This window comes from Clytia hemisphaerica, unplaced genomic scaffold, assembly GCF_902728285.1.
Source record: "Clytia hemisphaerica strain Z4C2 unplaced genomic scaffold, Clytia hemisphaerica genome assembly, whole genome shotgun sequence".
Lineage (NCBI taxonomy): Eukaryota > Metazoa > Cnidaria > Hydrozoa > Leptothecata > Clytiidae > Clytia > Clytia hemisphaerica.
In genome coordinates, this window is record NW_027104561.1 from 787,410 (window position 1) to 898,579 (window position 111,170).

At 35.0% G+C, this 111,170-nt stretch overlaps 7 protein-coding genes and 1 long non-coding RNA gene across 11 annotated transcripts; 3 read left to right on the plus strand and 5 right to left on the minus strand.

The window, feature by feature from the left end:
- The first annotated feature begins 4,396 nt into the window (after nt 1-4,396).
- On the plus strand, nt 4,397-10,096 carry LOC136823216 (synaptotagmin-5-like). The gene is made up of 6 exons (XM_067079389.1): nt 4,397-4,922; nt 5,293-5,517; nt 5,782-6,103; nt 7,782-8,503; nt 9,078-9,189; nt 9,494-10,096. Exons 2-6 carry the CDS (start codon nt 5,428-5,430, stop codon nt 9,817-9,819), a joined length of 1,572 nt encoding a protein of 523 aa, XP_066935490.1. The 5' UTR covers nt 4,397-4,922; nt 5,293-5,427; the 3' UTR covers nt 9,820-10,096.
- A 430-nt stretch (nt 10,097-10,526) lies between these two features.
- LOC136823305 (spartin-like) lies at nt 10,527-19,006 on the minus strand. The gene is made up of 14 exons (XM_067079488.1): nt 18,681-19,006; nt 18,464-18,534; nt 17,984-18,086; nt 17,540-17,694; nt 17,300-17,401; nt 16,770-16,900; nt 16,223-16,415; nt 15,791-15,981; nt 15,255-15,458; nt 14,004-14,094; nt 13,727-13,817; nt 12,900-12,963; nt 12,666-12,697; nt 10,527-12,237 (listed from the first exon to the last, which is right to left on the minus strand). Exons 1-14 carry the CDS (start codon nt 18,782-18,784, stop codon nt 12,153-12,155), a joined length of 1,617 nt encoding a protein of 538 aa, XP_066935589.1. The 5' UTR covers nt 18,785-19,006; the 3' UTR covers nt 10,527-12,152.
- A 6,942-nt stretch (nt 19,007-25,948) lies between these two features.
- Nucleotides 25,949-34,283, plus strand: LOC136823214 (GPI inositol-deacylase-like). Its single transcript, XM_067079386.1, has 4 exons — nt 25,949-25,991; nt 31,223-31,324; nt 31,596-31,800; nt 32,120-34,283. Exons 2-4 carry the CDS (start codon nt 31,230-31,232, stop codon nt 34,262-34,264), a joined length of 2,445 nt encoding a protein of 814 aa, XP_066935487.1. The 5' UTR covers nt 25,949-25,991; nt 31,223-31,229; the 3' UTR covers nt 34,265-34,283.
- Nucleotides 34,284-34,663: 380 nt separating this feature from the next.
- On the plus strand, nt 34,664-43,010 carry LOC136823255 (solute carrier family 23 member 1-like). The gene is made up of 11 exons (XM_067079434.1): nt 34,664-34,802; nt 35,884-36,028; nt 36,387-36,544; nt 37,011-37,273; nt 37,528-37,643; nt 37,985-38,166; nt 38,674-38,743; nt 39,448-39,589; nt 40,821-41,074; nt 41,805-42,075; nt 42,331-43,010. Exons 2-11 carry the CDS (start codon nt 35,906-35,908, stop codon nt 42,645-42,647), a joined length of 1,896 nt encoding a protein of 631 aa, XP_066935535.1. The 5' UTR covers nt 34,664-34,802; nt 35,884-35,905; the 3' UTR covers nt 42,648-43,010.
- Nucleotides 43,011-44,095: 1,085 nt separating this feature from the next.
- Nucleotides 44,096-47,495, minus strand: LOC136823240 (twist-related protein-like). Its single transcript, XM_067079420.1, is given in 3 exon segments — nt 44,096-44,769; nt 44,772-45,013; nt 47,438-47,495. Coding segments are annotated over 3 exon segments (894 nt in total). The 3' UTR covers nt 44,096-44,175.
- A 1,543-nt stretch (nt 47,496-49,038) lies between these two features.
- Nucleotides 49,039-55,212, minus strand: LOC136823257 (uncharacterized). Of its 4 annotated transcripts, XM_067079437.1 has the most exons (9): nt 55,090-55,212; nt 54,745-54,795; nt 51,788-51,829; nt 51,262-51,327; nt 51,036-51,101; nt 50,719-50,841; nt 50,454-50,507; nt 49,925-50,159; nt 49,039-49,527 (listed from the first exon to the last, which is right to left on the minus strand). In XM_067079437.1, exons 1-9 carry the CDS (start codon nt 55,136-55,138, stop codon nt 49,275-49,277), a joined length of 939 nt encoding a protein of 312 aa, XP_066935538.1. In that variant the 5' UTR covers nt 55,139-55,212; the 3' UTR covers nt 49,039-49,274. The 4 variants fall into 4 exon arrangements, with proteins under 4 accessions (XP_066935538.1, XP_066935539.1, XP_066935540.1 ...); XM_067079438.1 differs by lacking the exons at nt 54,745-54,795; nt 55,090-55,212 and adding an exon at nt 51,981-52,086; XM_067079439.1 differs by lacking the exon at nt 51,036-51,101 and having other exon boundaries at nt 49,189-49,527; nt 55,090-55,211.
- Nucleotides 55,213-55,905: 693 nt separating this feature from the next.
- On the minus strand, nt 55,906-61,727 carry LOC136823278 (Golgi-associated plant pathogenesis-related protein 1-like). The gene is made up of 5 exons (XM_067079460.1): nt 61,617-61,727; nt 60,862-60,999; nt 60,333-60,386; nt 59,246-59,477; nt 55,906-56,426 (listed from the first exon to the last, which is right to left on the minus strand). Exons 1-5 carry the CDS (start codon nt 61,672-61,674, stop codon nt 56,180-56,182), a joined length of 729 nt encoding a protein of 242 aa, XP_066935561.1. The 5' UTR covers nt 61,675-61,727; the 3' UTR covers nt 55,906-56,179.
- Nucleotides 61,728-106,524: 44,797 nt separating this feature from the next.
- On the minus strand, nt 106,525-108,080 carry LOC136823205 (uncharacterized). Its single transcript, XR_010848996.1, has 3 exons — nt 108,038-108,080; nt 107,548-107,616; nt 106,525-106,744 (listed from the first exon to the last, which is right to left on the minus strand). It is a non-coding gene; the product is annotated as an uncharacterized lncRNA (long non-coding RNA).
- Between the last annotated feature and the right edge of the window lie 3,090 nt (nt 108,081-111,170).

Below are 111,170 nucleotides of genomic sequence, written 5' to 3' on the forward strand. Positions count from 1 at the left end.
TACGCTTCCAAAAATGTATAATTTGTTATGGTTTAGGGACTGGAACTGGGGCGGAAAAATTAATGCATTTTGGGACATGCATTAAGTTACCCGAGTACCCCCTTCAAGCCCCCATAAAAAATTTTCCCCAGCTTTGCCAGCTTGGCAAAAACCGGTTTTGGGGTCCCAAGGGACCATATAATGAGAAAATAAGATAAAAACTCATATTTACTACTTGTAAGGGTTGCTGCAAAAAAGCCCTTTTCGCCGCCGGACTAAATCTAAATTTACCTTTATCCTTACAGTGGAAATCTTGAGGTAAACTCTGCGAGAATATATAAGACATTCTTATAATATTCTTGGATCCTAACTACTTGTTGTTGTTTCAAAAAAATTTACCAAGGCTAACAATAAAAAGTTAAAGTATAGACCATTTTCGATCATTTTGCCTGAGTATTAACGAGAGGGACCAATCGTTACGTGGTTTGTATAAGATGACAGGTAGATCATATGAGATCACACGTATATGTACAAGATCCAGCATACTGTAGGACTATTTATAAGGGTGTGCCACTTCATGAAGGATATAATTAGTAGTAGCTTTGTAACCAGAATCTAAACGTCGGCGGAACTGTCAACATGATATCCTTTGGCGTGTGTTTTATTATCCATCTTTCGAAATCACTTCCCTGTTGACTGACAATGTTCTTATTTTCGTAAATTGAATTATTCTTTTTTCATCTTTGCTGTTAAAGTCAAAACTAAATAAGGTACATTTACGTGTTTTTATACCGGGTGCGCCACAAAAAAGTTTCTCTCTTTGAAACTAATTTTCTCGAAAGCTAAAAATTTTAAAAGAACCATTCCTATTACATTGGAAAGAAGAAAGATAAACTTAAATTTTGATGGGTCATTTATCAAATTCGGTTTTTTAGATCAAAAAATATGCTCAATTGAATAAAAAAGTTACATTCAGAAAGTGCCCGAAAACGTTAAAAATCGACCTATCAAATTTTTATTTTAAATTTGCCAATCGCAATAGCCTTTACACGATCAAGAGCATTTTTCAGTAATTAAACACATAAATTTTGAAACTGATGGGTCGAAAGGGTTTTAAATCTTCATCAAAATCATTTTAATTTATTTTTACCCAAATTTTCCACAGATTGTTGTTTCTAGACTGGATAAAGTCTATGTAAGGCTGGTTCTACCTCGAAACCCATATTTGATGTATCTTTATGAATTTTACCAGATTTTTTGGCTTTTTTCAACGAATTTTCTTCCTTTTAATGTAATTCAACCTTCCTTTATATAACAAAAGGACATTTAGACAGCTAATTATCATTTTTGATGACTGAAGCGAAAAAACTGGTGCATCATGTAATTATGCTTCTGTTTAATTTGATAGGTCAATTTTTAACGTTTTTAAGCACTTTCAGAAAGTAACTTTTTTATTCAATTGAGCATAACTTTCGATTTAATGTACCGAATTCATTAAATGACCCATCAAAATTTAAGTCTATCCTTCTTCTTTCCAATGGAGTAGGAATGGTTCTTTTAAACTTTTTAGATTTCGGGAAAATTAGTTTTAAAGAGAGAAACTTTTTTGTGGCGCACCCGGTATACCTTTCTAATTACCGGAGGAACTTTCCGATTGCCAATTTTCCGATAGAAAATGACTCAAGCGGATGAACTCAAGTCGGCCGTTAGGCATTCTATATGTCCTTGCAGGCTCATGGAAGCTTTTTAAATCCGGTTTGGCGAATGAGGAAAATAGTTAAGCAATTTATGCGACGAAGTGAGAAAATCTAGGGAGTCTTGGGAAACATATATCTTGAAGAAGAAGCAACTGATATAAGCAACTAATACCGCTGAAATGTTATCCTCGAAAACTGAAGTTTATGACTCTGACGACAATGCATAGTATGCAGCGTGTGCGAAATCGAAATACGATGAATCCAATTTTTTTAGATAGGATTTTATCTTTCTTTAATGGGATTGATTATCTAACATGTGGTTTCGAGATTGAGATTTGGTCGCAAAAATACTCCCACTCTTTGCATGCCTCTTTATCTTTTTTCAACATCAAAATTACGAGTTAATCTTTTTTATAGCTAATAGGATCCTCCTGGTAAATATTGCCCATTTTATGCATGTTACACCCACTGACCTTTATATACCCTGGACCAAGTTTCTCAATCCCGCCCAAGAAAAATCTTTTGATCGGAGTTTTTTGAAAAGTGGTACCCTAATGGCGGCACTACTCAATAGCGGTGTAAATGCGTCGATACTTTTGATGATGTAGCGCCGTTAGACATTAATTTTGGATACTACAATAGCTTCTTTGTGGGTACCCCTACAAAAAAAACTTCGATCAAAGATAGCGAATATAGCTTGGTCCATGGATAAATAAAGGTTACACCAGTGAGCTAAATTAAATAGTAATTCAATTAGTTCAGTTGATTTCACCATTTTGCAGGATAACAATAAATTGTGTAAAAAAAGTAGCAAAGCCAATATTTAGATATTGAGACATGATAAATGAAGCTTTTTATTAAAGAAAAATTGCATACCCTCCTGACAATAAAGCATCTGTTGCAATATAAACTTTTAGGAAAAATTAACGTCATTATTCTGTATCATTAATGATGTAAATAGTTCATTGCAAAAAAAGAAGATGTTATTTGATGGTATCATTAGATGCTGAATGCTTATGCTAGTAAATATTTGTTAGTGTCAGGAAGTTTGAACCAGATTTTAATCAAGGCTTGCATTGGGCCTTTCCAGAAATAGTCCTTGCCCCCCTTTGAGGATATCGTATATCCAGAGGGTTTACAATTTTTGCTCAAAAGTGGATATCCATGGGGTTAAATATCTACAAGGGAGCGGATATCCAGGGGGTAAAGTGTATTTTCAAGTAAAAAAAATACGATATCTAGGTGTAAGAATCTTTATAAGAGAGGATATCCAGGGGGTTGAGCATATTTTTAAGAGTGGATATCCAGGGGGATATCTTTACTAATAAAGTAGGATATCCAGGGGGTTCGATACTTCGAAAAATTAATATCTTCAACAGTGGGGGTAAAAATTTTTTCTGGAAAAGCTCATTATCTGAAAGGCTGTTTTGAAATCGTCGAAAGAGTGATTTAGATTTTTAATAATTTTTATAGAAACGAGCATTAGTTTATATCCGATCCGCTTTAAAATATCATACGAGAAGACAAATTCATCATCATTAAAAAGATTAATTGGATAATCAGAATGCTCAGAAGTAGTATCCAGTTAGCATATTCATGATATTCATAACATAATGTTTTCTACGGGGATACCCCGGTTTTAGCCAGTAGTTGCAAATTTAAGCTAAACAAAAGTTGTATAAAATTTTCCACTACTGGCAAAAACCAGGGTCTTTCCGTAGAAAACATTACGTCATGAATATCATGAATGAGGGTATGGTTACTAGAAAACAGACTTACATTTCCTCCTTGCATAGGGAAGTAAATAAGATCTGGAGAATTTAATAAGTAGTCTTGACGAAGAAGATGAAATTCTCGGATTAGCACATGTGGATGAAACCTCGTTACACTTCCTACTAGTAAGAAGGTAGCACGGTTAGAGGTCATCCTTAATGAAGCGTAACCCGAAGGGAGCACTGTTTTGTGCCAGTGATTGCTGGAGACGTGACAAAGAATAAAGAGATTATTAATTACCTAAAATATTACCAAAATAAACTCAAAGTATGGCCATTTGAATAACAGCAGTATATAATCACTTAAAAGTGGGAAAAAATAGAACGCTCTTCATTTTGCACAATTTCTACAATCACTTCTCAAGCTTAGATAAATTTAAGAGATTACTTCACGGATTTTGGAAGCCCGGGTAGAGGATTTTCAACCAAAGATTTACTGAAAATAAGCCTTACACCAAGTTAAGGTAATTATCGAAACAGTTTAATGGGTTGTGTACGGGAAACATATTTGTGTAATAGTGATTGGAGTTTGCGGTGGGAGTGTTTTTGCATGATGCAAATTAGAGGATGTAAATTTAGGTCCATGCAGTTTCGCAAGTCGGTAGGTGTCCTTTTAAATGAAGCTTCTTTATAAGATGTTTAATTTCTATTGATCCGATGGCAATTAAATAAATCCGACCGCTTTAATTGTCAAATTTTCTGTCAAGATTAAGAAATGTTATAAGAATTGTACTGAGGTTATTAATTCATAAAGTGACTCAGATTAGCCCAAAAAAAAAGATCTTACCAAGAAAACATTTAAGTCATGATAAGTTATGATTCGAATGAGAAAAATTTTATAAGAATAGTTGCCAAGATATAGATAGATTTCTCCCCGGAACCGGTAAACAGTTTCTTACAAAAAAACACGAGGATTTCTTTGAAAGAAGAGTACGTCATCCCCCTTTCGAAACATAATGAATAGCTTCGTGTTTTCAAGCATTTTGACATCGAGAAGAGGAAGATAGTATCTGTCAGCACAACTATACTCAGTCAAGAACCATTGACACACAAACACTTGGTATAAATGTTGAAGCAGAGTTAGTTAGTTGAATATGTTTTTACAGAAAAATGAAAACTCAGATTTCATAACAGAAGAAGAATTGACACAGTGAATTTGTTGACTCAGCTACAACAACTTGTGGAGGTCTATAAAGTCAATAAAAAAATATCAATTCTAGCTCAGATAGCACAAAAGCTGACATTTTGAGCAGGAGCTGGTTAACATATCGTTCCACAATAAGCATAAGATAACAGGAAGAGTGCTTAATCTAATCTCAGTCCAGGAATATATATTGACGCCTTGTTTTTAAGCATGGGCATAACATCAACATGACAAGGAAGTTGCGGTGAAAAGAAAACAACAAATATATAAAGAAAATAATACATCAGAGATTATTTGGTTGAGATTGAGTCAACATGGGTCTCGTGGAAAGTAAGTACCATTTTAATTCCTTCCAAAAAAGTTATATGCTTGCCGATCAGCAAAATATGTACGCAAGTTACTAAAACTTACAACCCCAGTATTCACTTCCAACAAATTAAGTAACAAGCTCATTACTGTATTATATTTTTATTGTCTGGGTATAGTAATAAGCTAAAGTTTGAATTTTTTGGAATAAAGGGGATAATTTAAAGCCTTCATGGCCAAAATTTGAAATTCAAACTGCTTTGTTGGCCCTTTTGCCAAGACTGATTCTACTTAGCGTTTGAGTTATGGAGACTCGGCTGTCCTGGTTTTGTTTCCGTATCATATTTAAGAGTGATAACCGCTTGGTTTATTTCAGTTTTTTTTTTAATTTCAGCATTGATTATTGTGTTCGGTGTTCTATGTGGCTTTCTTCTTGATCCTCCTGGTCCTTATTTTATGGAAATATGTGAAAAACATACGAAAAAGCAAAGATGGTAAATTTTACAAAGGCGTGAAGACTTTCCCATCCATGGATGAAGATGATGGTGTGGATGTGGGACCAAGAGTGGAGTGGAATTTCGTGGCTCCACAGCTGCCAGTGGAACCGTATGACCCCAAGGTGAGAAATCATTATCATGTTATTGAATGAGTAGTAACCTATATAGTTCGATCCCTTACTGTTTGCTTCAAGTGGCTTACCAGGACTTTCTTAAATTGTCATAATTATCTCCTAAAACAACAGTTTATTGATATTGAGCGAAAAAAGAAGTTACAGATTGGAAATCTATAGAGGCGATCCCTTACGCAAATCGAACGGTTGCTTCCATAATGGCGGAATTTGCGTAACTTAACAAAGCATGCCTCTAAACTGCATCTTTTTTAGGCTTTGGACGATCCAAAACTTACACCAAGTTCACGTCGTAAAGACTACTCCAAAAAACCAGTCAACCCGAAGATCAGGAAACTAAAAAAGACAAAAAACATGTCCCGCTCTCTGAACTCTCTGGACGTGATCGGTAAAAGCGAAGAGATCGATCTTGGCAGTGATCATTTGAGTATAACTACTGATGAGACTACGAATCGTAGTAGAAGGAGGTCTTATGGTAGTGACATCTCGGACGTTTCTTGTACGTCAGCAAGATGTATCAAACAAGAGAAAATTAACACACAAATGATGGAGAGTTTGAGGAATGGAAAACGCAAAGGTGAGTTTTGAATGTTGTTTTAATGTTCATTTAACGTCATTTGGATGTCCACAATGTGTCCGTAAAAAAAGCAGAACAGAATTTATATAAATAAAAATCCTGGTCATTTTTGTGGCTTTTTTTCAATGTCACGATCAACGCTTACCTGGTTTTCCAAATATTGGGAGCGTACGTGATATTGGTACATCGGTATTGGTCTTTTTTTAGATCTGTAAATCGGTATTACGGAAAACAATAAATCAATATTTCAAGAGCATCTCGGTATCGGTAAAAGACTCATTTTTATATCGGTATTTCGGTATTTTCGGTCTACTATCGGTATCAAAGATCATGTGAAATCAAAAAATCATGTTTCATCATTGAAATTTTTAAGAGATACAAGGGAAAGGGAGTCTAGAAAATCTGCATATGAATGTTGATACAAAATATTGAAATCAATCGGTATCGGCATTTGGGCGAAAAAGTTATCGGTATATCGGTAATCGGGGTAAAAAGTGCCGTTGTGCCATAAGTGATCGGTATAATGAAGTGCCGTACGCCCCCACTATATTGATTGCTATGGCATTTGATTCATAGAGGAGTCCATATAAAAGTAACACGTTATGGGATTTAATTACCTTGGGAATGGTTTCAAACCGAGGTAGTTGTTGTACTTAAAATAATATTACCTTGAGAATTGAATATCTATTGCTAGAACACAGAAATTCCATCTTATCTCAATATTTTGAACACCAATGAGATAATAATGAGTTTTAAGGATTTCAATTAATCTGTCCCGCTTTTTCCGGACACACTGTAAGGTAGCTAATAGAACTCCCCCTAAGCAAAGGAGGGAAATAAAAGGAAGCTCCCAAAAACGCCCTTCCTACTTGCCAAAGAATCCGATAAATTGTACTTAAGTCATCATCACTGCCAATTGAAACTAAAGATGGTGGGTTAGGAGTGCAATTAAGCGATTAAATAAAACAAAGTTTCATTGAACAACATAAATCGTAATTTGTAATATGTCGTTCTTTGATAGTTAGGGTTAGGGTTAGAGATTGTCGTTCTCTTTGTCGCTTTTTAATAGTTATTTGTCCTTCTTTTTAGATGGTCTGGAAACACGTTACATGAACAGGCTCTTAATATCCGCTCTGACAAATTAATGAGGGAATTACTATCATCTTTAAAAGACAGTTAACATCCTTTAATGATTCTAGTTTCCAGACTTCCTGGGGTTTCGTTTAGCTCATTGACTTCCAAGCCTGAAGCGCTAGAGACGAGACTCCTGGATGGGAAATGAACCCACTTATTTCCCATCTAGAACACCCGCGCATAGTTTTTACACAAACGTCGGATTAAAACTAAAATCTATTGCTATATTTCAAAAAATGTAGTCCTCCAAAACAAAGGAACCGGTAGATACAATCCATTGTCTTGATTACGGCGCGTTTTGGATGGGAAATAAGTAGCTTCAATTTCTCTTGCCTGAGAAGAGTTAAAGTTTCGCCTCTAACCCTTAGCGCTTTACACTTCTGAAACCCTTCCCACCCTCCGTACAAAGATGCGATGATTTCTTTTTGTGATTATGATGAGAACAAAACGTATTTGAAGGCAATACAAGGGGAGAATACTTGATAGGCCAAGATTTATTTGGACACTTTCAATAAAAATAATCCTTATTTTGTTTCCTTATTAGATTCGACGATGTCAATTAGCCCTAAATACAATAACGGTCGACTATCGTTGGGAAATGTTGGTCGAAACTCCACAGATGGTGGTCCAATAAAGTCTCCTCTTGCAAACGAACCAGGTCGAATGTCTTTAGATATTGGGAGAAACTCACCTCTCGTGAAAAAAAAGTGGATCTCATTAGACGATGCACCGATGAGCGCCGATAACCTTTCAGAATATGGTTCAGATTTTGGTGGATCTTCCATAGCACTGGATGAGTCTAAATCAGGATCCTCAAATATCAGGAGACGTTTCGCTCAAACCAGAAACAGTAATCGAAGCTTCGAATATAAAATTGTCGGGAATTTAATCGTATCGGTGGAATATAAAGAATCAGATAATAAACTTACTTTATGGATTCATCGTGCGTCCGGCTTAGGTGGTGACCGTAGGGAAGATCCGGAAATCAGTTCGTTTGTCCGGATGTACCTGATACCGGGCAAGAAACAAAAACAAGAGAGTTCAGTAATACGCGGTGCGAAAGATCCACATTATGAAGAAACTTTTACTTTTAATAACATTATACCGAGTGAACTGTCAGCACAGAAATTACGATTTAAAGTGTATAATTCACCTTCATTCAGCGTCAAAAACGAGCTGTTGGGAGAAGGAAATATTTTTTTGAGCACTTTGAAAAGCGATGATAAAGAAGTTTTCCATTTGGATTTACTGAAGAAAAAGTCGAAGGTAGGCTCATATTTGAATAAATGAAAACAGCCGATAGACAGTCTTAAAGTCCTGGATCACGAGGCTATTAACGTTTAATATCCACTCTACCTAATTACTAAGTCCTCACTCTGTCTCACTTAACATGATGTCAATAAATACCTATCGATATTTTGTTGAAGTTTAAAGGGAGATTTTTCAATTCAAACGATACATCAACTTCGTTTGTAAGATGTTTCTCATTGACTTTATCATAATAGATCATAGCGTAAACATTGGTTGAGGGCCAGCGTGGGAAAAATTAAACATGGTGCAAAAACAATAAATGGGCGGAGGCATGTTATGGGGTTGTTGTCACATAAACTTTTAACATAGAACATATGTTACTTTTCCCAATTTCTCAAAAATGTTCAAACACAAATTTGTGCGGGATAAGGAAATTTCGATTAATGGTGTTAAGGTTTATAAGATGTTGCTAACTAAAGGGGTCATAAAACTTATTCGAGATAAGGAGACATTCGAGTTAAAGGGACTCCACTATATAGGCAAACATACATAAATACCTTTTACCAACTCTCTATCTTCTCGTTTGCAGATTTCTTCAGCTTCCGTAGAAATCAGTCTTTGTCACCAAGGAACATACTCCAAACTGGAAGTCATCATCCACCAAGCAAAAAATCTAGTGCGAAAATCAAACGCTATGATCAGTAAGTTAAAGGGAACAAATTTTAGACTTAGCTTTCTCACTTTCAATTATAAGCTTTTTATTTTTTAACCAATAACTGGTTAGGCTGCTGGCATCCACTAACGGATTCGTGCTCCTTATTTTGTAGAGGTCTGGGATTCAGACTAATAACTGGATAGCCTTTCTCTCCAAAAATCGGTAATTCGAATAGAATCAAAGCCTCTGCCAGGAGAAATCATCCTTCAAGACAGATCGTCTTTGAAAGACAAAACTTCCTCATCTTATTGGTGGTTCGGAGGGTTTCTATGTCATTTTTTCTTTAACAGATCCATACGCCAAGGTCTCGTTTTACAAAGACGGCTCCGTGGAAACAAAAGAAACTACACATCAGACAAACGAACGAAATCCCATATTCAATGAATCGCTCGATTTCAACGCCAACACAGACGTAGGATCACCATTGACTACGTATTCTTTAGTCGTTACCATAATGCATCACTCCATATTACGGAAAGACAGTCCCATTGGTCACGTGATATTTACGTTGAACTCACCGCAAGAAACAGCGGAAAAACATTTCAAAATGGCGGAAAATGACCCGCATCGTCGGATCACAGAATGGCACAAGCTAATAGATCCGGATGATGTGTGAAAACGATTTTGGAATTTGGTTAACCATTTTTATCATGTTTCTCGGGATGAAAATTATCTCAAATTCAAGAAATGAAAAAATAAGTTTGGATAGAATTCTTTAAATTTCTTACCGGCAACTTACCAATAAAATATCGTCTAGTGGGTTGTACAGCATGGTAGAGTCTCATTTTTTTTCCAGTTGTTATATTTCCTCATGATTGGTTAGTATGTAATTATTGTTTGTATTCAATTGTTAATTAATCTATCTGAAAAATAAAATCAATTTTGGATTCAAATGTGAATAGTCTTATGAGGTAAAAAGATACAAAAGATTATAATTAATAAGAAATTGTCTTTCCCTCAAAGAACAACCTTCTTCTGCCTAACAAGACAAGCCTCCAATAATGTTTATACATGTATTTGCTAAGTTTATAAATGATGTCGTGTCGTGTAGATGTCGTGCTTCAAGCTCTTCCAAACAAAAAAAAGTGAATATCGCAGAAAATGTTGCTGCTATTGTTTTCTAAAACCCTTAAAGCTTCTGATTGGTAAGCGCTAAAATTCTATTGTAATGTCACATGACCTAGGTAGGATTTCCTACCTAACTACGGCACACTTTTCAGCCAAAGCACGACATCTAGCCCTTCGGGCTTTATAAATCTATGGTATTTGCAAGCTATTGATCAGCACTGACTAAATGATTAGGTTAAAAAAAAATTACAAAAATTTATTTTTTTATTGGTACTTTCTTTCACGATTATCTCAAAAGTATTTACAAACTCTTAATATGAAAACGACATCTTTATAATAAATTTCCTCTCGTATTCCAATAAATACTAAACTAAAAAAAATCTCTAAATATTACAAAAATAGTTATCAAAGGAAAATAATTACCCCTCTAAGATACTTGTGTCACAGAACCGCTAGGAGCCCAGGCCCACTGGAAAAACAGACACAAATTTCGTCCGGTGGGAATTACCTTGCCCCACTTGGAAATTAACTTTTATTCCATCCCCATTCGAAATTGAATGTTTGAAAATGTCACTTCAAAACTATTGCCACTGAATTTTTTAACCTTGGAACAAAGGAATTTCTATCCCCATTTTCAATAGGAATTTTGAGAAAAAAAGTTCCAACGGGGCTGTGAGACAGGGCAGTTTTAAGTAATACGATATAAAGATTCATGTGAAAGAATACTTAAAAAATGCATTAAAATCTCTTTTTCTTAAATTATAAAATTATGCAACTTCCTATATATAATATTATCAAAAATATGACTAAAATATGAAAGAGATAAAATCTTCCGCTTTAGTTAAATATGTACCAAAGAGGAAGACTTTCAAGGAAATTGAGTTTAATTAGTGTGCAATTAAGATAATCTTAATAACATAAGATTACTGAGTGACTTAACCAGATTAAACATCTTAAAATTTTTTTGAGGTTATCTTTTAATTTGTATCACTCACACTGTTTCTTACTCCGTACCAAAGTTTATCCAACGTATAATGTAGCGTAGTTAGGTAATGAATTTTGAAATTTGCATAGACATCGGCCTTGTTTTAGCTTTTTTTCACATGCACAACGTAAAATCTTACTTAAGACCTTTCGGAAAATCATTAGTAAGGCTGTCTTTTGGGAATTCCCCCGAGTTTTTAACATTTTGAACGTAACCATTAAAGGGACATAAAAGTAGTAAAATGTAAACATTGCGCGAACCACGTGTCATTAAAGAGAGCATTTAAAATCACGTGTCCAAAAAAAACTTGTAAAACAATTGAAACAATCAAAATCAGCCATGTAATTGTTTGATATTTTATATACATGTGACATTTGTTTTGATTTTGTATCCCGCTGCATACGGTTGCTTTACAAATTTCGTCAGTATTTTTATGTCCCTTTAAGACCCTAAAACAATACGTAAGCTTAGGGAAATTCCTCATTCCTGAAGGTTTTATGAGTAAAATTTTACGTACATGTGAAAAAAGCTTTACAGACAAACTATTTCTACGTTCATATGAACATTTTGTATCAGTTGAACACAAATGCATAGGTTGGTTTAGAAATGACCAAGAATTCACATTTCACACACACAACCATAGCTCAAGTAAGTGAAACATGAACAACAACTCTCAGCAAGAACCAGCTTCCCAATGTAAGATTACCAGATAAAAGAAAACTTCCTGCGACAGGAAAAGATACCAATACAAGGGCCTTGCAACAGGCCCTTCCACTTCTTTAAATTAATGATGACTTGTTCCCTGATTGGGTTGATATCTCGGTACCCAGTATTTGAGAGCTTCACCACCACCATACTCTTCTGTCAGTATTTGACATGTTTCTCACTGCTGTTTCTCACTGCTGTTTCTTCACACTTTTGTCATCCTCCATGCGTAGCATAGCTTTCCCCGTATCTTTCAATGCTCGTTTTGCAACAGCTCTATAAAACAAGTAATACAAATTTCAAGTTTATAACATGCTTTCCCTGTATCTTTCAATCCTCGTTTTGCAACAGCTCTATAAAACAAGTAAAGAAGATTTAGAATTAACCCTATCCCAACCCCAAGCTTTTTTGATTTTGGTTGCCCCAGGGGGTAGAGTCTACCACCCTCGATTATTTTTTGATATAGAAGAGCTATGGCCATGAAAATTGGTACAGATGTTCTCCATAATGACAAAAATCGGATCAGATCGTTTCAAATTGTTCAATAATTTTTCTCCGAGACATACACAAAAGAACACTATCGTGGTAGATTCTATCCCTCCCCCGATGGAGCTAATAAACGTAACGGAAATTTTATTGAAAAGCTTCAAAACATGTGAATGTAATATATATATGAAATTCATGGGAAATTAGTTTAAACTTACTTTGGACCGAGTTGATTTACATTCCATACAGTCTAAAAGAAAGAAGTACTCAAACTATTTCATTTGATGAAGAGATACATTTTGGTGATCTTCTAAATCTACATTCCTACTGATCTTCACAAATATTAGATCTAAAAGAAAGTTTAAAGCATTCAAAATCTATTAGACGATAAAATTTAAAATCTCGTTTTTATCCTAACAGTGCAAAGAAATGTGGTGAAGAGAGATGCTTACTTTTAGTGCATTACCAGCAGCTCCCATTGCATCGTGTGTGACGTCACCAGCTTCTTCGCCATATCTTAAAGCAAAAGAAATAAAAACACGTGATTTCTACATGAACGTCTTTACGTTAGAAGACGAGAATAAGGCTAAGTAATCTGAAAATTACATTTTCGAATTCTATTTCATGTAAGAAAGTGTGGGTAAGATATATGGAGTTTTAGCTTTAATCAAGATAAAGAAATTGGACAGTTGAGTTTAAAAGGGCGAATAAAGAAAAGTTAGGTCATGTCCTCTTGAGCTCAGTAGTCCAGGTCTAAAAACCTGTATTTTACAAACCAGCAATTTTCTACAGACATGTTTGGGCTTTTGAAATAGATCAGTTTTGTCAGAGACATTAGCTCTAGTTTAGACGGTCCGCTTTCTGGCCAGCCTATTTTAATTGTTAGATTATAGGCAAATAGTTGGCAGAAAGTCGGCTGTTAAAATGTTTGCTTAGAAGGCATTGCATTGGTCAAAAGGGCAATGTATTTACAATGACAAACTTTCTTCCCACTTTAAGTTACCATTGGAATAGCGCTGTGCGTCGCATACGTCATAATTGTTTTAACTCAAATTTGTACGAGTTCTAATCTTACAGTTCAATTCGAAATGATTGGGAAACGGTGAAAGTTAACATTTCTTTTGATATATTGTAAGTAATTAACACAAAGGAGGATGGGATTGAAAGTCGTAAAAACGATTACAGACTTGTCACTATTTTTAGAGTCAACGCGGTACACTCTCAGTATATCTAAGCCAGAGCTTAGAGAGAGTTTGTTGAAGTGATGTTTGGTACTTACTTATGTTGCACAGTTTGTACAGTAGCCTTACTCAATGTTTGATAAAGATTTTTACCAGCTTGTTCCAGGGACAAAAACATGATACTCAGTCCTGGAAACGAAAATGTTGATTAGATAATACGATGCATTGACGATGTTCTTTATTCGTTTGGTAGACACTAAACTTTACAATATGATCCTTTGATATCTTATTGTAAGCTATTTTCAGGGGGACACTCCCACTAAAGACAAAAACGTGACTGCTTTATTGCTGTACAAGTTGTACATAAGGCTTTACCTTGCAAGCCAGCAACACCAACTTTCTTCACCTCTTCGATGGTTTTTTGTGAACTTTCACTATTACTCGGTTTGTATTTGATAGGAAGCAACTGAAATAACGACAAAATACAATTTACACAAACACCAACATTCAGGTCACTGATAAATACTTGGAAGGACGGTACAATCAGGGATATGTTATAGCGTAGCTGGATAACGCACATTTGAAAAAGCCTTGTTCTATCTCTGTCCCTGACATTAAAATTTTATATGAAATTAAACTTTTTTAATTACAAATTCGTGAAATTTGGATTTCTTTTAAGCCAATGATTCTGCTGCTGCATTTATTGTTCACGATTAAAAACTTTTAATTATCAAGAGGGTCTGTAAAACATTGGCGAATGACAATTAAAAAAAATGAAAAACATTGTTTTCATTAGTAAAGTTATAAGAAATTCCTTCTGTAAGATTATAAATAGCTCTTTTTCATTTGAAATACCGCGCTACACCGCGGGGTGCCTCACTTTCTAACTGATATTTCCAGATAGCAAGTCGGTATGTCTGATTATGGAAAAAAATTCAAGTCGATTGAAACAATATTTGTCAAAATATTTACATCAGAAAGAGAAAGAGAAATCATGAAAGCTTCTAAAATTCATAACACATGCTGATAAAATTAGATTTCATTTACAAAGAAGCTTTTGGGGTATCTTTTGCAAATATTATTTTGATGAAAAGCGGGAACATCATAGCAAAATATATGCAAACATACTGCATGAATACTTTGTCTGCTTCATTTTTCTTATAAAAACAGAACACTTAAGGGGACAGAGATGGATTTCTATTATGAACAATTTACAATAGAAAAGACAAAGGAGCAATCCGCTAAGGAATTCTCGTCCTTCATCCAGCTACGCTATAACATATCCTTAGTACAATCTGCGTCAAAAAATAATGAGAATTTTATTTCCTTGTTTTCCGAAATTTGAAGTTCGGGCGAGAAAGTCACTTTTAGGCTATTTTGGAAAATTTCAATATTGAAAAAAATCTTTTTTTTCTCCAATATCACGACTTTGATTGCAGGGTAGTTATATTGCCTTTAAAGTTAATTCATAGTAATGCACAAATTTGTGTAACTTTATAAAAGGTTTGCGCGAATTGAAAGGTATGTACAATATCACCAGCAAAAGAAATAGGAAATAAACAAATCAAAATCTTTAAACTTTAAGTTTTCAACTTTAAGTTCAAAATTAGTTTTCTGAAAATATACCTTTTCTCCTTGTTGTGCAACAATAGGAGCAAGTTTTTTGCCCAAGTTGACGGTCAGTGCTCCAAGAGAAGTGACGAGAAAGGACGAGACTTGAACAACAGAACCAGTAGCTTGGTGAAGTTGGCGAATGTTGTGAGATATTTCTGGATCGATTACAGTGGGTTTGTTTTCGGGTTTGATCCTCTGTTGTAGCGATGTTGCACCCTGAAGGGAATTAGATGAAAATTTTATTGAAACTCAATTACTCCTAGAAAAAAGAAGTCAAAACAGTAATAGAAATGGTTGTATGGCTTAGCTTTATTAGCATGGACCTTCTTAAATAAAGTTGGGGGGTCCTGGGGGTCCAGCCGACCGGTATTACAGTATTTGTCCAAAAATTGACAGGTATTAACCCGTATTAAGGCTAAAATTTCCGATATTCCAATACGCGGCAGAATATTTTTGACACGGATTTGAGGAATTTTCGGCCTTTGAAAAAAAATTACTGGTAAAGCTTTTTCTTTTTTCAATTGTTTTTTGACAGAACACAAGTTTACCTTTTCCATTAAAACACTTGTATATTCTGCACCTTTTAATAAACCCCATGAAATCCATTGAGATCCTATATTTATACCAACAGATATCTTATCTGACCATGCTTTTTGCTCTGCTAGCTGATCACTGATTTCTTTCGTTGCTGTACTGACTATCGCCAATGTGCTTTCAGATGTTGGGCTAATAGTACGTTCTATAAGGGAAAAAAGAAAAAATGTCAGCTTAATTATCAAATGTTAAGAAAAACATTGATTTAAAATAATTTCTACTTACAAGTCAAGAAACGATACTTGAATTTTTAAACAATAATTAAAAATTAAGAAAGCTTGAACGTGTGTTTGTAAAGATCTAGGTGGTAGTGATTCCAGAGAAATTAGAGATCTATAATAATATCATGAAACAAGAACAGAAAAGATTTTAAGATGAATTGATACCAGCATTTCTCTTGGTTGAAGGTGGCGGGGGTCTTTTGGGTTTTGTTTTAGGTTGAAAACTTTCAGCAGGTTTATCGCTAATTCGAAAATCTCCATAACATTTCAAGATTCTTTCAAACCGTTGTCTGAGAGGGTCAGATACAAGGTCACTCAACACAATGCCAACACATGATATATGGGATAAGTCATCGCCCTAAAACATGACAACAAATCGTTTGTTATTTATCAATGAACTCATACCAGATTAAAAGATGAGAGTCGAAATCTACCAAGTCTTAATAAAGTGGCACAAAGTAACTTTCCAGAGGAAAAGGTACAAACGTCACGCTTATTTTTTACTGGATTGCGCCAATGGAAACCTAGGAGCGCCAAGACCCATGCACCATTTGATAGCACCCATAGAGGCAGTTCAATCCGACATAGACTCTCCAATCGTGGTTGATAATTTCTTTGGATGGCCCAAAACTGTTAATAGATTTATATTGATATACGTGTATAAGTTATGCCCTTGCATAAAAAAAGATAATTATCATTGGCATCAACTCACTTCAATAGCAACTTCATCCTTGATGTTGACATCAGGAAACATGTATGTATTTTGTGTTTTTAATACTGGAGATTTTCCTGGCTCAAGTGGATACATCCATTCCCCACACTTAAGGAATGCATCAGGGCCATCTACAGGGGTATCAAATGATTCAAAATTAGCAAAATAAAAATAAGAAATACCTAAAAGGAATTTTCGTGCAGGTGTTTAGAACAGTGTTTTGCTTATTTTGAAAACAATGTTGCCAACAAATATATTTTACAACATTTCAATTCATTGTAATCACAATATTTCTTATAGAAGGGACTGCTTGCCCTATGGTTGGAAAAACCTGAAAGTGAAAGTTGCTGCTGGAAGATGAAATCATGAATGACCATTAGTCGTGTTAAAAACCCAGCCCTAAGGAAAAGTCCAAAGTGATTACCACATAATCTTTTAATTATAGCATATTTTGTAGCTGTGTATTATCGTACAAGTTTAGGGGTCATTTAAAGCCATAAATTACCACTTTACTACTGTGCAATACTTACCAGTTATAGAATCTTTTAGTATCTGGAAGATTTGCAAAACAACATTAGTTGACGTCCATGGACTTACAACACCTTTGTCATCGACATGGAACAGTTTTACACCTAAAAAACAAAGGCTCATCAAATTTATTTTCGGAACCAATAATCTGAATCACTCTAATGTCTTTAAAAAGTTTCCTAGATTTAATTTTTCAATAATTTCATGACTTAAAATCATTCTTACTGAACAACTCAAATTACCTTCTTTGATATTTACAAGTTCTTTTGCATCTTGCCAAAGATCTTCCTGATGTCCATTGACTGTATTGTCCGGCAATTCAGGTGCTGATGGTTCAAGGGAGGATTTTTGTTCTTGTTTCAAAGTTTCTAGTCGAATGATGATCTCTTTCTGTGCTCTAAGAATCGATAAAAAAGGAAAGACAATAATGTTAAAAATTGAGAATATCAACAAATTGCTAACAATGACCAATATACCTAAAAATATTCAGACTGGATCTTTAGAGAATATCAAATGATTAGACAGATTCCCAGAGTTCCCAGACCCGATGCCCTACTGAAAAAGTGATGGATTAAAGCAAGATCAAAAATTGTTTGTAATCTAAAATTCTTGCAATTAAAAATACTAAAGTTTTGAAAAATGCAAACAAAAGAAAAAGAGAAAAATGAAAAAAAGGAGAGGTATACTTAGTAAGTTTTGACAACAGGTTCATGTATATCTCTGCTTCACCAGGAAAGAGTGTCAGGGAGCTGTTGGATGTTTTCATTCCAGATTCCAGAATACGAAGTCCTTTACAAAAGAAGAAATAGAAAATTTTCTCAACCAAACAATCATTCTTGAAACATGCTATCAAGTCAGAAATTCCCCAATTTTTTATGATGCACACTTTAATATATTTACCCCGCATAAGGCTGTCACCCGGGGGGGGGGAGTAAAAATGGTTGCTGGGTATGTGCAGACGGTAGACTTGGTTTTTTCACCTTTCAAAGTCTCTCTAAGGGTCGGAAAAATCAGGGTCACCTTCTCGGCAAAAATGAGTCTCTCTTTAAGGGTCAGTTTTTGGAGGTCCCATCAGGACATACCCCTCATCTTCCAACCCTAGTACCCCCCGGGCTGCCATTGAAATTGAGAATGTTTTAAAAACATTTAAATACAATTGTTAAAACCTTTTTCATAACAAGCAATTGCATTCACAATTTTTCCTTTGTCTTCAAGATTGAGCCCTTCATTAATGAACCTAAAGTAAAAGATATTTTTATCAAGAAGTTAAGAAGTTCATCTTCATAATGCAAGTATTCACATACCATTAAATTAGCTAATTATCAAAAATATTCTTGTTTTAAATTATCTTAATCAGTCTTAATTTATAAATGTTTCACTTACTTGAATGCATCTTTATTTGAATTGTGAAGCTTCTGTAATCGTTCTGACATTTGGTGGCTGTCCTCTTTTGTATTTGTTGAAGATGGTTTTACACAAGTAGCCATTATAACTTTATTTAAACTTTTTTCCCTGAAAGGTTAAAACTCAATAAGATGAGCGAGAATGATCTATCCAAAATTCCAACTGTAATACATACATTAATCTTTTCATAAGCACACAGGAAACCCAGAAAATTGAATACAATCAAACCTAAACGAGGTAATCAAATCCAGTTAAAGCCATCTTTTTACATTTCTGGTTGACAATTTCCACTTTGAAATAAAAGAAATGGCATATTTGCATATTTTCAAGGTAGTTTAGACTAAAACTCATATATCGAGATTACGGGATTTGGAGTGCGTGCTGATTTTACTTTCTTTTTCAGTGGTTTCATTTTTGATTTCAAGCCATCTTCTTAGCAACAAGGTACTCACCCATAATTACAGGAGTTTGTGCAACAAAACAAACACAAAAAATCTTCCACACGAAAAAGTTTCACTTCTTATTGGTTTAATCAAAATGGGAGTGTGGGTAATGTGCAATGATTTCAAACAAAACAAATTCCGGTGAAAAAATGGAGGTACACAGAAAATCACTGCTAGACTATCAGAGTGCAAGATGGAAAAAAGTTTTAAAAACACTTTTTTTGTAGAAAAACACATGAATAAGTTGCCTATATGGAAAATCACAATTCCAGGTCAAATATCTTTCTGGAAAGAAAGTGCTACCATAAAACTGAGGTGCTTTTTTACTAAAAATTGCCAAAATAAGGAAAAATTGACAAAAAATTTATGATTGCAGACAAATGATAGGCAGTTGTTTTAAAAAACATGAAATTTTGCAGAAAGTGTATCTTTATCAAGCTATATCTAGGATGAAAAAATAAAAATATAATTAACACTCTTGACTTTCTTGAGACCAGACATAATTAATCGAACCAATCGAGCTGTTTTTTAATTGAAGTTTATCGAACTTAATCAATCAAACTTAGTTGTCTGATGAAAGTTAGACTAAGTTGGGTTGTCAAACTTTTTTTATCGAATACTCACAAATTCTTCAAATTACAAAGTTCGATTAAGTTTGATTAAAGAAATCAAAATTAATCGAACTTTTGAAAGAGACCTTTAGTTAATAGTTCGATTAGTTTGATAATCAAACTTCTTACTTGAACTTTGTTGTATTTAATTGAACAGTAATTTGAGTTAAACCCTCCTCTAGGACTCTGCAAGCGGGCGCAAAAAAAGATCTAAGTTTTGATTTATCCTTGAAAAGGGATTACATAATTGGCACTTTAACTTTTCCACCTGAAAGAGAAAAATAAAGGTCACTCTATTTTCAGAGTGTTCTCAGCGGTCTTATCTTCCTTGATCGCAGAGTCAACAGAGTGGACCATACTACATGTAACACAGGTGGGAGCAATAATCGATTCAAACCATTTTGTCCCTGAAAAAGATTACGTTAAGTGCATTCATAGAACTCAACAAAAATGCTTTTGTATTTGAGTATAAAAAAATAGAAACAATAAACTCACCGGTTTTGTGAGCTGAGGAACCAGTCGCTCTGTTTCCGAGATACCACGCTGATGTTGTTGGATTCATCAGATTCATCATTAAAGAATTTAATCGAAATTTTGTCATTTAGCAAAGTTTGATTAGTTTGGTAATCGAACTGTTTGATTAATTACGTCTTGATGAGATATATGCAAAAAAATAATTTAAGACAGGCAGTTAGGGAAATCATCCAGGATCCTGCCATTCTATAAGCCAGAAAAAAATATATGGCACTTGTAAACTTAAGTTTCTTATCATTTTCCATCGAAAACAACCAAAAACATTGCTACTCCTCAAACTGCCTCAAAGCTGGAGACCAAAACAAATTATCTTCCAAGATTATGGCGCCCTTTTGGATCTATTGTTAAGGCCATATAAAATGGTGGAAAGAGTTGCAAAAGACAAAGGCGCCCGCTGCTTCGAGGGTGGTAATGCCAAAACGACCAATATGATCTTCCAACAGAAGGCTAGTTAGTTGCCGGGCGAGTTACGTCATGCACTCCACCGCAGAGCACAAGGAAGCGTGTTTCAATGAATATCATTAATTACAAGAATATCTTATGTGCTTGCCTTCAGTTGTAAGATAATTCAATATATTTTCTCAGAATTCTCATTTTATATTATAATTTTCATATTTCGTAGGTTTGGTAACTTTGTTTACATTTTTAGGTTAACATGTTTGTTTTGATTTCGACATGATGACATCATCACTTTTTGGTGCACATTTGGTGACTTTTCACACCAGACCACAGTCATGCCTCACTTTTTTGACCACCCACTTTTTGAGCATAGTCAGTTGACATCTGACATTGGTCAAGTCAGGATGTCACTGCTCAAACAATAAATATTTTTGATTTGATGTCAAAGAATTCTTTTGAATGTTCACTCAGCTATCAGTAGATATAGATAGATAGATAGATAGATTATATATTTACCGATACTCTCATCCTAAATAAAATGTACAAGTGGATGTGAAATATGAACAAAGTGATAAATACACGTTAAAAATACTAGCACAAGTTGAAAAAATATTTCCTATGAAAAACCAAAATTGATATATCACTTATACTAGTATGGGGAGTAAATGAGAAACGGAAGGGAGACAACGAAGATAGTTCCAACAAACTAGTGTCCACGGAGTAACCTTGGTTTAGCATTCACTACTAAAGTTGAGTTGCCAAGTTCAGACCAGAGAAAGAGAATAAAAAAAAATAATAATAAAGAAAGGACCAAAAGAATAAAGAAGAACAAAGAGAGAGGAAAGTAAATAGCCAGAGTCTAATCAGATGCAAGTTTAGTTAAAATAAAACGATGTAAATGTTTTTTAAGAGTTTGTTTAGAGCATTCGCTTAAGTCTTGAATCAAAACCTTAGTATGGAGTTCGTTCCAGTCCTTAGTTATTAGGGAAGCTACACTGTAAGAGCCATACTTTACCGTATTGGTTGTTGGCGGTTCAAGTTTCTTGGGTGACTGTCTTGTACCTTCGTGTACAGGAGAGTATCTAAGGTAGTTTGAAAAGTATTTAGGTAGATTATTTTGAATATGGTCGAGAGCAAAAAGGCAGTTCTTTACTTTGAGTTGTTTTTTGATTGGCAAAATAGAAGATCTAATAAAGAGTGGGCGAGCCGAGTGTCTGCTATTTTTAAAGTGTATAACTCTCAAGGCTTTATTTTGAAGAACTTCAATTTTTTCGAATAGCCCCTCACCCAGGTTTCAGTGACCACGAAACAGCTGTTCTTCTTGACATGGTATGTCATCCTATTCGATCCAAACCTAGCAAACACAAAATCTTCATGTGGAACAGAGCAAACATTGGGTCCATCAAAGATCAAATCTCTGCTGAAATTGCTGAGTTTACCACTACTTACAACTCTGAATCCCCTGTTAATGACATGTGGAAAGCCCTCAAAGCTCTTATCGAAAATGCCATGCTATCCGTCCCTTCAAAATACACATCAAGTCGTTATTCTCAACCTTGGATAACACAGAAATGTAAAAGGTTATCTCGGCGAAAGAAGAGGGCCTACAAGCGAGCCAAAAAATCATCAAAACCTGCAGACTGGGATCGCTTCAAAAAGCTAACAAACGAATGCAGGAAAGCTTGCAAATCAGCATTCAATAACTTTGTCAAAAACTGTGTAAGCCCAGATGGGGTAAATAATCCTAAGAAACTGTTTCGATTCATAAAATCCCCTAAATATGAAAATGATGGAGTAGCACCCCTGCGAGACAATGGCAGCTTACACATTGATAACACCAAGAAAGCGAACATCCGCAACAAACAGTTTTCAAATGTCTTCTCCATTCCTGACGGTCGAATCCCACCCCTGCAGGGTCAAGCGAATACGCCCATGCCAGAAATTAATATCACAGAACCTGGTGTTCGGAAACTCCTTAACGATATCAACCCTAACAAAGCTGCTGGTCCAGATGGTGTCTCATCAAGATTTCTCAATGAGTTTGCTGACCAAATATCTCCTGGTCTTACCTTAGTGATGCAAGCTTCACTCAAACAGTCTTCCATACCAGATGACTGGAGGCATGCCCTGGTTGCCCCTGTTTTCAAACCTGGTAAAACCAACAAATCCAAAGCCTGTAACTACAGGCCTATCAGTCTTACCTCCATATCCTGTAAAATCTTGGAGCATATTTTACACAGCAACATTATGGCCCACCTTGACAACACCAACATTCTGACAGATAGCCAGCATGGTTTCAGGAAACATCGGTCAGGTGAATCACAACTTGTAACAACCATCCAAGACCTCGCTAAGTCCCTGAACGAAGCTAAGCAAATCGACTCAATTCTACTTGACTTTTCAAAGGCTTTTGATAAAGTTGACCACAAAAAACTTTGTCTAAAACTTCATCATTATGGCGTAATGGGTAAACTCTTGAATGGATCACCAACTACCTCTCCGATCGCACTCAAACTGTTGTCGTTAATGGCGAGTCATCTGAAAAAGCTAATGTTATCTCTGGAGTTCCTCAAGGCACAGTCCTCGGCCCTCTTCTGTTTTTAATTTTAGTTTACATAAACGATCTTCCTGAATTGGTTAAATGTAAAATAAGATTGTTTGCTGATGATGCACTCATTTACAGAGCCATTGACTCAATTAATGATGCCATAAGCCTTCAGGAAGACTTAAACCAACTCATGAATTGGGAACATGAATGGTCAATGGAGTTCAACCCGGAAAAATGTAAAGTTTTACGAATCACCAACAAGCGTAATACTATCATTCAACCATATTCAATGCACAACCAAGTACTTGAAGTTGTTGACTCAGCTGGACTCAGCGAAATATCTAGGTGTGTATATCCATAAAAAACTCTCCTGGAATGTCCATAACGACTATACTGTTAAGAAAGCCAACCAAACTCGATGTTTCATACAAAGGAATCTCAGATCATGTCACCCAAATACAAAGCTTCAATGCTACAAAACCTATGTCCGACCCATCCTGGAATATGGGTCAGTCGTATGGGACCCTCACTCAGCCTCCAACATCTATAAGCTGGAAATGGTTCAGAGGGAAGCTGCACGCTTCATCTGGAATGACTGGCGACAAATGAGTAGTCCCTCATTGACGCTTCGTAATCTTGATCTTAAAACCCTTCAAACCAGGAGAACAGCAAATAAAGTTAAATTCATGCATAAAATTCTTCATGGCAAAGTTGAATCATTATCCGCTCTTGCACCTCGTGCACGTAACACTCATCTTAAACTTATTCCAATCAATGCAAGGATTCAAACATACGAATTCAGTTACTTCCCGTCAACCATCCGACTGTGGAATGAATTACCCGTGAATCTCATATCTGAGTTAAATTATGATTCTTTTTGTAAAGGTGTCAATGAGCACTACACTTAACTTGTATGTATCATTCTAATTGTTTACATTTTGCCTTCACTTGCTCATAACTCCTCCTGATTTCAAGCTTTTTATTTTAGCTCTATTCCTGCTGTGCCTTAGTATCTAGTCTCAATCTAGTCATCATCCTCTAATCTCAAACTCTCACTAATTCTATTCTTTTTCTATTCAGCTCAGCAGCTAGGTCGTACATTCAAGGCAAAAGTTATTTATTCACTATTAATGTTTCTCCTTTCTTTTTAGCTTATATTAAACATAATACTGAATCATAATATTTAATTTTAAGTAATCATATTTATATATATATATTATATAAAAATTTAAATGTATATTTTATATCTTATTAACTTCATCAAATCACAAGTCTTTCAGGTCTACATTATCACATCTTAGCCTCTCACTTACTACATACTATTCTCGCTTACTACATACTATTCTAAATCCTTGTGGTGGTGTCTTTCAGCTTCAGTCATATCTCGCTACTTCGCTATCTCACTACTTCTTCTTGCAGCCACTTTTAGCTTTAGTTGTTTTCATTTTATTAGGTATTTTTAATAATTTTTTATTTTCAATATCATGATAATGTACGTTAGCGTATTATGTGATCACTTAATAGAGATTATACGCTAAAGTAAAAATAATTCCGCACATGTAAATTGGTCAGTGTTTGAGGTCCGGCAAAATTTCCGGGAAATAGCCTATCCGGCGGTGCGCGGATCTAAGTGGGTCCCGTCTCCCCCATTTCATTAAAAAGCGCCGGGTTATTTTTTCACGAATCCCTTTAGAAGTTTTGCGGCACATTTGTTTGCTTGGGAGTCAAGTAAACAATATAGCGCTTTCGCAGCAATAATATTTGATACGCAATTCGGCGGGGCGCTAGTGTGACTAACTGTCAAAAGAAGTAATTAAAAAAATACCTTAGATACCTTCCTCTAAACTGTTTTGGACGAACCACTGCTTGCCCACTATTTTACTCTTAGATTAGGCAAGCAAGCTGACTCCAACAGCCTCGGGAAAATGTCCAAGCATCAGACTCATCAAGTTGAGTTCAAGCAGAAGCCACAAAGAGGTACAGGCAGATAGAGGTTTACCACAGACAAACATATGCATAACAGACAGACAAAAGCAGGGGACAATCCGGTGCTTTGGTGACAGGGTGGTTTTTGTCGATCTTGCTTAGTCTACTTTTGTTTTAAGATTTTCAGCTAAAAAACAAACTGACAAAGGTACTAAAAGAGACAAAAATTGAGGCATTTGTCTCCACTATCCTTGAAATTATTAGCTACACATACACTTGAGGGTCAACTTGAGGAGAAAATAGCGGAACCCTACATTTGGGGTTAAAAAACTGTCTGCACTTGCACCTGAAAACCTCAAATTTTGCACCCGCACTTGACTTTTTCCGAGATGTGCACTACTGCACTCGAGTGTCGAGATCTTGAGCAAATGCAAAATGTGCCACACTCTGCAAAACTGCAAAACTGGCCAAAGTTTAATGTTTCATCACTTTTTACGATGTTTATAACTTACTTACCTTACTCCTGATGAATTGAAAGGTATCAAAGTGTCGTTGGATTGAATTGTCCATGATGTCAACTACTTACAGTATGAAATCAGACCACATTTTTTTTGGAGGATGGTATGGTTTTCCAGCTTTTTTTTTTGCACTGCACAGCAAACTTTCGATTTAGGACTTTCGATTACAAAATGACGTCATAGTATCAACAAATTATCGGTCCCGGCATATTTTAAGGTATCCTCATAATGGCTTCCACTTTCAGTTTCGATTTTGCCACAACATAACAATGGTCGATCGCTCGTTCAAGATACCAGATTTCCAGATTTAGGTATTTAAGTTACTGTTTTTAACTCTCATCTCAATTTTTTTAGTAAAACAATACAGTCTGTCATTCAAATATGTGTTATTTTTCTTTTGTGATGAATAATCTTGTCCCTTGTGCCCCTTGGTTACTGCTGTGAGACCTTTTTTTAAAGTATAAATAAAGCCATCCAGGCGGTGTCAATCGAACTGTTCGATTATCGAACTAATCGAACTTAATCGAATCCTATCGAACGATAGCTGTTCGATTACCGAACCCAATCGAACACCTATCGAACTGGGAAAACTTTTGTAAAGTTTGATGACTGTTCGATTATACGATTATAGTTCGATCGCAGTAGTTCGATGAATACGATTGAGGTTCGATCAGTTTGATTAAGATCAATGAAGTTCGATTGGTTCGATTAAATCAATTTATACCTTGCCGCCCAATTTTTTATTTATATTCCGAGGGCGTATTGGCGGCCGCCCACAGGCCATTCTCGCGGGCCATCCTATATCTATCCCATCGGATGGGACAAGCTGGAGCTTTTACAAGCTATTTGGTCGTATAATTTGTAAAAAAAAAAAGATTTTCATCTTTATTACTTTCTTTAAAGAAAGAAGCATTCGGTGCCTGTGTTTTGATTAAACAACCTCGTAATTTTCTGAAAGGTAAAGAAAAGTAGAATCAATCCGACACAACCAGTCAGTACCTTTAGCCAAATAGACCTTTTTTCAAAGAGGCCACCCTGTTGAATAATTATGTAGTCCAGCAGAAAAACAATGATAAAACCATGCATAATTATTACAATATGCATGATACAGTAATTATGCATGGCTCTATCATTGTTTTTATGGGCTGGACTACATAATTATTCAACAGGACGTCCTCTTTGAAAAAAGGTCTATTAGGAACATTTTTCTTACTTTTACTAGTATTCCTAATTAGGAATCTTATTCCTAATTAGGAAGAAATATTTAAAAGTTTAATATCTCTGAAACAAGCTACATTCGCAAATTCCAAGTATGACCAATAGATTCGGTATACCAAATATGATAACTGTGCAAAAAATTGAAAAATTTCATTCGCGGATGGTGGAATTATTAACGCCCCAAAAAAATAATTCCAAATTAGGAATTAAACGAACTGCTGCTTTTATTATCACGAAGAAAAACAGAAAGTGAGTTTCCCGCGTTTTATAAATAAGATGTCAATTTACTACTGGGAGAAGTGAAGCTTTTTCTAGGGATTATAGCTCGGTCCCCCGAGCAAGTCAATAGCTCAATCTTTCTTTCCCACCTAAATGGAATGATAAGAATCTTATGAAGTACTTTTTAACGTGCGATTTTTTCTATTTTTGGAGAAAATCTAGGTATTTGCTTCATATTCCTAATTAGGAATTTTTTTCTTCCTAATTAGGTATAAGATTCCTAATTAGGAATACTAGTAAAAGTAAGAAAAATGTTCCTAATTTGGCTAAAGGTACTGACTGACAACCATCGAACCACATCAAACTTAAATCGAACTCATCAAACATCAATGGAACTTCATCGAACAAAGAAAACTCATCGAACTAAATCGAACTTATCAAGAAATTTACATAAGGTTTGATAGCTGTTCGATCGGGTTCGGTAATTGTACAGCTATCGTTCGATTTTGTTCGATAAAGTTCGATGGTTCGATGACGAAAATCAGTTCGATAGGGTTCGGTTGACACCGCCTGGATAAAGAGGGAATTGAATGACAAATTTTGGTTGGGTGATTTTGGCTGCTGCACGTTTTATTTTGTTTCAAACTTTCAAGTTTCAATTAATTGTCTTGTGAACTTGATTCAGGTGATATACCTTGTTGTTGCAAATACATCCTGTAGATGACTGATGTGATGTTGTTTTGTCTGAAAGCTTGATTTCCTAGTGTGACTAACTGTCATTTATACTGTCAACTGCTCTAACTTGGGACGATACACCTTTCCCGTAATTAAACTTCTCAGAAATGGCCCGGGAAAATGTGCGCTCCACCGTTGTGCATAAAATTGTTTGGGAGGTAAACAAACGTGTTTTTGCCTGCGAGGGGTTAGTAGGGAAAGTGGGTTTTCAGCTTCTAACTTTTGATAGAGATCTTCTTTTGGCAAAAGATTTTCAGGGTGGTATAATATCATGAATAGATTGAACATACCAAAATTGAGGGGATTTTGTTCGACAGAACTTAAAAAAAGCTCAAAAAACCAACTTTCCCTAAGGAAACGCAGGCAAAAATGGGTTTGTTTACCTCCAGAGCCCAAACGGTGGAGAGCATCAAAATAATGCGCGCTCACTAGTTTTACGAATTACAGGAAAGGTGTATTGGTAAATAGCACACTAAAAAATACAACTCTATAACAATATCTCTGTATCTTTCCTCTTTTTTTGCAAAAGTTTCAGGGATAATGATAATTGAGTACTATCATAAAGCTAGAATCACTTTGTGTACTCTCTCTTGAGAAAACGATTGACAGATTAATTTTTTTTCACCTGTGAGGGAGTTTGCTTTGCAGGTGTTCTGCGGGGATTGCTTTTTTTAACCCGGCTCAATCCTCAAACCACAAAAAAATAGCAGACCATTTTGATCATTGTTTTGGGAATTTTTAATTTTTCCTGACAGAATATCCTTTGTTTGATTCTCAAAATGATGACAGTACCGTTATAAATTTTGTTTGATCACAATCTAACAATTTACAATGCACAATCCGCAATCCATGTTTAAAATATATATCAATTCATGCATAATTGAAATAAAAAAAATATTTATGCGAATTACGTTCGGTGAAACTCAATTATTTTTAAAAACATCATTCATGTAAAATTATACAAATTTTAATTATATTCAACAAAGCTCACATTGCGTTTTCCCAATTGTACCATGTTCCCTCTCTGTGTTCAATTCAAATTCAGTCACATCACAAGATTAATAGAAAGTAAAACCATGTACATATAGACCTTCTGTACACTTTCTCTTTCTTGAAGGCTTCCCCAATTTTATAGATCTGTCTTTGACGCCAGAAATTGTAGCAATAGAAATTTTGCTGCCTGTTTTATTTACTACCGGGTGCACCACAAAAAAGTTTCTCTCTTTGAAACTAATTTTCTCGAAATCTAAAAGTTTTAAAAGAACCATTCTTATTTCATTGGAAAGAAGAAAGATAGACTTAAATTTTGATGGGTTATTTATTAAATTTGATTCATTAGATCAAAGGTTATGTCCAATTGAATAAAAATGTTACTTTCAGAAAGTGCTCGAAAACGTTAAAACTCGACCTATCAAATTTTTACTTGAAATTTGGCAATCGCAATAGCCTTTACATGATTAAGAGCATTTTTCATTAACTAAACACAAATTTTGAAACTGAAGGGTCGAAAGGGTTCAAAATCTTCATCAAAATTAATTTGATTTAGTTTTACCGAAATTTTCCTCAGATTTTTGGTTCTAGACTGGATAAATTCTATGTAAGGCTGAATCTACCTCGAAACCCATATTTGACGTAGTCAGAAAAAACACATCATCTTTCTAATGAATATTTCGGCCAACTGGCCTTTTTCAACATAAAAATGGATTTATTTGACAAGGTTTATATACTAATTCTATATACACAAGGGAAAAAATTATAGGTCTATTGACAATTAAAAAGTTCATCGGAGAATAAAAGTTAAAAAGGCGTTAAAATGACGGTTTAATGTACAATTGTAATTAACGAAAATAAATTAAGCTCGGGAGAATAAATAGGGTAATAAAATATGATAAAGTAAAGAAGTTTTTTCTCAAAAGTTAAATTCCCGCCTGACAAGACGACAAAAAGAACTAAACAAAAAAAGGGTAAAAACTTAGCCATAATCGATCATCACTTCCCTCTCATTCAAGCCCTGAGGCTCAAAGGTCTGGAGTTTGTTAATCCAGAAATCTTCGCGTACCCGAAGACTCTGTTCATTCTGGGATTGATCAATTAGTGTAAAATCCCAGTCCTCCATACCATTATGATCCTCCATATTTGATGTATTTTTATGAATTCTACCAGATTTTTTGGCCTTTTTCGACGAATTTTCTTCCTTTCATTGAAATTCAACCTTCCTTTAAATAACAAAAGGTCATTTAAACAGCTAATTATAATTTTTAATGACTGAAACAAAAATACTGATACATCATGTAATTATGCTTCTGAATAATTTGATAGGTCGATTTTTAACATTTTTGAGCACTTTCCAAAAGTAACTTTTTTATTCAATTGAGCATAACTTTTGATCTAATGAATCGAAATCAATAAATGACCCATCAAAATTTAAGTTTATTTTTCGTCTTTCCAATAAAATAGGAATGGTTCTTTTAAAATTTTTAGATTTCGAGAAAATTACTTTTAAAGAGAGAAACTTTTTTGTGGCGCACCCGGTATTTTCCTTTTTTGCATTTAGAAAGAAATTATTAAATTTGATTACTTTTATTATTCGTAGTTTCATTGCATACTTATTTTCTTTGCATAAATTTACTGTTATGAAAAAAAAAGGAAAAAAGGTTTGTTTTGGAATTATGTTATGTAATCTTATGATCTTATGCTCGATGCATGAATCATACATCTTAAATTATTAGATTGTGCATCTTAAATTACACCAACCCCAAAATGAGATGAATTATTTCGTTTCTATGCACCAGTTTACTTGTAAAAATCTGATAAATTAGATGGTGTTGTCATTAAAAAACTATTGTTTGTAATAATTTGTTAATCAACAGACTGCTATGATAGACTTAACAACTACTGTAAGTTGGTTTAATGTCAACATACATCATCTACATTAATCCCGACGACCTTCTTTAGAGACTACTCCTATCTCTTAAAAGAAGGGTGTCAAAATATATTATTAATTCCAAAAAATTATCATTACATTCTGACCTAATGAATCACCATGGTCATGGATCGCACATATCTGCTTAGTCATGTTTAACATAGCTTTATTCCTGTTTTATAACCCAAAATAATTTGAAACCACAGGTGGTCCTTCATATTGATTAGACCTTTAATTAACTCATAAAAATAATTAATTACTGAAAATATTTTCTTAGTATATTGTAGTATCATTTATTGTGTTTTAAGCTAACATTATACCAAGACCGACCTGGATTCAAATCATTGGGTGTTAAAAGGTTGTGGGCTGCTATTATAAGTGTTGTTGAACCTGACTGTTTAAAATTGATGCGAAGACCTTATTATAAATTAATTATTTTCTCTCAAGGTTAACTATGAAAAGGATTTGGGGTAGTGCTGTTTTGGTCATTGTTTTTGGGATATTTATCATCTCGATCAAAGATATTCTTCTCAATGTTGAAGAGAACGGGTAAGTCATTTTTTGTTTACTTTAAAGGGAACAAATTTTTGCAAAATCTCAAAAGAAAAAGAACTCTGAAAAACTGATTTCTCAAAACATTCGAAAAATCTCAAAAGGTTATGTAGAGAACTTTCAAATGGGTATAGCTGATTTCTTTTTTTAAATAATGCAAGATAATTCAAGTTTAATTATGAATTATTGCTAAATTTTGGACTGAAATCAACCATGCATCATAACCTTTACTTGAATTTTCAGTATAATAGTTTCTTTTTATTTGTAGATGTACAATGACCTGGATGTATGAATATCCAAAATATATTCCTGTTCCAATGGGTGTAGAGATCAAGAATAAGTTTCCAAAGTACAATCTCTTTGTATATGGGGAGGGAGCTTATGCACAACATCTTTTTGGTATGCGAGACAATATTCAACTGGATGGTGTCCCTGCTCTATTTGTTCACGGCAACTCTGGTAGATACAAACAGGTTGGGGTCTTTCTAAATGCTCTATAATTTTGATGTAAAAATCACTGTAATCTTTTCTATTCGATTCTTTTAACCTTTTGAAAATATTTTAGAAATCATACTGTTCTGGATGCTTGCATGTGTGAAGTTCCTTTTACAGTCCTGTCAACTGTCTTTGCCCATTGAGGATTCAGAAATATTGTTCTGGATGTCAATTAAGACTTGACAATAAATTCCTCACATGAAAATAAACAATCTTCGTCAAAAGCATTGAATCCCCACCTTGGGTCTGTCAGTAGTCCAACAAAATGCTATATTACCTCTTTGAATTTGATTATAGGTGCGTTCCCCTGGTTCTGTGTCATTGTCGAAATCCGAACGAAAAGCATACCATTTCAACTACTTCAGTGTTGATTACGAAGAAGAATTTTCTGCTTTATTTGGTGAATATCTTCACAAACAAACTTTGTTTCTCTCACATGTCATTGATCGTGTTTTTGAATGTTACCAAAGAACTGCAAACAAACCAACCTCTCTGATTCTTATTGGACATTCAATGGGAGGCATGGTGATTCGTGGTTTGTTTACATTACCCCATTTCGACCACAATCAAATTAATACAGTAATCACCTTAGCAACACCTCATTTGGAACCACCAATCAATCTAGATCCACGCATCAATGAATTCTATGATAAAGTTAATAGATATTGGATTGAGCATCAAAATAAAGTCGAGAATTTGACTTTTTTATCTCTTGGTGGAGGGTTTCGCGATTATCTCGTACGAAGTGATTTATGTCTCTACAAAAGGTCAAGCCCAAACCATATTACAACTTTGACGACATCTTTACCAAGAATCTGGCTATCAAATGACCATCAATGCATCGTGTGGTGTAATCAGTTGGTAAGAGCCCTCACCAGAACCTTTTTCAACATGATTGATCCTAAATCTAAACAAATCACCAACAACCATAAGAAGCGAACCAAAATTTTGCTGCAAACTTTATTTTATGAGAAACAGAAGCACTTAAGAATCACGCTAGATTTCAATGAATGTAGCCCAATTGACTATATTAACAATAAAATTACATTAATTCGTAAAAGAGACTGTGTCAAAGTCAATATTTCAGAGAGTGGACAAATAGTGGATGTTTGGTATCATAGCAACAAAATAGATTCATCTTTGATTCGATGTGATCCAAACCAAAAATGCAAAACTTTGAATTTTGCTACCCAACTTCCAGACGATTCTCAATTCATTTCAATCAAAACTGAAGCAAAAAATCAATACTATTTAAACCCTCAGTATGGAGATCTTCATTTTTCAATCGGGAAGATATTGGACATTGTGAACAGGATTCAATTACCATTGTTAAATGGTCTGGATACTGATGTTTCCTTACCAACATCTTCTTTCTATCATGAAATCAATCTCCATGGATACTCTGCTACCTGGCAATGCTTCAAAGTAGAGATTCTAGGTGCTAAAAAAAAAATAATTGATTCTCCTATCATCAAAATTGAAAACCCTGAGTCCTCAGAGATTAACGTAAAATCATTTTCAAACAATGAGCTACATAAACTGGATTTGAAATTTTTTACGGTACCTACTGATGGAACATTGAAAATGTACATTTGGAGTCGAAAAGAATTTGCAACAGTTCGAATTAAATTAACAATCGATTGGGAATCAAGTTTAGGTCAGTTGACACGATTTCAGACACGGTCTATTGCACGTTACACACTTGTTTTGTACACCTTTCAAAAATGTAGCCAAAAATCTTCAGTGCAATCGTTCGCAGTTCTTTTTGCCTTTGCCAAGACTGGACTTTTCATATTAGAACACCATCTAGATGGTATTGGAGTATTACATTACTTTTATCAGATTGTCTTTCCAGAAATGTACAGTTTTGTTGTTAGCATGTCTACGGTTTTCTTATTGGACATTATTGGACAAATCTTATGGAAGGTTGTTAGAGGAATGACTTTTAGATACATATCAATTACCAATTCGAGAGCTTTAAAATTAATATGGTGTTTAATCATTGTATTAATATCTTCAACAATCTATTATTCCTTTGGATCCGTTTTTGTCCTCATCCCGTGTTTCATAGCCCACCTGATAACAGAATGCGTTCAGCAATCAAACAAACGATCGGATCTTCTGGCATTTTTACCGACGACGCTGGCAATATCAATTGTACCTTACATTGTCACTGTCAAGGATGTATTGCTTGGGTTTCCCATACAATCGATTCGTTTAGGAAATATTGATCCGATAGCACTGGGTTATGTACTTTATATGATTTCGTTCTCAACTGGATTCCAATTCACTTTAGCACCACCGAAAATGGTAACTTATGTTTTGCCATTTATATTTGCGCCATTTATGTGCAAAGAACTAGTAAACTTTTATAATGTAGGGTATTTAGCCCTTATTTGTATGGCAATTAAAAGATGTAGTTTTCATAGTGAGGAAAAGTAGAATGATTTTAACATTTCAATTTCCTTGTACTACGGTTAATTGATTTTCCTTAAGGGAACGTTTATTTCCCCTTTCAAAAATCTGCAGCCTAAAGAGGAGGAGCCAGAAATCTTTTTTCACGTTGTATGTCGAGGGTTTTAACTCGCTAAATTGAGAAAGTTCAGCATAAAAAAACACAAGGTTGGCTATATTCCAAACAGATAAGTTGCATCTTTTAGGTGTACAAGTTTTTGCATGCAGAAACTTTCGCGCAGTCGAATTATCCCAAAAGTTTTATATATTTTCGAAGACTTCTTCGAGCCGCGTTGTTAACATTTTTTACAGACATAGACTTTCGCGAAAGCGAGGTCAACATTCAAGAGGGCTCGTACGCCTTATTGTTATGTTGTTGTTTTTCAGTTGTATTTTTCAGAAGTGTCGATCAAATGTGGTAAAATTTTATGCAGGATGTATGAATATAGCAATTTTAACATTACTAAACAATTAATTCGTCGTTGGTGGAAACGAAATGGCAGATTCTACAACCTCCGTATCATTGGTATGTTTTCTAAATATAATTAAGTTGGTTTTATCTGATAAAATTTTTATAGGAATGTAGTTTACTGCCATCACACATTTGAACTCTCTGGCGACGGAACAAAAAAATGAAGGGATTGTTGGGAATCGAAAGGACCAGTAAAAAAGCCCCTACGTTGACCCCGCTAAAACTCTTTCAAAATGGCAATAGATACTACCTCACTGTTTAAATTAGCTGAAAAGTCTGGGGAGTATTCAGATAACTCAAACTCTAATTTGTAAGAGGCTTCGTTGTCTATTTCAGGCACAGGGATATCCTCTTGGCGTCTTTTTAGACGTAGAGATTCTGATTTCTTGACCCTGGGTTTTTTAAAGCTCGTTGAAATCGACTTTATTTTTGTTTATATTTTGATTTTATATTTGAACGATTTCAAAATGTTTCTTTAGCAGTTGTTCTCTGTTTGTCTTATAAAGACCCAGAAAGTTCCCAAATTTTCGCCTCCAAATTAATTCTCTACGACAGAGGGAAGTAAAGGGATTATCTTCTCCTTATATGGTCCTCTTTTGGGCTCCTTCAACGTGTAAAGTAAGTTTTTGCCTTTCCAAACGGGGGCTGAAGGTCTAAAGAAAATAAGGGTTATCATAAACTTATATCATGAATGGTTTTAAATATTTGTTAAGATCGATGTTCCAAACTTAAGATTTTGATTGAAGTCATGTGTTATAAATTTAACTCAAACAAGTTTTATACGACCTTTCCTGACCTTTCGCGAGAACTGCTGCAATATTTAAATTGTTTAAATTGTTGATTAATTTTTACGGAAGATGTTTAAGTTTTAGGATTGGAGTTGCCGGGAAAAGCAAAAATCTGTTGATTTTTAATAATCGATATAATTGAAAGCTCTTCCATGGAATTTAAACGTTTTTTAGAAACATATCTTCAATATAGTGATAAAGCAAAGCTTTGGGTAGACATGGGTAATGAACGGTGTACTAAATATTGAAGCAGTCCTCGAGAAATAATCAAATAAAACATGTACGGTGAATGCGGTGAACTTTACTTTTCAAATCACCATTTATATTTTGACTTCATTTTCTTTTAGTTAATACTCCTTTACGACGGCCATGGATAAGTCAATCGAACATGGAGGAGGGCGTAAGAAGAGTTTTGGGCGTGGTTTTGATTTCATGATGTATAACGTGGATGATATACCGCCATGGTATTACACTATACTCCTCTCACTTCAGGTTGGTGTAATCTGTTATAGACCTTCAATGTCAATTATAATGAAATATTGATTTATCACTTTGCTAGATAAGCCTAGTCTCATTTGCAAAGCACGCGCTTCCTATCTCCCAAATAGGAATGAAAGTCTACCTGGAGCCATCAAGTCATCTTTATAATCAGGCTGTTTTTTAGCTTTCCTGAAAAAACTCATACTACAAACTTTTTTGAAAATCAAAGCTTTGGAGACAAACAGCATTGCGAAGATATACCTTTTAAAACAGATATAAAGCTCAAGAGCCTAAGATCTAGAGCGTCAAATGTTTACATTGTTATCTAAAAAATCTTGTACCTTGAAAATATATATCATTATTTGCACAGCATTACATGACGATGGTGGGATCAACTCTGGTCATCCCCATTCTTCTTGCTGGTCCTCTTTGTATTGGCGACAACCCTCTTGCATTGAGTGAAATCATCAGCACTGTTTTCCTGATTTCTGGGATAGCAACTATCGTCCAATCCTGTGTTGGCACCAGGTGGGTTCGCTGATTTGAACATTTATTTTTATTTTTTGGATATTAGTACCATCGGAAGAGATCATATCAGCTTCCTCCCTATTATGCTATCACTAAAATAAGTCACGAACATCACTTGCCTCGTATTCAAACAATATCCATGGTGATCACGTTCCTTAAGACATTAAATGATTTTTTAATGAATAGAAGGTAGTTGTAATAAAATCCGCTTGGAGTTAATCACCATGGCAATAATTTCAAAACGAGGCAAGTGATGTTCATGAAGTAATTAATGAAAAGGTCTATTGGTTTAATTTATAGCGTACTTCAGTTTAAAAACAACTATGTTTAACTATGCTTTCCTTACATCTTTTTGCACTTTAAAGTTATATCATGAAACAGCGTTGAAACGTGAAAGTATGGACTAGGCATCATCGAATTCAACTCAAAACAAATTTATCTTCTCTCATCTTTCACTTTAATTCAGGTTACCTATTGTCCAAGGAGCTACTGTCGCATTCTTAGGACCAACCATCTCAATACTGAACCTTCCAAAATACAAATGTAACAATCCCTCGATTGTCTCAGTATTAAGCAACTCGACTGGTCCACTCAACACGACTATCAACTCGTTACTTGTCAACTCGACTATTCTTCCCTTTTTATTCAACTCGACCATCGATCCCTTGTTATTGAACTCGATAATTTCCAACATTACCTTAAGTAATTCAACATTACTAAACACCACAAGTAAGTATTACCAGCCTTCATTATTTAGTCTTGAGAGCTTGATACATTTTCTAATTGAATTGCTTTTATCAAAATAGTTTCTTTCAAATAAGAACATTTTCCAACGTCGGAAATTTGAAGAATTCTCTAACCTACTCCCAAGCTTTTAGTTAATTAACAAAACAAATGTTATGTTGTTTAAGGGCGTTGCCCTCCTTGGAGGGTCTTTGCTCTTTGTTACACTTGACTAAACTTACTGGTTCATAATCTTAAAGTGACAAGCACGACTACAACGACAAAGACACCAACAACGATTTTCACTACAAGCACAACAACAGCTGCTCCACTTCTGATGGTGGAACAACATGATTGGAGAGTGGGAATGCGAGAAGTGAGTATATATTGTAGGCTGTTCTTAAATAAAAAATAAAGGATCCCTGAAGATTTTTAGCTATATTTTTTCTATTAGTAAAAAATTCATGATTAAGTATACGATGCTATGTAAGAACTTCTGTTGAGGTTCAATTTTTTGGCACTTTGAGGCTCAAATCTTTATTATTCTGCTCTTAAGGCTAATTCGAAGCCTGATATTGTTACTTGTACCTTTTGCATGTATGTTGCAATGAAATGATCTTACGTTTGCTGTGATTCTGTCTGTTGACCAGCCATAAGAAGAACCATTGGCATCCAACGGCTTATTTCTCATAAAAGGTTAACTTCATTTTTTTCAAGATTCAAGGTTCTATCATGTTGGCATCATTATTTCAAGTTGTGATTGGAATGACTGGTATTATTGGATTTCTCATGCGATTCATTGGTCCTTTGACCATCGCTCCCACAGTCTCACTGGTTGGTATAGCTCTCTTCGAATCTACTGGTGACTTTGCTGGCAAACAGTGGGGTATCGCTGCCTTGTAAGTTTTAGATTCTTCAAGAACATTAAGGTTTGATCCCTTTCTTTAATTTTTTACGGTGCTTTAAAGTCTGTAGTTCTTTTGATTGATCGTTTACTTTAATAGGATGAATTTTCGTGGGATTAAATTTTAAGATTTCGCTATTGGGAGACAATATTTCACGATTGTGTGCCTTTTGCTTCCAAATCATACATGTTGGTTGTTGAAATACGCATTATTAGCGCTTCTTTGATGCCAGTAAGCATTTAAAAGTAATTTATTTGACAATTTTGTGTTTTTTTTTCAATATTTTGCGGATAAGGCCTTTTCGAAATTCCATTGGGACTTAATTTCATCCCGTAGTAAGTAAGTAGTCATCCTGAAATCTTAAGTTTAATTTTAATGCTGAGCAGTCAAAGATGTTTTTTTTTGTCTTTCCTTTACAAGACATCAAAATCTCGTTTTATAGACTTATTTGTTTATAATGGAAACATTGACTTTTTCTCATTATTTGTCATCTCGTTATAGGACGGTGTTGTGTGTCATTTTATTCTCACAAGTTCTCGGTCATCGATTCTCCTTCTTCAATTTATTCCCTGTAAGTTTACGTATATAAAATCCATGGGGTCACCCCCCCCAGGAAGATAGGGAGTCAACTTTTGCCCTGGAGGGGGGAGTGAATATTTTCACCTTGATGGGGGGACTAATGCGAATGGGGGATTTCAGGAAATTTTGGGGGTAGAAAGTGCAAAGATTAGGTATAATATTTCAAATAGTTAATTAAATGTGTCCATATTTCCAGCATTTGTCCATTTATTGCAGGAAATTCTTATTTTTGTTAAAATATAGCTAATCGGTTTGTCACAAAAATATTCTTCCAACAGGTGGAACCCCGTAAAAAGGGTAGATAGGGGGAGAAGACCAAATGGGGGTGAAATCGCCATGAAATTATTATTACGATAATTATTACGGGATAACATCAGTTTGTATAATTTGTCCCTCCTATATATTTGCTTATTTTCTACTGTTTGAATTAGTCGTCTAGCATGTAGGACCACACATCGAATGGGGAATTGTAACACTTTTTTGCCGTATGCGAAATGTGATTTATCCATTGTCTCCTGCATAATCTGAAGAGTTTACGAGCTTTTCAACTGTGAGAGCCTCTCGTAATTTCGTAAGATGATAATAATCAAATACTGTAATTGGTTCTTATCTTTCATTTTATTGGTTATAGTGGACTCGAAAACTTAACATCTTGACGTCTCTAAAGTTTTTATTTTGAATTTTTCATCCAAGCAGGTGATTTTGGCGATTTTCACAGCATGGGGTGTTTCCGCTATTATTACCATTGCTGGAGGCTTTCCCGAAGACTCACCAGCACGAACGGATAAACGGATTTCCGTAGTCTACGAAGCGGAATGGATACGCGTTCCATATCCAGGTACACAAGCTCCTTTCATTACTTTTTTAACATCAAAAAGGTTTTTCTTGACTTCTACACATTTTTTAAGAACGTCCAAAGTTTTTGTGGCCTTCGGATTCTCTTACCTTCTTGAGTTTGAAGCCTAAAATGCTTAGAAAATGTTCTTATTTTCACCATTTTGTGAGTATCAAGGTCCAATTTTCTAAGAGATTGGATGTTTTAGAGTCCGAAAAGCCTTAATGTTCTTAACATGTTCTTATTTTTACCATCTTGTGAGTATATTTTTGTTCATTTCCCTAAGAAATTGGGTGTTTTAGAGTCTATAAAGCTGATAAAAAAAGTGAAAACTAAAAATTTAATTTTATTCATTGTTTGACGTTTCGGTGTCTTCTTTGCATCATGATCACAAGTATAGTAAAAAAAAAACAAAAATGAATTTCAATTTACAACATTCAAAAAAAAATCACAAAATTAACCCTATTCGTACTAGGGGGGGCTCTTTCTGTTCGGAGGTCAAACTATTGGTAATAGGTCCTGAAATAATAGAGCTTTTGCCTTGAAATTTTCTGTAAATTCCTAACTTTTATTTAGCTTCAAAATAAAAAAAAATTTGACACCTAAAGATTTTCACACCTTGAGCATGATGACATTTCTGACAGTAAGGTGTCACAAAAATTGACACTTTTCCAATACAAATTTATTTTTAATGTCAAATATATCGTTTAAACCGTAATTTATTGAATATTTAGGATAAAATAAGCATTTTAAACTCAGGCAACTTTTTTCTAAAGCTTTTGTTAGAATACAATTGTAATTTATAAGAACAAAGGAAATTTCCGGTTTTTGCTCACTTTGGGCATGATGAGTGACGTCATCAAAAAATTCTTTTGTCAAAAGTTACCTTACGTGACAAGGATCTTGTGTGCCAAATTTCATCCAAAAATACCCACTAGATCAAAAGTTAAGGGGTGGTACAGGAAAAGCCCCCCCCCCCTAGTTCTGAACCGCCCCTAAAAGCCTAGTTTGAATAGGGTTAAAAAATTACTACCAGGTAATTACAAGTTGTTAAATTTCACAAAGGAACGTCTATAAAGCCTTAAAATGTTCTTAACTTGCTCTTTATATTTTGCCATCGAAGCCTTTTGTTCTCTTATATAGTTTGTCCTCATAGAAAACGTGTATTTCATTTCTTTTAACAACAACATATACTCACGATATGAAGTGAAAAAGAATTTTTCAAATGATTCAGGCCAATGGGGAATGCCGACAGCTCACGTTGCTGGTGTCTTTGGTATGATTGCAGGTGTGTTTGCCTCGATGATCGAATCAATAGGAGATTACTACGCATGCGCAAGGATAGCAGGTGTGCCTCCACCACCCAAACATTCGGTGAATAGAGGCATTCTTTGTGAAGGATTATGTTGTATACTAGCTGGTGCATTTGGATCAGGCAATGGAACGACATCTTACAGTGAAAATATTGCAGCAATGGGTATAACAAGGGTAAGAAAATTTTCTATTTTACAGTTGGCTCTCTAATTAAATTTTCAAGGGATAGAATCTTCTTTGAGTTTGAGATAGATTCGGAGGAGTATTTTCTTTATCATTTTTCATGTTAAGGGACTGATGTTTCGAATTACAAATGCTCGAATATAAAGGTTCGAATTAGAAAGAGTTGATTGGATTTCTATTGATTCCTTTCCTGCGCTTTCAACAGCATTCACCTATCTCACCTGCCCAGTTACTTAAACCTTGTTTCCCTTCTTCACGGTAATATTTTTTCATAACTTTAGTAGAAATCTTTTAATAAACTTTCCGTAAAAACACTCAATAAACTAGAGTTTATCGAGATGATTTGCATCAATCCAGAAAATCTTACATGGAAAATCACGGCATTGGGCTTTTCCAGAAAAAAACCGTGGACCCCCTGTTGAGGAGGTCCAACCTTTTGTGACCTACCTACCCCCTTGGAATTCCAGGCAATATTAGGATCATACCCTCTGGAATTCCGAATTTTTACAAATTTTCAATCATTATCCCCTTGGAATTCCGCTTATTTTTGACGGATTTTCGTCTACCCTTATGGAATTCCGCTGCGTTTCAAACCTTACCCCCTTGGAACGGAAATGGACCTCCTCAATGCACGATTTTTTTCTGGAAAAGCCCATTGTATGCAGGGAAAATGAAAATATGATTCATAAGATTATCAAATCAAAATAACATATCTTTCAAGGTTGCCAGTCGACGTGTTGTTCAAGTATCAGGTGTCATCATGATTCTGTTGTCCATCCTTGGCAAGTTTGGTGCAATCTTCACATTGATTCCTGACCCTGTGATTGGTGGAATGCTTTGGAGTTTGTTTGGTTTCATCATCGCTGTTGGACTTTCCAATCTTCAATTCGTCAACTTGAATAGTTCAAGAAATCTTTTTGTTTTGGGATTCGCTTTATTCAATGGAATGGTCGTACCAACCTGGATCGTCAAAAATCAAGAAGCTATTAACAGTAAGTTAATTGAATTGTATTTTTGTTCATTTTTGAAGTACTCTAGTAATTAAATCTAGTTAAATGAACAAGTGGTATAGGGCTTTTCTTGAAAAATTTTGTTCATTGAGGAGGGGGTGGTCTGAGTAGGTATTCACGTTTAACTTCTGCTTGTGCTTCTATGCAAACAAAAGTATGTAAATTTAATGCAATAAAATAGCATATCAACAGAGTTTGTGACCCTCCTATCATAATATACTTTTTCTCGTCTTACAGCCGGAATTGAGGAAATCGATCAAGTCTTATTCGTTCTTCTTAAAACTAATATGGCTGTCGGAGGGTTGACAGCTGCCATCTTTGATAACTTGTTGCCAGGCAGCAAAGAAGACCGCGGCTTGTACGCATGGAAAAGTATGCAAGGTTTTGATGGCAGTGCTTGCCGTACGTACGATCTACCTTATATTCAAGGATTCTTAGACAGACACAGTTGGGTGAAATACATCCCTTTCTTACCGCACAATAAACAACGTAAAATATCAAGGTCAAGTGAATTACAAAATTTTGATTTACAATCAGATGAAATTGCTATTTGAGGAATTTGTAAAAAAATAATTGCTGGTATGCATTCAATACACCTTTTCGACCGTAGCCGCCAATTGCCGTGCGGGCATTTTTTTGTCCGTTTTACCACCCTAAAACCGTCCCACTCTTTTATCGCACCTATAAACAATAGAAAAAGGTGTAAAAAAGAATTGGATTGAGTTTAGGGGGTACTTAAATAAGAAAGTGGTACGCGCCTGACCCCGTGACTATGGTCGAAAAGGTGTATACTATTTAGTCATTTTTATTTTTCACTCAATTTCTTTGTACATAAGTATTTAATCATACAGTATCAGTTTTGTAAATTCCAATACCAAACCAAATACCTCCTTTTCTATGATGTGACATGAATATTACCACTACTGGAGTACAAATTATTTTTTTATAAGCAACCCCAATATTCGGCTCAGGGCTGAAGTTACTATGGATTTTAAGTATTTTAGTCAAAAAATTGCTTATGGATTTTGAGCTAAAAAAATGTCTAGCAACCTGAAAATTTCTAGCTTTTTATCTCGTTTTATGTTCAAAATACCTCAAACTAGGTATTCGAATACCATCGGTACACATTATAATGCCAATCAATGACGAAAATGTTTCTTTTTAGGGATTTTTGGTTGCTTTCCCAGTTAATGTTCAGTTTCAGGGCTAGGTGGGCAAGGCAAAGTTGATCAATATTTTAACCATTCTCAGGGCTGGACCCTTTGCAACTCGGTTGCTTATAAAAAAAGCGTAGTGATTGATCGCTGAATAATCTCTGATGATGATATTACTTGAATTAGAACTGTCAAATTCCGCAACGTTGTGAAATTCAGATTCGTATCTTTTCCGTTGTAAAATCTGACATAACCCTTACCTTAAAATCAAAAACGAGGGTCATGTACGAGATCACAAATCTTGTGCATCATATAGAACAGACTTAAAGTAAACTTCTCAGCTAGAGATTTTTCACAATCGTTCTTGTCTGTAAGGCTATACTTTATTTTCAAAAAGCCTGATTTTGCTGCGTGTTTTCGAGAAAATTGATCGACTTGTAAATTTTCAATTGGAAGTGTTGCGTAGAAAAGCAGGGCATTATCGAAGTTATGCATAACTTTAAGTTTGTTAATTCATCAGGAGTGATATCCTTTACTAACAAGTATGTTTTACTTGAAAGGGTTGATTTTGTCACATTTAAAATAAAGTACGTGATTTGAACTTCCTCAAACTATAAAAGACGATAAATCTCTATTATTTGACACCTAATAAGGCTCAAGTGATTTTGTGTCAAAAAATTTTCTCCATATATAGCAGAAAGACATTCAACCTACTCACGAAAGAATTTTGTCTGCAAAAATATTTTTTGCCATTCAACCTAGGATGTGGCTGAAGATTCAAGTCATTTTCAGAGTCTCATCTAAGGACTTTTTCTTACACTAAAACGTGCCTAGAAGACATCAAGATATCAAGATATTTCTCATATATTTATCATATATGTACAACATTTACAAAATAGCACTTTCATTGCTTATGCTTTTGAAAGGCTCAACCATATCTTTGTTGAGCCGTCAAATTTTCAATGTTCATGACGTCATCTTTATTTCTTTCATTTTCCTCTTCTTTGATTACTGATCTTTCACTTTCACTGTTTTTCAACGTCAAAGGTTTGTACAAAAGCTGGTTACCAAAGTTCGGATTGAATTCGTATTTACAAGAGTTTAGCTCGTGTTCTGTGAAATAATGTCCTGTTTTGTTATGGGCGGCGGCCCCAAAACCACCATTAGCTGCATAAAAGTCGCCTTCCATTCGCCATACACTAAAGGCGTAACTTATTTTCTCTTGTGCTAGCATGAAATCGATTTGCTGATTGGAAGTGTTCTGTTCATCACATTCTAAGACTTTGCTCAAAAATTCGATATACATGACCGCAAGTTTTAGAGTTTGTATTTTGGAGAGTTTATCTGAAGGTAGTGTAGGGATGATTTTGCGAAGAGAATTGAAAGCTTGATTCAACGCTTGAGTTCGTTGTCGCTCGCGGATATTAGCAATCGCGCGCTGTGCTTTCGGCTCTTCTATTTCATTATCAAACATCAGGTTAGATTGTTGTGTTTGTCTCCCTTCATCCTGTACACTTCGGTATAGCTGCGTTTGGCTGGAATGCACATTGTTTTGGTTGCTGAATTATCAAATCCGTCAAAAGGTGTTTTACGTTTTCGTTGGTTTAGTCCAGTCAAATAATTCCCCATATTTTGATATGCTCCAATTCCACCATAACCATTCACTTCTGTAGTATAATGATTTATAAACATTATGTTTTCCAATTTAAGTTGGTTACAAAAACAATCCGAACCAGAAATTACTAAATTAAACCACCAAAAATTGGCTTGTTAAAGACTCAATATGAGCAATAAAGATTTAGCGTTTTATCTCCAGGCTTTAGTAGTCAGTCTTTCCTTCTTAGTTCTTCTCTCCCTTCTGAACTAATCATTGACGTGACGTTCTAGTTTTAGAAAACATTCGCTTTCAAGATGTGATTTTTTTCATCGCCAAAACCGAAGAAATGATATAAAGATTAAAAATCTTGGTAACCTTTTATAGAGAGATCCTTAACCAAAGAATGCTATTTCGAGCTTTATAAAATATGGTGTATTAAGTGAAGTTGATTTGAACAAGCGAGTCTGTCCCCAGACGAATGTGGGTGTCACTTGCGTTGTCCCTAGCCGGACAATGGGGAGCCATTAGTTGGCACCATTGTCTTCCAAGCCCGAGGGGCTAGACACGAGACTCCTGGATTGGAAATGAAGCCATTTATTTCCCATTTCAAACGCGTGACCCACGTGGTTTTTACACAAACGCTAGATTGAATCTAAAACATATCGCCAGAAAAGAAAATAGGAAAGTGCTAGATTAATCTGTCATTATAATTACGGCGCAAATCTTAAGGTGATTTTCTTGCTTGAGAAAGGTTGAAGCTTCATCTCTAGCCCCTTCGTGGCTTAAAACTCAGTGGTGGGCACGGTGTTGTTGCTAAACTTTCCACGTTATTTTAGTATAAATGAATGAGACACGATTTTTAATGAAAAAGGCAATTTTTGCCTTAACGGGAAATATTTCCCGAACGGGAAGGTGGAAAACTTCCTGAAATGGCTAAACTTTCCAAATCGGGAAGTTCACCAGTTTCCCGATCAGGAAAGTGGCCTCTGAGCACTTCGGAAATACCTGTGAAAAGTTAAAAACTTGTCCCTCTTGTAAAGGAGGGAAAATAAATGATATTCTTCGGGTAGTTAAGAAATCCATCGGGTAATCGCTTCTTGATTCTACTTTTCCCTATTCCCAATTAAAAATTTCCCTATTTGGAAACTTTTCTTGATCGGGAATCAAAAATCTGCTTTGTTTACAAAAATTCTATTTTCCGTTCGGGAACGATGAAAAGTTCTTGACCGAAAACGATGAAATTTTCAATCTGAAAACAGTTTCCTTTTCGGGTTATTTTCACCTTCCCGTTCGGGAAATACTTCCCGTTAAGGCAATAGCTGCCTTTTCATGTAGTGGTACCGACTGATGTGCATTTTTTTTAAAAAAACCTGGAGGATCTGCAAAGACTGTGAATTAACGATTTCAGTCCGGGACCCAAAATATTTGTGCCCTTTTAAATGAAAGCTTTGTCTGGAAGCGTGTTCTATAATTTCCGTAGAAGGGAGAGTGATATTGTGGGTGTAGGAAAAATAGTGATGCAAATAAAGAAACATCATTTAAGTACCTGGTATAAACCATTTTCGTTCATCTCTCTTGGATTTACTGTTCTAGATACCTGTTCTCATAAAACTTATTCTTGATAATCTCGGAAAGCTTTGAATATCACTTTGTCAGGGTTTACTGTCTAATTGTAAAACCAACTTTTCAAGCCTGGAATTCTTTTTGGTAAAGCTCTTCTTTTCTTTCAAATTCAATTACTCAGGTAAGTTATGGCATGACTCAAAAACCTGAAAATTAATATAATTTTTGAAGACCATTAGCCGGCAGAAAATAAGCAAACCAATGATTTAACTAAGTATACCATGTGGAAGTTCCCCTGTAGGGGTGTTACCTAATTGTTTACGCCCTCATTTTCGCAAAAAACCGCAAAAACCAAAAAGTGACTGACGTCAGCAAAACTTGATTTTTGAATAACTCCAGTTTGGCTAAAGGTAAAAACATGAAATGTGGACTAAAGCTGCACATCACTACTTATTTTGAAATTTTACTGACATCAGTAAATCATTGGTTTCCTCATTTTCTGCTGGCTAATGGTCTTCAAAAATTATGTTAATTTTCATATTTTTGAGACATGCCATAACTTACCTGAGTAACGCGATTGTGTTATTGTATTTAGATTTAGGTTCTGATAACCACGGAGCTTTCTTGATATCGTGATTAAATAGGTGGAGAATACAATATTTAAATTTTCAAGTTATTAAAAATAGGCTATCTATATTGAAAACTGGCTTACTTGCAATCTGCGCTAGTAGGAAATACGAGGCGATGAAAACCGGAAAATAACAATTCATTTGTTAGAGTATCATATCATGACAAGAAGGTTTTGTTTATTAATGTGGTTGTGAAAAGTGTACAAGTGTGTTATCTGTCTGCTTCCTGTATGACTGCAGACAACCACAGTCTCCTAGAACACTTGTCGTACAGTCTACGGATGATGACTAACTGCAGTGCACCCTTTTCTCAGTTGTCGTTTAGAATGAGGTATTCTACCATGAAAAAATGTTTTTTTTTCTAAATACTAAGACTCCTTTTTTTACTTTTTCTGTCAAACCATCCTCGGTGGAAATAACATCTTTCAATAAATTTCCAAAGAAACGTACAAAAGTCATCTTTCAAAATGTTGAAAAATGTGTTGACATTTTTCCAAAATGGAACGCTCTGATTTCATCCAGTGTTCTTGAAAGAGTTTCATGCATTCAGCATTCTCGGCAATCGTCAGGCGTAAATAAAAGTAACAAGGACCCGGTGGAGCGTGAACGCCTGGCGAATTAGCTTGTAAACCTCCAGACGATATCGTTAGGGTCCACGTCAATACACGGACGGTATTTTTGTCGATAAGATCGCAGGAAAAGGTATGGTGTAGGAGGTAAACCGTTTATGGCTAGAATCAAGTTTCAAAGAACAGCCTATTTTCGACCTCTTTCGTTTGAGACAAGCTGGAGTTTTTACAAGCTCTTATTTGATTTGGTTGGTCGTTAAGATGTAATAAAAGAATCTTATTACTTTTTCTAAAGAACACGTCATCTCTATCACTTTAAATGACCAATTAGTGAAGTATCTTGTAAAAACTCCAGCTTATCCCTTTCGTTTGGCTCACTTTCCTTATTCACTAATCTTGTTGAGGGAAATTTTATCTTTTTACACGCATGTGTCAAATACATGTCGGGGGTTCCATCGAAAAATCGGTCTAGGAAATTCTACCCCAACTAGAAAAAAGACATTTACGTTTTGTAGCTGATTCGCTTCCATAACAATATTCTGTGGTGCGAATAGATTTTCTGTGAACATAGTGTTTTGTCAATAATTTTGAAAAAGTGAAAAATTGATATATTTTTTAGTGATCGCCATGGAAAAATAAAAACATAAAAACAGAGAAGTGAGCAATTTTTTTTAGCTTTTTAGGGATTTTCACCTCCAAGTAAGGGATTCCGGGAGATAAAAGTCGAGTTTCTAGTTATTGGGTGACTTTTTGGATGAGAAAATCCCATCTAGTTTGACCTTAAGACGTCCAAATTTTTGGACCTACCTGGAGGTCCTATAAATTAACTTGTGTTCATCCGTCCGTCCGTCTGTCCGTCTGTCCGTTCGTCCGTCCGTCTGTTACCAACTTTTCTCGGGATTGAATCATAGGAATTTTTTGATTTTTGGTACAAAGGTGCAAAATGGTAGTGGCCAAAATGTGACGGATGAGCCCGATTTTCGAAAAAAAACGGGTTTTTTGAACTTTGTGAAAAATTGTATCGTAAGTGATTTTGTTCATGAAAGTAGGGTACCATCATAGTTAAAAGAGGCTCAAGTAGATTTTTGCAAAAAAAATTTGTTGGCTCAAAAAACGCATGTTTATCTATAAGAATCATTAATTAATAAAAGTATACATCAGTGTTCTTAGTCAGATAACTCAATTTTTTTTTATGAGATAGATGTTTTTTTTGCTCACAAAGTCTTTAATATGAAGGAATATTTCAAGAGCATGCACGTTTTTTATAAGAAACAAAGGACTAATTTTAATAAATCGTCACTATTTGTGTTCTGAATGATTGTTTAATGGTCACGTCACGTAGATATCAATTATATATGTGTTAAATGCATAACCAGGTAGGTCCATAAAAGTATCACTTGTTAATTTAAGATGTACAAATACGAAAGGTCATGTCGGATGTCATTTCCTTGAAAGTGCATGTTTCAAATAAAGGAAGGTTTAAATTTTACATCTGTAAAGCAGCCAATAAAATAAATAAGTGACGATATTTTAAGCAAATTGAAGATATATGTGTGCAAAATAACAAAGGGTTTATTATAATTTTTACGTTATTTCATGGGAAATACTATTAATTCTACGATGTAACCAAATTTTCAGCATCTTGAATATTTGTGTTGGAAATCCTGGCTTATAAAACTTTTTCTTCTACAGCATCGTCTTGTTGATCTTTTTTCGCGATTAACTCATGAACATGCTGTGTGTACTGGTCTTGTGTGTTGCCGGCGGGTAAATATCTGGAAACGACGTAAGTTCCACCTGTTCCTTTAGCAACACCGCAACCCAATTTAGTTGAAGAATCCCAAACTAATTGTGTGAAATGACCAATATCTCCACCGTTTGACTTGCCGGTTTCATAATTGTAGTTCTTGATTTCGTCGTACCTAGATCAAATCAAAGAATGTTTTCATGGCAACTGTTTTTAGCATTGTGTTTCAAGGGGCTAAATCCTTTAAAATACCACAAATTTAGAAAGATTACGGATCACTCAATATTCAATGTAGAGGAATTCGTAGGTTTTCCGCAGCCTATTGTTAAAATCTTTAAAAGTCATAGACAATATTCAGGAAACAAAAATCACCAATATGTATCATCTGGGTTTATGCTAAAAAATGTTGATGCAAATTATATCCCCGGGAAAAAGAATTACGGAAATCTGAAATCGCTAGCAAACATCAAAACACGCAGAGAAAGTGTTCAAATACGTATATCTACTATTATTATTATATAGATGAGAATCCTTCTCGAATTATTGAGTTTTATTAATCTTAGTAATCTTACCAAGAAGTAACAGCGTTAGTAGAGGCTCCACTTGCTGAAGACGACCAATAAAGGTTTTCACCAACTCCAGTTTCGTAGCCATTATATGTTCGAAAGTCGTCGTGTTTCCACTGCTTGAATTCCAGGAGATATTCTGCGTAGGTTTGAGCACGTTTCGCGAGGTCCATGTCATAAGTCATTGAGGATGTGTCTCTGTGGAGTGCTCGTTTTGCATTGTGAGCTGCCAAGCAAGTTGCTTTTATGATAAACAAGAAAATAAGAATAACTGTAGCTTAACAAACATTTAAAGGGAGATAACAGTAGTAAAATTTAAACATTGCGCGAAACACGTGTCATTATATAAAGAGAACAATTAAAATCACGTGTCCAAAACAAACTTGTAAAACAATTGAACATTCACAATTAGTGATATTTGGTTTCTTTCTTCTTTTGTCTTGTAACTTCTTTACTATAATATTTTGTTCATTTATAGCCACTCCAACGAGATTAATTTTTTTACCAGCGTTCAGGAATTCACTGAAAGTCATACCTTTGATGCTTTCCATCTCTGAGCTTGAAATTTTCGGTTCAGCTGTCACATAAGCTGTGAAAAGTAATAGTATAAAAAGTATTGAATATTTATCCCATTTTTTGAGCTAAGTCTAACTGGTCTACATTGAGTCTTAACGATAATGAATGTTCTCAAAACAACTACCTTGCAGCAAAGCATGATGGTTAAATTTTATTTTTTTAAATTTATAAAAAGTCTAAAAAGAGGTTCTACTACTAATATATTGATTTCGATTATATCTTACCAGGAGCTGGGTCTGGTGAGCAATCACCACATGTTTTCCGACACCAATCCGTCTTCACAAAACTGTGACTTTCGCAATATTGACGCAAAGAAGTTGGACAATTTGAATATTTATCCTTGCAGCCTAAAGAAGAAATTACGATTATAATTTCAACTCTTTGTAAACAAAAGAAATCAATCTCCAATCCCAAAATAATTCCAGACATTTTAGACTCAGCGTTTGGACTGGTGATAACATTTTGAAACCCATGGAAAGCAAGACTTAGCCTCACTTTCAATCACTTCCTTGTCGTCAAAGGAAATATCAAAACTACTCACTCAAACCATCTTGGTACATTTCTTCATCATATTGTGGAGCTCCTTCGGGCACCGGTCCATCGTAACCTTGAACAATAAAGTTTTTCTTATTTATTTTTTGACCTTCTTCGTGTTGAAGTACAAGACAAGAGTTGTATATGACATTGGTCCGTCCTAATCTACCGAGCGATACTCTATATGTTGAATACAAAAAATACAAAATACAAAAATATTTGAAAAGACTCACTTGGACCATCATGGTACATTTCTTCATCATATTGTGCATCTTCTTCGGGCATTGGTTCATCGTAACCTTGATTGAACAAAAATGTTTTGTTATTTATTTATTTTTTGCCTTTGACTTCCTCGAGCTGAAGTACGAGACAAGGGTTATATTGCCATTATCCCCGTCTTATGTTTCTGCCAGAAAGGTGCAATTGTGAAAGTCAAAGGTGGGGGGCTTCCGAGGGTACAAAATACCAGAATACCGGTCATTTTCTAATCCTTCACTGAAATACCAGTATATATCTCTGTAAATACCGCTACCGGCAGGCATCTTAAATACTGGAATACCGGTAATTTTTCTACTCATAACCGGAATACCGGAATACCGGACTCTGAAGCACTCCCTCAAAGGGCATTCTTGTTCAAAAGTCAGTTTGCTTCCGGGTTTTTTCAAATTTTTAGCAAAAAAAGGGGGATTATTGAATAGGATAATGGGCTTCATAATATAATGCTTCATAAGGGAAAAGACAAAAATCATAATCACTCACTTATCTCCTTATGGTCTTTTTGTGGACCTTTGATGTGATAACCTTGAAAAATATTAAAGTGACGATGTATTACAAAGCTCGCAACGTTTCTTAATTCATCTAACATTAACAGTTTCATTTTCAAGAAATATATTTCACTGAAAAGGTCCAACGGTTCAATTTAGATGGTTTGGAAAGTCAATTTAGATCTCACCTTGAGTGTATGCGATCGAAGCAATCAACGAAAAGATAAAGATCTGCATCGTGAGTCCTTTGAATATTCGAAAATATCCTTGTCCTTTTGACTACGACAGGACAGTTATGCTTTTTGCATTCATCTTATGTGCTTTTATATTCATAATTTTGACACGTCTTATGGAAAAGGATGAAAGATTTCACGTAGTGATTGATGCATTATCGTTAGTTGCTAACTAGTTTTATGATTGTATGTCAAAAATGGCACTTTTCTCGTCAAGTGCATGGGAGGAGGGAAGCTTTTCCTTTATTGTAATGACACAAGCGACCTTTTTCTATCTTGAAAATTTGATTTACAGGCTTTTGACAATAAATATACCAGAAAGATAATCGTGAAAGGTGACTGTAAAAGGTGGAGCAAAACATTTTACTCAAAAAGTGATCATCCACAATCGATGAAGTTTACTGACCCGTCGTATGGTTTCAAAATTAGCTCTGTCACGCACCGGCACATTAACACAGAACATAAAAATCTTTGGAAGCCTTTGGACGCTCTTAGGTTTTTTTACTTTTCAAATGTTCTTTAACGTGTCTTCTTATTTACACCATTTTGTGAATATTTTAGTCTATTTTCCTATGAAATTGGATGTTTTAGAGAAAGTAAAGGATATTTTGGCCATCGAAGCCTTATGTTTTTATATAGTTTGTTGTTATCAAAAAAACATGTACAATGTATGCAATTTACGTCAGTCTGAAGGTGACACTGAGCAGTGGCATAAATTTTCATAACACGCTAATTAATTTGTTCAAGTGCGTTTTTGTATATAATCAAATAAATTCACCGCTTGATAAAAAAAGATTTATCCAAAGAATTGGCCCTGCTGTGAACCAATCACCAATAATACCGGCTGCACAAAAAGCGAATTTTCAGATTAAACGGATGGGTTTGTCCTAAGGAAGCCGGGCTAGATGGGACACGTGTTGTTTGGCCTTGGGAAAATTCAGTGTTTAGGTGTTATAAGTTATTCTCAGCGAAAAACACCGAGTTAACATCGCAGTTTGGCTTTCCTTGACGTACTTTGCATTGAGTCTCAAGCCCGAAGGGCTAGAGGCGAGAATGCTGGATGGGAAATGAAACCACTTATTTCCCATCCAGAACGCCCGCGCGTAGTTTTTACGCAAACGCCAGATTGAAACTAAAATCTATCGCTAGATTTCAAAAAATGTAGTCCTCCAAAACAAAGGAACTGCTAGATACAATTCGTCGTCATGATTACGGCACGTTCTATGCGCGTTTTGGATGTGAAATAAGTGGCTTCAATTTCTCTTGCTTGAGATGGCTTAAAGTTTCGTCTCTAGCCCTTCGGGCTTGAAACTCAATGGTCGTTTGATATTTAGCCTGTGACGTTGGGTTATAAGAATGTTTTTACTATTCAAAATTTAACAGGTGTAGAATATATGTCATCATCTTTTCAAGGTGATATGAATTAAATATTAGTTTTCATGTCTAGATTTGTAGTACTACATTCACTATCGTCTGATGATTAAACCAATATTTGGCTCTTTCAGAAAATGTTCGTACATGGGGGGGGGGGCATAGGATATATTGTTCGGGGGTAGCGGAAATTCATCAAAATTTGTCTTGTCTGGGGGGTAAATTTGTTATATCCTCTACCCCCACATTCAAATTTTTTCTGGAAAAGCCCATTCTATGAATGAATCTTTTGTCTATTTTCAAGTTGTGATTTCATTAACTCAGGCTTCATACAAGAGCTATATCGATGAGACCTTTGAAAATTGTTATGTGTCGATTGTCATTTGATCATAACGCTAAGAGCAGAACTTTTTTAACAAAACGACTCATCAACAATTTTTATTTACGTGAATTATGATTTGCCATTTGGGCGTGAAAGTGCTATTGAGTTCTCTCATTGCTAAAGATTAAGGAAATTCATTACGTCGGTATAAAACTTGATAATAATCTCATCAGTAGGCGTTTTGAAGAAAATAAGACGATGATAATAACATGGGGATTATTTGACATGGCTTTGGATTTGTACATGTTAATATGATTTGCTAATAGGGTATTACCTCCCCCTACACGTACAATTATACAACTTTAATCAGTAGATATAGCACAGGCCAAAACAGAATGAAAACGACTACTTGATTCTGTAAAGCTAATTAATGTACATGTTTTTTATAAGAATATTCAAAATTGTTGAAGCCTTCGAATGATCTTTAACTTCTATTTCAAGCCTAAGAATGTTCTTAATAGGCTCTAACTTTCCCGATTTTGTGAGTAAATAATGTGCCATTTCCTAAGGAATAGCGTATCTTATAGTCTGCAAAAGGCCTTTAAATGTTCTTAACTTGCTCTTTATATGGGCCTTTATATGGGTCAAGATAAACATTTACAAGAATTTTTGTCATGGGATTGGTCGTTAACTATTCAAACAAAAACTTTTATTATATTTTTCTAAAAAACGCGTCATCTCTTTTGTTTTGAATAACCAATTATGTGAGCATCTTATAAAAACTTCAACTCAACTGGTTTATATTTTGGCCATGGAAGCCTTATTGTTCTTAGTTTGTTCTTATTATCATTATTCAACCCATATGGAGCTTAGAAGATACCCCGAATTTTGTCAGAACCTAACATTATTATCTTTAAAAGGGGTCATCACACTGTTGATTGTATAAAATTGAAATATCGTTGTACTAAATGGTATAGATAAACAAAAGAGCAAAGATGGCGACTGTAAAGGGTAAAAGGACAATACCTGGGTAGTGAAGGCGTTCTTTCTTTTGATTGTGAGCTTTGGACGGAAACCCTGAAATTAAAAAGGAAAAAATCGGTTTATACAAGAAAACGCTCCAGCAGAATTTGCTACTGACCTTTGACCTACCCAGTAGAGTTCAAACCGAAAGCAAACCCATTTAAAGTAATCTACTTCATCCATTTGATTAAAACAAACTGTTCTCTATTTATTTAGTTCTGACAGCAAGTACAGGCCAGTGAATGTCAGATTTCTTTTTCGACAACGTTACACGATTCAACTGAAAAAATAATTTAAAACAAAAATGATTGCAAAAAATAATATGCCCCATTATCATTACAACATTACCGTGGCTGATGGTTATCAATCCAACCAGTAGAAGTAGAATCGTCTGCATTTTGATCACTTTTTTGCAGCACCTCTGAAACTAAGATGATCTAAACAGCTAGTGGTAGACTGTAATGTACATTCAGTTGATTATATACTAAAAGAGGCTGACAGGAACAAAGTAAATAATGTAATAGGGTTCTGATTCTCTATTTTCTTTCATTGCAAAGGCGTCAGCCAATTAGGCCTACTTAAGGATTAAATCACACTGATTTTCCTGTCTTGCTTAAATCTTTAAAATCTAAGCAGATTAATCCTATTTGCAAATATACAATAAAAGGTTTCTTAAGATGGCATTATAAATACAGCAAAGTAGGACTATAGACAAATTGAGTTAATTGGTTTTGCTTGTATAATTGACATACTAAGATTTCATACCATACACATATTTTTATAAGGACAAACTATATAAGAACATAAGGCTTCAATGGTCAAATTTTTAAGAACAAGTTAAGAACATTTTAAAGCTTCGTAGACCCTAAAACATTCAATTTGTTAGGAAAATGGACAAAAATACTCAAATAATGTTGAAAATAAGAACCTGTTAAGAACATTTTTAGGCTTAAAACTCAGAAAGTTAAGAACATCCAAAGGCTTCAAGAATTTTAGATGTTCTTATAAAATAAGTACGTACGCTATCCACCGTTTTTTGAATATCTAATACACGGTTTTGAGTAAAGGTGACAACGAATAAAGACTTGTTCGACAATACTTGTTTTGAGTTGTTCCCTGGAAACGACTAAACAGCGTCAAAAAAACGGAAGTCCATTTTGCACGTAACTACTTTGAAAAGTTTTTATATAATTCATTAAATAAAATGTGTAAATAATACAGAAATGAGATCAATATATATTAAAAAATAAAAGACTTCTGGGTCAAATGAAAAAAAAAACAATGAATAAATAAACTCCCACAAGAAAAATCCCTGCCCGATAGATCAAAAATACAATTTGAACTTTAATCTTTATCCTATATTCTACCAATAAATGATCAATAACTTGAAAATAACACAATGATTCCATGTTAGATTTACCAATAATCACCAAAGTTTCTACAAAACTGCATCCACATCGGAGACAATTCCTGGTTGAGGCTTCAATTCGTGGACATGCTTCAAATACGCTCCACGGTAGTTTCCAGCTGGTCTATATCTCGAAACGAGGTAAGTTCCACCTGTTCCTCTAGCAACACCACAGCCCAATATAGTTGAAGAATCCCAAACTAATTGTGTGAAATGACCAATAACTCCACCGTTTGACTTGCCAGTTCCAAAATTGTAATTCTTGATTTCATTGTACCTGAGCAAAATCAAAATAAAGATTAGATTGTTTATTCAACAGTTTGCCAAATGTGTGATTTGTTTAATACGATGTCAAATATTATTTATTTTTCTACGCTTGTTTCGCCTTAAAAATACTTTTACCATACTGCTTCATATTGAAATTATTTTGCGCCACACCTTTGTAAATGCTCCTTTTATTGAAAATGTTCCATCACACACTTTTTACCACACTTTTCACATTGAAAATATTTTTCCCCGCTCTTTACATTGAAAATGTTTTACCACACATTTCTCATTGGAAATGTTTATAATATTCCTCACATTGAAAATGTTTTACCACATTCTTCACATTAAAATATTTTACCACACTCTTCACTTTGAAAATATTTTACCACATTCTTCACATTGAAAATGTTTTACCACATTCTTCACATTGAAAATGTTTTACCCCATTCTTCACGTTGAAAATGTTTTACCACACTCTTCACATTGAAAATATTTTACCCCATTCTCCACATTGAAAATGTTTTACCTTTTTCTTCACAATGAATATGTTTTACCACATTCTTCACTTTGAAAATGTTTTACCACATTCTTCACTTTGAAAATCTTTTACCCCATTCTTCACTTTGAAAATGTTTTACCTTTTTCTTCACAATGAAAATGTTTTACCACATTCTTCACTTTGAAAATGTTTTACCACATTCTTCACTTTGGAAATGTTTTACCAAACACTTCACTTTGAAAATATTTTACCCCGCTCTTTACATTGAAAATGCTTTACCACACATTTCTCATTGGAAATGTTTATAATATTCCTCACATTGAAAATGTTTTACCACACATTTCTCATTGGAAATGTTTATAATATTCCTCACATTGAAAATGTTTTACCACATTCTTCACATTAAAATATTTCACCAAACTCTTCACTTTGAAAATATTTTACCCCACTCTTCACGTTGAAAATGTTTTACCACACTCTTCACATTGAAAATGTTTTACCCCATTCTTCACATTGAAAATGTTTTACCTTTTTCTTCACAATGAAAATGTTCTACCCCATTCTTCACATTGAAAATGTTTTACCTTTTTCTTCACAATGAAAATGTTTTACCACATTCTTCACTTTGAAAATGTTTTACCACATTCTTCACTTTGAAAATCTTTTACCCCATTCTTCACTTTGAAAATGTTTTACCTTTTTCTTCACAATGAAAATGTTTTACCACACTCTTCACTTTGAAAAACACTTTGAAATTGTTACCCCATTCTTCACTTTGAAAATGTTTTACCTTTTTCTTCACAATGAAAATGTTTTACCACACTCTTCACATTGAAAATGTTTTACCCCACTCTTCACATTTAAAATGTTTTACCACACTCTTCACTTTGAAAATGTTTTACGACACTCTTCACATTGAAAATGTTTTACCCCACTCTTCACATTGAAAATGTTTTACGACACTCTTCACTTTGAAAATGTTTTACCACATTCTTCCCATTTGAAATGTATTACCACACTCTTCACATTGAAAATGTTTTACGACACTCTTCACATTGAAAATGTTTTACGACACTCTTCACTTTGAAAATGTTTTACCACACTCTTCACTTTGATATTTTTTTAACCACACTCTTCACTTTGAAAATACTTTACGACACTCTTCACATTGAAAATGTTTTACGATACTCTTCACTTTGAAAATGTTTTACCACACTCTTCACTTTGAAATTTTTTTAACCACACTCTTCACTTTGAAAATCTTTTACCCCATTCTTCACTTTGAAAATGTTTTACCTTTTTCTTCACAATGAAAATGTTTTACCACATTCTTCACTTTGAAAATGTTTTACCACATTCTTAACTTTGAAAATGTTTTACCCCATTCTTCACTTTGAAAATGTTTTACCTTTTTCTTCACAATGAAAATGTTTTACCACACTCTTCACTTGAAAATGTTTACGCCCACTTCTTCACATTGAAAATGTTTTACGACACTCTTCACTTTGAAAATGTTTTACACACATCTTCACATTGAAAATGTTTTTACCCCACTCTTCACATTGAAATGTTTTACGACACTCTTCAAAAATTTGGAAAATTTTTTACGACACTCTTCACTTGAAAATGTACAAAATTGAAATGTTTAACACACTCTTCACTTTGAAAATGTTTACCAACATACATTGAAATGTTTACCACACTCTTCACATTGAAAATGTTTTACGACACTCTTCACATTGAAAATGTTTTACGATACTCTTCACTTTGAAAATGTTTTACCACACTCTTCACTTTGAAATTTTTTTAACCACACTCTTCACTTTGAAAATACTTTACCACATTCTTCACATTTGAAATGTATTACCACACTCTTCACATTGAAAATGTTTTACGACACTCCTTCACTTTGAAAATGTTTTACCACACTCTTCACTTTGAAAATGTTTTACCACATTCTTCACTTTGAAAATGTTTTACCCCATTCTTCACGTTGAAAATGTTTTACCACACTCTTCACATTGAAAATGTTTTTAACACTCCTTACATCGAAAATGTTTAACCACACTCTTCACTTTGAAAATCTTTTACTACCTTCATTGAAAAGGTTCTAAAACACTAATCACACTGAAAATGCCTTACCAAACTCCTCGCACTGAACTTTACGCCGCACTTTTTACATTGTAAATGTTTTAACACAGCCTTAAAATAAAACACCAATAATACGGTTGGTAATAAAAAAATAAATAAAAAATAACCCAACACAATAAACTATCAAAGTTTAATGGTATAAATACTGCTACAGACATAGGGAAGAGTAAATTTCTTACCATGCATTAACACCATGAGTTGAAGATTTAAAGGCTGAAGATGACCAGAAGAGATTTTCACCAACACCTCCTTTATAACCATGTTTTCTGTAAGGGTCATGCTTCCATTGTTTATTCTCCAGCATATATTCAGCATAAGTTTGAGCACGTTTCGCGAGGTCCATGTCATATGTCATCGGTGGTGTATCTTTGTGGAGTGCTCTTTTCGCATTATGAGCTGCCAAGCAAATTTCTAATAAAAAAAAATAATTTATTAGCAGGGTTTGAAAAGATATATTTTTGAGCTTTTGAATGAGAATATCTTTGCTTACTGTTTCTTTAAAACATTTATATTTATATTTGTCTATTGTGTAACGTGCTAGCGCCTTCTCTAAGGTCCCGAATAAAGGTCCATACTCGGACCCCCTTTTATTCGGGCACCCTAATTCGGGACCTTAGAGTACTAAACGCCCCCCTCTCGTTTGATAATTTTTCTAGCTTTTTCCAACCTCCTAGCCATATAATTAGATATCTAACTCCTTCCGTTTATTAAGCACCCGAGAGAAACAGTGACAGAGATCTACATAATTCTACAGTATCCATCACATACGCTTTTTTTACCAAATTAAATGATGGGAGAAATAATTCCATTGAGCCACAGTGGTTTGGTTAGAGATTATTTCTTGTGTGATTGCATGAAAAATGTTTTTGCTGCTTATAATGGTTGAAATAATGTTATGACTACCCTTACTGACCTAGCCCGGATGGAGCGATTAAGTGGCCCGGTAATATCTGGCAGTTCTCAATTTTGAGCTTAAGATTTCAGTTATTTCTGGAAGGTAGAAATAGGATACAGCAATATTTTTATTTGAAGATGAGAGAAAGCAAATCTGCTATTCCTGTTTGTTTCCCATTCTTAATCATATATTAACTCCATATAGCTTTTTTGTTATTTTGGATATTTAACAGTTTCTTTCGATGGCGACCTCGCACTGGACTTATTGTCATAAAGAATTATTTAAGTAAAGTTCAGCGCAGGAGTAAACTTTATTCTATTAGAGTTCCCAATGAAAGATAACTCTGGTTTCCCGTTAAATGGTAAACATACCTTTAATTTTCAGCATTTCACGTCTGGAAAGTTTTGGTTGTGCAGTGACGTAAGCTGAAATTTCAAATGAGTGAGTAAGTTCGCATCAGTTCTTTCTTCACAGGTAAGTTGGGTACCTTGTGTCTCATTCGTGAGATTCCCCGAAAATTCCCTATCCATTTGGAATTCTTTTCTAATTTGTTTTCTGTGAAGAATATCAACATGGTGTTCAAATACAGCCAAATCAATTCATCGAGGAACACATCAAAGTATATTTACAAATCTTGTCTACAAATTGTTATCTATTGACTAATAGACCTTATCGGAGTTTTTCGATTCTTAAAAACAGCGATGCGTTATGGGATTGTTTCAGGGGTGTAACAATAGAATTCTCTCGAGAAATTCCTAAGAGATTTCTATTGCAGTGCCCCCGAAACAATCCCAAAATGCATCGCTGTTTTAGAAAAATGAAAAACTCCGATAAGATCTATTGTTTAAAACAATATAAGCCATTATCTATGTTTATTAAAGGCAACTACTTCTGTCTCACCTGGTGGCGGAGGAGTGGGTGCGGGTGTACAATCTTTGCAAGTTTTTCTACACCAACTGGTTTTGACGTAAGGATGAGCAGTACTGGTGCAATATCTCTTCAATCCGGTTGGACAATTCGAGTATTTGTCCTTGCATTCTAAACAAGAGAAAAGGAAGAATTTCTCGGTTAGCTTTGAGACGATTTCTCTGATGTGATGATCATTCTAAACACATTGGTTTTTTCTCATAGCATCACAGGCCCCGCATCACAGAAAAGTTTTTTCAGAATGTGTAAACAAAATGATCAAGTACATTAAAGGTAGCTTAGTTTGACGGGAAGAATTTCTGCAGAATCTAATTTTTGAAAATGCTCAAATATGTTTTACTTTGACTTATTTTTTAACAAATTTGGTTATTTTCTATATAAAGCTGAAATCTTACCTGAGCTGAGAACTTATACTGAGCTGAGAACTTATACTGAAAAGTGAGAACTCTACAAATTAATCAAAAATATATTTCAAAACCAAAAATTTATAAATCCATAACTCGGAGTTTCATGCTCTAAGCAATCATCAGATGTAACTAAAAAAATTAAAAAGCTGTGTGAAAACATATGTTACATGTTATATGCTACTCCTGGTTGGTTTTATCGAGCACTCTTTGAATATGATTTCACCTCATTTGATTGAACTCTACAAATTACAAAGATTAGTTCACAACAAAGTGAGCTTCCCTAATGTAATAATAAAAGAGGGCATGAAGAAGCACACATACTTTCCGCGCCACACACTGCAGCCAATGCAACCAAAAAAATGGCCAACAACAAATTCATTTTGTCTTCTTTAGTTCACTTACCTCCTTCGAGTTGGGTCACCAATGAACATCCTCATAAGAGATTTCAGTTGATAAACAGATTTCAAAAAAGTCGATGAAAAGATTAGAACAATGGGAACATTATTTCTATTCATGATATTCATGACTTAATGTGTTCTACGGAAATACCCCGGTTTTAGCCAATAGTGGCAAATTTGTATAAAATTTGCTACTATTGGCAAAAACCGGGGTCTTTCCGTAGAAAACATTACGTCATGAATATCAAGAATTGTTTTCACCAATTGTCCAGTTTTTTTTTTCATTTTGCATTCGAACCCATTGCCACTGAATTTTCAACATTTTCTCTGCTCCTTTTGTGGCTTTTTTAGATGGATTCCTAAAATAGCAACACTACAAACACCCTGAATTAGAGAGACAAAAGTACGAAATGCATACAAATATTATTGATAGAAATATCATTCACTTGAGAACGGACCGAGTCGGAAACATGTCGGTAAGAATCAAAATATAATAGCCGCATTATTTTTCACCGTTCAACAAATATATAATTTATAAATATCCCCCGTAAAAAAATTCATAGCTTAGTTTATTTGTCAATTTTAACAGGCTTGACCCACGTGTATATGTTTAAGCCTGGGAGACTCAAATTTTCACCCAGCAACTTAATCTGGGAGGCAAATATTTGCTCATTTTTTTCTTCATTTTTTTCTTCATTCTTTTCAACTTTTCATCGGCGGAAAAGCTTGAATGTCAAGAATAAACCTCAGATTCACCTTAAAGTTAAACCAACTCTTTAGTTTGTTTTTTTTACACGCCAAGCTACAATACCGTAGCGTAGACAAGGAAGAACGCAAAATGTGTTTAGGATTTGTTTAGCAGATTTTATGACACAGTAATTATCTTTTAATAATATGAATAGATTATTACTGTGACATAAATGTCGCTCTGCTAAACAAATTTTGCGACACCCCTGTCTATACTACTAAAAATGCCCCTAATAAGTAAGGTAGGTACAAGCCTGAGATAAAAAGTAATAACTAACTATTACAGAAGTTTGAAGCAAATTCTTGCCATTACCATACCCCTGTCTCAAGCCCTGGTAGAACTTCTTCCTAAAGTCGGGATAAACATTTTTCTATTGAAATCCCAATTGGGATAGAAATTCTATTGTTCCGAGCTAAACATAAATTGTTTCAGGGCGACTTTTTACATCTATTTTCCAATGGGGGTGAATTCAAAATAAAATTTCAATTTGGACTGAAACTGTAGAGTATTTTTTCAAACGGGGACCAAATTTTGGTCAAATCTTCCAGTGAGGTGGGGATTCCACCGGGTCTGTGGCACAGGGGTGTATTCCAAATTTTTCTCTTATTGATACGCTTTGAATGCAACTATTTTTCAATATCCCTTTGGTTTCTATACCTTATGTTACTATACCCTGAGTATCAGAGGTTGAGTTTTCAAAGAATATATCAACCTCTGACGACCAACTTTGAATTTAATCCAAAACATTGGATTGTCGTCATGGTTACTTTGCCTTGATTGCACGCTGAATAGCATCTCGATTGGTGGGCACAGGTCGGAATATGATGTAAACATGTGCTTTACACGGTAATGTGTATTTATATGTGTTATTACCTTTCAAAATGCTTGAAGAAAAATAGCTTTTGGAATCTCAGAAAACTTACAATAAACGTTAACATATTGACGAGGCTGCTTATATAAAACTTAATTTTTTGATCAGAAGACTTTCCAATGAATGGAATGTCGGTAAACACTATGAAATTTTGAATTATCAAACTGACAAACTTAAATAATTTGATGTTAAATTAGCAAAATGCCGAATGGGCAGGATTCTTAATACAAATGGTTAAAGTATTTTGACACATTTTTGAATCAAGGAATCGTAATGTTTCACTTAAAAAAACAACTATGTTCAACCTCTGAGTTTGTCCTAAGTCCTAAATAAAAAGCTAACCGTCGTTGTTTGTTTGTGAGTTTGACACGACGCTCTGATGCAGAGGATATCTCTTATTCCAGTGATCAGTTGGAGCCATTATCCCCAAAGACATAAATCATCGTTCACTGATGGAAAGTCTCTATTTTGATATTCCGCTGAAAAGCTTGAATTTCTTAGCAAATATATCATCAGAAAACTGTTACATCAGAAAATTAGAATTTTTGCATGTTTATGTTTCAACAAGATTATGTTTCAGCAATCAAATAGATCAAACGAATTAAAGGGAAATATTTACACCGTTATCCAAGCAACAAGAGAGAAATGCGTCCGTATTTCCGCGTTTGTGATCTCAATACACCATCCTAAATTAAATTCAGTTAACAAGGAAATAAAACAAAAAGTGTTTTTTGCTAAGATGATGAGGGAAGTGCAGCCGAGTAAAGCTGGTAATAGGTTCGAAATTCCTTGGTAGAGTATTGGATGCAATGACGATGAAAACATTTTCGTGGTTGCTGGACCTCTCCTTTACATTATTTTTAGGGAGTAGTATTTTGTAGCACTTGGGCAGCTAAGCTTGGTAATTCCAACATTCCTGTTCCATCCCAGAACGCTTCAATGGTGTAATTCCGTTCTTGTTTTGTCACATGTTTAGCTGGATAACCTTGGTTCTGAACATTGATCGAGTTGACTAAATTCAAAACATGCCAATCATAGGGAGGACTATTGGTTAAGATTCCAATTTTATTATCAAATACTTGTCGACCTTTTCCTTTCGTGTATTCAATCACAATAGAATCTCCACTTCGGTCAGCCAATCTCAAATGCAGAGGAAACTGGTATTTATCTATCTTGATGTCTCCATGCCATTACGTGACGTATTGACCCCAAACAAATGGAAAGATATCGTACTTGAAAGCTATACGGACCTGCTCAACGCTGGAAAAATTACCTGAAATTATAAAGTGTGAAGATTTGTTCAACATTTACATTCACGCTAACGATGCTTTTTTGTGAAGCAAATTATTTTTTTTTCAAAGAGTGAAAGTTTCTTTTAGTTTGAGACCTGACTCACATAGATCTAAAAATGAAATATCTAACTATGATATTATCTTGTTTTTCATAAAGTGTACTAAGAGTTTTTTTTCACAAGTTTGTGACATAAAATATTCTTGAAATTGTTTTTCCTCTAAAATGATTTAGTGCGTGGTGAAAAAATACCTTAATAACATCAAATTATGTATTGTATGAGGGAAATCTTATTTGGAAAATCACGGTGTTTTTTTCTGAATGATAAAAGGGTCCTTGTTAAGTAAGCCAAGATTGTAGAACTTATAAACGTAGAAATAAGAATATACATTACCTAGCAAATAATTGATCAATTGCATGTGTGGTATGGAGTGACTACAGTGTTGCTCAGGTACTGCATCAGGGTACTCTGTAAACCCTTCAAACCATAAAGCTCCTGCAGACAGGCCAGCCTCGTTCTGACCATCCACAATTGATCGATTTGAATTAGAGAAATCACCTGCTGACTTGATTCCTAGAATTTTATATCTAGTAAACCATGTTAATGGTGAATGGGTTTGGCAGTTTTCCGGTAACATTGCAAACTCTTTGTATCCCTTAGGCACAACACCAACCACCCACGGGAAAGCAAATTCGAATTCCATCGTTCGCCCATGGACAGTGGCACCATCTTGACAACCAATGAGAAAGTCGGTGCAAGCGTACAAGGAATGTAAATTCATCAATAATGTCGCTAACGCTGGGAAAACTGTCTTCATTTTTTTGCATCTATTTTCTATCTAGATGTAAAAATTATTAAGACTATTAAGGGCTCTGACCATAGTCAGAAAATTGATTTTAGTATCTGAAACATAAAAGTTATGTTTTAGATTCTTTAACACTTTTAACAAAGAATTGCCTTTATGAATTGCTTTTTAATCAAATCCCTTAAGAGTAATTAAGAACTTGATTGCAAAAATGACGTTATGAACTTTAAAAAGACGTTAATAATATGTTGCATCACCTTCTTTTATAAAAAGTGCTAAGTTTTAATGGGTAATTAACCTTTTTGTTTCGAACTTTTTTCTAACTGTCCGCAAAGAATTGAACTATTTTAAATTTTGCGGAAAATTTTTCTAAAAAGATGTGTCAAAAGTTATGACTGTTTTTTTTAAGCAAAATCCATATGAAAAATTGATGAAAAACCACTATTTTGAAGATTTCGAGACAAAGAAGCATTTACAAAAATTTTCCGCAAAAATTTTTATTGTTCGGTAAAAGATACACCATTTACTGCGAAAAATTTTTCAAAATGTTTTTTCTTCGCCGAAACTAAGCTCTTCAAAGTTGAAATACTCTTCCTCGCAAAAGTCTTCATTTTCTTCTTCATCAAACTTTTTCAATGCAATTTTTGAATTTTCAGATTCAGGAATAGTTTGTCTAATAGAAAATGTATAACATGCTATAGTTTTGTTGGTTACATCAGTCAGAAAACACATTTTAAACACGGCAATTATGAAAAATTCACTATGGTCAGAGCCCTTAAGACAAGTGGCAGTGGAACCTTATTGCGGGAAGTGGGATCTTATACAAAACGACGGTAAAAACAGGTCAGTGTTGCAGTGGCGTTGTAGGAAAATTTTTCTGGAGGGGCCAAAGCCAATTTCTTTAAATGGCGCCCCCCGCAGACTTTTTTTTCGTACATGAACGAAAGTATCATCGACGGTTGGGAGTATCCTTTCTTTGTTGTTTGGTTTTGTTTTTTGGAATTGCTTAGGTCAGGGTTGGTAGTAATGGCTTGTCACTGTGCCGGGTGCATACTCGGCGCCTTGGACCCCGCAGGGTTGCTAGTAACGGCTCGAATTTCAGTCAGGTTAAAAAAGGGGTAATTTTACCCATATTATAATAACATTACCCCCGTCTTTTTTGTCATCTTATAAGTATTTCCAAATTTTGTGTTCTGCTGTGCAAGTGTGGCTCAACGGATAGCGCGCTGTGTTTCTGATCAGAAACTCTTTCATTTGGTGGGTTCGAACCCCGGTCGGGTCGATATTTCAAGGTTCAGATAAGTTTAAGATACTCCCGTCCGTCGATGATACTCCTGACCGTCAAGATGAGATACTCCCGACCGTCGATGATACGCCCGACCGTCAAGATGAGATACTCCCGTCCGTCGATGATACTTCCGTCCATGTACGGAAAAAAAATTTGCGGCGCCCCCACCCACTAGTTTCTAAACTTTTACTAATTCATTTGCCTAGGCATAATGAGGAAGGAAATATTTTAGTGGATAAGAGTAGATATATCTTTGATGAATAGAAAAGGGAAAAACAGACCCCACCATGGTTGGGGTCGTCTAGAAAATTTTGAAAATCGACTACCAAGACACCCTAAATCACTAAATAAAAATAGACAAATTTGGCACTTGCTAGAGTGAAAAGTTACTTAAAGAAGTAATGTGTAATGCGAGCGAAAAAATTGATGTTTTATGATTTCAATATTGTTGTCAGCAAATTGGTCTTTATTGACTTTATTAACTGTACAGCGAGCGAAGCGAGCGAAAAAAATTTCAAGTATTTTAAGGCGCATATAAGGTAATTTAAGGCGCATAAAGTATGATCTTTAAGATTGGGGCGTTAAAAAAATCTCTTTTGGCGCCCCTTGCTTTTCGGCGCCCCTTCAGAAAAGCTCCGCTGGGGGGGCCATGGCCCCCGGCCCCCCTGCCACAACGCCACTGCAGTGTTGCACATTTTAAGCACGTAGCATTATATGTTTTACTTAATACAAACCTTTTTACATCAGCCATTTTATAAGATCGCAAGCCTCAGTTTAAGTGAAAAATCAAAACAATCCCAGACACTGGGTAAATGGCAACCGATTTTAAGTCACTCCATAGCTGGATTAATCAAGCAATATAAATAACAGTTTAACGGTCCTTTAATAATATTCAAATCTGAAAATCTATGAAAAATTAGGAACAAAAAAAACCACACTGACAGATTCTATGAAAATATGGCAAACTATGAAGCCTTCTCCCTTCTTTGAATTCCTTCTTTTAAAACCCCTCTCTATACCAAAGCCAAGTAACACTGTTTAGAAGCAACAAGTATGTGGATTTAAGTTTCAACTGTCAAAACTGATTACAGAATTACACATTTCTATATAATAGTCATAATACAACGTCTGAGAGATTACCTTTGCTTGATATTAAACTAGGAAAACCAGTAAACAGGTCAGGTTATGCGTGACTTGAGGTCAAGGTTTTGCTTGAAACAGCGCCAATATGGTTTAAAGAAAATAATGATTTTTAATTTGGCAGAGCGTACTGTCTGATAGCCAATAAATATATCACTGTTTTTCTCTTTTAAAGGAGATTAACCTTTATCAAATTTCCCTGTAAGATAAGAACAATGTTAGCCTATAAGATTACGAAATCTGAGACCTTAATCTCATTGGCTTGGTGATGAAAATAGTCTGATTTCTGAAACGAATGAGCCCGTAAAAGATTGTCATTCAAAGATACTATAATTGAAACGGCGAATGAACTAGAACATTTTCAAAGTTTGAAGAAAAGCTGGTTTCACACAAACGCTGCAAAAAAATAATTTACCACCAGAATTCGAAAAAACTGCCATGCGAAAACAAAGAAAGCACTAGACTCTATCCGTCATTCTAAGTGTGTCGTCTATCTTTAGCTAGGGAAAGGTTGAAGATTCCACTGACTCTAGCCTTTCGGGCTTTAAACTCAACGAACAAAATATTATATAATTATTAATTTGGTTAACAAGATAGTAACAGTACAACCTAGGTGTCAACCTAACACTTTAGCGGAAAAAATCTTTCTATGATTTTATGTAGTTGAACAAGAAAGGGAGTTACATTACCACACCCCACTCTCACAGCCCGGTTGAACTTTCTTTCTCAGTGGGGATAATTAAAATCTGTATTAAAATCCCAATGGATTTCTATTGTTCTAAGGTTAAAAAGTCCAGTGGGGACTGCTTGGGGATGGTTTTGGAGTGTAATTTCTATAAATGAAATTTCGAGTGGGGATGAATCAAAGTCGATTTCCCTGTGGGGCTGAATTTCCAGGGTATTTTCCCACCGGAGACAAAATCTATGAAAAAGGGGTATATTTCCACAACCAGAAAAAATGTCAACTTGGGGAACTTGGGCACACGTAATTAAATCTGAATAAAAGCTTGGTCGAAACATTCAAAGAGTGCACTTCGCAATTAGCAAAAAATCAATGGTTAAGGGGTGTTTTCAGACTGCAAGTTCAAGCTAATTGCTTCTTGAAAGTGTGAATCATATAAATGTTTTGTTGATGAAATAAAGAAAGGCTGGAAAAGAAAAGAACTTTTACTGCTTCTCGCTGGAATGCGCCGTTCAAGCAAAAGTAATAATTTCCTTTGTTTTCCTGGGGAAGGTCTGACGTTCCTTGAGATGTTGGAAAGCGTGCAGTGTAATTACTGAACAATGAGTTTTAAAAATCAATGTGAATGATTAGAAATGAATACATGAAGGAATTTTTCATCAGACAAACTTATTTATTTATAAAACAGTAATTTGTTTGATGTATAAGGAGAAAGAAAAATTCAGTAGTACACAAGAAAATGGATCCATTCCAGTTACAATATCAAGAATTCTTTAGAACAGTTTGGTTTTCTCAAGCCTCCAAGTTACGAAGAGTGGAGATATAATATGGGAAGTAACATGACGCGTACCACTTCGATGATGAGCAATCAGCAAAGACCGCAAATTTCACAACAAACACAACAGGTAAATTTTGGATACGCACCGTCAACGATGGTCTTTCCAGCCCAAAGCTGCAATCAAAAATACCTGGAGACGCAGACGACACCTGATACAAGCCTTACGAGCAACCCAAGTTCTTCTAAGCGTCCAGCCACTCGTCCAATCTGGGGCAAAGCTGAAACAGAAATCCTTTTAAACTCTTGGAAGGACAATTTTTCTTATTTGGAAACAGTACATAAAAGTTTAGCCTGGGCCAGAATTTATTCTGCAGTGCAAACTGTAAGTGATAGAAGTTTGGATGCTTGTAAAAAAAAGAAGTTAAAAACGCAAAAGATAACTATACCAAAGCAAAGAAACTTAACGCAGACAGTGGTCAAATACTTCATAAAGTGGAAGGATATGACATTTTTGACGAAATTGATGGTTCAAGGGATGTAGTGAAAATTCCTTATTTCAAGGATATATTTGCTAATAGAGGTACAAAAACAGCCACTACAACTGCTGCTAGTTCTACTAATGTTAGTGCTACTGTTTCGACTCCCACCCGATTACAGATAGAGGAAATGTTCAAAGCTGGGAAAAAAAGACGAAGTGAAGACAAAGGAACTGATAAATTTTCAAAGGTGAAAAAAATGTTTGACAAGCAGGAAATTCAGCATCAGAAGTTTTTAAGGGACATGATGGACAAACAAAGCTGAAAAGGCGGAAGCTGAAAAGGAAAGGAACTTTTTGAGAGATTTATTCAAAATGGACAATAGGAAATGAAGTTATAGATACTTTATTCATAATTTTGTGTTTTTAGGATTATTTTCTTAAAATATCCTGTTCATATTTTATGATTCTATTGAAATTAAATATTATCTAAATGTTGTGTTAAAACAACTCTCTGTTGATTGAAGTCATTACAATAATGTAGGTTTTGCCTCCTTCTTTGTCTTCTGTTCCTCTTTTCATTCCGAATAACATAATTCAAAAAATCAAAATCGGCTGCATCCAGAGTCTCTCCCTGATCTTGGCATTAATTGCCCCCGCAACGAACGAAGTGAGTGAGGAGGCATTCATAGCTTCACGCTTAGATATTGGACTGGAATCTCGAAATTTTGTTGCGTGTTTGTTTTGTCGTGCAAGCCTCTCCGTAGTTAGTCTATTCCGTAATCTTTAAAGTTCCGTGTAAAAATGATTCTTTTTAAAGTAGTAGTAATAAAATCAGTGTTATGTGAATTGAATGAGTAAAATGTCTTTCTTTTTCGTTATTGTTTACAAAAAGAGCGTGTAAAAATGTAAATGATGGAATTTTTTATCTTATTTTTCGTATTGAGTAAAAGTAAATATCTATTATTATGCCGAATAAAAGATAAAACACTTCTTCATGTCTTTTATAAGCACACATCTTGTAAAATTAGCCATTTTAGCCTCAAATTTCACAAAAAGCTTGTCTGTATCGAAACTTTGTATAGGAAATCGCTGGCGCTGAATACGATGGCTTTATTAATAAATCTTCACAAGCGCTCTGACAGTTGTTGTGGCCAAAAAGGCCCAGGAAATACGACATAATATCATAAGATACTAACATACACGTTTCTTATTAAAACAAAGTATATAACAACATAAAGCTTCAGTCAGGGTCAAAAAATGTTTAAAATATTGTTGTAAGAGCATTTAAGTGCATGACATAACATTTCTAGAGGGGGTAGTTAGTTAAAGCTATGACTAGTTATCTGATCCGTGGAGAAGTATGTTATATATGTAAAAGCAATAGCAGAGAGTTTAGTGTAATATGTTGTCCGAAATAGCTAATCTAGAAATGAATTGAAGACAAAGCTACAATCACTTAGTCTATTGTCCGAAATGTCGATCCTGTTTTGCCTAAAGGGAGTGGATCAGAGAATAATAAAGACAAAGTATGTATAGAGATGGATTTATTTTGAGCGTTCCGCAAAATAGCTTTAGATAGATTGTTCCGCAATATATGTGTATTTTGAGCGTTCCGCAAAATAGTCGTCAGCGTTCCACTGAATAGCCTCTTACACGTGTTACTTATTCGGCTGTCGAATTCAGTCCTCACAAGTCGTTAGTTGGCTTCGAGCAAGGTGGCAATATGGCTGCAGTAAAAGATCTCAAGAAATACTTCGACAAGAGATTATCTGGCTTGGAAAAGCATTTTTCAAGTGGATCAACCAAAAGAAAACGTGAGAAAGATTTTAAATGTAAATCGAATGAGACACAATTTAATTTAATCAAGTTTAATGAAGATATTATTGACACTTTAAAAGATGTAATTGTGTTGTTAAATGATTGGGCTATAAATCGTCCCATCAAAAAATTGAAATACGTAATCGAAGATCTAAGCACAAGAAACAAGCTCATCAGAATTGCTGACAAATCACCTGGAGGTTGGCAGACAGTGAAAGAATTAGAGAGTGATAGCGTGGCATCAGACTCTGCCGATGAGCGTAAGATCAGAGAAGCAGAAAGGAGAGCAATGGCTAAAAAGAGGAAGCTTCAACCCTCATCGACCATCACAAGACCGAAAGAAACGGATTCGGAGAGGCACGGCGATAGGAGATACAAGCGATCAACAAGACAACCAAAGCCCACAGATATCTGTCTACAATGTGGAGGAAAAGGCCAGTGGAAAAGATCATGCACAAAATAACCAAAAGAAGAAGACGACAACTAAAGATAAGTGTTTTTTTCATCAACGACTGAGCTCTTCGAGACAAAATCAAGTCAACAAAAATTTATTTGATTCCTTAGAGGATTAGAGGAAGAAAAAAAGCTTTGAAACTCAAAATTCCTTAGAGGTAGAAACACAAAACTTTGAAAATAGTAAGTCCTTAGAGGCTACTGATTTACAAAATGTCAATCCCTTACAAAGTAAAAGGCAATTTAAAAAGACACATTAAAAAATGGCTAGAAGTCGGAGCTTCTAATTTTATTATTAACACAATTAAAAATGGCTACAAGCTTCCATTTATAAACACACCAAAGCCAAAGTCTTTTCAAAACAACCAATCAGCAATTTCAGGTTTCGATTTTGTCTCGAGCACAATCGATGATTTAATTTTGTCTGGGATGATCCGAGAAGTTAAACACAAGCCCTATATCGTGAGCCCTTTATCGGTTGCTACCAACTCTGTGGGGAAGAAGCGATTCATTCTAGACTTGCGTTATGTAAACGATCATTTGCATAAAGAGTTCGTATCTTTCGACGACTTGAGGGATTTTCAGCATTACGTAAGACCGAACAGTTTTCCTTTCAAATTCGATCTCCGCCAAGGGTACTATCACGTTGACATCTTTGAAAATCATCAAGAATTTTTGGGAGTCTGTTGGTCTGGAAATAAAGAAAATAAATATTATGTTTTCACAGTCTTACCTTTTGGCTTGTCTACAGCCCCCTGTCTGTTCACAAAGCTTTTAAGAGTACTTGTAAGAGTGTGGCACAAAAAGGGTATAAAAATTTCAGTCTTTCTCGACGACGGCTGTGGGACAGCCCAAACCTTTGAGGAGTCGGAGGAAAGTTCACTTGCCGTGAAAAGTCTACTAGTCAAATGTGGTTTCATCATAAACATAAAAAAATCCCTATGGGCGCCTACGAAAGTTTTAACGTGGTTGGGCATAGTGATAGATCTCAACAAAAATTATTACAATGTTTCGAGCAAGCGGATCCAATCTCTTTTTGATCAATGTGAAAAAGTCTTATCATGTCAATACACAACAGCAAAATCTCTTTCACGTCTTGCAGGAAAAGTCGTTTCAACAAAATTTGTTTTTTCTGACATTGGCTGCGTTTAGACCAACTGGCATTTGTAATTTGGCATTTGCTCATGAGGGATTCGATTTTAATAGCTTTTCCATTGTATTTTCTGTCATGGCATCTAAGGAATCGTCTTTTTAGAGTCATTACTGAAAAGGTGATTCCCTCAAGTTCAACTTTGACAGATCAAACAATGAAAAGCATGGAATTTCTCAAATACTGCAGTCATTAAGACTGAAACTTTTTGCCGTAGGGCTAGGCTATGGCAAATCTTGCAAATTTTACAATCTATAGAAAAAACTGAATAAAAAACGTGCAAATACTTTAAAAAATCAAAAATTTCATTTTTTCTCTTTGTTTTGGTTCCTTTGTTTGATTTGAAATGCCAGAAAAGGGGATTCCTTTGCTCAAAATGGCATTTCAAATGCCAACGAAATGCCAACACGCTGGCATCATTAGGCATTTGACAAACCGAACAATTGTGGGGAACAATAGAATTCAAAAGAATACTGCAAGCAATTATAAATGCCAGGCTGGTCTAAACGCAGCCATTGTACGATTAAAGACAAGATTTCTATACAAACTAATTGATAGCCAATACTCTTAGGAGTCGTTCTTAAAAATCTCAGATCATGAAGAAGTTGTAAAAGAGGTCATTTTCTGGAGAGACAATAGCAAAAGAATAAATAAGAAACCTATTTCATCAGAAAGAATTGTCAATTCTTTTGTTTTTTCGGATGCTACTGATCATGCGATTGGTTTTATTATAGCAAACAATAATTTTATTTGTCACAAGAATTTTAGTCCGTGGAAACAAGGAAGGAGTTCAACTTGGAGGGTAGGCGGTGGTTACACGTAGCCGGGGTGAAATTCACCCCGGGGTGAAATGGAAAAATAATTCACCCCGGGGTGAGAATCATTTTGGGATACACGTCGGCGAAAGGCGGGGTGAAAACCCTTTTTTTCAGTCCGGGGTGAAAATTTTAACTTATTTTCACCCCGGCGTGAAAACGTTAAGTCTGTCCTCGATAAGTGTCTTTTTTCTTTTACCTATAACTTTTGAAGGAATTCTTCAATCTTTATAAATTTGGTATCGTTAGAGAAATATTTGTGAGTGGAACAATTTGTAATAAAAAAATCTTTAAAAAAATTCTAAAAATGAAGGTGAAAATAAAGAAGAAAAAAATGAAGATCTTGTAAAAATTGCTATAATGTAATAGGTAAAAGAAAAAAGAGTGCACACTTATCGTGAACAGACTTTAATCATGCATAACTTTTAGATTCAACCCGGGTTTGAAAAAAAAATTGTGTATACATGTAAAAATGTGCAAAAATTTGCAAAAAAATCCTTAAAAAAATTTTCACTCCGGTCCTCAGGACCGGGGTGAAATCAACCCTGGGGTGAGTTCAACCCGCTTAAAAACGACTTCACCCCGCCTAAATACGTGTATACAGAAACAGTGTTTTCTTTATAGACCGGAGTGAATTTCACCCCGGGGTCAAATATGTTTTTATTTCACCCCGGGGTGAATTTCACCCCGGCTACGTGTAACCACCGCTTAGATTCGCCTTAATTTCGTTTAAAGAGTCACTTAAAAATTTGTGTATTGAATGGAAAACAGACAATAACGTTGCATCTTTGATAGTCAAATCGGGCAGTAAAAAATCTGAATTGCATGACTTAGCGATTGAAATCTACGAAATATCTAGATTTAACAGCATCGATTTAAAAGTCCAATGGATCCCAAGAAAAGAGAACGAAGTAGCAGATTACATCTCTAAAATAATTGACGTCGATGATTGGCAATTATCAAATGACTTTTTCGACTATCTTAACAGCCTTTGGGGACCGCTTCCATTGATAGATTTGCACACCACTATAACACTAAGCTTGAGCGCTTAAATTGCAAGTTTTATGTTCCAAACACAGAAGCTGTTGACGCATTTTTGCAAAATTGGAGCGGTGAAAACAACTTACTTGTCCCCACCCGTGAATGATATCTTGAGAGTTTTGAAAAAATTAGAGCAGTCTGAGAATATTGTTGGTACATTAATTATCTCACACTGGACTTCTAAGGAATTTTGGGCTGTCATTCAAAAGGACGGAGCTTTTGCAAAATTTATCACTGATTCTTTATTTATTGATGATTCGTCTCAAGTCCTAAGGCATGGGATGACTAAGTCGGCCTTACTAGGGTCGAAGGACTTTCATGTTGGCCTATGGGCCCTTAAGATCAATACATGTGTATAATTTGTCTTCATTAAATTTTACTGCCACAGTTGGTGGAGAGACAATAGCAAGGTGGTTGCTGTTGAGATTGTATAGCAGTTGCAAGGGTAGACAACAGTTGGTTGTCCGGCTGCTGAGCGGTTGCAGTCCTAAATGCAAACACTCTATTTAAAAGAAAATTCATGCACACCAATTAATTTGGGCATAATCTTTGCTTACTTCTAGCTTTGTCAACAGCAGCAAACATCTGTGAAAACGTTAACGACCATCAGCGATTGAAAGATCTCGCAGCAAAAACTCCAAACATCCTGATTCGATCAAGAGCAAACTCGACTTTGCAGAAGTACGACACCTACTTCAGTCAATGGGAATCCTGGGCAGTCAACTTCAACGAGATAACGCCTTTTCCTGCAGAATCAATATACGTGTCACTTTATCTCACCAGTCTAATTCAAGAAAACAAGTCGTACTCCGTAATCGAAAGTACACTATTCGCAATCAAGCATTATCACGTGTTTGCCGGTTCGCTCGACCATACGTGTAACAGCTTGGTTGACTATATTGTAGAGGCAGCAAAAAGAATGAACAATAGACAAACCAAGAAAAAGGAACCTCTTCTATTCGAACTTCTTACAAAAATTTTCGAAAACGTTGGTAAGAAAGAATCCACTCTACTAGACTTTCGCAATTTTACACTCATGGTGGTTAGCTTCGCTGGTTTTCTGAGATATTCTGAAGTGTCAAATTTAACCCTGGGGGATATCGTTTTTGAGCCTACTTTTATGCGGCTTTTTATTGAACAGAGCAAGACCGACCAATATAGAGAAGGTCATTGGGTATTTATTGCAAAAACTGTCTCAGAAATTTGTCCGGTGAAAACCTTAAACATGTACATCACAAGAGCGGGTATCGAACTCCATGACGAATTTCTGCTTAGAGGATTAAGCTTTTTTAAATCAAAGGGTATACACAAACTCAGAAAGAAAAACAATCCAAAAAGCTACTCAACCGCAAGATTACACGTGCTAGATCTAATTAAAGGCATAGGCTTGAACGAAAAACTTTTTGAGCTGCACAGTCTCAGATCAGGAGGTGCGATGGAAGCAGCAAGGAACGGGGTTCCGGATAGGCTGTTCCAAAACCACGGAAGGTGGAAGTCGGAAAAAATTAAGGATGAATATGTCAAAGATAAACTGGAGGATTTGTTGACAGTTTCACTTGATTTAGGTTTTGAATAAAATCAATTTTTGTTTTATTTTTGAGAGAAATGATCGTTTCTGGCGTTTAGAACGGCCTTTTCATGCTTCTTTGACGTGATACATGTAACTAGACGGCTGCTACTATCGAGAAAGATATATAAAGATATTGTGTTGAACGTTATTTTCGATTGAGTTTTCGAATTAACAAATTAGAAAATAAATGGATTTATTTTGAGCGTTCCCTAAAATAGCTTTAGATAGATTGTTCCGCAATATATGTGTATTTTGAGCGTTCCGCAAAATAGTCGTGAGCGTTCCGCTGAATAGCCTCTTTTACTTGTGTTACTTATTCGGCTGTCTGAATTCAGTCTTCACAAGTCGTTAGTTGGCCCCCCTCCCGCCCAGAGTACACTTTCTTTTACAATTTTAAATTTAACACGTATGAGTTTCTAATATGGGCCAAACATAGAGTTTAATTATTTGATTACGGATAACTTATGTCTAGGACGTAAATATTTATTATTAATTATTTGGTATTTTCACCTTGCTCATGTAACTAGACGGCTGCTACTATCGAGAAAGATATGTAAAGATATTGTGTTGAACGAAAAATAAATATATTTTCGATTGAGTATTCGAATTAACGAATTAGAAAATAATGTATCATTCACGTGAGGCTAGAAGTGACAGATGATGTGAATCCTTTCTCTTCCAATTCCTGTAAGGTAAGTCGTTATTTTTTGGTAAAATGGGAAAACATTCGTTACTTCCTAAATGTTTTTCCCCAACTAGATCTTGCCCTAAGGTAACTTGACGCAATTCTTTTTTCGAATCTAATGATTGCTTATTATTTGTTTGGCAGTTTGTAAATACGATTCTCATTTACTCGCAGGTTACTAATGATGCATCAACTGCAATAGAAGACAAAATCCTTGAAAAATTTTCGAGCAACCAGTTACCCGATGTCATTTTGTACGGCTATCATAGAAAATGTTATCAAGAATACACGAACAAAGAGAAATTGAAGTGGATTCAAGAAAGAAGAAGGAAAGAGAAGTCCGATACCCAAACAAGGCAAAGCACAAGGACTACTTCGCTAGATTCATTTATTTGTATAATTCACCCCTGTCTCAATCTAAATCGTGCTGGATAGTGAGACAGTAGTGCCTTACGTTTGATTACTTTCATTGAATCTAAAAAAGAAAAACAAAACATCACATAGCAAAATTTCATAAAGCATTCAGATGTAGATGGGGCCCCGTCTACTGACGATTTTCTTCTGAACTCGATAGTAGACGGGTAGTTTGGGACAAAAATTTCTACAACTTTTTGTAGAAACGCTTCTGATTGGCCAATTATGTCTATTGTTCTCCCGAAATATTTATGCAACAAAATTCTGATTGGCCAGTTTTCAAACGGTTTTTTTCTGGTGGCAAATTCAAAATCTCCAATTCTACCATACTAATTTTTATCTCATGTAAGCTTTGTGAAATGGAGTAAAAATTAGTATGGGTCCAGACTAATTCAGATGCCGCTCGATCTTATTGAAATTATATTTTTTCTTTTGAGTAATATTGAATGAATAAGTGAAGAACTAATCGCCGAAACCGTATTCAACAATAGCCGAATTAAAATGGGCTCATATCTAGTGACTAGTATATAACTGCTAGCATTCATACCTTATTTCTTTCCAGAAAGTAACCATCAGCCTGTGGAATGCTTTTTTGTCGTTCCAACAAAACAGAGCGCCATTTCAAAGCGAGTTCGAGTGAGTACAAAAAGTTGATACTATGTGCTACAAGTCAAGGAGCAGAATCACTCATTCAGTTCAATGAGTCAACCGATGACGCATACGTGAACGCACAACTTACAGGTTTGCTCCCCAATGAAATCATTCCTTGCAAGTTTTGGTACCACCGCACTTGCCAACGAAATTTCCAAACACCCAAAGAAAACCTTTCTCACCGTGTTAGAGAGGAATGCTTCAATAATTTCTTAACCTTTTCAGCCCGGCGGACGAGTATAGTCGTCGAGCATACGTTCCGGCAGACGAGTATAGTCGTTTTTTTGACATAGTGATCTTCTAAGCTATATTTCTCCCATTGGCTTCTTTGCTAGCCGTTGAAGTAAAAAGAAACGAAAAGTAGAGGTTCTAAGCTTTCTTTTGATATATGGTGATGTATGTTAAACTAATTGATAGCCAATACTTATGGGACTCGTTCTTAAAAATCTCAGATCATGAAGAAGTTGTAAAAGAGGTCATTTTCTGGAGAGACAATAGCAAAAGAATAAATAAGAAACCTATTTCATCAGAAAGAATTGTCAATTCTTTTGTTTTTTTCGGATGCTAGTGATCATGCGATTGGTTCTATTATAGCAAACAATAATTTTATTTGTCACAAGAATTTTAGTCCGTGGGAACAAGGAAGGAATTCAACTTGGAGGGAGCTAGAGGGAATTAGATTCGCCTTAATTTCGTTTAAAGAGTCACTTAAAAATTCGTGTATTGAATGGAAAACAGACAATAACGCTGCACCTTTGATAGTCAAGTCGGGCAGTAAAAAATCTGAATTGCATTACTTAGCGATTGAAATCTACGAAATATCTAGAGTTAACAACATCGATTTAAAAGTCCAATGGATCCCAAGAAAAGAGAACGAAGTAGCAGATTACATCTCTAAAATAATTGACGTCGATGATTGGCAATTATCAAATGAATTTTTCGACTATCTTAACAGCCTTTGGGGACCGTTTTCAATCGATAGATTTGCAAACCACTATAACACTAAGCTTGAGCACTTAAATTCCAAGTTTTATGTTCCAAACACAGAAGCTGTTGACGCATTTTTGCAAAAATGGAGCGGTGAAAACAACTTACTTGTCCCACACGTGAATCATATCTTGAGAGTTTTGAAAAATTTAGAGCAGTCTGAGAATATTGTTGGTACATTAATTATCCCACACTGGACTTCTAAGGCATTTTGGGCTGTCATTCAAAAGGACGGAGCTTTTGCAAAATTCATCACTGATTCTTTATTTATCGATGATTCGTCTCAAGTCCTAAGGCATGGGATGACTAAGTCGGCCTTACTAGGGTCGAAGGACTTTCATGTTGGCTTATGGGCCCTTAAGATCAATACATGTGTATAATTTGTCTTCATTAAATTTTACTGCCACAGTTGGCGAAGAGACAATAGCAAGGTGGTTGCTGTTGAGATTGCATAGCAGTTGCAAGGGTAGACAACAGTTGTTTGTCCGGCTGCTTAGCGGTTGCAGTCCTAAATGCAAACAATCTATTTAAAAGAAAATTAATGCACACCAATTAATTTGGGCATAATCTTTGCTTACTTCTAGCTTTGTCAACAGCAGCAAACATCTGTGAAAACGTTAACGACCATCAGCGATTGAAAGATCTCGCAGCAAAAACTCCAAACATCCTGATTGGATCAAGAGCAAACTCGACTTTGCAGAAGTATGACACCTACTTCAGTCATTGAGAATCCTCGGCAGTCAACTTCAACGAGATAACTCCTTTTCCTGCAGAATCAATATAGGTGTCACTTTATCTCACCAGTCTAATTCAAGAAAACAAGTCGTACTCCGTAATCGAAAGTACACTATTCGCAATCAAGCATTATCACCTGTTTGCCGGTGCGCTCGACCCTACGTGTAACAGCTTGGTTGACTATATTGTAGAGGCAGCAAAAAGAATGAACAATAGACAAACCAAGAAAAAGGAACCTCTTCTATTCGAACATCTTTCAAAAAGTTTCGAAAACGTTGGTAAGAAAGAATCCACTCTACTAGACTTTCCCAATTTTACACTCATGGTCGTTAGCTTCGCTGGTTTTCTGAGATATTCTGAAGTGTCAAATTTAACCCTGGGTGATATCGTTTTTGAGCCTACTTTTATGCGGCTATTTATTGAACAGAGCAAGACCGACCGATATAGAGAAGGTCATTGGGTATTTATTGCAAAAACAGTCTCAGAAATTTGTCCGGTGAAAACCTTAAACATGTACATCACAAGAGCGGGTATCGAACTCCATGACGAATTTCTGTTTAGATGATTAAGCTTTTTTAAATCAAAGGGTATACACAAACTCAGAAAGAAAAACAATCCAAAAAGCTACTCAACCGCAAGATTACACGTGCTAGATCTAATTAAAGGCATAGGCTTGAACGAAAAACTTTTTGAGCTGCACAGTCTCAGATCAGGAGGTGCGATGGAAGCAGCAAGGAACGGGGTTCCGGATAGGCTGTTCCAAAACCACGGAAGGTGGAAGTCGGAAAAAATTAAGGATGAATATGTCAAAGATAAACTGGAGGATTTGTTGACAGTTTCACTTGATTTAGGTTTTGAATAAAATCAATTTTTGTTTTACTTTTGAGAGAAATGATCGTTTCTGGCGTTTAGAACGGCCTTTTCATGCTTCTTTGACGTGATACATGTAACTAGATGGCTGCCACTATCGAGAAAGATATATAAAGATATTGTGTTGAACGTTATTTTCGATTGAGTTTTCGAATTAACGAATTATAAAATAAATGGATTTATTTTGAGCGTTCCCTAAAATAGCTTTAGATAGATTGTTCCGCAATATATGTGTATTTTGAGCGTTCCGCAAAATAGTCGTGGGCGTTCCGCTGAATAGCCTCTTTTACTTGTGTTACTTATTCGGCTGTCTGAATTCAGTCTTCACAAGTCGTTAGTTGGCCCCCTCCCGCCCAGAGTACACTTTTTTTTACAATTTTAAATTTAACACATATGAGTTTCTAATATGGGCCAAACATAGAGTTTAATTATTTGATTACGGACAACTTATGTCTAGGACGTAAATATTTATTATTAATTATTTGGTATTTTCACCTTGCTCATGTAACTAGACGGCTGCTACTATCGAGAAAGATATGTAAAGATATTGTGTTAAATTTGAACGAAAAATAAATATATTTTCGATTGAGTATTCGAATTAACGAATTAGAAAATAATGTATCATTCACGTGAGGCTAGAAGTGACAGATGATGTGAATCCTTTCTCTTCCAATTCCTGTAAGGTTAGTCGTTATTTTTTGGTAAAATGGGAAAACATTCGTTACTTCCTAAATGTTTTTCCCCAACTAGATCTTGCCCTAAGGTAACTTGACGCAATTTTTTTTTCGAATCTAATGATTGCTTATTATTTGTTTGGCAGTTTGTAAATACGATTCTCATTTACTCGCAGGTTACTAATGATGCATCAACTGCAATAGAAGACAAAATCTTTGAAAAAATTTCGAGCAACCAGTTACCCGATGTCATTTTGTACGGCTATCATCAAAAATGTTATCAAGAATACACGAACAAAGAGAAATTGAAGTGGATTCAAGAAAGAAGAAGGAAAGAGAAGTCCGATACCCAAACAAGGCAAAGCGCAAGGACTACTTCGCTAGATTCATTTATTTGTATAATTCACCCCTGTCTCAATCTAAATCGTGCTGGATAGTGAGACAGTAATGCCTTACGTTTGATTACTTTCATTGAATCTAAAAAAGAAAAACAAAACATCACATAGCAAAATTTCATAAAGCATTCAGATGTAGATGGGGCCCCGTCTACTCACGATTTTTTCTGAACTCAATAGTAGACGGGTAGTTTTGGACAAAAATTTCTACAACTTTTTGTAGAAACGCTTCTGATTGGCCAATTATGTCTATTGTTCTCCCGAAATATTTATGCAACAAAATTCTGATTGGCCAGTTTTCAAACGGTTTTTTTCTGGTGGCAAATTCAAAATCTCCAATTCTACCATACTAATTTTTATCTCATGTAAGCTTTGTGAAATGGAGTAAAAATTAGTATGGGTCCAGACTAATTCAGATGCCGCTCGATCTTATTGAAATTATATTTTTTCTTTTGAGTAATATCGAATGAATAAGTGAAGAACTAATCGCCGAAACCGTATTCAACAATAGCCGAATTAAAATGGGCTCATATCTAGTGACTAGTATATAACTGCTAGCATTCATACCTTATTTCTTTCCAGAAAGTAACCATCAGCCTGTGGAATGCTTTTTTGTCGTTCCAACAAAACAGAGCGCCATTTCAAAGCGAGTTCGAGTGGGTACAAAAAGTTGATACTATGTGCTACAAGTCAAGGAGCAGAATCACTCATTCAGTTCAATGAGTCAACCGATGACGCATACGTGAACGCACAACTTACAGGTTTGCTCCCCAATGAAATCATTCCTTGCAAGTTTTGGTACCACCGCACTTGCCAACGAAATTTCCAAACACCCAAAGAAAACCTTTCTCACCGTGTTAGAGAGGAATGCTTCAATGATTTCTTAAAATTTTTGGATTAGCATGTTATTGAGCAAAAGAAATTTGTCACTGTGTCGGAGTTATCTATGAAATATGAGGATCTTCAAAATTTGAATGAGATTCCTGTCAAAGAAGTGGACAACAAAAACGTCAAAAGAAGGTTGGAGCAGCACCTCAATGACAAAATCAAATTCCACTCTAAGAGTAAACGCTCAAGTGAGATTGTTTACGCTCCTGTACAGATTGAGGATTATGAAAGAAGTTGGTTCTTTCTTTCCCCTTAAGAGAAAATGATACGTGTTGCCAAAATGTTGAAGCAAGAAGTCAGAGAATTCCCGTCACTTTTTCAAGAATGGCCACCACATCCTGATAACATGCCAACGCAAATCAAAATTCCTGATATGCTAGAAACTTTCTTCTCTGTTCTCCAGAAAAAGAAAAATACTAAATCGACAAGAGTAAACAGGTTGGTCAAGTCGATTGGTCAAAATGTTGTGTATGGAAGCAGTCGGGGACAAAAACGCACCATCAAACATTTGCAAGTTGGTATTATAACGAAAAGGAAAACCGGATCACGATTCACCGTTGACTGCTTGAACCGTTTAGGCCACTCCATCAGCTATGACGACGTCAACAATGTTGAAACGTTCTTCGCTGAAATTCAAGTCAAGATAAAACTTACTCGTTCCTTTGTCCCCAATATCATACAGCCTTCTATCTTTGTTACCTTTGTCTTTGATAACTGTGAACACAATCCTGAAACCCTATGTGGCATCTCCGTTCATTGTACCAATGGCATCATCATTCAACGCCCCTCTGGCTCCTCCTATATTCCTCCGACACCAGCTGTTATGGACGAGGCTCGAAGTCGCAAAAGGTCTTTTCAACCTTTGTATTTAACTGACAAAAGACCATTGCCGATACAAAAAAAGGTTGTGCCACCGCCTCTACCCTCAGTTGAAACGAATAACAATGTCCTGTGCGAGGCCATTTCCAAAAAGTCAGATTTTGTTTGGGTCACATCAAGGTTCCAAGCAGTTCAATACGATCAAATGCAAACGGTTCCTAAAGTCTATTCACGATAAGTGTGCACTCTTTTTTCTTTTACCTATAACTTTTGAAGGAATTCTTCAATCTTCAATCTTCTACGATTTGGTATCGTTGGAAAGATATTAGTGAGTGGAACAATTTGAAATAAAAGAATCTTTAAAATAATTCTAAAAATGAAGATGAAAACGAAGAAGAAAAAAATGAAGATCTTGTAGAAAAGTGCTATAACTATCATTTTAACTGAAGTGAATCCTTGATCATCGAACGTCATAACTGTGAAAACATTTCTCAAAAATAATCATTCAGTCAAATGATATCAAACAAAGTTATAAGCTGTTTTCTGCTGTTTTCTGCTGTTTTTTGGGGTCAATCACTTATTAACTTTGTATCATAACTTTAAATTGAGTAAATATTTTAATGAAATTTCTTCACAGTAATGACCTCCTAAGATCAAAGAATCTCTCCAGTGAAAATTAAAGTTATAGCACTTTTCTACAAGATCTTCATTTTTTTCTTCTTCATTTTCATCTTCATTTTTAGAATTTTTTTAAAGATTTTTTTATTCCAAATTGTTCCACTCACTAATATCTTTCCAATGATACCAAATTTCTAAAGATTGAAGAATTCCTTTAAAAGTTATAGGTAAAAGAAAAAAGAGTGCACACTTATCGTGAATAGACTTTAGTTGGACAGATTTCTTCCAATCATCGGGTGATCCTTACGAAAAAGTTTCAAATGTTGTGTACCTTCCAAGCATCGAGGAGTCGCCAACAAAGATGTCAACAGTGCAAGAGATTATTGTTCAAGTCAAAGCAAAAGCCGAAGCCATTGGTCTTGAGGAAACAGATCTGGTACTCGACCATGCCATATACAAGCCAGCGCTTGAGGTGTTAATGGACCTAAGAAATGTCGAGTTAAAAGGTTTCGTCAACCTTCGGATGGGTGGTTTCCATGCGTCTTGCATCTTCATTGCAGTAATCGGAAAACGATTCGCAGCGGCCGGTCTTTAGGACCTTTGTATTGAAGCCGAATTGGTTGGTATGTCTACATCTGTATAATACAAGTTGATCAATTTGATCATGAAAGGAAAGCAATACAACAAAGCCGTGGGATCACTCAAAATTGCATACGAAGCTTTTCAGAGGCTAAAGATTGAATCCTTTGAAGAGTGGCTGATTTCTAAATACGGAAGTAACGCTGTTCTGGTTTCTTTTCTGGAGTCTGCGGAAATTAAAGAGCTAATTAAATGTCCAACTTCCGTCAAATACAAAGCTGCATGTAACAAAGCTGATAGCATATTTCAGAAGTTCCAAGAGTTTGAAGAGCTTCTCGACCAATTCGGAGAAATGGCAAACTTTTGGAACTCCTTCGTCACCATGGTCCAGATTCTACTTGATTTCATCAGATCAACAAGAAAAGGGGATTGGATCGCCCACTTGCAAGCCTCAGAGAGAATGATAAAATGGTTTTTCGCGTACGATCGTACAAATTATTCACGGCACTTTTCATACTACTGGGCAAGTCAGGAAAATCTAAATACTACACATCCAGCAATATACCAGAATTTCATGGACGACCATTTCTCAGTCCAAAGAACCCCGGGAGCCTTCAATATGCTGCCTCCAGTCATCGAACAAACCATCAACAAGGAACAAAAGGGATCCGGGGGCATCATTGGATTTACGACTTCAGAAGGTGCAGTCCAGCGATGGATTTTGTCCAGCCATACAATTGCATCGATTCTCTCGTCATTTCAAAGGGACTTGAACCTGAATTCCTCCACAATTAAGTCGAAAGATCTTGGGAAGTCAAGAATGAAAAAGGACGAGGCTGCTGTAAATCGCTGCTACACTGAAATCAAAGAATGGGGGAATCCTTTTCAAAAGGATAAAAAGCTTCTCGGCTTGTCATCCTAGATTGAAGCATCTGATGAAGTCAAGAACGATGTAATCAACGCAGAAAAGATTGGAAACGAACTTTTCAACAAACTTTTCAAAACACGCATCGAATCAAATGAGGTCGACTTTTATGCACCGATCAAGAAGAACTCAGAACCTTTGACAAAAACAGTGGACCGAAGATCATTAAAGTCAAACACAAAGAAGTTGCCATCGAATCAGACAGAGAAACCTTTGCAAGGCTTTTTGTTATTCGAGAAAACGCGACATTTCGTCGAAAGAGGTGATGAAATACGAGCTCTCGCCTACACCACTGTCCTTCTCCGATCCTGATACATCTTCTACTCTGAGAAAATCATTCAAAGAAAGAGGGGACTTTCTCATTGCTGCTGCGTTACTTTGTGAAAATGAATTAGCGTCAACGGATGTGAAGGAAACGCTGGAAGAATTTGTATGTTGGTTATACGGTGCAAAATCCGAAATGGAGGTAAATGTTAACATTAAAGATACCGTTTCTCTTTATTAAATGATCGTCAGGCTTGTACATATAGTTAACGAGTATAACAGATTAGCAAAACTTTTTCGGCTTTAATTTTTACATTTTTGTTCACTTTTCTTTGACAAGGTTTCTTTTCTTTTGACATCAAGTAAACGAGGCAAGGTATAAAATATTCACGAAAAAAACAAAGAAAGAAGCCCGATTCAGTACCACCAACACAAGATGCCTCGTTTCTTAAAATAGACAGGGTCAATTATCAAGTTCGACAATGGAAAAAAGCTTTGGATCATGTTGACTTGAAATGTATTTTTATTCATCGCGTTTATAGTTATACTGTTATGGCTTTTTTCTCGATAATATTTAACAATTGAATTTTTTTTTCTTGCATACTATTTGAATACCGTATTTCTTCAAATAAGCACCGAAGTCTTATTAAAAATGTCAAGGTGCTCCTTATAGAGGAGTCAATCTTTTTAAAGTTTGAAAAACATGGGCACAAATGATGAGTTAATAGTAAGCCTTTACAGCTCTGATAGGTATTCGCTTTAAGTATATTATTTCAGGTGCGGTGCTCTTTATAGGGTAGTTATTGATTAAAGGTAGTTGTAGATAGAGGAAATATGGTAGTATTTTAACGTGAAACATTTGGGATCCAACATTTGTAACATATTAATAATACTATTTAATAGTTCTCAACTTCAGTTGAGCTAGAATCTCAGAATGTTTGTGAGTTTGTGAGTTTGTGAGTTTGTCCACAAACTTTGGGGCAGCGTAGAGAGCGGAATAATTGGTTTAAGGGGCTGAAATTTGGCACACGCCCTTCTTATGTTAAAACTTAGGGGAAATTCTTTCATCTTTTGGAATTTCGCTTTTTTTCGAGAGTTATCCCCATTTTACCGGGATTTTGCACTTATTTAACGTCATAAAAGTCAAAATAATTGACGTCAAATATTTTTTTAAATACTAAAAATACAAAAATAGAAATTTTCAATCATGTTGAAAAATATTTTTTATTTAAATCCTTCTGAGTACTCATCGCTCTGGGTTTTATAATTGAACCTTCCCTTTCCTGAGTGCCCATCAAAGAAGGCTTTTTTCACCCCGCGTTTGCAATTTAGCTACCTTATCCCGAGTATCCATCACTCTGGGCTTACAAGCAAACTTTCCCTAATTCTGAGTGCCCATCACTCTGGGTTTACAACTGGGCCTTCTCATATCCCGAACGCCTCTCACCCTTGGTTTACAATTGAGCTTTCTCTTATCCCGAGTAACCATTACCCTGGGTTTACCATTTGACCTTCCTTAATCTCGAGCGCTTATCACCCTGGGTTTACAACGAAGTTTTTCTTATCCCGAGTAACCGTCACCCTGGGTTTACAATAATTGGACCCTCACTATTTTTACTAAATTTACTATAAGTGCAGTCATTTCAATTTTTTCTGTCCAAAACTGTAGCACTTTTTGTAAATAAACTTGCAAACTCCCTATCAGCAAAAATAGTAAAAATCTCAACCTGCAAGCAATGCAAAGTTTGCAATTTCTTCACAATAAAAATTGCATCGAAAATCAGACTGGACGATGTTTTCTTAGCCTGTGATTGTTGATTTTAAACCAATAAAGTTAGAGAAGTGAAGATCTGAAACTGTAGCTTTCTCCACGCACGGGTCTATATCTGAAATCAAAATAGCAGTTATTTTCATAATGGCGGGATAGTGGTCACACAGTCGTGAGTAAACTTAATTGATTGAAAGTTACTTTTAAAAATTTAAAGCACAACCAGGGATCATCAAGATGGCAGACAACAAAACTTGCAATATTTGCTATCATTTTCAAAGTTTTCATGTAATTTCATACACTTTTAGCAGATAGCATCTACAGCATTTATAGTAAGTGAAATAAATAGGCCCAAATTTAAACTACTTTTTAAAATACTTTCAGCCTCTCCACTGTTCTTAAATTTTTCTTATTTTTTGGCATTTTTGAGCCTCATATTGGTCTTATAAAATTGTTCTTATAAAAAAAAAGTATATACGAGAGATTAAAGTAACGAAAGAAAAATGAAAAAGTGTGATTAATTAATTGCCATGACAACTTGTGTTGGAAATTTAACCTTATTTCAATTTTTTTGATAATTTTCATTCGTAATATTTGTAGTTTTTTAACTTTTGGAGATACAACAATCTAAATATCTGGATGTCTTTGAGAACAGTGACTTAATCTCAATTTCTTTGGAAAGACGACATGAAACTGATCGTTGTGTCGATCGCACTTTTAAATTTTGTGTTTGGTCAAATGATGAGACTACCTCAATGTAACAAATACGGAGCTACTTTTAAAGTATCCAAACATAGAATGAGGGGTGATAGAAAAGATGGCAGGATTATATTCCACCAAAACATTGATTTTACTGAGAGATGTGTTACTCTATGTATAGAGAATCCAGAATGCAAGTCAGCCTTGTATATCTCAGGTCATGGCGAATGTCATTTATATTACATTACTGTACGTTTGAACCAAACGAACTTGATGAATCACGACTAATTTTTTATTTAAAACCTGATGATAGAAGTAAAGATGATCACATGGTAAATATCCTGCAATTGCATCCCATCTCAAAGTGGTTTTCCATCCCAATTGAAACCTTACCACTGGGCGAAATCTTGTCTTTCCATTTTTGAAAGATGTTGAGAAGATCAACTTTCAACAAATTTCCAAAATTTTCGAAAGATGAAGTTTCAAATTTGTTGAAAGATATTGGAAGCTCATCTTTCGATGTCTTTCGACTTTTAGGAAGATGAACTTCTCTTTTTTTCCAAGATTTGGAAAGACGAACTTACAAGTTTGTTGAATTTTGTTGAAAACTCATCTTCCAACAACTTTCTATCTTTCGAAAGACGAACTTCTCTGTATTTCAAAAGTTTTGAAATATGAACTTTCATTTTTCAAAAAGATGTCGAAAAGTCGTTTATCGACGTCTTTCAACTTTTCGAAAGATGAATTTCTCTGTATTTCAAAAGTTTTGAAATATGAACTTTCAATTTTTCAAAAAGATGTCGAAAAGTCGTTTATCGACGTCTTTCAACTTTTCGAAAGATGAATTTCTCTGTATTTCAAAAGTTTCGAAATATGAACTTTCAATTTTTCAAAAAGATGTCTAAAACTTGTATATCGACGTCTTCCAACTTTTCGAAAGGCGAACTTTTACACTTTTACGTTTAATGTTTAATGTTTATTTAATATTTTTTAAATACACGCTTTTTTATAGGAACAATTTTAAAAGAACACGAGCTTGCTGATTTTTAATGGGTTTTAATAGATTTTAAGCCATTTTAATTTCTTAAGGAAAAAAACTAATTGTAAGAACATTTAAGCCTAAAAACCTCGAAAAATTAAGAACAGTCCAGACAGCCCAGCCTGAGCCAAAATTTTCTGGTTCTTCTTACTTATAAAAAAAAATACGCTCGTATTTCGACGTCTTTCAACTTCTCGAAAGATGAACTTCTCTTGGTTTTTCCATGTTGCTGAAAGAAGGACGCGCCAAAACATTTACGAGCCAAAGTCCGCACTGATGATTACCGGGGATCAAAAAGACTATTTGAAGCATACTTTTTGACGTTTAAAACGCAAGAAAATACTAAAATATCTAAATTTCTTGTAAAATGAAATAATTCTAGGTGTATTACATACACAGTTTATGGTTAAATACTGTAAATATAATATCCACATCATTGGAAGTACTTTTGTAAACCCCCGGAAAATTAGATTATTTTCGAATGTTATGATTCATGATAGCCAGTGCCTTCCCACAAACCAAATTTTTTCTTTGTTTTATGGTTAGTTACACTTTGAAGCGCTTGTCGAAAGTTATCGCACTGTGGTGGAGGGTGACGTCGATCCCGTGCGGAGTGCATAAGGGCGGGAAAACACGGAACTCGAAAATAAAGACTGGAACGGACAATCGAATAGGTAGGAGAGGATGTGCGTTGATGTTCAATCTAGTCTCGATTTTTGAGTTCCGTGCATTAAAATCAAAACAAAAGAATCCTCGGGATCGGGATGGAGTTTGGTGAGCTGAAAACGTTTTTTTTTGAAATTATTTTGATACACCCCTATTATAACGAAAGAACTATATAGAAGCAAAAAAGTTTCCATAAGTCTTCAAACAGCTCCAATTAATGGTATTGTCAACAGGCTCTTAATTTAGAAAGGTAATGAGATAATCCCACTTCTTCAAAAGGTTTTCTTCCTTGTAGAGAAAAGCACCCAAAATCAAATAAAAGAAAACTCTCAACACTAGCCATAGCCAGTTTTTGAAACAGGGATGTAATATAAAAAATAATGAGGATTCCAAGACTATCATTTGATGGAAATGAGTCGATCTCGTGCAATTTCAGGATTAAGAGGTACATAATAGAAATATATCATTAATGTATATATTTACCAAAAAATTTAGCAAAGTTCTAAAGTTGTAATAAAACTATGTCAATGACTATAACATCTTAAAAATATAAATTTATAGGAAAGTTAGATAAAACTAATAAAATTTAGGTAGATTCCTCTCACAATTCGAAGCAAAACCTCCAAACTTTACTGGCTTACTATCTAGTTTCCAAAGTTGAGAAATTTAAATCTAAAATCTGCTCGAGATCTCAAAATTAATTAGTAGTTTTTTGTCAAGACTTGTCTATGTCACTGGTGAAGACAGCTGTGAAGAAAGTTTTTCATTTCCATTCCCAGCAAACTTTCGAATCGAATACAATCAAATTTCACTTTACTTTCAATCTTATGTCAATTTACTTTCCACCATTTTATTAATGGAATATCTTCAAACTAGCTACCAGATAGAGACCAAGTAAAAGCCAATAAAAACAATAACAAACAAACAGTTCTTCTATCCACTGGAATAGGCCAGGAATAAACAAAATAAATTCTTCCAGGTTTCATGCCATATCCAAAATATATTCGTTGCCATCCCAAAGCATACAAAAAGTACAAGTTCGTCTTCAATCATCATTGGATTGCAGCACTTATGGTTCTAGGTAGGACAGGATCTAATCTGATTTGATAATTTTCATTCTCAATGTTTACAGTCTCTGGGATTCTTCAATCCTGTTATGGAAATAACCCAACAACTCTGCTGCTGTTGATGCAAAAAAAGGATTTCCATCTTCTTTTCTCCTCCATCCACTGCACTGATACTGTTTCTTTTTCGTTCGGTTTCAACTTTTCAAAACAAGGTTCTCTCTCAAAAAAATTTCAAAATTCGAATCACAAAATTCGAATTACAAAATTCGAAAGTTCGAAAATCTATTTGAACTTTACCGATCGAAGCAATGCAGCGACTTCTTAAAAAACGAAAAAAGCACACGCGATGGAGTGCAGCTTGTCCAAAGTCACGGCAAAATGAGCTGCGCCGAAGAGAAAATCTTGGACGGACTTTCCCGTCCAAGAACATTCGATTCCACGGCAAAAAGTAACAGACGTTAAATCGCGATAAAAAAGCGGTTTTCGTCTAACAGGCTAGATTCATGATTGCCGGCAAATTTCTTTTTGTAATTTTGAAACTGGAAGCTGTGGAGTGGAAGGCGTGTGATGAGGAAGACAGCAAACCAAAGCAAAGCCAAAATGCAGTGCAAATGGAAACTTTATTCTAAAGATATGAAATATGAATCAAAAGATGCTAAGGTGAGCTCCTTTTTATATATTTCTAATTATCAACCACACTTCAATCATACTTTTTGTGTCCAGTCTGGACACAAAAAAGTATGATTGAAGTGTGATACACAATATACAGCTTTTCAAAGCTATGGGCAGTTCCAGTTATAGTCTGTTAACCCCCAGTGGACGATGTGGATTTTCCACAACAATTTACTTTTGAATAACTTCAGGGTATTAGCCTCCCAGGGGGAGGCACTAGTGAGGCACTTAGGCAAAATTGGGTATGTGTGGCGTGGCTGCTGGTGACAGGATCCCATTTTTAGGCTCCATAGCCATCAGATGGCTGACCAATTAAATCAGAAAAATTTCAAAACAAATGAACTACGCAGCTCTGCCATCTGCTAGTAGTAGTACTCTACCATTTTTGTTTTGATTTAATGTTGTATTTTAATGACCAACCAGCCAGGTCAATCATTCGAGAGCTATGCATGTTAGCCTCCACTGATGCAAGTTGCCCAATCTCACGGTATATCACAGGTTCCCAAAAATTTAGATTTTTGACTATTTTGGACAATCTTCAGGGTGGAAATCAGAAAATCTTTTAATTTTTCATCTACTTTTATTAATTTTTGCCACTTTTCAGGGTGAAAATGGGAAAAATTTTCAGTTTTCGTTCTGACAGAGTCCCAATTTTGCCGAAAATTCATATCTGACAGGGTCCACTTTTCAAACTCCAATGGCACATTTCTGTCGGCTGTCTAGATCAGTGCCCCACCCCCTAGGTGAAAGCCTCCTTTTCAAAAGTTTTCCAGTTTTTTTCTATTATAATGTGTAATGTATATACAGGAATTCTTCTTGATAATCAACCAAGTAGGGGGTCAAGCAGCTAGTACGAGACATGTCATCTAAATGCCTTTTCGTAAGAAGCTGGTAACATCATCACACATATCGTGAGTGGTCCTAAATTCGACGTGGTCTTTCAAAGATACAAACTAAAATGAAAACAAAATTTTTTGCTGTGACACAATGTAGATACCAACAAAGTGTCAACTAAACTGAGAGATTATATACAGTAATTACTTTTACAACTCACACTTTTTAATTACATTATTTGACATCTTACATTTGGCTAAAGCTTCAGATGCATCCGGCTGGACTTAGAATTTTTTTCAAGTTGATTAGTGACCAAAGAGGGTCTCAAACCGGGAACATATAGGTTTCGAAACCATTGCCCTATCCACTAGGCCAAGCCAGCTGTAGAAAAATCGTTATTTGGGGTTACTTTTACGAAGGTCTTAGTACTATATATAGATAAGTCTGACTGACGAGTTAGGCTAACTGTTATGATCGCCATTACTCCGAAGAAGCCACCACACGTGTGCACCGCTGGGTGGGTGCACCGCCGGCCGGGTGAGGGGTTAGGGATATGCACCAGGGTGACGAAGCTCCGCGGGGTATATTTGCATCTGAAGCATTAGCCGAATCTGACATCTTGACATCATTCTAGCCATCTTGTTAGATGTTTTGAATTTGTCTTGAGAGTTCTTGCAATCGTTTATTGTTCAACTTGGAGAGGGAGTGTTTGTAAACATAGAATTTTTTTCGTACCCGTTATTTGGGGGGTTGGAATTAAGCAAGGCTGTCGAATTTAGGACCACTCACGGTATACACTTAGTACCACCCTTGAAAGTAGGTTTTCGACCGTTACAGTGACAGATAAAAAGAATATATCAGATAAAATAATATCTGGTCCTTCTAGAACCTTTGAATGTTTTCATCAATCTCAATAGGAGATTACAACATTTTAGGAAATATTTTAGATAATAAATTTCTCTGACAACCCAAAGCTGGTCACTTTTGTTTTAACTAGTTGTCTTTCTATTTTCAGGAGATAAAGTAAAAGTTGGTTGGTTGGAATGCAAGCTGTCAGATCATTTTATTTTGGAAAATTCTTATTCTGGCTTCCCTGTTAGAATTAATGAAGATTTTGTCATAACATGGTTGAAGTAAAAAATGATGTTAAATTAAACTCAACGTGGAATATCAAATGAAAACATAGCTGAAGGTAGGCCTTTTTTAGTCTAAAAACAAAGAAATGTTGACGTTTTTGTTTTTGCTATGGAACTGAAAAAGATGACATGATTAAATACACATCTTTTAATAAGCAACTCCAATTTTCCGGTCAGGCCTAGGGTTACTTAGCATTCTGGTCCATTTTCTGAAAAAATTGCTTTGAATACCCCTAATATTATACCATATTTATGTGTATTGGGTCAAAGGGCTATAGTTTGCCATGGTTAGATCATCTAAAACAGCTGTCACTTTTCGAGATTGACAAATTTGAGGCCTCAAGCCTTAGCAGCCTGATTGCTTATAAAAAATGTGTAGAACAGGGAAATTACTTTTTAAACTCTGAGGTGGCAACCTTTACAGTGTGTCAAATTTTCATAAAGCTTTCATGTTTATAGGATACATTGAACGTGTGTCGACATTGAGCCATTGAAGTTTTGGGGATTTCATTGAAAATAGATTCATTTTATCCATTGAACAAGGAACAAAATACAACACGGTAAGTATTTTTTGTAATATAATCCAGTAATAAAAGACTATTGATGATACTATTCCATTGTGCATCAAAAGAAGCTAAAATTTTGTTACAGTACACAAAGTCTTGACCTAAGTTCAAAATATTTTTGAAAATAGGTTGTTGTAAATGAAAACTTTTTTAGAACTCTTTAGAAATAGAAACAATCTGAATAATTTGTCTTACTAAAGGGTCTTTCTACTATAGTCTACTGAAAGCTGTAAATAACTTATCAACAATTTTACAAACCTCTTTTAGTTATACACCGTTTTGTATGCCTGGATTTCAATACTGATTCAATTTCTATTTGTTTTATTAGGGTCATGACGTAAGGACAGTTACTGGCTGATTTTGAAATGCACTTGAAAAACGATGCTGCAAAACAAAAATGTATGTTGCTGCCATGCAATCAAGATATTTATATGCTTCATGTGGTAGTTCGTTTCAAGATGGAAAATAATAACTTGGTAATATTTTCATTGCAATAATTGGTTGCTGAATGATAGAAGGTATTCTTGTACTCTTTAATGCTTAATTGTAAGAGTCAATCTGTACTATCTTCAAGGGATTGACAATACTGTACCATCACGTGTTGTATAGCACAATAACCTCAGTCTAATAAGTGGACAACTAAACTGAGGACTGGGACATTGTGGGTCATATTTTTGGAAAATATCACCATAATATAACATTTATGGATTTTTTCTGAAAAGTGCTTGAAAACCTTCATTTTCGACTACTCTAGGTCCCAAGTATATTATAAATTATGATAAAATATTGCAAAATCTAATAAAAGTGGGGGTCTGAATAACAAGTTGGAGTTTAAAAAATTTTCGGTCTGGTTCAGATTTATGCTTCTTTTACTGTGTAGATTTTTCGTTGGATAATGTGTTTAAGGTTTGAAAATATTCTTCAAAAGCATTCAAAAATATCCCAGAATATGTCAAATTGAGAAAATGTAGAGACTATTGGTTTACCCCTGAAATTAATTTTGTCAAAATGTCGGAGTCCACAATTTTTTTAAAAAAATTACAAAGTAGGTGGGACGTTTATTCAGATTAGGGCATTTTGGCAAAATCGTCTTAATATCAGTTTTTAATAATGACTTGTACTTTATGGTTTTTCTACCCTCCCCTATAATTGAGCACAAAAGAGTATATTTGGCATAGCTTTCATTATTCACAGTCGAGTGTCATCTTTTTAGAGTGATTTGCATAATTTTTTACTTTATTATACCGTATTTTTATATTTTTCATATTTTTTACTTCGTTACTTTTTATATTTAAAATACCGGCTACCCTCAGGCGCCCAAATCTTCCCTAAAACCCCACCGCCCATAATTTTGTTCTACCATCCGCCCATTCAAGAAACTTTTTGACTTTTTTCTAGGAATTTTGACTTACCACTCGGATTCGAGAGTCTTGTTTTAATTATCAAAAAAATATTAGAAATAGTTTTGAAACGCCCGGTATATAAGTTGAACCTTTTTGACGACGATGTGAGTAATCAATTCCAGTTTCCCAAACATTGAAAGTTTGCTCTCTCTCTCTCTCAAACTCGCAAAGGGATCACACAATTTTTTATAATTATGTATAAGGGTATTTTAATTAGTGCAATTTACACATTATGCTTGATTTTTTTTGTGATTTAGGAGATTTAATTATTTGAAACTTTGTTAACTGAGGCTCAGCATATGCTTTATAGGCAATGTTTAATTTTTCCAAGAGATCAGTCTGGATATGCTTGCTAGCAGTATGCTTATAAAAATGAATATAATTTAGTAGAATTGATCTCCATCGTACAAACCATTCCCAAAGTATTTAACGAGGATTTCGCACTTACGTGAATGGAAATTTCAATGTATCCTTTAATGTCCTTTGAAGCCCTATGGCCAATCTATTCCTTGATAGGGACTAAGATTCTAAAAACTTATAATTTAGATTAGTTATTATATTATTGAAAATGAAATTAAATTATAGAAATTACACGCATTTTTTATAAGAACCAGTAAATTCTTGCTCAAGCTGGGCTGTTCTTAATTTTTGCAATTTTTCAGGGTTTAATGTTCTTATGATGTTCTTAGCCGCTTAGTTTCTTTACTTAAGAATCAGTTAAAATCTATTGAAATTAGTGTTTTAATAATTTCTGAAAGCTGAGGCTCAGATTGTTCTTAATTGTTTTTAGGTTTTGGCCAAATTTCAGCCTCATGTTCTAATAAAATTGTTCTTATACAAAACGTGTAATTTGTCATTCAGAATTATTTTATTTAGACTACTTAATTTTTTAGCAAAAAGTCACTACTATTTTGTTTCATATTTTCTGTTTTCTATGCTTTGTAAATGTATGAATTGTTCGTTTTAATGTCACAAAAAGAATTTATCCGCACATAAATACAAACAAATTATTTAAAAGATCTCTCATTTACTTTTGACTTGTTAATGAAAGATTTCGAAAAAAGCAAAAATCATCTTCCAAAGTATTTAGAAAGTTTCGGAATATGAAATTTCAACATATTAGGAAGTTAGGAATTTAATTTTTCAAGCCTGTATGAAAGTTTGAGAATGTGGTCTTTCAACTTTTTTGGAAAGTTGGGAAGACAATCTGGTCGAAAGATGTTGAAAGGTAAGGTGCACAACTTCCCAATCCTTGTTGAAAGACCAACTTTAAAACCTGTCGAAAGATGTCAGAATATGAAATTTCAACATATTGGAAAGTTGGGAATTTCATTTTCCCAGCCTGTTTGAAAGTTTGAGAAGGTCGTCTTTCAACTTTTTTGGAAAGATGGGAAGATGATCTGGTCGAAAGATGTTGAAAGGTAAGGTGCACATCTTTCCAATTTTTGTTGAAAGACCAACTTTCAACTCTGTCGAAAGGTGTGGAAATGTGACCTTCCTACATCTTTCCGACGATTTGAAAGACATTATTTCGCCCAGTGACCTTATAAGCTCTCTATGGGTCATTGAGACAGGGGTGTTCATGGCCTTTCAGATGATAATTTTTTGAATCTCAAGTCTAAATAAAATGTATTAATAAGTTTTTACGCCCTCCAGTCACTTTACCTACTCTTTTAATTTTCTAATCTTCTTTCTCAGCACGGCCACGCATGCGCATCAAACAAATGCAACCCAAAGGGCACAAAAAATGCGAAGAAACTTGTGAACAACCAAATGGATACAAATGTATGTAAGGATTTGAAGGGGATCTTTGTGAACAAGGTAAGAAGTTGATAAGCCTGATAAGACTTGCAAGTAGCTTGGAAACAGGCGAATGTCAAAGAGATGTATATGTGCATGTGGGGTACGAAAGTCTAACTTTCGAAAATTTCCATTATAACTAGATTCTGGATATTCTTAAAAATAATTTCTTCTAAAGTGAGACGATGGGAAAAAATCTTTCAACCAAGTCTCATTTCATAGCTGATCTTACTTCAGCGAATATATTTACAGATAAAAGGATGCAAAACTGCTTAGCAGAATGTGGGAAGAATTGTACAAACGACAATATGGATAACGGGAGCAACCAAAAATACAGTTGTATCCATGCTTGCAAGATGAGGGAGATCGGATTAGACGAAGCAACATGGAAAGAGAATTGTCAACGAGATGGAGGATCAGGATGCAGTCCTATCATTCTTGGTTATCAATTCAACTTATGTGGCACCATTGGTAACTCAGATCCTTTTTGTACTCCTGATAGAGATCCACCGGTCGAAGAATGTGAACTTGGTTGTGCAAGCTTTTTGTGACTTTTGATTAGAAAAATGACCCCCTAGAAACTCCTTCTTATTTACCAGGAATTTTGCTTCCCGCTGATTCACACTTTTTCTCGTACAATATTTTGTTTATACTTTTCTTGTTCAGAGTTTTCTCTATTTTCCTCGTCTAAAGGCTCGAAAAATATGACGAAAAATCTAAACTCGAAAAATATATCCCATATTGTACCTTGCGATTATTCGTGAAATATTTTTTGAACCTACACAAATTATAATGGTTACTTACAAGGTTTTTATATATGCAGATGGTTTCAAATCTATAACGCGGAAGGATGTGAATGAGGTGTTATAGGCAAAAATTTTGCTATTTACATTCCCATTTTATTAACAAACAGCAGATAGTTTAACCAATACGAAGTATGAGTTTTGACATGAATTTCTTAGCCCCCCCCAAATCTTATTTGATGGAAAAAGTTTTACCCCCTTAAAATACATTTGTTGAACAGTTCGTCGGGTTGGATCTCTTTCAAAGAAAGGGATTCAACTATATCCTCCATCTGCCCAACGAATTTTCACCTGCTATGGGTATGCTTACACTTTTGATTTCTCACCTAAGACCTTAAGTACTTTGAATCCTACCGCTGTGAATGTATGTAAAGACTTTTTAGGTTTGACTTAATATCAAGCTCATTAAAGAAAGTTGAACATCTACTGTTACCTATGAAATATAGGAATCTGTTTATAAAGGGAATGCTTCATTAACACCCCAAGAGAGATCATTTCGAACTAAGATGAAGAAATCTCACAAGTTAAGAGGAAACCCTTACTTATGTCTTGTCTCAATTATCTCTATTATTGTCGATCCGAAGCTAACTTTCTTTTTGACTTTACCAAGCTTGGGCGATCTCGTAGGACGATTTTCGCTCATTTCGACGCTGCTTCGCTGTGATTCCGGACTCACTGTACTATTGAGATGTGTGTTCTTATTCAAGTCAAGTTGTTACACTTTTGTTTTTAAACAGTCATTAGTGGACTTACTCTGTCGCCTCTATTTACGCAAAATTAGGTAGTACAAGTAGAGATTTGTAAGTTTCTGATCACCTTAACCGGCAGACTTCAAGGTCGCAAGAAAGAATGACAGTTGATTCTCTTAACATTTTGGTGTTAATATTATCATCCTCGTTTTCAATATCATTTTGTTGTTTGTATGAGGGATGGCAAACTGATTTAGTTTTAAGAAATGTTATTGTTGTCAAAGCTGCCCGTTCAAGAACTGAATGCATTTTACACTGTCAAAGATTGGGTAAAAGAGCTTTCTATTCTGTCGAAAATGTAGAATGTTTATGTTTGGAAAATGATGCTGCCGAAAATGACAATTTTGTTCCTGTTGTACCTCATCAAAGTCAAAGTGGGATTTTATTCAGAAAAGCAGAGGTGAGTCTTTTCTCTTCCCTAGGCTGGAGATCAAAGTCAGCAAATGATTAGTCAGATTAGTCATCTTGGGCAAAAGTTTTGTATGAGTTACATTGGTCTGCACTTTTGATATTTAAGGAGCCGATTATAAAACAACACCCACAGACCAAAAGACCCTCTTTTTAAATCTATTGGGGGAAATTATACTATAATAAACCTTTCGCACAGCCCCGGTGTGAATTTTTCCCACATTGGGATAAAAATTTCTGTCGAAATCCTAGTAGGAATAGTGATTCTATTGTCAAAAAATCAAGTGGGGATGGTTTTAGAGTGATATTTCTTCCTTTGAAATTCGAATGGGGATGAAATCAAAGTAAATTTTCCATTGGGGCTGTATTACAATTGTATGGACCGGGAATGAAATTTTACTCAAATTTTCCAGCAGAAATTGGGTGCCACCAATTCTGTGGCACACGGGTGTTATGCTGAACTCTTATCCTCTTCTTAATATAAGACGCGATTATTGTTTTGAGAATATTCATTTTGGATTTTGAAAAAAGATTACAATAAAGGTGCATTTCTTTTAATGTAGGCTGGGTGCGATTCTTTTTATAGTACGCGTGTATTTTGAACAAATGTCATGTAGATGGAACGGAGAGGTGTCAGGAAAGATGTAGTTATCCAAACGAATATCATTGTCATTGCATGAAAGGTTTTCGTGGTGAATATTGTGGTTAGTAATTTATTGTTCATTTTATATCTAAAAAAGCTAATTAAAATTCAGAAACAACGCATGTTAAGCTAAAAGTCAAAAACATTCAAACCACATGAGCGGCAGACCGAAAACATATTTGTTTCTACATACAGAGATAAAGACATTCGCGGTTCACCATTTCTAAGTACTCAGTAAGGTGGTAGAGGAGGGGGGAATGTGGAAAGCGAAAGTTCAAATTTAGAAGAATTGTCACGCCAATTTTTGCATTTCAACGACTGTCTTGTTCCTTTTCGGATCGCACGGATATTTTTACTTTTTTCTTTACCTTGGTATCATGATATTCTAAATTCTTTCTTTGAATTTAGGACCTGACCAAAAGCTGGTTCTAAGAATGTGGTATAGTAAATCTTTTTACTTTACAATGCCAGTCTAATATCTCTATTTCAAAGTCACATTCCATATTTCTTGCTAGAAAAGAAAACTGGAATGCAGGGTTGTCTAGACGAGTGCGGAAAACACTGCGGTAACACTGTAATGAAGAGCGGAAGCTACCAAAAATATAGCTGTATTCACGCTTGCAAAATGAGGGAACTTGGGGTTCATCTAAAACAATGTAAAGTGAATTGCCAACGAAAAGGTAATTCAGGGTGTAGCCCTGTCGTGAAAGGTTATAAGTTCAGTTTATGTGGACATGGTTATAATCCGAACTGTACACCGACCCGAACCGGAGATCCACCTGTGGCACATTGCGAGTTGGGCTGTGACAGTTTCTTCAAATAAATATAAAACACTATTTGTAGAGCACTTGACATCATATTGGAGATAGATCGATAGTTGTTGAAGGCTTTCTCGATCGTAGAGTCGACTCTAACGTTGGACAAACGTCGATACTTGGAATGTTGATTCATTTACGCAGAATTCTTTGTAAAACTCATTTGGAAAGAGAACACGGCTTAGCTTGGATCACGAGATTTACGTTTGGCTACGTTTCGAGAGATTAAACGTAAGTAGCCAAACGTAAATCTCGTGATCCAAGCCACGATAAACTTCCAATTTGAATATGTGGGGGGGGGGTACAGTATGGATTTTTGCTTCGGAATTTCGGTATTTCGGTATCCCTCTTTTTTCGGAATTCATACATGAAAAATAAAATTTGATGAAAAATTAGTCAAAACGAGGAAAACTACCCAAAAAAATTGGTATCGGAATTACAAGTATTTTTTACGGAATTTCGGAAATTTTGGCAAGATTATTTAGTATTTCGGAAATCACAAACTCCCCCCACGAATATCATTTGGTCGATAAGCTCAAACTTATTTAGATTAACAATCTAATATTTTAAGTTGTAATTTAAAAATATAAAGAAGGAAATAAATTATCTGGAGATCGAATGAAAAAATTGGTTGTGTGTGTTCGAAGAATTTGCTTCGTGGTCAAACTATAACTAATGAGATATTGCATGATGCTATCAAGGATTTGAAGCAATAGGTCTTACACAAATACACAAATGCTAATTTGAAAGAAACATTTGTCGGCGCCAGATTTTTGAAGACTTTCCGTGGAAAAAACAAAACAAATAAAGTGCCAGATTCAATCTGTAATCCGAATTACAAAGACATCATTTTCTTTCGTCTTGGAAGGCTATATCTAATCAACGAGAGCTAGGTCCTGTCCAGAGAAAAATTTAAATGTCATTGTTCTTAAATTGTTCTTAATATCGAGGCTTTAAAGTTTCATAAAAAAAAGAGTGCATTCAGATCGCATTACCCGAGTTTTCGTCAAGTTTATTTGTAGGTTTTGTTTTCCGAACTGTACATCCTGTACACAAGTTCAGGAGTTGCCATAAAGCCATTATGGTAATAACCGGGAGGGCACATTGCTATACATTGTAGGTTTTGTTTTCTAAGTTTTTTTTTGTCTTTCTTATTATTTGACGTTTTACAAAACTTACAAGATTGAGTTCCCATATCAAAATTGGCAAATGGCCAAATTCACCAAAATTTCTTCTCTTAAAGTAAGATCATAATTTAAAAAGCACTCGACTTTCTTTACAAGATTCAAAATTATTCGAAAATCGTTCCCTATTTCTAAATTCCTTTTCAAATTAGCTTTCATTCCAGTGAAATTACAAATGTGGAAGATTTCTGAATTGAATGGTATATTTGTACCCGTTGGAAAGATGATAAAAATCTTTAAATGAAAATGAAGAAAAAAACTCAACTTCTGGAAGGGTTATGGTTAAGTTACCCTTTTTAAAACCGTAAAAACCCATCATCATAAAAATACTCCTCCTTGCAAAAAGAATTTCCCCAAAATAATGATTCAATAAAATAATTCAACCCAAAACTCATTCAACTTAAAAGAATGTCCAAAACAACCTATTCAAAGTTACACAACCAGAAAACCATAGCATAATTTTAAGAGGAAAATGTGCTTTTGTATTTTTGAAGGAATACCGTTCTCTGCATTCTAGGAGGGAAATTTTTTTCATGAAGTTGAATCTCCGCAATTCGATCTTCAAGGATTACGAAGATTATTTTTTTACGGATTCTCCGCTGAGGAGATCGCTTTTTAGTCCGAGCTATAAGAAAAATTCGATTAATTGAGCTTCGAAGAAGTAAGTTAGACTATGCCACAAAGGACAAATCGTGATCCTGTATTTTCGAAGGAAAGTTATTTTATATTTTGTAAAAAAACAAATTTTAGTATCTTGGAAGGAAAATCATTCTTCGAAATTTAAAAGGATTTTCAAATTTGAGATGTTGTGATAGAATCACGGTGTTTGTACTGTGATAATTTCAATATTCTAATAATGGTTTTACAATTACTTTATTTTCTCGTTTTATCGAAACTCCAAGTGCAAACTGCAAAAGTAGATACTTTTTGCAAAGCTAATTGATTGTAATTTTTTGTATTTCCCAAGAAAAATTAGATAAAGCACTTTTCTTGTATTTTCCAAGGAAGATTATATAAAACGATTTTTATGATAGTTGAAGTCGTGAAAATTATTGTATCAATACTGACAGTCTCATGTCTTATTCAAACAATACTCAATTGAAAATAGAATTAAAAAAAACTAGAGTTCCGTTGCCAAAGATCATACGGAAAACCATCTGACAGTGCCCACCGTTGGGCTGCATAGTAATGCCACCATTCTTTCGATGTGTATTTGTGATACTTTTCAGATTTGTTTGACCCTTATTATTCGTTTTTTAACTATAATCTTACTATGCTAAGAGAGTTTATGAAAAATGTGTGTAACGCAAGATGGTAGCTGAGCTGTTATTCTTAAATTTTGCCAGGGGGTTGATTCGAGTATGAAAGAGGGATTTCGTGCATCAAAAAAGCAGTTGATGATACGTCGTGGTTTTAATTCTATGTTTAAAATTTCATTTCCATCTATGATTGAGCGCGAAGATTAGCACTACCTCCCGATAAAACCCCCGTCCAAAAAAAGATTTCACGTTCGAATCGTAGAAGCCCCTACAGTGACTTTTTTTACTATGCAATGCGCGGCACATGACGTAGGCCAGATCATATGAGTGCCCCCCGGGAATTCATGACGTAATGTCTTCTATAGAATTAACCCGGTTTTAGCCAGTTGTGGAAAATTTAAACTAGACAAATGTCGTATAAAATTTGCCACTTCTGGCAAAAACCGGGATCTTTCCGTAGAAAACATTACGCCATAAATATCATGAACAAGAAAATATCTGCAGCATTTTTTTTGCTCCTTTTTACCAAGCTTATTTTTCAAGAAAGGGTAAAAAATGGTAGAGTAATTTTAAAACCAAATCGAATATGCCACAATCATCGAGTATCTTGTACTCTTAGGTTCCAAATAAACGGGCCCCCCCGCTTGTTAATTTTTCGAAAATTTTCCAACCCCCCCCGGACCTTATTAGGACCCCCCGTTTATTAATCTCTAAGAATATTTTCAGCTGTCAAAGAGAAGGCCCCTTATTTTGCTCTAAATAGCCTGATTTTAGCCTATTTTTACCTTATTTTTGGGTTTCAGTAGTACAATTCCCCCCCCCGGCTTAGGTCCCCCCGTTATTAATCTAGAAAATTTTCCATTTTCCACCCCCCCCGTTTTTTCGAACCCCCCCGTTTATTTGGAACCTAAGAGTAAGACTATTCTTATGCGAGAAGAGGTTCAACAATTGTGGGCGGACATTCAAGGGTAACTTTGAAAAACTTTGAATAGCTTTGAAAATTTGGAAAATTAGATTAAAAAAAAAGAAGAAAAAAAAGAGAATGGGTGTTCACGTTTCAAAACGCTCTTGAAGAAAAAGAAAAACAAATTACAGTTTTCACTTTATGGTCAAAAATAGACAAATTGAAAGATCAATACAGAAAAAAGGTGAAAAAAATTGCCGTTCGCTTAAAAATCGCTAGCGAAAATGTCATGCAAAAATGGTGGAGTTCCGAAATAAGCATACTATGTTTTTCATGACTGGTGATTGAATTTCATAGCATGGGAATTCAACAGGGATGGAACAATAGCAATATATTTTGCAGTGAGGATTTGCTTATCTGATTATATCCAGCTGGGGGGAATTAGAGTATAATTCTCCACTGGGGGAATATTTCTCTCTCTCCCAAACAGTTAAACAGAAAAGAATTAAAGCAAGATTTTCAGGCTTTCTTTCTTTCGTCTCAAGTCGCCTAAGGTCGATTTGTAATTTTTTATAAATAGAAATGAATTAATGAGAGAAAATACTATTTACAATTTAAAAACAACAATTGATTCCAAAGAAATGAATGTCGTTCGTACCGGGTTCCTTAAGTGACGCAAAAAAATTTCCTTCCCATCCCTCCACTCTGAACTTCTATTATTTAACACTTTCTTTGTATATCTAAGTTTTGAAAGTTTTTGATACATTTCCCGAAATTGTGAAACTTTTGCCGCTGATGGGATTCGAACCCACTACATACAAAGCACCTATGTTTAGAATGCCAGCGCCTTAACCACTCGGCCATCGAGTCACAACAGCATAAAGGTGTTCAAAGTTCCTTATAAACATGGTATTTACTCCAAACTCTACTTGGGGGCTAAAACCCCAACCAGGGGTTAACTCCCATCCCCAACCCTAGCCCTAACCCTACCTGACCCTACCTGAAACAACCCTTTTATCTAACCGGGAAATTTGACTCTACTACCAATTCAATCCAAAACATAGGTCAAACATCGCGCGGGTAGGCGGGGCAAAAATTCTAGATCGGCGGTTGGTTTAGCCTGGACTTGTTAATTTATTGCGCGCACAGGCCCCGACAAAGACAAAATCTTTTCGATCAGTTGCTTTTTAAAGGTCCATTCTGCTGCACGCTGGACCAATAATATAAATATTTGTCGTATACCTTACCGGGGAAAAAATGTCGGAGGAAAGTGACAAAATTTTTTGCCGACGAATTCATCCCAACATTACCCGAATTTTTTATCCCCGACCAAAACTTTTAGTCGATTTTTTTTCCCCAACCAAAATTCAAATCCAAATGTTTTACGCCTTTAATAACCTAAATTAGTGCTTTAAACGTCGAATTATGAGAAATATTTTCGAACTAATGGTTTCCATTTCATTTGGGCAATTCAGTCGGGTGGAAGTGACTAAATTGTAAATTTGTTCGGGGAAAAGTGATGAATTTGAAATTTTGGTCGGGGAAAAGTGACGAAAATGCCTCTAGGTGACGAAATTTTTCCCCGACTAATTAAAACCCCGAAATTTTAAAATTAAAACCTTCAAATATTTACCACCCATGAGGCTCTTCCGAAAAAGACCGTAAAAGCTTTGACTGCCACTTAGATAACTTAACCTTGATTGCGTCACCCGTAGAGGTGTCAAATGTAAACCATACAAAGAAATCCTGGGAGCAAAGGTTAGAAAAATTGATATTTTCGCGGAGGCCACTGTTGACAGGGTTTCCACTAAAAATAGTATTTTTTAAATAGTAATTTTTTTCCCTGACTGACTGAACAAAATTTCACCGAGTGGAGTCGGATATTTACAAGGAAAATGATCCAATCGAAATCAATAGCGACATGAGTTTTAGCACTGCACTCTTTTTCATATTCATCCAAGGTAACCCATAAGGTGAAAACGCTAGGGCGTAAGAATAAACACCACCAAAACTAGTGACGGTTGACGTAATAATAGTCAAGTTAGTGAAGTGGTAAAAATACATCTAAAAACAAGCCAAAATGAAGGTAGTAATGTTTGAACGCAAACAGAACTGTAGAGACGGAATGAATAAATAACGTAATCGTAGAAACGGCGTCAAAAATGACGGGTGTAACTTCTCATGCGTGCTGTCATGTTGGGAATCTAAGAATAAAAAAAATGAAAATTTTGGAGGTTAATTGCACAACGAAACTTGTTAACTCGAAGGTGAATAAATGGTTTTTTTAAAGAAGCGGCTAATGAGAATGCTGATGTGGTGGAAAAGTTTAAAACACACCGAGTACAAAAACAATTGCATTTATTCGACTAAGGCGAGAGCAATTTAATTTATTGTTCTACGGACAGATCGTTGGAGAAGTATGGGTCGGTCGGCAAAATAAGAATAAATTTTTCATTTATCAGGGTTGGTAAGGTCGGTAAGGTACCGAGAAAATTTTCCAAAAAGTATCTGGATCAAAAATTCACTTTGTTTTTTACTTCGATGAAGATCATAATAAAATTTTAGTGTATGGAATGCTTTTTATGATTTTTCAATTTCTTGAATAAATTTTCAGTTTTATTCAAGGTTAATTCTTACAAATAACTAGTGTGTAAAATATATTGTAGTGGAAATTCAATATTATCATTTTTTTGATTTTAGCAAAAATAGGGTCGGTCGGGCCCGCAGAACAACAAATTAATTGGTCTCGCCTAATTAAAGAAGCTTAAATTCTAAAAATCTTTTAACTCTATACAACCGAGACTTGAGTGGATTCTTCTCAGTCACATAAAAGCCCGAACTGTACATATTATACCACCAAGAAGAGTTTGGTACAGGCTAACCAAGCCCTCATTTCTAAGTTTTAGAATAGGTTCATTTGTTCAAACAATTCCGGTATGCAGAAACATTTAAGCTGCAGGCAATTTCACATCAGCCGGAAACCAAGTACATGATTAAATATACTTACGTGGAAATAATTTGGAACCGATGACGTCATTGGAAACGATGAAACAAACAATGGAAACAATCAATCAATCTGAAAAATAAATAATCGAATGAAAAACATTTGAAGCACATGAACAATGATCGATAAACTCAAAAAACGACAATTTCTTTCTTCACCAAAAAATAAATTCATGACAACTTGAGAAACATTCCACAAACAACCATCTATTTGCAAATTTCAACCATCTCCAAAATATGTCTGCTCCAATGCAACGAAAATTCATCCGTGTCATTCATTCGAACTCCGAAAAGATAAAATTTATTCGATTGAACAATTTAAAGACTTTTCACTTCTATTTAAAAAATAAAAAAAAAGTTTCAACACTTCTCGCAATAATAGAATAAAAATTTTTAAACTCCGAAAATAATTCAATCCTTAAAAATCATGAAAAAGTTGATATCGAAAATATTTCAATCCTTAAAAATCATGAAAAAGTTGATATTTTACTTACCAAGACAAACGAAACGATCGAAAGATTTCTTTGGTAACATCATCACATTCATCCATTTCATCAGGGCGTTGACCAAATTTGTTTTTCAATTCATGATCCGCTCCTTTGGCCAACAACCATCTGATGACGTCATGATTGTTGAAAAATGCTGCAACATACAACGGTGTGTTGTTTTCTTCGTCTCTTCCATCGATCAACTTTTCGATTGTTTGTTGATCAAACATTTCCAAAGGACGAACTTTTCCATACCAACCAACAAAATGAAGAACGTTGTAACCCTGTTTGCTCACGAGTGAAAAATCTTGAGGATACTTCATCAAGTGAACAAAAACGTCGAAACGATCATCATTAACAGCCGTCATGAGAAGTGTCCGATCATAAATACCACGCAACGAGTTGACGATGTTCGGTTTTTGGTGGAAAATTTCTTCGAATTTCGCGAATTTCTTTTCGAGCAAAATTTTCCAAACATCTGAAGAAAAAAAGAAGAAACTCAAACTTTTCACGGAGTACACGCTTTTTTTTTTATAAGAATGGTTTTTTTTTATTTCATCATGGATATTCTTAACTTTTTGGAGAAAATCATCCAAAAAATTCTTACGGTATTCTTATGTTAAGATCGAAGTTGGCAATCTACAGGTTAAAATGCATTAAAAATGGCATTCTTAGGTTCAGTTGCTAAATTCCATGATGGTGATATTCTTACCATATTCTTAATTTTTTGGCCATTTTTATCATGGACATTCTTATAAAGTGTATTCTTATAAAAAAAAAAGCGTGTAAATAAAAAAATTCAACAAAAAATGAATCTCGATATCTCAGGAACCATGCAATGTATAGCAATGTGCCCTCCCGGTTATTACCATAATGGCTTTATGGCAACTCCTGAACTTGGGCACAGGATGTACGGTTATATCTCAGGAACCAAAAATACTTTGCAGCTGAAATTTTGAAAACAGAACGAGAAAAATATTTCCGAATTGATGGCGAAAAAATTTTGAATTTTGAATGAAAACTTTTTGCTCAGCGAGAAATCACTTTTATTTGTGACGGTAAAAAAACTGAAGTTAGAAAAAAATGAAGATCTAGATCTCAAAAACTAAAAGAAGATTCAAAGCTGAAAAATTGGAAACGGAATTGGAAATTTATTTCCAGATTGATGAACTAATTATTTTTTGGTTTTGTTGAAAAGTTTTTGTTCAGAAGGAAATTAATCTTTTCAATGCAGAAAACGAAACTCGATCGCATTCTGAGAAAAAATAAATTCCACGAAAAATTTCTCAAAATGTGAAAAAGTCGAAAAAGTTTTTAAAATAGAATTATTTGTCAAAAGTGAAATTTTGCGTGAACTAATCCAACACAAACAGCAAAGATAACGCAGAAAAGTACACACGAACTATTTGAAATGCAATCCGAAAAAATTATTCCTTATTCTTAAAAAGAATCACGAAATTGTGATAAAAGATACAAAAATAGAAGTGCTAATATGTAATGTGTTTCTCAAATTGTCAAATAAAGCTGCAAGCTAAACTAGTTTTATTTAAAAAAATCTTAGCTTGAATAAATTCAATTTTGCACGGGTACTTTCACTAAATTATACAACACTAGAGGTTCAGAAAATGAAAGGTTAAAGGATCTAGAAATTTCTTCGTTCAAATTTATTCATTCACATATAAAAAGCAAATGAAACAAACGCACGAAACTTTCATTTTTAGCAGGAGAAGAAAAAGACTAAATCGTTCCCTTGAGGATGAAATTAACATTTCTTTTATTATGACTTCAGTTGATTGTCTTTGTGTCCCTCCCATTTCGTAATAAGAGAAAAATCCTTTCAAGTGAGGCCATTGAAATATCTTACAAAGTAAAATGGTAAATTTTAAATTTCTAGTCTTAAAATATTCTCAAATTGTTTCTAAAACGTTAAACCTTAACTTGAGCATCTTGGAGGGAGGGGGTGACGTCATCAGTCTCTGAGAATACCGAAAATAGGACCCCCTCTAATTTTGCTCATTTTTTTTTGCTCAAATTTTGTGGGACAAGTCCAGTGACATTTATTTTTTTAGCCTGGAGATCAATGCTATGATTTCTTATTTTATATACTGATGGTGAAAAATATAGCATGGTTTGGGCTGTGAGTTTGAATTTCCAAGATTTTAAAGACGGTTAAAAACATAGTCAATCTGTTATTCTTTCACTGGTTACACTTTCTTAGAAAAAACGCAACTTCCGAAATTTGGCTTTTATTTTAGTAAGTGAGGACAACGCTAAATTCGAATTTCCCACTGTAAATTTTTCTGAGGCAGAAATCTGTCTCACAGGTCATACCCGTCCTGTATATATCAGATTATAAAAATACAGGGCGGGTCTCCTGTCTAGTATTTTTGAGGCAGCACAGAGGGTCAATTTTTGAGACCTGCTGGTATCGTGTATTTTACAGACCGGCTCAAAGTTGCCCTTTTAACTAAATCAGTCCTAGGATACTGTATCTAGTGATTGGAAAATGCTATTGAGAAATGAAGTGAAATACGCGTGGTGGATATACATGTTTTTTATAAGCAAGTGTATGCAATACACTCTGTGGTCCCCCCTTGGTCAGGCTCGTATATGCTTAAGTTTTTAAAGTATCCAGGCATAGCAGGCATCTCTACCAAACCTTTTGAAACAGATAAAATCTCGTATGGTTAGCCCTTTGTTGTCTGGCAGTGTCTAATCGTCTGTTTGTTCACTACTGTCAAAGAAATGAGATTATGATTTGAACATTGAATCAAATGAATGATGAAATAAAATCAAACTAAATCATGGATAGAAAATATTATGTAACAGATGTACAAATCATATGATATAGATTGGCCTACCATTATCATATATTCCAAAATTTTTTTTTCGGAGAATATAGAACACCAAATAGAAAATAAGGATGTTTCGCTTTGGGTACTCGCGAGCTTTTGATTGTATAGTGGAAAATTTATAAAATTTACCGTATATTAAAACAAAATTTCGAATCAAACTTACCACCAAAACTGAGCGTAGTTCCATCACTTTCCATGGTTTTGCCATCCCGTTTGTTGCTATATGCAGGAGAAATTATTAATAGATATCATCGATAGAAGCTTTACCTTTCAGAAAGGCAAAA

What these genes read in the sequence shown, in the direction of transcription:
- LOC136823216 (XM_067079389.1), top strand. Translation starts at nt 5,428, where the DNA reads ATGGATGAAGATGATGGTGTGGATGTGGGACCAAGAGTGGAGTGGAAT. An exon ending in TGGAACCGTATGACCCCAAG is followed by an intron (nt 5,518 to 5,781) that starts GTGAGAAATCAT and finishes CATCTTTTTTAG; the next exon opens with GCTTTGGACGATCCAAAACT. An exon ending in AAAATCAAACGCTATGATCA is followed by an intron (nt 9,190 to 9,493) that starts GTAAGTTAAAGG and finishes TTTCTTTAACAG; the next exon opens with ATCCATACGCCAAGGTCTCG.
- LOC136823305 (XM_067079488.1), bottom strand. Translation starts at nt 18,784, where the DNA reads ATGGCTACTTGTGTAAAACCATCTTCAACAAATACAAAAGAGGACAGC. An exon ending in ACTTGTAAATATCAAAGAAG is followed by an intron (nt 17,402 to 17,539) that starts GTAATTTGAGTT and finishes TTTGTTTTTTAG; the next exon opens with GTGTAAAACTGTTCCATGTC. An exon ending in GTACAAACTGTGCAACATAA is followed by an intron (nt 12,964 to 13,726) that starts GTAAGTACCAAA and finishes TTTTGCTTTAAG; the next exon opens with ATATGGCGAAGAAGCTGGTG.
- LOC136823214 (XM_067079386.1), top strand. Translation starts at nt 31,230, where the DNA reads ATGAAAAGGATTTGGGGTAGTGCTGTTTTGGTCATTGTTTTTGGGATA. An exon ending in CTCAATGTTGAAGAGAACGG is followed by an intron (nt 31,325 to 31,595) that starts GTAAGTCATTTT and finishes TTTTATTTGTAG; the next exon opens with ATGTACAATGACCTGGATGT. An exon ending in ACTCTGGTAGATACAAACAG is followed by an intron (nt 31,801 to 32,119) that starts GTTGGGGTCTTT and finishes ATTTGATTATAG; the next exon opens with GTGCGTTCCCCTGGTTCTGT.
- LOC136823255 (XM_067079434.1), top strand. Translation starts at nt 35,906, where the DNA reads ATGGATAAGTCAATCGAACATGGAGGAGGGCGTAAGAAGAGTTTTGGG. An exon ending in CCTTCTTCAATTTATTCCCT is followed by an intron (nt 38,744 to 39,447) that starts GTAAGTTTACGT and finishes TCATCCAAGCAG; the next exon opens with GTGATTTTGGCGATTTTCAC. An exon ending in GATACGCGTTCCATATCCAG is followed by an intron (nt 39,590 to 40,820) that starts GTACACAAGCTC and finishes CAAATGATTCAG; the next exon opens with GCCAATGGGGAATGCCGACA.
- LOC136823257 (XM_067079437.1), bottom strand. Translation starts at nt 55,138, where the DNA reads ATGCAGACGATTCTACTTCTACTGGTTGGATTGATAACCATCAGCCAC. An exon ending in AATGTACCATGATGGTCCAA is followed by an intron (nt 51,102 to 51,261) that starts GTGAGTCTTTTC and finishes TTATTGTTCAAG; the next exon opens with GTTACGATGGACCGGTGCCC. An exon ending in ACTAACGCTGTTACTTCTTG is followed by an intron (nt 49,528 to 49,924) that starts GTAAGATTACTA and finishes GATTTGATCTAG; the next exon opens with GTACGACGAAATCAAGAACT.
- LOC136823278 (XM_067079460.1), bottom strand. Translation starts at nt 61,674, where the DNA reads ATGAATTTGTTGTTGGCCATTTTTTTGGTTGCATTGGCTGCAGTGTGT. An exon ending in ACCCACTCCTCCGCCACCAG is followed by an intron (nt 60,387 to 60,861) that starts GTGAGACAGAAG and finishes TTGAAATTTCAG; the next exon opens with CTTACGTCACTGCACAACCA. An exon ending in TGAAATGCTGAAAATTAAAG is followed by an intron (nt 59,478 to 60,332) that starts GTATGTTTACCA and finishes TTTTTTTATTAG; the next exon opens with AAATTTGCTTGGCAGCTCAT.